This window comes from Chaetodon trifascialis, chromosome 16 (assembly GCF_039877785.1).
Source record: "Chaetodon trifascialis isolate fChaTrf1 chromosome 16, fChaTrf1.hap1, whole genome shotgun sequence".
NCBI lineage: Eukaryota > Metazoa > Chordata > Actinopteri > Chaetodontiformes > Chaetodontidae > Chaetodon > Chaetodon trifascialis.
The window spans coordinates 11,004,059-11,117,080 of NC_092071.1; the positions used below are offsets into that span (position 1 = coordinate 11,004,059).

The 113,022-nt window shown below is 42.2% G+C and overlaps 9 protein-coding genes across 10 annotated transcripts; 5 read left to right on the forward strand and 4 right to left on the reverse strand.

The window, feature by feature from the left end:
- Positions 1–13,955: 13,955 nt before the first annotated feature.
- On the reverse strand, positions 13,956–49,810 carry LOC139345176 (replication protein A 70 kDa DNA-binding subunit-like). Of its 2 annotated transcripts, none has more exons than XM_070983701.1 (17): positions 49,690–49,810; positions 49,113–49,160; positions 48,596–48,674; positions 48,299–48,407; positions 48,119–48,210; positions 47,930–48,028; positions 40,943–41,279; positions 38,954–39,056; positions 38,759–38,827; positions 36,152–36,344; positions 32,281–32,417; positions 31,592–31,740; positions 29,474–29,603; positions 22,329–22,505; positions 22,078–22,185; positions 21,798–21,884; positions 13,956–14,644 (listed from the first exon to the last, which is right to left on the reverse strand). In XM_070983701.1, the coding sequence occupies exons 1-17, from the start codon at positions 49,720–49,722 to the stop codon at positions 14,543–14,545; spliced, it is 2,052 nt and encodes a 683-aa protein (XP_070839802.1). In that variant the 5' UTR covers positions 49,723–49,810; the 3' UTR covers positions 13,956–14,542. The 2 variants fall into 2 exon arrangements, with proteins under 2 accessions (XP_070839802.1, XP_070839801.1); XM_070983700.1 differs by having other exon boundaries at positions 40,943–41,282; positions 49,690–49,808.
- Positions 49,811–50,267: 457 nt separating this feature from the next.
- On the forward strand, positions 50,268–55,701 carry smyd4 (SET and MYND domain containing 4). Its single transcript, XM_070983192.1, has 10 exons — positions 50,268–50,493; positions 50,715–50,859; positions 51,235–51,324; positions 52,217–53,195; positions 53,441–53,707; positions 53,854–54,053; positions 54,172–54,319; positions 54,426–54,542; positions 55,242–55,365; positions 55,489–55,701. The coding sequence occupies exons 1-10, from the start codon at positions 50,360–50,362 to the stop codon at positions 55,610–55,612; spliced, it is 2,328 nt and encodes a 775-aa protein (XP_070839293.1). The 5' UTR covers positions 50,268–50,359; the 3' UTR covers positions 55,613–55,701.
- A 13,669-nt stretch (positions 55,702–69,370) lies between these two features.
- tpbgl (trophoblast glycoprotein like) lies at positions 69,371–71,478 on the forward strand. The gene has a single exon (XM_070983342.1). It carries the CDS (start codon positions 69,567–69,569, stop codon positions 70,638–70,640), a length of 1,074 nt encoding a protein of 357 aa, XP_070839443.1. The 5' UTR covers positions 69,371–69,566; the 3' UTR covers positions 70,641–71,478.
- Positions 71,479–85,413: 13,935 nt separating this feature from the next.
- Positions 85,414–86,406, forward strand: LOC139345017 (olfactory receptor 1M1-like). The gene has a single exon (XM_070983464.1). The coding sequence runs from the start codon at positions 85,444–85,446 to the stop codon at positions 86,404–86,406; it is 963 nt and encodes a 320-aa protein (XP_070839565.1). The 5' UTR covers positions 85,414–85,443.
- Positions 86,407–87,985: 1,579 nt separating this feature from the next.
- Positions 87,986–89,322, forward strand: coa4 (cytochrome c oxidase assembly factor 4 homolog). The gene is made up of 2 exons (XM_070983371.1): positions 87,986–88,109; positions 89,035–89,322. Exon 2 carries the CDS (start codon positions 89,068–89,070, stop codon positions 89,320–89,322), a length of 255 nt encoding a protein of 84 aa, XP_070839472.1. The 5' UTR covers positions 87,986–88,109; positions 89,035–89,067.
- Positions 89,323–90,517: 1,195 nt separating this feature from the next.
- LOC139345095 (olfactory receptor 1M1-like) lies at positions 90,518–91,727 on the forward strand. Its single transcript, XM_070983574.1, has one exon. It carries the CDS (start codon positions 90,688–90,690, stop codon positions 91,648–91,650), a length of 963 nt encoding a protein of 320 aa, XP_070839675.1. The 5' UTR covers positions 90,518–90,687; the 3' UTR covers positions 91,651–91,727.
- A 1,766-nt stretch (positions 91,728–93,493) lies between these two features.
- On the reverse strand, positions 93,494–98,093 carry LOC139345019 (olfactory receptor 1-like). Its single transcript, XM_070983465.1, has 3 exons — positions 97,141–98,093; positions 95,199–95,224; positions 93,494–93,618 (listed from the first exon to the last, which is right to left on the reverse strand). Exons 1-3 carry the CDS (start codon positions 98,091–98,093, stop codon positions 93,494–93,496), a joined length of 1,104 nt encoding a protein of 367 aa, XP_070839566.1.
- Positions 98,094–100,918: 2,825 nt separating this feature from the next.
- Positions 100,919–101,887, reverse strand: LOC139345020 (olfactory receptor 1500-like). Its single transcript, XM_070983466.1, has one exon. The coding sequence runs from the start codon at positions 101,885–101,887 to the stop codon at positions 100,919–100,921; it is 969 nt and encodes a 322-aa protein (XP_070839567.1).
- Positions 101,888–103,123: 1,236 nt separating this feature from the next.
- On the reverse strand, positions 103,124–104,142 carry LOC139345021 (olfactory receptor 1f45-like). Its single transcript, XM_070983467.1, is given in 2 exon segments — positions 103,124–103,200; positions 103,203–104,142. Coding segments are annotated over 2 exon segments (1,017 nt in total).
- Between the last annotated feature and the right edge of the window lie 8,880 nt (positions 104,143–113,022).

Sequence of the window (113,022 nt, forward strand, 5' to 3'; positions counted from 1 at the left end):
ACTGTTTTCTAATAATATGTTGGTTATGTCTGGCACCAGCCCAGTATCAGGGCAGTTTGTTAAATAATCACGACATTTAACTTATTCATTTCAGGTGCATGGACACACATATTCTCAGCTCTGAGTCAAACGCAGGACTTTGACACAGGAGATGTTTCAGCCAAACCAACGTGCAGCTCTCGTCTGAAATGTTTCTCAGCGAGCTTTATTTTGAAAGTCTAACCAGAGGCTGCATATTTCTTATTGTTGAGTTGGTGCTTGCATGAAAGATACTTAATTTTTGCTGAAAATCTCACAATAAAAATTAAAAATTTGTGTCCTTGTTCATGAGTTTTGTGACGATTTCATGACCTGCAGCAAGAGTGTGCTGCTGTAATGAGTTCCGGTAAATTTCCCTACAGGGATAATTAAATGCTGCTCTGTTCTGTTTTCTCCTCTCTCAAACTTAAAAGGTGCGGTTGTTGTTGTTGTTGTTGTTGTTCAGCGATTTTACACCTTATATGCACTGGTGATGGTTTTTGATTGGTGCTTTTGCTGTGACTCCACTTTGTATTTTCTGTGTTTTTAGTCTCTTCCTGTGGGTTTGATCACTTCAGCAGGCAAGACATAACTGAGCTGAAATAACTGAAAGAGCATGATTGACATGTGGATTTGTGTGTGTGATTAGACGTGTGCGCTCACATGTTCACATGCTACACGTGAGTGTGGGTGCATTCACACAAAGCAGTCGTCGAGCAGGTTGATATCATAGCATGAGGAAGAAAAGATCATTTGTACACATTAGCCCCACTCTGACAGCCTCTGCTCTCCAATCCCCTATTTAATAAAGCTTTCTCCCTCTTTTTCCTTTAAAATCTAATTTAATGCAAAAATTTCAGCAATCACCACCTCCGGAGGTTGTGTGTTCAGCAATGTGGTCTGCAGCATTGTTGCTGGCTACCTACCTCCTGCACTGATAATCTGGCTAAATAACTGAGCTTCAGACATGTGGTGGGTCTGTGATTAGCCACGTCCCTCTGGGAGAGAGATTTATGAGCTTCAAGCTGCATTGTTTTATTCTAAGTCAGATACCAGGTATTGAAAGCTCAGAAGCAAGGCAGACATGTTCTATTATGTTCGCCTTTTCTAATGCCTCTTTTATTTGTTTCTATTAATCCTGCTTGAACAGCAACATTTAAAGGGTGCTTAATTAAATATTAACCTGTTCTGTAAGCTTCAAGGAGATCTTCCCTGATGTACCTGTGATGAATCCACACGCACACACAGAGGGAAAAAGCCTCCACCCCCCCCCCCACCCCCCCCCCCCCCCCGTCTTCCTCACATTCAGTGCGTACTGCACACTCAACGTGTAACTTCCCATAGGGGTGTAATTACGTTTGCCGTGTAAACTGGGTAATTAGCTGTGTCTCCACTTAGCTCTCAGCTGGAAACATGGATAGGAGTGAGCAAAGCAGCAGACAGACACATCACCACATCTGCTGACTGATTCCATAGCAGGATAATGCAATTCCTAAACAAATCATTACAAAACACATGCTGGCATAATGGGAATTATCCATATGCTGTGTGTATAATCACCATGGCTCTCTTTTATGTTAAGCCCTCCCCTTGTGAAGCCTCCTTTGAGAGGAAATAAACTCAGTGCCCTGGGATGTCTGCATGCTCATGCACGGGATGTGAGGATGGACCACATTACATTCTTTTCAGATCATCTTATATCTGATCTGGTTAATTTGAACAGAACGTCGCTGCATTGATTATTTTGAATATGAACAAATGGCTTCAGGGTACTGTGAGGGTCATTATGGTTGTAGTCGTAATTGTTGGTCATAATGATTTAACAAATTAAATATTGATGATTTTGCAAATATAAGCCTCTTCTTTGGTTCTCATTACTGCTTTCTTCTCCTCATCTCGTGTTTTTTATTCTTAGGGAATGCTGCTTTTGCTTGCGGGTGGTTTTGTGTGTTTTCTATTTGTCTCATTTGAAATGCATAGATGATCATGGTTTTTGACCACTTGGGGACTGCTCAGCGAGCTGTAAACACAACGTATCATCACCTTATAAAGCTGATATGGAACATTAAATGTCCAGCATATACCAAGCAGCATTTGCATTCATTCACCTGACAAATGTTCACTGTCCTTTTAGCTCTATTTGGTCTCCACCAGCTCTCCAGCTGCTAAATGCTCCACTATGTTCACCTGTTGTCACTAACTTTGTCTGTCATCTGTCCGCCATCAAAACAATGAACTGAAAGATGCCAAAACGCTCCCTCAGACCTGAGAGGAAGAGTGTCAAGTCATCATTCTCTGAGGGTTCAACACTGACAGTCTTCCTGCATCACACACAATCATTTGATCCGTTGTTAACATAAAAATATTGATCAAAGAAGTTTTAAATACTTAAATGACAGAAAGGGTAGAGACACAAGTGACATGTGACTAACTTTGTTTTACCATCAAGTGAGGCCCGAATGAGTGTGAGCTTCAATATGTAAGGCAATGTAAAGGTGGAAAACATCGAGTCTTGTCATGAATGCACGATTAGTGAAATCAGGCTCATCTGTGCAGACTTCGTTATAAAAGCCCACACCTCTCCTCCTCTCTATACCTGGTAATGGAAAGGTAGAACTCTTCCAGTAGGTGTATCTAATCCTACAGATAAGCAAAACAAACAAGGGGGAGTTATCTCAGTCATCTGTCTGCGATCAGATTAGAGGTTATGAAGATAGAGGCTTAAGACCATTATCTACCGGCTCATCCAGAAGACACTACAGGTGCGCACAGAGACGGCGTCACGTGGACTGACACTGAGCCGTCAGATGGGTACAGCATAAGGAATTAACAAGCACACTAAGAATGAATTACATTTGGAAATGTTCCCTCAGATCAGCATCTTGCCAAGTTGTCATGCTCCCAAAACTTTGTGGGGTTTTAATAAAATTCTGGATTTTCTTTCTTTTGCTTGCAGGTTTGAGAGATTTCAGCACAAAACAGCAGAAACATAAACACAGAGAACAGGCACAGAGGAGCGAAGGCAGCCAGGACAGCCTGACAAAAGCCAGAGGCCAATGTGAACTGTCATATATACAGACACGCTAATGTTGAAACGAGGCGCAGCTGCTGAGCAGGTCACAAGGGCTGATGAAGGAATCAGCGACAGGTGTGCAGAGAGAACACTGAGGGAGCCTGGTGGACAGGTGAGGAATGACACCTGTACAGCAGTCAGTGCTGGTTCACCCAAACTATTACATATTTTCTTCCACTCGTAGCCATGCAGACAGTTCGGGTTTATTTGCTCACATTTTGACATGTATGATGGATGGATGTTCACACTCTCTCACTTTCTGTACTTGACATCCGGGACACAATATGTCACAGGTGATAGGCTTGCTATTCATCACATTATCCCCGATAGCATCAGGATGTTTACATTGTCGGTGTGAGCGTGTTAGCATTTTGACGTTCGTCCCACTGGTTTGAGATGCATGTGAAGCCTCACAGAGCCACTGTGGCTGTAGACCTCACCCTGTTTGTATTCAATCAAGTCTGCTTTGAATTAAAGGTTAATAATATCACTTTTATTAGTAGTAGTAGTATTAGCAGCATTGTGATAATGATTATCATTGTTGTTGTTATAAAATGGATTATTATTGCAGTAGTCAGTACTTGAAAAAAAAAAAAGCCATATTGAATAATCAGGGAACTAGTGAAGAAATAGTCCCAATGAAAGGTGCTGACAATGCTGTGGACTGTCCAGAGTAACAGGAAACTGTTTCAGATTGATGAAGATTAATGACAAATTGTTTCTGTGTTTTCTTTTTATTACTTCCAAGCTGAGGAAAATGATAACCATAACCTATTTCTTAGAAATCAGTTTGGTGTCTGCTGTTGCCTTGGAAACATTTACATTTTTCTTTTGTTTATTGCAATAACAAACTTTAAAGCAGGGAATTACTGGACTGTAAATCCTTGCGCAGTAGGTCTACGGTCATTTAGCTTCGCTGCGGTTTGTGTAAAGTTCAGATCAGCGTCTTTGCAGACTTGCCATTCTACATTTACTGTATGCGTCCAATAACAACATCTATCAAAGAAAAGACAGCACGTACTTTGTGCCAGTGAAGTGACTTTTTTTCAGCTGTACACAGGTTGCTTTCCCACCTACTGATATTTTGTCCAATTACTGGGAACCTGACTGGGAGAGGTGGATGAATAGCTATGGCAGCAGCAATCATAGGAGGCAGCGCAGTTTCAATGGCATGTATTACAGCACAGCATGCAGTTTTGTTCTGTGCCAATTTGGCTGTTTTACCAAGTAATGTATGCATGGACAAACATATGAGTGATTCATGTGAGGACAAATAAAAAAACAACACAGCACACAACCACGAGAGCAGCTTTAATGCATCTGAGCAAAGAATCTCCAAATCTCCAAACTCATCTGGGCTGAGATGTGGTGATGATGAAAGCCATTTAATTCTATTCACCATAACACAACACATATGGAACAATGTGCATCTGTTGTGTTCTTCCACTCATTCATCAGTCTTGCCTTTAATTTCTCTCCAGTCAAGAACAACTTAACAGACATACCTGTACTCCAGCGTGTGTCAGTACACCGTGACATCAGGGCTGGGTGATTTTATTGAATCCAGTGCTGAATCTGCATATCTGATCTGTATCTTTTCAGATCTTACCAGAAACATGAAGGTATAAATCATTCAAAGCTCCCCTCCACTCTAAAAGTTTAGCTTATCCTGGAGGTTTGACCTTCATTGTGCAGAGTGATGTAAACTACCTTTCAAAAGTTTGGAATCGCCTGCCACGAAGCTTGACAGATGGCTGAGAGGACTACTCTATATTTCTGAGTGGTCTTTCATGCTTTTAGGTTGTAGAAAGCTCTCTTTGCAAATAGATGTTTGGTACAAAGTGTTTGCAACAAAAGAAATGTTTTGCAGCTGGAGAACAAAACGCTGCACAGCGGTCCAACCAGACTGACAACTGAGAGGGCAGAGAGAGACAAAGATTCCTCTGAGCTGAGAGTCAAATGAAAGAGATCACCAGTCGCCGGTCAAAGACATCTGAAGCTCAGCGTCAAAATCTGTGCAGATTTAAGCAGGAACAGGTTTCAGGGTTTCAGAGTTAACAGGCGTGTTGCTTTAGCAAAGCTGAACATACAAGCTAATCACAGTTTAAACCTGTTCTTTCTAACCGCTGAGTAGACGGCGGAGGACCCAAAGAAAAACAGGCTCCTAAAATATTTAGAGCCCAGTTGCACTGTTGTGTTTCAGTAATGATCTTTTCTGGGCTGCAAAACAAATTCAACTTCTAAAAAAAAGAAAATTTATAACAAGGTTCTCCTGTCGTGCAGCACTGTGAGGATATCGAGTAAATGGAAGTTTTAATAATTCAAATATTATTATTATTGGGGCTAAAACCATTTCTAATGTGAATAATGCATTTGAATTATACTGTTTTATCCATATTAAAATATCCATTTTATCAAAGAAAGAAGAAAAACATCAATCTGTGCAATACAGTATATATATACACACACATATATATTTACTGTGCAATAACGCAAAGACAGTGTATTTTGGCAAAATATCTTTAAATTCCTTTTTATGTATTGTACACGGCCTACTATAGTTGCTTTTGTATCTTTTTTTATTGTCTATTTGTTCTACTTGTTCTGTTTTCTCACTCCTTCTTATTCTGCGGTTGTAACAAGAGAATTTCCCCAGTGCAGGATCAATAAAGTCTTATCTTATCTTATCTTATCTTATTCCAAACTGTTTGATCTGTAGTGGTTGTGCAAAGTTTAACCCTAGAACACTGTTATTCGACTCATCTGCCCTCACAACGAGCAGAAGCCGATTGTGATCCAACGAGCAACTTACACGAGTGTGATGTGGAAACAAAACATGTTGGCTTATTCATAGATTGATGATCAATGAGGGGAACAAGGCAGATGTGCTTTTAATATTATTATTTGTGGAAAGGAATAAATCTGGAGGGGATCTTTAATATTAAAGATCTGAAAGCAGAATTTTTGCCGGACTATTTGCTATATATCTCAAAGACTGATTATTCTGTGAATTACTCTTTGCTGAAAAAGTTAAAAAGAGGAGACAAACTCCAGAATGGTTCCAGTCAGTTAACACACTTTTCGCAGTTCATATGCTGCTTAATGACCTGATAAAATTCCTAAGAGAGGGGGAAAATCTGTCACACTGACTATAAGCTGATCTGGCTGTGATGTGAATAACTGTCATCCAACATACTGCACGCTATACGGTCTGACATCCATCTGCCACAGCGCGGAGTGTGGATTAAGATCATCCTGGCTGGTTGATGCCCCTCAAGAAGAAAAACTGAACTTTTGCCACCACTTCTGTTTGAACGAGTATCATCAAACGGTTTCTGGATATGTATCGATCCCAAAGAAAGTTGGGAGGCTGTGGAAAATGTGAATAAAAACAGAATGCAATCCTTCACAAACAGACTGTGTTTAGACAGCAGTTTGTCAAACAAAGTGTTGAACCTCGCTCCATCCTCGCTCGTGAATGATTGAGCCTTTCCAGGATGCCCCTTTCATAGCCAATCATGATACTATCACCTGTTACAATGAACCTGTTTACTTGTGGAATGATCCAAACAGGTGTTTTTAGAGCTTTCTTCAACTTTCCCAGTCTTTAGTTGCTCCTTTCCCAACCTGTTAGAAACATGTTGCTGCATCAGAATAAGCTTTTATTTACAAAAAATGAAGCTCAGGAGGTCAAACGCTAAATATATTATTGTCTTCGCACTGTTTTAAATTGAGTGTATATTGAGTGTCATACAGGATGAGCAAATTATCACATTATGTTTTATCATGTTTTACACAGCGTCCCAACTGTTTTGGAATCAGGTTTGTATCATCTAAGTTAATTTAATTTAAGGCGCCTCATATTCACTCAAGGCAATTCTGCATCTCCCACACAAAGACATCAGTTTCCTCCAGAGAGAAGCTTTTGTAATGAATCCACTCCCAACTGTTCTCAGCTCCATGAAGCAGAGACCAATTCTTTAGAAAAGAAAGGGGGGGAGGCTTGTTTGATTGATGATGACTGACGCGAGCCTCTACCACATCCTGATAATATATTTCTCATAATCACACCCTGTTTCCAACTGCACTTCAATTGTGCCACATGCCTCCAGCAATGAAATATCCAAAAGTCAGCTGCCACAGCGTGAGCGCAGCACTCTGCACCATTGATTCTTTAGAACAGAGCCCAGAGACACCAATTTGTCCGTCGACAGCAGCCACAATAGACCAAAATATAATACAGTGTTTTGAGTAATGCCTGCTATTCACACATTTCTCTCAATCTGTTTCTCTTAAATTTATGGTCCTCCTGCTCTCTTGATATTGCCATTGCTCTCTTCACCGACATCATAAGTGCAAGAAGTTCTCATCCTATCTCTGAGGGGTGCTGAAAGGCATTCTGGGAAATCATTAAGCAGAGAGGAAGTAGTCTGCACTGTGTCCCAATTCAATTCCTTAAATGTGCTATAAAAGCCTGCATGCACCCATGCAGTGCATGATTAGTTGAGTGTGAAAGAATTGATAGTATTTTACGATGCACTGAGGTAAACCTAAGGCTCATCCGAAAATGGGCAAAGAGGGGGAACATGGGTGGAGCTGAGGCGGGCCGAATGGAGCCTGGTTGCTGAAAATTCAATTGGACATTTGACCTCTGTGCAAAAAAGTCTTCTTCTCTCTCCCAATGGGGGGGTCACAACAGCGGATCATCTGTCTCCATCTCGCTGGTAAGCCGGCCCCGCTCACCCTGCCATGGAAATCAGATTCTTTATGAGCCACATGTTTGACTGAGCATCGGCTTTTTACACCCTTCCTGATGCAACCCTCCTCAGCTTGAGACCAGCAATTAGGAATGCACCGGCTTGAGGATCCCCGGCGGCTGGGAGCAAACCGAGGTTCAGTGTCTTGCCCGAGGACACTTTGACATGTGGACATGAGGAGGTGGGGATGGAATCTCCAACACTGTGATCGCTGTACGACCAGCTTCACCTCCTGAGCTACATCCACCCCTTGACTCTGCAGAATAATGTGTGCTGAATTTGACATGAGAAGGCCGATTTCACATTCATCTGTGCAACTGACACAAGTGTGATGTGGAAACTTGACACCTGCAGTGCACACATGCTACGAAAAGCCTTTTCACTGGCGTAGGAGACATCTCTCGTCCAGCAGTTAAACTTTTGAAACGAACAAAATCTGTAAGTTCTGAATTTTTCAATGTAGGAGATTTAGTGGAAAACAAAAATGTGTCCGGAGGGGATCTTTAATAATACGGTATTTTCAATTTTTGGGGTGCAAATGCAAAACAAAGTGAGAAGGACTCAGCAGAATGATCAGGTGTGTGCTAAAAAAAAAAAAGTGGAACTGATCAGAGAACAAGCAGCACAAAGCACAAACAGAGTACAAACAAAACGCCATATCATCACAAAGATTCAACAGAAATTGCAAGCTTTAAAAATCTCCATTAAATAAATCCTGATTCATATCTGTGATAAATATTCAGATGATTATGCATTTACAATTGCATAATAATGCTTGATGTGTCTAATGGTGTCAGTGTTAGCTTTCATTTCTAGGCAAGTCTGTGCCACTGTGACATTTAATGTAACGCTCCAACACCCTCTCATAGCCTTCCTGCGAACGTTCCTGCAATTTTATCATCCACTTGTTACGTATGCATGTCATATAAACACGATAATGTCAATTGAATCTGCCCGTGATACTGATATACCTACTCAGACAGGCCACTAATGCGTGCCTAAAACATTGTATGTCGTAACTGCATCCAACAATTTCCCCACCTAAGTCGCAATCCATCATGTTGTTCGCAGCTTTATAAACTGGGTTGCACTGGCAATTTAAAATCCTTCTACCTCTGAAGAGTTATCATGCATAAGTACAGGCACATAACGTGCACGCTGCATGCTGGCCTTGGTGCCGGCATGGCCTCTGGCTCTCCAAGTGGAGCAGACAAAAACATACATAAATGCCCTCAGGCCAAATCTGTTTATGATGGAAAGAGAGAGGGCAGTGGGGAAGGTTTATTTAACTGGTGGTGGGTAGGAGAGAAACAAAGACAGGAGAGGATGAGAGGCAGCGTGGAGTGGAGAAAGAAATCGATGAGGAGCTCAGAGAGAAATGATGATGATGCTGGTGGAAACAGTATGAACAAAAAAACAACAGATACTGTAGGTGGACAGGAAAAGACAGATGAGGAGAATAATGGAATGAGTAGGGCGAGAGGGGGGATTGGGTAATTTATGTAAAGAGAGGACGGAGGCGAGAAGGGAGGGCTGAAGATAAGAAAGAACGGCTTGCTACAAAAGAGGAAAGTTAAGCGAGTTAGAGCTAGAAACCTGCACCTATAGCTTCCTGTTATGAACACGCATGCTCCTGCCTCCGGAGCCCTTTTTAACCGAGATCTGAGAGTCTGCACACATTCATGCACACTCACACGCAGAAAACAGAGCCTATAAATACCCTTGTGAGAGTGACAGGTCCTTGATAACAGTGTGAAATGCTTGAGCAGAAACAGGCAGTCAAACTGTCTATCAAAGTGTTCTGCGAGACCAGCAGAGATGAAGTTGGCAAACCGACGAGCACAGTCCTCGCCGAGCTGTGGGGAAACACGGTCTTCTTCCTCCTGCCAGCGGATGCATGTTGTGGATTCAACAAGAGTTTTTAAGTTATGCACATCAAAGCACAACATGTAGATAGCTGATGGGATGGCGGGTGCCGGCTGAATTCAGTGTTTTCACAAACTTGAATCTGAACCCCCGCAGCACTTTTATGTTCACATATTTGTTTGAGTCTTTCCAGATGTAAAAAACAAAATATAAAGAGGCAATGATGAGCTCTCTGAAAGAAGCAAGTGTGTGATAGTTGAAGTTTGCGCCCTTTCAGACAAAGGAAGAATCCTCTGAGCTTCAATTACTCTTTTGTTTATATTGTCAAACTTTCAGATCACGGCCTTTAAGCAGACCTTCTACTGACTTGGACCATAAAGCCTGTTTTTCTAATACTGTGACAACATGAAAACAATGTGACAGTGTGAAGGGGGAATATTGCACTTGGCCATTTGCGATTTAGATAATATTGGCATGGATTGTTCAGCCTTATCTCACAGTGCTGTTTTCTGCAGCCTGTTGTTTGTTTCAGCAAAAAAGCTCTGGAAAAGCCCCACTGTCCACCACCTGCATAGACAAGTCGGCACCTAGCTAGTAAACACAGCTAGTTAAAGGGTCAGATACTTCCTCTGTTGATGGAGGAGCTGGTGGAGACCAAAAACAGAGCTACAAGAGAGTCAATATTGGTCTTAAACTCATCAGACAGCCTGAAACATGACTCCAGATCAGTGTTAATGTGGCTGAATGTGTAAATAAACAACTGTTGGCTGACTTGTTTCTGCTGCCCCCAAGTGGCCAAATAAGTGATTGCAGTTTTAAGAGTATATTGATTTGCAGATAGAGACAAAATTCATATTCACCAGACTGCAGGTCCCACTTTCCCTGAAAGAAGACATGACAACCTAACCAGAAGCATTCAGATACAGTCCTCCAAGGATGATGCAGTTTTAAGAATATATGTCATAATAACATTTTCAGTTCTTTGTTAAGTGCCTGACTTTGCCTTTGGCTGATAGCCAACAGAATAAGAACAAACAAACATGTCTTTGACAATATATAAAATATATAAAGTATTTTAGTATGAAAACCTGCATTTTTAAGTATCCTGTAACATAACTACATGGCTGGCGTTTGTAACAAATCAAACCACTTGCAAATCAGTTGAAAATTCATTGAGTTCTTATGGTTTAAATTGTAGATAGACGTGTACCAGTATGGCAAGCCATGTTGACGCAACTGTCCAATAAACAGCAGCGGGTGATGTGGTATCTATGTACAATATGTATGGTTGTAACTAATCAGCTAAAGTGTGCATGTCATTCTGCTTTTGCATTTCTGGCAGTCATCAAGCAGCTTCAGATGGATTATGTCTATATTTGACCGTCCGCTGATTCAGGTGTTTTCACCTGTCTGATGTCTTGTGGGCAGCAGGGCTTGACTGACAGCTTCCTCACTCTCTGGTTAGTTTTGAGCAGCTGACTCAATTTCCATTATTGTTATCAGGTCAAAGCGTTTCTCTGCAGTCGCCTCCTGACCAGAGGTTTAATGGCTGAAAACAGCTGTGTGAGTGTGGAAGGACTTTAAGTGTGGGCAGATTCTACAGTTTACAAATGGCATTTGAATATGAATGCACACAACGCCACAATGAAAGGCATTATTCCAGAGGTACACCTACAGTGTGTGTGTGTGTGTGTGTGTGTGTGTGTGTGTGTGTGTGTGTGTGTGTGTGTGTGTGTGTGTGTGTGTGTGTGTGTGTGTGTGTGTGTGTGTGTGTGTGTCAGAGGCCTGTGTCTCCAGTGTCAATGTTTATAAAGTGGTGGTTCCAGGTCTGTTTTTTTCTGTATTTACATTATAAATGTCTGTAAAGGCGTCACAAAACACCAGTTATTTCTTTCTATATTGCATGACCACAATGTTGTAATTTAGAGGATTTGTTGTCTCTTTTATTATTATTTGTATTTTCTTAGTGATTTTCTTGTGTATAATTATTTACTGTTTTCATGTTGTGCTTTGTTAATTAAAAGCTGTCTTGACAATAAAGATGATTAATTCTATTCAGGCATATTTGGGGGCCTTAAAATGTAAGAGAACAGCCCTGAGAAACACTGTGCAGGTGCTACCTGTGGTGTTTTTCTCACACACACACACACACACTCAGGCACACACACAGGAAGGCTTGATTGAACTACAGTGTGTTTAAAGATAAGACGCCGGTCAGATAGACTGTGATCAGGGCTACGACCTCTGTGATAACCGCAGCTCATTTCCATTTGCTGTCCTTGTAGCCTCACACACATTCGCAGATAAAGACAAACCGCATATTCACCAGACTGAAGGTCCCACATTCCCTGAAAGAAGATATGACAACCTTACCAGCAACTCAGTTCACTACTGCTCAGCACGTCACATTCAGATAAAGTTCTCCAAGGATAATGCAAAAAAAAAAGTATTTCTCTTAATCTCTTCACGATGTCCTCCTCTGTCCCATAATGCCTCGGGGATGCAGACTGACATGTCTCCATCTTAAGTCTCAATCACCAGCAAGGCTTTAAGTTGGAAATGACTTTCTGATCTCACTGGCTCTTTTTTAGATTTGAACAGAACACAGAGTCGCACTCACTGCAGCTGCTTCTGCCAGCGATTTAAAAAAAAAAAAAAGACGTCCTGATTTGGTTCCTGACCTGTCGAGGTTTCAGAGTAAAGCCAACCTCAGAAGTAGGTGTCATGTGAATTACGAATGGTTTGAACTGCGTGGGACCATTTCCGCTGACACATGGATCAAAAGCAGCCTTTAATCATTCACTTAAACCCTTTTGCACTTTTCACTTGATGTTTAAAACGCAGCCTGTATGAGTTCGTTAGGCCACTGCGTTTAACGCATTAAGTCGGATCCTGTTTTTATCACAATAGAGATGATTAGAGGCTCTGAACAAAACACAAAAGGGAAAAACCATAATGGAAAAAGTTTAAGGCAAGTGACACCGGGATGAAAAGATCAGTGTTTGTGTGTTTTAATCTCCTAAACCCCCAAACGGCGGGCAGGAGATGGTGCTGATGGTGCTCGGAGTGAGGCGAGCAGGCGGCTTGCTGCCAACATAAATCAGTGTCATGCCCTTGAGCCACACCTTGGAGAGGCGCGCCGCTGAAGCCCTGTCCTTGCTTTCCAGTGTCTGAATGTACCCGCGGTGAACATGAACTAGTCTGAAATGTTGATACGCACACAATGATGTGAAGGTGATTTCTCAGTCAGTGAAATGTACCTGAGTTCACCCAGTTAGACTTTGTGAGACCTGTTTAACACACGCAGAATACAAAAACATGAGCGATGGAAAATCAGTGGGGATGACACTCTCATCGCCTCGCCTCTCGATCTTCATCATTTATGTCACATCCAGCTGTATGTAACAGTAAGTCCTAATGATAAAATGAACGAAATTGACAGAACCAGGAAATTCTGAAGTTCATTTAGGTGTTGCTATAAACCGAAGCTGTCCACTATGAGACAATGAGGGGAGATGGTCCAAAACTTTAAAAACTTTAAAATCTGTCGTCATGTCTCCCCGGAAATATTTTGTTACAGAGGTGTTTTGCTCTGGGGGGTTTATTTTCAGCAGCACACAACAAAACAATAATAGAAATATTACAGGAACGCTACAGGCAGCTGCACGCCTCTGTGATCCTCTCACTCTTCAGGTCTCCACGCTGCTACTCGTAACTCTGATCATGAAGGTGAAACTCTGAAGAGCTTATAGGCTACAGTACAGAATAGAAATGAGTATTTATGGTGTACAGTTTAGAAAATATTACAGATTGAAGAAAAAGGCGCAGTAACAAGTTCAGGAGCGTGGTCCTTCAGCACCACGGACAGCGCCATGGATTCATCAATACGCAGTGAGGCTGCGGAGAGTTCAGAGCCATGGTCGGGGTCACAGATCTCAGTCGGATAAAGGATCAATGAGTCAGACAGACTAGATTAAAATATGAAACTAAACAACCCCTCTGGTCCTGCACTCTCTCTGCTGATGGCTGGTGAAGAGGGGGGCCAGCAGGTTAAAGAGGGGGATGCAGTTTGGTCATTTGTATTAGAGCAATATGATGACTGATCGATAACAGGTGTTATGACATCACTGTCTGTGGTGGCAACTGTGAGAGCCTCTAAAGTTTATTTTGTGGACAGACATTCAATGATTTTTCAGACTTTTCACGACTCTTTAAAAAACGGTGATGAAGACAAAAATTTTTATAGCAACATTTTTTTAATCATTCTTTCCTTGTGTGATTTTTTTTTTGGAAGCCCAGCAAACCAAACGTATTTTCTGAAAACACAAAGGACAATGTGAACACAGTTAAAACAAACAGCGACATGTGCGTCTCCCACATGCTTTTGCCCCGCCTTCATTTTTAAAAGCAAACAATGAAAATTAAAAGAGCTCTGACTCATCTACGGTCGCCTTCATCAACACTGAGCATCACCAACACAGATTTGAAACCAGAGAGATGAATCACAAAAGAAAACGCTGCAATCTTGTGATACATGAAATGAATAAAAATGTAAGCCGGCCTAAAACGCTGTTCATCAAACAGTCAAACCTTGCTGTTGAATTGTTATTAGATTAAAAGCAGAATGTTATTTCCGTCACATTTCCAGTGTTTCATAATCGGCCTGTTCAAGGAAGTGAGCAACTAAATATCAGTCTTTTGTTTGGCTGCCATTAAATCAGATGAATCACTGTCCGCCCCTCTGCTGCCTCGGTCAGATAGGCTGTTATCTCGTTGGCGGAAAAAGCCGGACACACGTTTAATCACCATCATGACTGGGACTGGGAGTTCATCCGGCCAATTTGCGGATGTTGCTGAGGAGCCGCCTGCTGTATTCCCTGTGGTCGACGGGTTGCACTTCCATGACAGTTACCTTCACTCGACTCTCATCCTGAGGAGGGAAGAAACACATTAAGTGAGGCTGATCTGATAAAGACATTTCTAACCTCTCTGATGAGCATCATTGAAGAAATAACACATAACACAAATAAACAAGTCTATCATCTAATGGTGGAGCGTGGTTCTGGTGGCACCGAGCCGTCTGCTGCTGTCAGCTGTCGGCTGCTCTTTGGTCCCAGCTGACACGACTTTCTGTAGATCAGTGCTTCAAACTATGGCGCACCTTCATAGGTATTTTCTTATGCAACAGGCAAGCCCATATTTTATTTTTCATTCACACCGAGGCTGAAAAGGACAGATCACAGAGATATATGATGCGACTGGCAATATCACACTGAATGCACTGCAGCACAATGATCTCCCAAAAGCAGCCAAAATCTATACAAAAAGTATGAGCCCAGTGGATTTCCCTGCACGGTCCAATTTCAGTTTGTTTGCTTATCTCAGACTGTATCAGCATTTAAAGGGACAATTCTTTCCACTGCTTGCTCTCACCGTCATTATTTTTGAATGCGCACTGGGAAAATTCACAGGTTTGTTACCGTGCGAGCCCGCGCCATCACGCCCTCAGCTCGGGCCGAACCGCGTGTTTTCAGTATGCGACGTGCAACACGAAGCAGAATGCGGTGATTTGATAATCCTTTTAACAAAGACACACTTCACACAGTGAATACTTAATAGAAATGGACATTAAACAAACGATAAAAAATGAAGGAATCTCGCAGCGTCCTTCGCTGATTATCAAGGCTTCCACTTTGGGAACCGCTCCTGTAGACTCCAGACGCCTCATACAGATGATGAAGTCAAGGATTTCTCAACAAAACATTGTGACAAACCTACTCAAAGACAGTGGACCCTAACAAACCCGATGCTAATTAAACCCTGTCTAATATGAAAAGAATCCAAACAAAGCAAGAACACCAAACACGGCAGCCGAGTACAGACCAGCCACGAACTACGCATGTGACTTTCCCGGCACTTCACAGGCTTCTCGACATTATATTTTTCACCTGCAGCGATTGTGACACACCACATGATCAGAGCTGGCAGCAAGTTTGCTCACGTCGATGAGAGTATTAGAAGTACAGATCAGAGAACTGCAGCAATACAACAGGACGACTCATCCTGATTGGACTGGGTACAGTTTGGCTGCAAGTCGTCCAATGTGAAAATATCCATGGTGAATGTAATTTGTGGGGGGAACAGAGGGTAAAAGGTGGAATATTCTGTCCTAAAACTGTGTTGTACTTCTACTACTTACACAGTAAAGATTTCCAATGAGAAAGCGAAGGCCATAAGATTCAGTGTCGCTCACTCTCAACAGTTTGTGCGAACGGCCACCATCAGCCGTCACATTAAATAAGATCAAATCGTGCAGTGGTTTCTCATGAAGACATCAAAAACTCATTCCCATTATAATCACGGTCAGTATAAAACAGATTAATCCAGAGACAATTCGTTAATCAATTAGCGATTCAGCCAGCATAACCAGCATCTAGGATTTAACATTTGCCTATTATCTCCTGTGATTCAGCACCTCTATTACTATTTCAATTTGCATCTACCTGAGGATAGCAGGCAAATTAAACAACACGAGGGGCTATTGAGACAAAGGTGCTACTTCACAGAAAGTGACAGCTTCTTTAAAAATAATGGTCAGTGAGAGGAAGAAGGCTTATTAATTGAATGTGCGTACACTAATATTCCAATCACATCTGGAGAAAACAATTACTCCGTGGCCTAACAGTCACCCCTATTCTCCGATTCAGTTTCAGATGGTGGGGTTCGTCCCAGAGGAATTAAACAATACAACTTCTGGATGCTGACATGCTGCACGCACACACATGCAAATGGCCGACACACACCTCCTCCTGGTGCCACGACCTCGCAGAGAATTAATGAGGTGCTGCACTGTACCGACAATAAAACAACATAAAGCTGAGGAGCCCTGCAGAGATGACGAGGGTGTAAATCAAATAATACACAGATGAGCTGCATGTGTACATGTACATCATCAAGCAACATCATTTATAGATTTAATGAGAAGAATTTTATAGAACAAATGACTGTTAGCATGACTCTCAGCTGTAGTTTGTTCGTAGTGCTAATAGCCAAATGTTAGCGCGCTAACAATAAACTTGCTGAACATAGTAAACATTTTACCTGTTAGCATTTTTTCCCTGTTAAAGTTTTTTCCTCATCTGAATCCAGGGTCTAAGGATAGAGGGACTGGTATTCTGTACAGGCTTGAGGGAAATTTCTGCTTCGTGTTATTGGAATACATAAATAAAATTCACTTGACTTTGTTAGCATGTTGACGTTAGCATGTAGCTCAAAGCACCTCTGTACCTGAGCACAGCCTCAAAGAGCTAACATGGCTGTATAATTTCCTGTTTATCTTATGAAATACAAAGTTGGCAACATCCCTAAAGATGACATTACAAATGGAAGACAAAATACGGACACAGCACTGATTACGACATAGCCCTGGATTAATAGAGATACTATAGGCAGCAGTGTGCCTCTACGATCCTCTCACTCTTCTGTGACCACACGTTGCTACTTGTCACTTTGATAATGAAGGTGAGACTACTCCACGGAGTATACAGACTATAATATAGTAGAGACTTAAGTGTTCATAGAATAACATTTACAGAATATTTCAGATCTAAGATGAAACAGACAAAAGGGCAGGGCTGAGAGAAAAAGGCGCAATTACAAATTCATCTGTTACTTCAGCACCACGGACAGGGTCGTGGATTTATCAATACACAGTGAGGCCGCTGATATTTCAGAGCCATGGTCGGGGTCACAGATTCTAACTCGCACAAATCTCAGTCAGATAAAGGATCAATGAGTCAGACAGGCCACACTAACACATTCAACTAAACAGCACGTCTGCCCCTGCACTCTCTTCATGGAAAATATGTTGTATTGTTGAGTGTCCCTGTTAATTTGTCCACCCACCCTCGTCATGAGTGCGCATCGTCTGATACGAGGTAAAGAAGGAACTAAGAGACATAAGAATACCTGAGACCTGAACGTGATGCTGACGAGGCCAAGAGAGAAGCTTTTTGATGATGTGAAGTGAACTGTTCACATCAGGCAGGAAAAACAGGTCGCCTCTGACACTAATGTATTCATTTAGACCAAATCAATTAAATCACTTCAGACAGACAGGTGCTCTAACACTCTTATACAAGCACAGATATTTAAACACCACCACGTCACAGGTTTAAGACGATCTTCCAGCCTGGAATGAATTCACCAAACCTTGGACTCGACATGCTGCATCCAGTTTGCGGCTGGAAGTCAGATGCACTTTCCCACATTCTGAGTGCATCAATTACCTCGGATTGTCTTTTAAATAAATGCAAATGATTGACAATTTATGTGAAAAACGCACTCATCTGTGCTCAGCAAATCCAATCCCGCAGTCCAAATCTGATCTTCACCATCATCTGAATTCCATTAACTCCACCTGTGGCGGAGGGAGACGGGCTTCTACCACCAATGTAATCTGCAGCGCAAGTGTCTGCTCAACTGCACACTCTGCCGCCTCTGTGGGGCTCCACCTTAATGAAATGTGACAGACGGTTAAGGTGGAATTTTATTTAAATATAGTGAAGTGTTTTTTTGTAAGGCTGTGCAGACTTCTATCTACACCCTGAGATTATTGATCTGCTTCAGGTATAAACAGGCTATACTATCTGACCTGCTCTTTCTAAACAATCACTTCTTGCGGGGACGATGATTACATCAAACGGAGAAACTCCCTTGGACTACAGCACCGATAAGGGGCCAGCATGCTTCCACAGAGCAGCCCGTTGGATCGAACGGTGTGTGAAACCCTCTCTCTCCACACCTTTAGGACGCAGGACTTTCCCAAACCGACGACATGACAATCAAACTCCACGTCCTGCAGAGACTGGCCAGGTGAGAAAAGTAGGCCGAGAACTCGAACTTCTCCCTCGAGGAATCTATTTTCATTCTTTACGCAACTATTTGTCTTCTTGTGTGTGTGCAAACATTTTGAGTGTCAGAGATGAGAAACCTGTGCCTTTGTCCCCATTTTTAAACATTTTTAAATCATCCCATCGTCTGCCTTCCAGTTACAGACAGACAGACACACAGCTTACAATTCATTTATACTGTAATGTCTATATATTTATATGCTCAATCATGTACTTCATTATTACAGACAAATATCTACTACATATGCAGTAAATTATATATAAACCTTCTGTATATTTCATGTATTTTCATAAAGTAATACTTCATACCGACGCTGTGGCTTAAACAATGCATAAATCATGTATATGGCCTAAGTACTGTAATGTGTAGAGCTTATGGAGGTCACTGGCTTTGGGACTACTTCATTTATTTCCTTCTAAATAGTTTTTCATTTCAGTTTTTTGCCTCTTTAAACTGTCTCTCGTACTGTTGTCCTCGAACATGATTTTCCCTGAATCGAGTCTCATCTCTTGAATCACTTCAGTAATAGAGTGAGAAAACAGGCATTTATATGAAAATTTAGCAAATCTGTCATGAACTATAGTCCAACATTTCCAAATAGTCAAGCTTTTAAAAAATGCTAAATTAAATCTGAAAATCAATCGAAGCAGCAAAGACTGCTGCAGCACTGAAGTCACCCACTGTGTAACAGTCAGTATCTAACTGAGAGCCTAAAAATCGGTAGTTTATCATCTCTGCTCTGCCCTGAAATAAAGCAAACTTGAGTTTATATTCAAGAGACATCAAAAGAGCAACTTTAAAATATGATCCTAAGCTCAGTTGTCCTTTCTCTCTCTGTGTCCTTGTTATGAAAAATGACAAAGCACGCATTTTGTAACTTCATTAATCTTGTTAAGCTCTGACATTTCATTACAATTTTCTATTTTTATAAAAACGCCGTGCTGGATGTGTGATCTTTTCGTCTTGTGTCGCAGTCACACGTCTGCGGCAAAGAACTGAGGCCGAGGTAGAAAGACGCTCTGAACACATGAATCACAGACTCTCCGGTCTGTGCTCGTCTTTTGAAATAACAAGCTTTGAAACAAAGACAGTCAACTTTGACTAAAACCTGCTGAAAATAAATTCTGAATGCACTGATGAGCCTTTTGTAGCGTATGTATCTGCTCAGAGCTCAGTATCTGAGAAACACTGAGTTTCCTTCAATTAACGCTTCAAAACTGTGACAGCGATACACTGATTAATCCAAACAGTACAGGAAACTTACAGTCAGGATTTTTTAAGTGTATGGAACTTATTTCCAAGGTGTGTCATCAACACCTGTTGAGCACTTACAGAGCACTGCTGTGTGCCGTTTTGAGCACTTCCGTCACTTCCGTTCCTCTTGTAGGTTCAATATCACCTTTGATGTGTAACCAAAGGTGAGGATTTTCCAAACGAATCGCAGACTGGAAGTAAGTATAATCAAATTTAATCAGCAACAAGAACTGATACAGCTACAGATTTGCGGTGGTGGTGGTGTAAGCTTGCTAAATTAATGTACCTGTCTCACTTTTGGCTCAAATGCAGGCCTGCACTGCGCTGCACAGGCTTTAAGGACATGTGCTTCTTGTGCCTTGTTATGCAATCCATTAATGGCTTGTTGTGTTAAACTGACCTGCTGTAGGTAAAGTAATACACTGTTTTTCTAACCTGCACCATTTATTTTCGACGACTCTTCCTGTAATGCAGCCCCGAGGACAAACTGTATTTTAAGCCCGGCTACTCGGAAAGCTGTAATAAAAGCTAAATCATCAGCATGTTGTTTGTTCTGACCAACACTTGCGTACTCTAGCCTCCAGCCTCCGCGCATAGAGCTGGTTACTACAGGTGGCAGCAGTGGTATGCTGACATTTACTGTTCCCAGAAAGCTCACCTCATTTCACTTCATAACTTATTCCTCTTCACTTCAACAAACACCTCTGTATGTTAAATACAGCTACAGAAATGACACACAAACACAGCATATAAAGACTGTGTTTGTGTAATTCCTCATCGAAAAGTTGAAACATTATTTTCCAGACTATGGAGGGCGGCTTGTGAGCCGTGCATTCCTTGTAGGTATTCTGGAGGTCACGATCGTTCAGAGCTCATCCTACATCTCAATCATTCCACTCAGACTCTTGGTATGTGCCCCAAGTAGCAAATTAGCCTGTGAATAATTAAGATAATTAGGCTTAGACAGACAATAGCTAAATGCTAATTAGTGCCTAATTAAGAGAAATGAATCCACAGCTGCATTTGTTTTCTGTTATCCAAAGTGCACTGGCTACATAATAAGTCCCTTGTCACTGTGATACTAATTGAAATGATTTTGGATTCATGTTGTCTGACTGACATTGTGTCACGATTATATTACACTTAGTGCGCCTTGTTTTGTGGCTTCACATACTTGGGGCCGAAGTTCAACGGAACATAATAACTGATGAGGAGTCATTGTCGCATCCTCCAAAATGGCATGCAGCCAATTCATTAGAACCTCACGCCACAATGCATCGCGCTTTAACGCCATGGATGCTTGACATAAAACAGTGAATGTTCAGCTTCTACACATCTATGCGACTCACTGTTTGGAAAGCAGTCCTCTGTCATCAGAAAACTTGACAGGAAGTGCTACTTGAGTCTGACAAAAACAGAATCCTGTGAGGAATATTAAATATGTACTAATTTCCAATTTCAATTTTCGACACTTCTTTAACACACTCACACACACACAACACTACAGGTTAGGTACATTTACTGTAGCTGCTTCTGTGTTTTGGTTAGATCGTGAAATTGACCCTAAATGAGACCATTTACCGTTTTTACAACAATGCCACTTGTTTACAATTCAGGTTATTTTGAAAAACCCATTTTTTCCAGGACCATTATTAGAGCACGAAAGAAATAAAAATGCCTGCTGGTGTATTTGTTCAGAACAGCGATAAGACAGCTGTTTGTAACAGACAAGCACGAGCCAATCAGGGTCGAGTATTCCTGCAAGGCAGAGATCACTTAAAGAAAAAAATCTCACTGTTTGCAGGACAATGATGAGCAGCATCGTACGCCATTATCTCCTGCTCTTTTATTCTTGCGAAAATAAATTGCATTGCATTGTATTGAATTCCAGCGCGCCCCCGTCCATAGGTACTTACGTTGTACGTCTCCAGCTTGACTCTGTTTTTAAAGATGTGAGTGGTGAAGTTGGCTCTCTGGAAGACTTCATCAAATGCAGCCTCATCCTTGAGAACACACACACACACATACAGGCGGTAGATACAAAGTCAGGGCCAGTGGTTTACAGGAGGCAGTCTGTTAAAGTTAGACCTCCTGGAAAAAATTGTAAAGGCAATTTTCTTGTCAGATGTGAACAAACTAGTTTAAGGAGAACAGTGTGTGGTCGTATATCTGTGTTTGTGTTTGTGTGTGTCTCACTGTGTCTCTGAGATGTCCCAGTGTTTCTGCACTGTGACCTAACAGGACTTCAGCTGTCTCCTGGAAGCATGTCACCCACTGGTTATCCCCGAAGTCTGCTAAATTGGCCTGAGAGTCAGACAGACAGGGATGATGAAGGGGGCGAGAGATCATTCATGTGTGCATGTGTGATCACAGAAGTGACAATATTCCTCAAAGTCAGCGGCATGTGTGACAAACAAGTGTTAATGATGTGCAGTGCGTGCACTTACAGAGAGGAGGAGCCTGTATTTGAAGTTGGGGAACTCTCGGTTACACTTCTCGCAGCGGTACAGGCCGTTCTGTTGGTCGATGACCTTCTTGTTGCAGTCTGCGGACGGACAGGCCTGGTACAGACAATTCTCCTTGCGAGTGTACAGCACTGTCGCCACGCAGCTGAAATAGTCCGCCTGAGGAGAGAGAAGAAAAATGAGACGGGAAGAAATCTAATTACGGGGATAGATACTTCCAAATCGCATCAAACTGCAGCATTTTGAGTGTCTAACAGGATGCAGTTAATTTACAGGTGCTGCGCCCTTTCACAATGTTGTGCCGAGGAGAATCTATCCTGCAAATCAAGTCACGTACTGGAAAAATCTTCCAAACTTTAAACATTGTCATTTCAATGAAAACGTTTGCCCCTGCATAGAGAATATGAGGCTAGCTGTCTGGTCGGATGTCATCCCACCACAACTAAATCCCGACCAGACATCTTCCCAGAGCGTTGCATGAAACACATCACTTTGGCAACTGGAACCACAACGGTGGAAGAAATCCCGTTGGAGCCGGGAGAGAAGACAGTGTGGCAGGATGATTCACCAGTTATTAACACTGACCCTCAAAGGCAGAAATCAAGTCACTGGAAATATGGTGAATTGACTGATTATAACTGCTGCAGGACGAAGGGACTGGTGATAGAGGAGGAGTGAGAGCACCAGTGTTCATGTTAATGTCATGAGAAACTGGCAGCGCTCTCCTTTGAATGTGTCTGTGGTGTCTTGCTTGTAGTACTGGCAGATGTTAAAAACATGAAGATAACTGTAACTTGTTATTGTGACTGCCGTATAGTTGTCTTGTTTCATAAGAATTTCAGCACATATCCATCTGACTCTTGTTTTTGGAGTCCTGGATTGGAGTAAAACTGTGTTACCAGGATGCTTTTCAGTGCATTTCCAATGGGAAAAGAAAGAAAAAGGATTTCAAGCCTACACCGCTCATACAGACATAAAACTGCTTCTCATTTCAGGCTGCATGTGTAAGGTCACGTGGCTTCTATACCAAGATAGATGCACATGGGAATACTCCGCTCATGTACGAGCTACAGATAATTATGGACTTCTTAGCACTAAAAAGGTCCGATTAGTAAACTGTAACATTTATGAAGACATATAGCTTGTTTAACCTTTTCATTTCAAACACTTATTTTCGTCTTAAAAATAGAGATTCAGTCGGTCCATGGCATTTTGTGTATCTGTGCAAGTCGTTACATTAACAGGATATAAACAGGTGATTTCACAGATTTGAAAAATGCACCCTTATGTTTTCCAGGACAGAACAAGTCTGAACACAATCTTGCAGGTGTACAATGAATGCAGCGGAACAAGACATCTCATCAAAGCGTTTGTTATGTAGGAGGCTGCATCTTGGTAGATGAACAAGACGCCAGGTGGCTCAAGCCGTAAGAACGCAATGAGTAATCACGAGTCCACAGCACAAGAGTCAAAATCACATGACAGTGATCGTGTACGGTGACAAATATCAAAACACACGCTGCTGAAGTCTTTCTTGTTGTTGTACAATGGTGGATTAAATCAAAGGATAGCTCTCCTGCCAACCGTAAACTAAAACATGCTTCCAGCGGGCTACCAAACGGTCCATAGCTGAAAAAACCTTGTCTGGTCTGATGTTCAAACCACAATGATTGACAGCGTGTTGTCATCCATCTGCATGATAACTACTGTACAGGCCATATTCATTCATTCATTCATTCATGACCACCATGCAGCTCCAGGTGATGAGCACCGTGAACTCCTTTTCCACCAGCATGGGAAGCATTCTGTCAAGTCACGCACCTAATTTTGAACCATTCGGAGCCTTTTGCACAAAAATATATTGATTCAGAACCCGTAAAGCTGGTTCCTGGCTGGAACAAAAAGGCGGTTTTCCTGAAGTGTGGACCGTGACAATATCAGCAGGTGTGTCATATTGGAAAGGGAGGATGGAGAAGGCCATTTTGTCTTCTATGTCTTCTTATCAATCTTATCAATAGTAGGTCCATGCTTGTTTTTGGATAATCATAACAATCATATCAATAAATTCTAACATCTCGATGCTACTGTTTACTTCCGCTGTGCATTGCACAATGCCCTCGGTTCTGCTTAAAACCGGAGGAAACTTGGGCTGGTTCACTACAAAAAAACAACGTTTCGAGACTTCTGAACAGTACTGGTTCAAGAACCAGAGCTAATTTGGGTAAAGTGTGCCAACATGGTTCCCAACAGTCTGTAATATCAGTCCCACTAAACCGCTCTGGGATACAGTCAAACACAGCAACATTAGAAAGAATCATTCACTCATCAGACCTTTGGGTGAATAATCTCGGGTTGATCCTCTGTTCTCGTCCACATGGCAATCTTTGGCATTTTACTTGTGTAATCATTATTGGTATTTTTAAATGTTGCAGCACACAACAAACGTCATGAAACCAAAGCCCATCAGACTGAAAAACACTTAAGAGATGAGGAGGAGCCAGAGTGCTCCTTCTCATGCAGGCAACACACCCTTCAACAATTTAAAGAATGTGAATAAGCTGCTTAGGGTGAGAAGACAAACATTAAATAAAATAAAAATAAACGCAGATCAAACTTGGCATCATCAGCAAAACTGTTGCCAGCAAGTCAGTCCAGCTGGTAGATGCACGCTGTTTACACATCTCTATTTGACTTCCAGACAATCTTGGAACAGTTTAAAAAGAGAGCGAGGGGAGTTTGAGAATTCTATGCATAATAGATGTGAGATGAGACGAATCTCTCGCTCTCTCTCCCTCTCTAATACATAAATTGTGCTAATGTACACACACACAGTCAAGCACACAGACACACCCCGGCACACAGACACATGCTAACATGCAAGGTTATATGCAAGGACCCAAACTAAGACATTTGCAATACAGATGCAGCGAGCTAAACTTCCTTCAGTTATGAATTTAAATTGAAGTGCGCACAGTCAAACCGAATCAAATTAAAATGCAGCGATGTTGCTGTAATTTAAACAGATATTAGCACCTTAAGCGCCAGAACTCACACTGCTAAAATCAACAGCTAAAAAGGAAAGAAATGCTAATTGTGAGGGGGGAAAAAAAGGCTATTCTCTCATCCTGTGGAGAAGCACGGCATTCGATTTCCATAAATATAAATATAAAGAATGCACACAGGAGATGAACTGTGTCTCACTGGGAAGAGGCACACACGTGTCGGCGCCTGCATGCGAACACACACACAGATGTAACACAAAGCGATAAATGAGATATATACGCACAAGAGAGAAAGCACAGGGAAAAATGCTTTTTCTCAGCTCCACCGGAGGGTATATCTTCTACCAGGAGAGCAGGCCTTAAACAAGATGTTGGAATTACAGCCAGAATTTAAAATGAAATGCTTTAAAATGCATTCTAAACAACAACTACAAGCTAGAGCTGGGCCAGACTCATTACTAATGTTGGCCTAAATGAGTCTATCAAAGACTCTCTCTCTAGGACGCCGGCCAAATTCTCACACACACACACACACACGCACACATACACACACACATACACACACACACACACACACACACACACACACACACACACACACATACACACACACTGACTGAGCAATGCTGTTCCTTCTTTATACAACCCACTCTTTCTGTAAAGTGTTCAGTGAGAGCATTCAATGTGAAAAGGCCATTGTGTTCCCTGCATCCCTTCTGAGATTGGCTGATGCCGTCCTGTGTCCCCACGACCTCTGCAGATACTGTCAGTCAGACTTAGAGCTCTCTGACACTTTCCTCCCGCTAGCGAACACTGACTCACAGCCTCATAATCTGTCCACCCGTCCATCTACCCAGCGCCCATGCCACACAGCAAGAACCCCTCCGAAACACTTACTAAGGAGGTTTTTTTAATTAGGAGAATTTCTCCCGTTAGCAACAGCCCTCTCCCCCTCAACACACCACTCCCATGTTTCTGCCCGCATGCCTGCCTCATCACATTTTGCAGACTTGGGCAGATCGGAGTGCTGGGAGGCTAGAAGAGGTGGGAAGGCGATGGGTGGGGAAGGTGGTAGGAGGGTGCACGTGACGGGGAGAACATGACACGTTTCTTTGGGGGCTTGTTGAGGGCTTGCGATGTTGGCAGATGCCACCAAGAACGTGGAGACAGAGGTCAGCAGAATCTGGACCGTAGCGAATCCATCACAACTAGACCACTCCAAATAAATCCCCCTGCATTTGTCATCATCACTCCCCTTCTGTGCTGTTTCTCCTCCACCTCTGTATTCCAGTGTGTACACAGAAACCTTGGGGCAAAGTCTTAACCTTAAGCACACTGAGGAGAACCTAGAAGGGCAGCATGACGAACGCAGAGCACCAACACAGAAACACACAAAAAAAACATTCACAGACACACACACGCACACACAGGCACGCACGCACGCACACACACACACACACACACACACACACACACACACACACACACACACACACACACACACACACACACACACACACACACACACACACACACACACTGAAAACAGTTTTCATTCTTATCACACCAAATCCCTGCGTCACCTTCTGGCACCTAAACGCAATTAAAATTTGTATGTGGAAGGGCAACCAAGTGAAAATCTACTTCACATAATTGACGTGGCTGCACATGCCAACTTTAATGCTTGTCCCAAAATCCCAACACACACACACACACACACACACACACACACACACACACACACACACACACACACACACACACACACACACACACACATTGCTACATTAATTAGAAATGACTTGTACACTTACATCCACACACACAAGCACGCACAGATACACAAACAGAGTCACAGTCACGCACATACATGGAGACAAACAGGTAGAATGTCAAATTAGGTTTCTTCAAACTACAAGCTAATGATTTGGATTCCATTATTATTAGCCAAGCTGCAGCCGCAGAGTATGTGATAGACAACCTCCTTAAAGCCGTTCAATTACAGAAACGGTTGGCGGTACGCGGGGCAGAGAGAGAAAAGAGGAGAAGACAAAGGGAATAAGGGAAGGGGGGGGGGAACACAGAAAAAGAGGAGAAAAAAATCAGAGCTTAAATTATTTACACATTCTCACCTTTCAACTCCTTTTCCCACATCTGCCAGTTAGCCGTTCCTATCTGTATCCTTTCCTCAATACCCCTTGTCACCGGTTCTCTCTTAGTCATCACACTCTTTGCTGCTTTTTCACTTTTTTTTTTTTCCAGGGGCCTTGTTCCTTTCCATCCGTCAACACAAGTTTGTAAGTGACATGAAGTTAAAAGTGACCCTGCCTGGCGTTTCTAGCCGTCTCTCACTCTCCCACGTTCTCCGTCCGCGTTGCTTTCCTTCCGGTACTGTTATGCCCTATAGGCTTCCTCCACCTCCAACACATAATTAGATTTTTTTTATTAGAAATGAAACTGATCTTGAAGCTTACTCGTAAGTGCCTTCTAATTAAACGTGAGGGATGAGGGAGACTAGTTGGAGATAAACCTAATTAATTAGGCAGAAAGTTTAGGAGTGGCACATACCACTTACACGCACTCTACTTTTAGTCAAAAGCATGATAATTCTGTGCGATAACACTTCTTAAAATGGGACATGGATCAATTTGAGAGTTCTCACGTGCTCCTCCAACGGCGTACGGGTGTTCAAATCAGTCCAGCTAATATGTCAGAGCTTCACTATCACCCTCCCACAGCTAAAACGAGAAGCACGACTCTAATCCATAAAGTCATAGCGAGGCACAGCCTAGAGCTGCTCTATTTACAATGAATGGGAGAGTGATTGCGGATTTGTTTGTCTAAACGCTTACATTCAAATGAGACTGGGAAGCGGTCAGTTTTAAAAATCACTAAATCCATCTGTCTGCTCACAGAAAATATCCTCTGATAGTCTTAAATAACACCCCTTCAGTGCAATCTCTATGTGGTCGAACATACAAATCCATGTTAAGTAGCAGGGGTGGGCTTAAACATATGTTTCCAAAATGCCTTTTGACAGTTGAATTCAGCTGTGGGTTATACTGTATGTGGAGCTAGAGATAAGCTATAGTGATAGGGTAGAAAGAGCAGGTAGTCACGCTCTTCAAAGCCGTCAAAGTCCATCAACATGACGGATTCGTCCCCGTGTGACTGCGAAACTTTGGTACCAAACAGTGAAGCTCCAGCTCTTTGATTCTCAGGGACTGACACCAAAACCCACTGTTTACTGTGTTTGTATTACAACGTTGAAAGATTTTCTGCTATCAAACTCTGCTGTACTGTAGCTATGCTGATGTTACATCATCTGTAGAGGTTTTTCTTTTCATTCGTCTTCAAACAGTAGCCAGCTGGCCGAGTGAGGGAAGGATTTTCTGACTCACAAACAGTGTGCCACCAGCCAAAGTTTTCATGAGGAACCGGCTCAGAGATCTGACTAAAACTGCAACACAGATAACGAGATTTGCTTTTTGAAGTTCCACACCTCGTGGCTTAATTTCCATCTGATCATACATTTGTGACTCGCTAAAAACTGAAGCTACGCAGCCATTTAAAAGCATTTTAAGAAGAATGATTAGCGTCCCAGTTGCTTGTGGTTCTCATAAGGGTTCATCCATTCTGAATGCCCTTTAATGCGAATCAAGCAAAAGCCTAAATCAATCTAAAACTTTAGTTTATGTCTTCATTTTCCACCACTTTCTTACTCTTCAAGTTAATAATTTTTTTATGATCGACGCCATTCATGGAGTATTAATAAAGAATGAGTTCCAACTCCATGAATAAAAACAGATTTAACAATTGTTTCATTGTAGAGTTGGATCGATTAGTCGATTAACATAAAACTACATCAAACAAATTCCATGAGCAAAATCTGTTTCATGGTTCACAAAAACATATTGTCTCTCTTACCTTTACTGTGTCTCACCAGGGAAGAAATATTGGCTTCACCTGCGCCAGGTTTCAGATTTCAATCTCTGACATTTATTGTAATTTGGGTGAACCAACCCTTTAAAGTCATTTTGGAACTGGCGTCTTATTCCATGAGACTTTATGTATGTATGTATGTATGTATGTATGCATGTTGTTGTTGATCAGAATGCACTGCACCTTCTCTCTCTGTCCCATTTGTTCACTCTTCACATCGCTCAGTGCTTTCCAGTTCATCTTTGCTCCGCTCCCCACTGACCTCGTCTCTGTCAGGGATTGGCTGTCGAGCTCATAGCCTTCCCGGTCATACCTATAGTGTGGAAATTAAAACACACAGCACATAGGTACACATAAATGTATGTGCAAATATGCTCCTACGCCCAAACAGACATATATATGAAACATAACATGCATTATTTAGAGTGTAAGGAGTATAAAGAAAGAAGGGCTTGTTGAGTCAAATGAAAAAGACAAACAGAGCGTGCTTGAGAACACAACTAATGAACCCCGGATACCAAAGAGATTAAAGTACACAAGATACAACATCAATATTAGTCACTGAACATGTGCAGGAGTGTCTATCTACCTCTTTGCCGAAAAAAGAGCGGGAAAGCAAGTGTGTGTTGTTTACATATAAGAATGTGTGTTATAAACAGGCTGTTCCTGTGAAGGAGGTACTGCACTGTATCACACACTGCACTGTATCTGCTATGATCTAAAGAAACCATCTTCAGCCATGACTGAATGACTCCCTTAATCCCTTAACTGATTTACAGCCACTGCATCTGCATCCTGCAATCTGTTTCATCTGACATATGGCTCTCTGTCATGGACAAATGCATTCATACATCAATCAGCTTTTTATATCTGAAGACATTTCTGTCCATACGCACTGCTTCTCCACTGAGGAAAAAAAGGAAAACTAAAACTGTCTTTTTGTCTACTCACTCCAGCTATTAATTTATCTACCTTTTTAATATTCCCTTTAAAATCTTAATGCATGATGTGACTCCTGCTCTGTATTCTAGCCAAGCAGAGCAATCTAATCAAGGCATCATCCAAATTCATCAGTTTCCTTCAATTATGCAAGCAAGCCTGGTAAAAAACAATCCCACAGAGCACCACATCACCGCAGGAACCCGAATCAGACAGACACACTTTGTCTTTGCGAAGCGCGGACTTAAATGTTAAGAAGGAGTGGAAAACAGTGTGTCTGCTCCTTGAATAACATTCATTGTCATTCGTTCACCGTTGTCAACATGTAAACCGGAGAGAGGGCCGAACTGCAGCAGAGATCAGGGGGAAAAGCCAGGGATTAGAGAAGAATGGAAGGAGGAATGAAAGGAAGGAGGGCCCGTTTTTTAGTTATTTAGCTCTTTGAATGTCAGGATGAGATGGTGTATTGACCAGAGACTAATAAGACCAAGATTAAAGCTGGAGCAATGGAACCTGCCCCTCCTCTCTCTCTCCCTCTAACACACACACACACTGACACTGCTATAATAATGCACACACAAAAATGGCCAAAGCTATTGTTCATGGAGCACTTAGCCAAATTTATATAACAGACATTAACGACTGAAATAGTTGAGAGAATAATGCCCACAGGTACTAACAAACACTCCCCTGAATTTACTGTATTCACACTTTGAAGCTGTGAACCTGCCCTTTGATGCAATTTTTTGCCTAAAAATAGCTTTCAGTGTAACACACAGGCAATCATATGCACAATGAAGCATCTACATGTATCCACACACACACAAAAAGAAGAAGAAGAAATGCATTTATATTTTAGCTGTGGCCAGAGTTGGGAGCAGCCTTAATGAGTGAATGAGTCATAACATAAAATCCCTCCACAGGAACTGCTAATAAGAATCCAGTTTGATGCAGCTCCATCTTTCTGTGCACCTAAAGTAGCTCTTCAGAGCTGGATTCCAGAAATATCCCTGCTCTGCTTTTCTGTTATTTCCTCCATCCGATCCTGTCTACATCCTGTCTCGAGCCCCGCTGGGACTGAGGAGGCGCGTGCCACCATGTGTCCTGCCATGTGATCATCGGGGCTTTGTACTTAGGTTTGTTCATCTATGTGTGTGAGCACAGTTAGGTTATTTTATTCATATAAGCACTTCAGGAACATACAATCCCTCTGATTTGTAGAGTGATTTGCTCGTCTGTTTACACATACCGTGCCTCGCGTAGTCCTTGCACGCATGACCATAATGTGTGAAGTATTTGCCGAGTGTGTTTATGAATGTGGGTGTGAGCGCTGGTGCGTGAGTGCACAACAGCGTGACTCACCAGGCCCTCAGTCTAAAGGCCTCCGGTATGTCTGGGTTGACCATGACTGTTGAACTGAACAATGCGGAGAGAGACCTGCCCCCGAAATCAGACAGGCGGGCTCCTTTGATGGCGACCACAGGCTGCCCACAGCCGTCAAACTTCTCCGCCTGAAGAGAAGAAAAACAGCGTCAAAGACAGTAAGAGACGGCAAAAGCAGTTGTGCTATTGTCTCATATGTTCAGCCTTCAGCTCATTGGAGAGACCAGAAAGTAATATGTGGTATAGTTTGCTTTTATAATTGGACAACCTACAAGTTAATTTGAAAGTCATTTTTGGATTTTGGCAAAGAGGAGGGATTAGCTCTTGCAGATTGAATGAGCTTAGAGAAGAATAGCGCCATTTCATGCACATTCGAGGGTTATTTAGCCTTCCGTCTCAAATCAGGGACTCTGGTCCAAAACACTCCTGAAGGTCACGGGGATGATTTGACCGATCCAAATTTTACAGCCCAGAAAACCCAATCAAACGTCTGCGTATGCAAGAGCACACACAGAGATATGTTACTGACATGCACGCACAGGCTCGTACACGGATGGGCACCTTCACAAACACACGATTAATTACAGCCTGCTCTATGCGTTTTTATGTTAAACTGCAAAACCGTCCCTGAGAGTAAGCAGAGAGAGAAGAGAGATTATAGTTATTACCTCCTCTCCCCACAATGTGACCGTCACCACTTTGCCAGTTGTGTCTATTAGGTTGAGGGCCCTCTTGGAGACTTCTCTGCTGGTCTTAGTGGTGATACGGGATACATCCTCCGCACTCTTACACACTCCAATCACATCTACAGACAGAGAGAGTCATTTTACATCTCCAGAAATAGACAGTTCATGAATACAGGTGGACAAATAAGCTTACAAGGAGGTAAGAAAAAGGAAGTTATAGTTATGTGACGGGAGCCCTTTGAAATGTCTCTACATGGTGTAACGTGTAAAAATGCCTCCTGGTTGTATGCTACATAATATGAAGCAGTGCCACATCATAAGCAGTAACGATGCAACACAGCTGAGAGCTGACAACCCTCTGATATTGCCAAGTCAGAGCAGACTGACATAAATGTCATAACAGGCTGGCTAACACCCAGACCCACACTCCAAATCACAACAAACACACTCATTCCTCATTCATGTTTCCTGTCATGCTCAAGGCCTAAAAACTTCATTCAGGATTACAGCACTGAGGAGCAGACACTGCTGAGCTCTAACAAGGTGAAGAGGCTGGCCTACCATGACTAATATTAAACACAGAATCAGAACAAATCAAATTAATTTATAAAGTGCTTATTGTACAACAGACAAGGATCATCACAAGGTTACTGAAAACAAAGCAAACAAATGAAGATTAAATCAAGATGTAGTGTACAAAGACAGGATTAATGCATCCATCAATGCTATGACACAGGGTTAGATAAGAGTGTGTGTACAGTTCTTAAGTCCCCATTTTTTTCTTGATAAAACACTCTTACAACCCATTTTCATTCCTATGAAACAAGAGAAGCAGCCAAAGATGTAAGCAGCAGAGGTTTGTCATTTTCACTTGATGAATAACTTAAGATGCCCTCTGGAAGTCTTCTTGTAAACAAGCACAGTTTTGTTTACATTCAGTGTCACTCATAAAAACACACTGCGTGTATCCTTGGGACGTGTCAAGTGGGTTGAATGCACTTACTAATAAAATATTTGCTTAGTAGTTTTTCAACAGGCAGCAGATGTGTGTGTGGTGTTGCTCTACAGTGTTACTAGTGGTCAAAACCTCCACAGAACAACTTTAAACAGCTTCATGATCTTCTGTCGATCATCGCCATGGTGTCAGAACTAGTGACCATGCCTTAAATAGAATGACTGGACAGAATTATAATATAGATTTTGCAAACCAGTCCTCCTCTGAACTCCATCCTCAGGTCTGCTACCTCCGCTCACCTTTGTCTAAACCCTGCCTCTCCCCGCTCCTCGCCCGTTCCTCCCTTGCTTTCCGTCTGTGCTCTCTCAGCCCTCCTTAATTCCATTATGATTGAGACGATGTCATCCACCTCTGAACTCCATTATCACCACAGGAACAGGCTGACAGTTCTCATTACCATGTTATAATCCCCTGTTTAACAAAAGAGCCAGGAGAGAGGGAGTGCAGGGGGAGCAAATGGAGAGACAACAGATGACACACAGGACATGTAACGCTGGCCCCTCTGTGACTGACACAAACACACTCCTCCAGGTAAACCTCTCACTGCTTCTCCAAACTCTGTAGTCTGCTGCTGTGCATTGCTCATTGTTCACACTACTATAATCACGGATATTAACCTACATAAATCTTCTACTCAGTAGGTTACAGCATTTTGTTTGCACTTCTTTACGACCATTAATTTGTTCTGTAATATGGCGTGTCTGACACTTACAAGAAATAACAGCCCTGCTCGTAGCAGCTGACCCTACGCAGTGCAGCACCGGCTTCCTGTGCAATGCAAAATCACATCTGGGTGTTTGATCGCAAGTACAAAACACCAGAAGGACCTGTGCTGTTGGGGGAGGTGGCAAATGCAACGGAAGTTAACCCTTCAACCCACCGAGGTCAGTGCAGAATGTTTTTCAAGATGTTGTGTGAAAGTTTAGATTTCCCTGTTTTTGCACCATTCTGATCTTATGTATGGCACATTCTTGCATTAAAACATAATTTAACTTAAGCCTCTGTTAAATGAACGGCATGTTCCTCAAAAATACATTTAAAAAAATATATATTGTTTTAGTCTCAGTGCCAACACTCAGGTATCAAACACACACTACTATAGTGAACTTTCAACAGATATCCATCCATGCGATACTTACTACTGAACAACTGACAGGGCCAAAAACTTCAACGTACAATACTGTGTCCTGACCCTCAATTTGCATAAAGACCAAGAGCGGCTTTTTAAAAAATGACTTCCTCGTTGCCACAACTGCAGAAACATCACACCTGCATATCACCTCACTAATAATATCGAGCAGAGTGCCGAGAGCACGCTGTTGAATCGCCAATTTCAACCCCAATCTGCACTTGGACCATCCCAATTTACCTGTCAGAGAGATAAGACAGAGATAAGACATTCCTGTCAGGCGCAGAGGGCGGGCGCCACAACTAACCTTCATAAAATCAGTGGAATGAGCATTATCCTCTTTTTATCTCTCCTCTTTACTATATGCCTGAATTAACCTATCTGCTGACCCCTTCATAATGTATTCTTCCAAGACACCTGAAACATGGCTGACTGGCACATGTCTGTCTATTAGCTCAGTTTTTTTTACCATACATATCTATAACCTGTAATTGCCTTGGTTGATTGAGCAGCTGGAGAGATGATCCAGCTGATAACCCAGATCTTCTAATACTGGCAGCAACTAACTTCTCCTAGTCTGACAACACCAGCTGGCTTATTTGGCCTAATGCACTGTCACAAGACCATATTTTATATTAGTCACCAGCCACTTTGTTTAGAAAGACTCCTTTTAGCATTTAACATAATTTCAAACCATTTCCTATTTCTGTCAGTGCATCACTGCCCGATGACACGTCACTGACAGCTGCTGTACTATTAATACAACCCTGATTCTAAGACAGCTTGTAAAACATAACAAAACAGAACATGATCATCCCTTTTTGACATACCCAATTGAAAACAGCAAAAAATACATTTCTTTTTTTTTCATGGACTTCATTGATTTTTGTGCAGCAACAAGTTTCAAAGAAGTTGGGACAAGAGCAACTAAAGACTGGGAAAGTTGTGGAACGCTCCAAAAACACCTGTTTGGATCATTCCACAAGTAAACAGGTTCATTGGTAACAGGTGATAGTATCATGATTGGGTATGAAAGGGGCATTTGTGGAGGTTGTCCAGTTTATGTGTAGGGAGACAGAAGAAAGTAAGAGAGGTTTAGGATAAAAGACAAAAAATGTTCTTTCACGGGGCCCACTGCGTTCTGGTGAGACTTTTCTTTACAGACATAACTCTAAGTAAGCTGTAGTGTAAAAGATTACTGACAGCTCCTCTTCTCCCAGATATCAAAAAGAACCTTTTCTTCACCTGACTGCACGCAACGCAACACTCCCTGAGCGGTTGTTGGCCTTTGCTTCTGATTTTCAAATAGACGTTCGGTACGTGGCAGCCATTCAGGAATGTGGTAAAAAAAAATATCTCCATAACTATCCGCAGAAATCAATATCTGAATGAATTTGTAGCAAAAAATTATGCCACGCACTTTCTGTAGCACACTTAATTTTCTATCTTTAACACCTTGTTTCAATGGTTGTTCACAAAGTTTGGAGAGGGAGTGAGTCATGTCATTATGGAGGCCTTCACCACAGACTGCTGATTGGTTTGACGCACACACATATGTGGATCACTTGATTATTAATGTTTCCAAGCCCTGATTGCGTAAATTGAGCCGGTGATATGTAGTCTGGCTCATTCACTCTTAAAGTTGTTCTTTTGTCTATTAAATGGTACAAATGCACAAACGAAGTGTCGCTGGCGACCTCTTTCCTTACCGATGATGGCGTCCTTGTCTCTGTTCTCCAGCTCTGCGATGGGCACAAAGTCACAGTGCACTGCAGGGATGCCCTGACTGTCATCACAGGGCACAATGGACGAATGAGCGTGGAGAGTCATCTCGTAGTCATTCTTCAGAGTGGTGTACTGTTTGTTGGCCACCTTCAGCGTAGCCTTGGAGATGTAGTACACCTACAGAGACCGGGCGAGAGAGGTGTGCTTGCATTATAAAATTAGACCTAATCGGACTGGTTATTTCCTGGGAATCTGAAGCAACTACAGCTAATCGATTTGAGCGAGCACTTTATTGATCCTGGAAGGGAAATTATCATTATTACAATACAGCTTCTGTTTCACCAAAACCTCTTAAAAAGAATGGAAAAACCTTCAGGTCCAACTAAGATGGTGTCATATCAGCCCCATCACTTCTCTAATTCACCAGAAAATAAGAAGCAGCTGAGAGCTAAACAGCACAATTTAAACTCAATATGCAAGGCGCACTCCTTCATTTACTCTCCCAACTCTCCAATATCCCCTCTCCCCCTCTGCCTCAGAGTTTGTCTCTACGGCTTCCTCGCTGTCCTCTCCTTCCTCCCTCTCTCTCTGATTTACCCCACACAGAGATAGGAGCATGAAACTAATGTGATAAGCATTCTGGCCGCTCAGAGCCAGTCACACCCACTCACTGTTCTGTCAATACTCAGATCACGAAGGGAAGACAGATTCATTCCTTTATTTATCTTTGGAGGGCAGAGGGCACAAATTGGATCTGGGGCTGTGCTGGGAGTCACCGCCAGTGGCTGATACCTGAGCCAGTGTGACTGGCAAAATGATGGCCGGGGTTAATTGAGTTATTAAGCTCTGTGGGCCAGGCTGAGCCGAGCAAGAGCTTTAACATGTGTTCTACCTGTCTGTAATTGCATAGGTATACAAGAACATGCAAAGGGCACGTTCTGGGTGTTCAGACTGATGACCGCCCATTTCAGCACAAACAACTGTTATTTCAGCTCGTCCCTGAGACTCCTGATAACTGGTGCCAACTCTATCCTTGTTTATCTCTCACTGTCTGTCATCCTCCATCTGCATACCTCATCTGACATTTCACATTCATCGCTTGTCTATTATTGGTGGTTTTATTAGTTTACCTACTTGAATGGATTATGTACTCAGTGCTTGACTTGTTCTATTGAGGGTGGCATTTAATTGCATCTTCACAAAGAATTCCTGATTATTTTCAGGGTCCTACTGTATATATATTTCTATTCTTGCATAAAATTCAGAATTGCAGCCCTACAGCAAGGTCAGAGGTGAGTGTCAGCCTCAGTTACGCAACAGGAGATGCAGCTGGTAGGCATTACATTTCTTACTAAAGGACAGTAAAGCAGATGCTTGCCGACAGGAGGTCTTGAATCAGGGCCCTCTGGTTGAAGGATGATCTGATTAACGAATGCTACCTCCAAGATTCTTTAAGACCAAAAGATTTATATGCAATGATGTTTGCCTGATTTTAATTCTATAATTACTCTATATGATAAATGCAAAAAAAATCTTATGGATAGAGTTGGTATATTCCAAACTAAGGGCCTTTTAAGACTGTGATTTCCTCCTTTTGTTTACCCTGACAGTGTGTCCTTACTGAGCCATGGCTCATACATCCCGGCAGATACACTGCCAGTACACAACACTGGCAGTAAACCTACACTCGACTACCGGCCAAAGAAAGCAACTTAATTAGGCTAACTCAAATCACTGAAGCCACACATTAGCTTTGGCCAAACTTTTGAATCCATTTTTGCACAGAATAAAGACTTTTTTCGCCTCATTTGCTCCAGTGTTCTCGCTTGAAGGGATCACTTCACTACCTGCAGTGAGGAGAGGAGCGAATACAGTGAGCCATAACTCTCTCAACATACATACAGCATGTGAGTGTTTGAACTTCAAGAAATCCTAACCTATCCTTAAATGTCTTAAAGGAGTACTTCAATTAAAAATGATAATCTCTGTATCAATTACTTACACCAGAAGAGAAACTTTATAATGGAAAACACAGCCCGCAAGACTGACAAAATCAAGATAACCACTTTAAGAACGGCAAAACAATATCCACATATCAGATTTGGCAAGTTTCCTCACACTGTTCTCAGCAGCATATATCCAACCAAATGCTTAACGTCTCAAACACACATATTTTAAACATCCCTTTCTACAAAATCCTCTAATACTTGCCTCTGGCTCAGTCATTGGCCAGAAATCCTGCATGCATGACAGGATTTTGCAAAAGGGTTTATTAACCACTACTTTACTAATGATGCATTTGTTTGTAATGCTAACTGCACACAAAATGGACACACTGGTTTGTGAATTTACAGCTTTAGATATTGTTGTATTGTCATTAAAGTGGCTCTTCAATCAACTTCATTGAAGAAGTGAAATGGCGACCACGTTTAGAAGCTCCTTTGGAAACACAGAGTACAAACAGTCCCTTGCAGCATGTTAAGCTGCTGGCGATGTGCGATATGCACCAAGTTATCATTTTTAAGTGAACTTTCCAAGAAGCTCTTATCACTTCAAGTGAGGATGGATATGGGTGAGTGGGAGCTGCTTACCTTGCCTTGCTCCACTAGAGAGAAAAACTTGTCCACCTCGTTGTTGAAGGCTGTGATCTTGATTTCTCCCTGTTGACCAGCACATTTCCATGAAATAACATGTGGTTTCAAAATGAAAAACAGCCATGTGTGACATATGTTGACATGTGTGCACATAACAGGAAGATATTCAGGCCTCTGCCCTCCTCTACTCACACTCTCATCCACTATCTCAAAAGAAAAGAGCTTGCCCTCTCCTTTAGAGTTACTCCAGTTGCGGATACTGGACTTGTTGGTGACTCGGGCTCTGATAGTCCACCTGGGGATACACACAGAGTACACACTTGTAATAACGGATGAGCTCTTACAAAGACATACGTCAACAGAACTAAGCGTTCCCAATATTTTTCAATTAAAAATACCTTCATCACAAGATCTAAATCTAAGCTTTGAAAGTGCTTGACTTGCAGAAGTTACACGAGTGCCTTCCATCGATTATTACAAAAAAGTTTCCTTTGACCGAAACAGTTGTGTGAAACTTAACTAAAGGAGCTGCGCGAGGAGTCTAAAGGTCAGCACAAACAGCAAAGAAATGCAGCAGAGACACTTTAAAAAGCTTCCTTTTTTTTGTTAATGAGCATCCCAACTCAGCTCACATCAATCACCACCGTGAAACCCGACTGCACAAAAGAACAATTCCCAAAGAAATTGACTGAGTGTCTTTCCGACTTTTTAAAGTTCCATGAAAGGAAAAAAAAAAAAAATCATCCAGCAACTTTTCTTTCAAACAGTGAACTAGGTGTTGTACATCTGCCAAACTCCTGGATGCATTTAAAATGTGCTTCTTGTTCTGTTTTTAACAACAGCCAGCCAAGCTCTGCAGTTTATGCAGCAGTGAGCTTTTTGACTGCGTTGATAATTGTGCAGTGGAGGATATTCATACCATAACTTTGCCTGCAATTAAATCCCCTATCATGAGAGCAGCTGCTGGCCCAGAGTGAACCCCATTCCCTGCTCAGTATGGATAAGACCGCTACAACAAGGTTTATGGCAGCCAAAAGCCAATTATAGCCTGCTCTAGATGCTATTACTTAACACCAGGAGAATGAGATGAGGAAGCAATGCAAGCGGCCATAAAAGACCACGTGCACATACACAGCATCCCTACATAATCTCCTTGTGTCACACACAGACACACAGGCACACGCTTTTCATTTCAGGCAAACATACATAGAAGAACAGCTGCTGAAGTCATCTGTTTTACTCACTGTAGGTACTCCCCCAACTTCAAAGTTAGAACAGTCATCAGTTTATTACAACACCTAGAGGCACAGTTATCTTTACAGCTTGCAATTTCAAACAGGGCTACGTTATCTGAGCCCAAACATGCAGGGAGAGTTGACAGGGTACCTTTACTCCAATCTGGACAACTACATCTTGCTATACAGTTCTCTTGTCTTTTTGTGGGCAACTTTAAGGTCAGAGACAGAGACTTAAGCCAAATGAAATGATAAGAAGCAAGAGGGGAAAAAACAGCGGTAAAATGGAGCCCTGGAGGAGGTTAAGAAATTGTAAGAGGAAAGGAAGCGGGGGGAAAAAAAACGAGGTTGGCCAAATCCCCACCAGGCCAAATAACAGAATCAAAACCTCAGCAGCAGACCATAAAGACCCAGCAGTACCTGCCGTTAAAGTGTCCATTTCTGAGGCAAGATCGGTCATTTCATTTCATTTCCATGCAGATGGGCTGACTATCATGCACACACACAAATCCACACAGCCACACATGCATTGATACAGAAAAAAATTAATGCTCTCACACACACACATACACACACACACACACACACACACACACACACACACACACACACACACACACACACACACACACACACACACACACACACACACACACACACACACACCCAAAGTGCTACTCAGAAATGGCAGCAAACAGGGAAGCAGAGTCACAGCATGAGAGGAAATAGTTTAGCTGATGAATGAGCAGAAGGGGGAAAAAAATCAAAGTGAAATCATACAGCGCAGAGTTTGCCTGCAATTTGGAAGGAAATGCATGTAAGTCAGATGCAATGCCTTCTAACTATCCCCCACAGCGTTTATGCCAAGTTTACATCATTTTCCAGATACCATACGTTTATCAGAAAGCAGGCACATGCAGACACGGACACACACGCTTGAACTTACTTGCTTTGGTAGGGGTTGAGCTGAGCAATAGGAATCACTTTTGTTGAAGATCCTGGAGACGTGCCGGTAGTCTTCATGGGCGAAAACTTTGAGGGTGAAAACTGTGAGGGTGAAGCCTTCGTGGGTGAAAACTTTGAGGGTGAGGCCTTGGTGGGCGAAAACTTTGAGGGTGAGGCCTTGGTGGGCGAAAACTTTGAGGGTGAGGCCTTGGTGGGCGAAAACTTTGAGGGTGAGGCCTTGGTGGGCGAAAACTTTGAGGGTGAGGCCTTGGTGGGCGAAAACTTTGAGGGTGATTTTCCTGCAAAACCACTTCCACTGCCTCGGGGAGGAGAGAGAGCTGCTGGAAAACAAAGTGGGATCCTTACAAGAGAGCTCCAATTTAACAAGATGACAGTTTAATAGTGCTGAATGACCAGTTAATTAGTTGATTAGTGGACAGAGACTGACTACAGAGCTGGCAATTGATATATAACTTCATTAAGCAAAACACCTACAATACATTACATTTAATAATACATTTGCTGGTTCGAGCTTGCGAGGATTTCCTGCCTTTCTGTTTTATTTAATTGTAAATTGAGTTTTTTGGTGTTCAGACTGTTGGTTGAGAAAAACAAGCACTGTGATGATGCTGTCTTAATTGTGATGTGCATTTTTCACTGTTTTCTGGCATTTTTAAGATGAAGTGATTTTTAAAAATCCTTAAGTTTAATTAAAGATAATAATTGTGAGCTGCAGCTCTACAAACAAACCATCTATGCCAGCGTGTATACATTCAGCAACCCTGTTTTTTGTGAGTGGCAAATACTTAATCATTCATTGTCACTAATATACCATGAAATTGAACAATTCCACTCCATCGATTTAACATTGCACTCATATAACATTGTCAGACTCATGATGGACCATTTAAAAAAACTATAAATACTAATGCAGCAGAACCAGAGGTATCATCTATTTTAGTCCACACATTCTTCCTTGTCAAAACCTGCCGCCTACATTACCCACAATGCAACCCGACTGCCGACAGTTTGGTTGGAGATGCGGGTGTGTTCTGTTTGTAACAGCTAATGTAGCCTTGAGCCTCTAGCCTCGAGCAGAGATGAGGAGCTGGCTGCGGAGGTCTGCTAAGCTCGCCTCTTTCTAACTCTGCATCCCCCACATTTTTTTTTTTTCATCTCCAAACTCGCAGTCTTCAGACGCGACCGACGCTGCCTCAAGTGATGTCACTTTTATCAGACTTCGCGCAGCTCCCTCTGGAGCCACAAAAGACTTTATGCAACTTTCTTTCACATATGCAGTAGTACTCCTCAAAGCCCGTAAACACACTTTGATATGCGAAATCGGTGGAGTTCTTCTTTAAATAAATGCCTGGATGAATTACGTTTATTTATACACAAATGTGGCAAAAGTCTCATAATCTTCTCCATTGACTGTACAGAAGTTCCACACATTGTGCGCCACTTATCACCTCAAAGTGCATACCAAAGTTATCAATAACCGTAGTTTACATGGATGAAATCATCTGCTGATACTGATATATATATAGAAGTGGTACAGAACCTACGAGCATTAGGCAGTGGAAACTTAATTAAACACCAGTGGTAGCGCCGTTATCTGATGATGTGAGCAGCTGCCAAAATGATAAAATGCCTGAGAAAGTTAAACTCTCCCCACTGATCTCTCTGTAGAGTTACTCAGTTCCCTGTTAACACCATCTCATGCCAATGAATGAAACTGCGTTTTTCTTCTTGGGCTGCCAATCAATTATTAATTTCATAATTACTGTACTTATGCCTTTCAGTCATAGGAATAAGAAAAATTAGGATTAGTTATCAGAATATCAGTCTTTTTGCCAAGACACCTGACATAAATCTGGAAATACGAGTCTTAAAAACCTTCATGCATGACCACAGTTTTAGATTTAGTTCGACAACCATGCTTTTTAAAGGAAACTTGATTAGTTTAAACAGGCAGTGCAGTATATAATAGCATGAATAAATGAGGAAGCCTAAGATTAAAGGTTTTTTTTCACTTATGCTTGGAATAATTAGAATGTATTTACCATATTGTATAAGAATGACACACTTTGGCAACTAAAAGGTTGAATTTGTCAGGTTATTGGATGATCACTTGAAGCCTCATGTGGAAATAATCGAGCTGAGAACACAGTATTCTGTCCTGGGTTGAACTGAATTACATCATCAGGTGTGCACTTAATCAACTCAGACCTAATACAAAAATCTCACTTACAAATAAAACACAGCAACTACTTAAAAGTTGAGAATAAGTTCCCCTTGTTCCTAAAACACCTGCTCAGCTTCTTTTTTTCCTTTTTAATAACGAAGCCAGAACACTTGAACAGTTCGGACCAGCCCACAGAATCACAAGGTGTTACCTCACCTCCCACGATAAAGTCGCATCAGCCCCATCAGCAGTGATTCAGGCTAGATAGTTGGCTGTTGTCAAAACACATTTTATGCAATGCCTCATTTTGGCACAGATCATCTGCCATATTGAGTCGAAGCATTTGAGGGAAGAATTGTTCGGAATAAAAAGATGCAATTCCAGTGAGACCACTCCCCTGATCTAAGCTCCCGTTATGGAGCACAACAAACACTCACCTCCATGATACCCTCCTTTGCGGGTGTGTATATGTGTGTGTGTGTGTGTGTGTCATGAGCAAAATTCCTGGGGGAAATCACAAATTGAACAGCTATTTTCAGGCGAGGGGTAATTAACATCAATATTCATACACACGCCATCCGGATGGAGTGTTAGAGGGAAGGAGCTGGTAGGGAAAGAAGAGAGGAGAAGATGATAGGTGGGGATGGGTGGGTGGAGTGAAGAACAGAGCAAAGACAGGGGCACAGAGGTTTATCAGGGATCCTCATTTTTTGTGATTAAGATCAGTACCGAGTCCTAATATGTATGCCGGTAACGTATTCAACAGTGCCTGTTTGCGAAAAGCGCTTTGTGGTGAGGATTCTGTCGTAGAGAGAGTGAGAGAAATAATAGTAAATATATAGATGAGAAAAAAGCAATAAATAGAGGAAGTGAATAAGAAAGCGAGTGTGTAGAAGCGAGTGTGTGTGTGTGTGTGTGTGTGTGTGTGTGTGTGTGTGTGTGTGTGTGTGTGTGTGTGTGTGTGTTTATAAGAGAGAGAGAGAGAGAGGGAGGAAGAGAGGGAAAGAGTTGTGAGGACAAAGGAAACCTGCAGAGAATGGTTAGTGATGAATAATGAATTTTTTTTTTTAAGTGCACTTCAGCAAGTGCAGATCTCTTTTTGGAATTTAAATATCATCCGCGAAGCAGTTTGAAGGTGGTCTATTTCAGGATAGCTGCTGATGAATATTTAAATGGGAACACAGAACCGCCAGTGACAACTGTGTCACGACCTTTGACTCTACACCTACTGCTGAAGGACTGGCGTATTTTTTTTTCTTCCCAGAATATGAATATTGTGACTGAAATGTTGATATTTTTTAACCGAGAGAGTACAGTGTCACTGGTGACTGACGGAGCTTACACGGCATAATTTAACAATATTAAATGCTTTAAAATATTTGAAATTATTTCTCCCAACTCTGGCGATGCCAGAGGAAAAATGCTCTCTGACCACATCCTCCCACGACAAGGATGTCAGGGGTCAAAGCTCACTGCAGAGCAGAACGCCTTGAGCTGACAGGGGCTGCATTCCATTCAGCTAATTACGCTTCCTCCCGTCCTTGCTCCTCCATCCTCTGGCCTGTTACCTGGAAACTAATGAAGGTCTGCCATCATGAAGGATGCACCAATCCTTAACTACATCTCAGAGAAGACAAGGAGTGAGGAGCTGCATGTGTATCCTATGTGTAAGCTTTTCGGGAAAGAAGAACAGGATCGCTTAGAATCTGTTCTGTGATTGGTCGGCTGATCTGATGGGAAAGTAAAGAAATGGACTGATGGACTGTGGAACTACAGTATTGTAATATTAGTATCGTTGCATGGTTACATCGTGGAAACAGCACCAACGTCAGCTCTGACGTTTTTCATATTCATCCAGACCTTAAAAATGATCAGATTTGTGCTTAATCTGAATCACAAATTAATCATTTTCTTCATGAGCCAAAATACCTTTCTTCTTTTCTGCTCCTTAGTCAGGGAAAAGGTCTGTACTAATCAGCAGCACAGTCCTGTGATATCCAGCCTGAGCCTGAACAGGACACACTTACTGTACCGGCAGCCTCGTCCGCTCCATTCGCTCAGTAATAAACACATTTATTTGTCTACTGGTGTTATTACTGCCATGCTCTGACACAGCAATAGTTCTATAATTGTTATTGGAGCTGTTAAAACGATTATTTAATTATTCCTACACATTATGGGACAGTTGAGATAATGTGCATCATTGGTTGTAGCTGTGTGATGAAAAAGCCAAAATGTCCCATTTGCTAAATAAAATGTCTCTGTCTTTGTGTCTCTCCCTCACATCTTAGCTCTCATTTGTGTCCCCGCTGGAAGGAGCTATGACACAAGGAAGAGATGCAAGTGAAGGAAGCAAGGAAGCGTGTTAGCCAAATGGAAGCATGCAGGGATTCAGTGTGTTTCTGGAGGACTGTTAAGTCTTCAGAGAGGCTTGAACTTAGACCCTCTAATAAAACAGCGCTCTCCCTCATCATTACATCACCCACATCTCATTTGTGGCATTCAACAATCTTATGAATGCACACGAATTAACTGACTTACTGAAAATGCAATTTACAAAAATACTGAAAAGTAATCAAAGCCTGAGCCACACTGAGTAGAGAAATTACTTTGAGACTTCATACATAAGGCTTGTTTTTGGCTCTAACGATGGATGCAGGACATCTCATCAACAGGACAATTAAACAGAGCAGAAGGTTTTCCGTATCTGGCGGGATCTCTGAGGTAACATGATGCAAAGGATACGACGAGGAAAATCTGATGAACTGCTTAATGCAGAGCCTCATCTTTGCTGAGTCAAATTAGTTGACTTTCTCTCTTTCCCTCTGTCTGTGCATCGCTACAAGGGGATTCAGTCCACAACACAATATTCATGAAGCCATGAACTGGAGGAGCCAACAGCCCACACAAGCTCCCTCAGTCACAACACACACAGATACACACCTACACACGCACAAACACACAATATATACCGAGCCCTCATTATCCACCCACATGGTTACATCCTCCACTGAGGAGGACTATTGGTATGTTTCTGCCACATAACAAAAATCAATGTCAATGCTGAGAGCGGTCGGTGGTATAAAACAACTGAGTGAAACAAAGGCTAAGCTAATAAAAGAAGATCCAATAAAGCACAAGCTACTTTAGGCGTGATACATGGCACCAGCCATTTTGGCAGAAAACCAACCATCATTTGGAGCCCCTATTCTGTTATAAAAATCTTGTTGGTGGTAAAACAGTGAAAGGTGAGAGTTATGGACTCCCCCAGCCACAGTGGCCAGTGGGCAACAAGATCATTTTCTGCTCTCATAGCAGAGTAGTAAATACAGTATGATAAAAGTGCACAATGGGATATGAAAAAGGGACACTTAAACTAAAGGAACCTCCATTAATTTGTGGCTACCTTCAACTGGTTGAAAACCATCCTGTGCCGTACGATCCCGTTTCATCTAGCTCTTAACCCACACTCAGACTACAGCCTTTGAACACTGACGTGCTGTGAATATCAAAGGAATGAAAACAGGGATTTAACTTTTCAGTTCATACTGCTGGTTTAAGTGTGATATGGTGATTGAGATTGAAAACTAAACAACAAAGACTCCGCTGGACCCAAATTATGGCTTCAGAACAACAGTAATGAGGAGAAAAACCAGTGAGGGGAGTGCAAATCATTTTCACGTGGGTGCATGGCTCCCCCTGTAGGCGAGATGAGGGTTTGACAAATTATTCACATTTTCTCAAAAATAAATATCTAATTCCTAAAAGTTACTCTGAGTACCACTCAATTCTTAACACAGTGTTAACAGACCTAATGCTGGTGTCAACAATAACCAAATATTATGTTGTCATGTAACTGAAAAGCTCACATTTTACAAAGACCCAAAAGATGTTGAATTACTTTAAAACGATCTCTGTACGCTTCCCTAACTTCACTTTATTATTCAGAAATGTAGTTTAAACCTCCGTAATGCTACATATCAACAGTCCACTGTGCATGACTGCAGAGTAAAGAATAAACTTTTACTTCTAGCTGGCCAAACTCTGCTGAGGTTGAGCAACGTCCTGATTCTCAGTACATCGAACTTTGCTGAATGAGGAAATTAGAACGTGTTCATATTAGTGAGGTATTTAATTGCTGTAATCTGCTCAGCAAATAAGTAGTATTAATCTATTTGCCATGTAATATCCATGAACAGAGAGCTAGAGGGCCTTTGGATGCATTGTTTTGTTGTGATTAATTCACCTATTTATTCATCTATTGCAGTGGCTTGGGAAAGCATCCATATATTTTTTTGGTACTGCTGCCAATACTCCCTGTGTGCTACAGGTTTAAAAGACACAGACCAGTTTTGTTTTTGTTTTTGTTTTTTGACTAAATGATTCTGATGGCTATATCAAACTCTGTGCCTGCCGGTTTGATATTGAATTGTTTTGTTTTTTTTAAGTTAAATCTGCCCACTTTGACACGGAAAGCAAAGGTTTAGCTGTTGTAAATTCCTGCTACAACGAGAAAAGCTAAATTCATCCAATTTGTTGGCTGTAGAAAATGTTCCTAAAATAAGTGGAGACTGGCCGCTGATGGGCTCTAGTTGGGAAAACTAGAATTTGCTCAGAGTGCACCAACTCTTCAATGCAGAAAATGACAGTGCTCAACATTAATCGTGGTGGGTTCGGGTCAGTTGACAAAAAAGGAGTATCCGTAAGGTTTATCAGTATCATAGGACTAATCATTGTCACAGCATTCATGTGTAATGACTGACAGGAAAAGAGAATTTCAAATATCTCTGACGTTGAACTCACAGCTGTTGTTCTTATAGGAGGGTCCAGGTACTGCAGCAGATGGAGGTGATGCTGGGACAGAGGTACTTGAGGCCGACTCCTGTGGGGATGACGTCTTACCTGCAAGTTGAACAAACGTCTTAAGGGACCTGGAGAAGTTGTTTATTACTGTTTCTCACTTCATACATGCACATCTTAAAAGAAGCATACCCTCTGCATTATATGGAGTGGGATTTCCAATCTTTCCTCCTATTTCCTCGGCCGACTGCAATATCTCCATGTCCATCACAATCACCACAATCCTGTGATACAAGACAGGTAAAAATAAGGCCAAAAGGGCTAGATAAAAAGAAGGGAGAGGCCAGGAGGAAACAAAATGAAAACACATACCTGCCATCTGACAACGTGTTGGTGATGGTCTTCTTCACCTTACACACACAGTTTGGTACCAAGAGGTTCTCGTCTGCCAGATAATTTAACTGTGTGGCCAACAGGAAGGCTACATACAAACACACACACACATTCCCAAATACAGTCATGTACATTGAAAAAAAATTCTGCAACAAATTTGCCTATCACTGGTACTAATTTGGATTCAATGTCTTTGTTTGTCAACAAGAGACCAAGTGTACTTTGGCAAACTGAAACCACAGACTGAAAGTTTTCTGGCTACTGCCAAATACTCACAAGACAAAGAGTGCTGGCCGTCACTCATCATGAGCCGGAACCGGGGTGGCCCAGAGCCACTGGATATCTTACGCATATTCTGACAAACACGGAGGGAAGGAGGGATTTTATAAGCAAAACAACAAAGTCTTCACATTCATCTGCTGAAGGGGAAAAGTTTCTCTGTGCTCATCTTGAATCTATGCATTTACAAAAGGGTAATTCTGAAACTTAAGCTTTCAGTGCACAGACCCTGCAAATGGACACTTTATTGAAGTACAATGTAACAGACATCATGTGTCAATGCATTTACTTTCATTGATTGTAGTTATTGGAATGAGGCATAACAATGTGAAAAAACTCTATCAGACAGAAAATATGATCCTAAGTAGATTGTTTTTTATGAGCCTTAAAACAGGTCTGGAAAGGATCTTTTGAATAGCTCTTTAAATCTCCAAAGTAACACGGTTTTATGTTCGTATCCCACAGTTCTGCATAGTTGAAGAGGATGGTCCGTGGACATCTTAAATGCACTCACCAGCAGCTGCAGCACAGGACAGCTCACCTCCGAGCCTTTGAACAGGGCCTAGACAATAACACACATGGACATGTCACTATCTACCGCCTGTCCCCATCCTGTCCCATCATATTACCATGCTGATAATGCAAAGGTACAGTCTAACGATAATTGGAGATTAATGAAGTGGCAATTCATGTACCACCGCCAGCAGGGAGGCATCAGTGAGTAAACAGGACAGGACTACATCAGACCGTCCTGTTGTTTCCATTAAATCGCTGGAGCCCAAATCACGTTATAAGGGAGTAATTAGCCAAATGGTAAGACCTTGCTCTGAGACAACATTTGCGTAAATGAGGTACGTCTGCATTTATTTCACCATATAAACACAGAAACTCGAGACATTTTTTAAAGAACAACAGCAAAGTACAGGGAATTTGATCTGTTAATGGTACTGTTGATGCATCTGTGACAGTCACTCTCATTAGCTCGCAGTGCTAGCAGCTACAGCTAGTAGCGCTACATTGCTAAATGCCAGCCTCTAGACATCGAGTCAAGAGACAAACAGTAATTCAGTTATATTAACATTTGTTCTTACTTCAACGGCCCCCTGGGTGAGCTTAACACTCATGTCCCCTGAGTACAGTGGTTGTCACAGCCAGCAAACTTTAGCTTTTCGAAGGCGTATTCAAGTTAAAGGTAAAGGTATGAAACTTCTCGCGAGACAAACAATATTTCCGTTACTACCAAACACCGGATATGATACATTTATGCTTTCAGAACAAAAGAGTACATTGGTCAGGATATTGTAAAACGGATAGCACTCGTCCGTGCACTTGAAGAGCTCACTACTCTAGACTTGTGTATAATTGGAATATTACATGTAAAGACACCAGATTCTTAAGTTAAAATGTGAAAAGCAAGTTTTTAAACATAAAGTAAATGGTGTATGTGCAAATCTTTTGGATTGAGAAATAGCGACTGTCTAGTAAAAATAAAAATCGCCTTTCACGTCATGATGAAACAGTCTTGTTTTAAGATTCATGACAATGTATTATAGATATAATTCAATGGTTTTTAATCGCCGAAAGTCCTGCTGGATTTTCCCTGACAGCATGGGTTTCGACTGCACGGCTTTTCTTTCGAATGTTAGCGCCGGAAACACTCTTTTGATACACACTAACTTGCCAGTTTTCCTAACTGCTGCGGGCTGAATCTGACTGAAAACAAACCCCTGGTTAGCCCATGTGGTTTTGTTATAGTTCACGATGGATCTGCCTTGTGTCCAGTGGCAAGATCACGTCTCACAGAAATGGACCGGACTCGACCCCGAGCTAAAGGAACATTTTAAATCCCTGTCTGAAATAGATGATGTTTTTAAATGTGCTCTAACTCTGACAACGTGAGTAGCTAGCTTAGCGCTACTTCTGTAGTTTTATACATGTTGGTTTCCAGACATCTGAGCAAGCTGAGACCACAGTTTATTATCTTAATAAAGGCTCAAGTGAATATAGGCTCTCTCACAACTTGTCTAGGATTATACACAATAAATCCCAAATTTCCTGCTGCTGTGGCACATTCAGAGGCACTCATTTAGTTGTACTCTCCATGTCTGTTTCATAGCCAAGATGACCTGGACTTTGTGCAGTCAATCTCTGCAGGATGTTCTGTGCAGAAGGACACACAGCAAGCAGCCAAATGCAGGGAGAGGGGCAACTCCAGCTTCAAGACCAGAGACTACACTGCAGCTGCTCTGCACTACTCACAGGTGAAAGGAAAATAAGACTGTATCGCTCCATATGAGCCAGAAAATGGAAACTTCAACCCACTTCTGGGAAAAATAAATGTTAAAATCCACGATTCCATTATTTAACTGTTTAAGTTAATTACTTATGGGAACAGTAGAAGATGGCTGAACATGAATTTTAATGTAGGAATAGTTCTGATGCACTGCAAAAGTAATAGTAGTCATCTGATAGAGTTGTACAGAGCAGGTGAAAATCAGTATAGTTCAAAATCAGATGTTACTCTAAATAAAAAGTGTTTGTACTTTGCAAACGGCAGTTCACCTTAAACATGGCATGCTCGCTTGTCCTGATTAACATGTATCAACCTCCAGCTTCTTTGTCTCCTGTCATGGCAGGGCGTATGTTTTGCTCCCCTAAGTTCAGAGCAGCTGTCTCTGTGCTATGCCAACCGCTCGGCTGCGCTCTACCATCTGCAGCACTACCAGGTGAGTTGGCGCCAACCTTCAGCAATCAAATAATGAGGCCGTGTCATACATGCAGTTATCATTAAAACCTGTTCAAACCAGTTCTGCTTAATATTAGTTGTAGTCGTTCAACAGATTGAGTCTGAACCGGTCTTGACTGCAGGAATCCTGCAGGGAAATATTCTCATTATTTTTTATTATATGTTTAATTATATTTAATTATATATGGAGTACCCTTGCATGCTGTGGATACTAAAAGTCCGCACAAATAGCAGATGATTTGCTTGAGCACATAAATAAGTGGTTTTATGGGAGAACAGTTTAATCACTTAATTTGTCTTTTCACATGTATCATGTGACATTAAAGTGCATTCTTCGCGAGGCCACCCTGGTAATATATAATTTTCCCTGCAGGAAATCTTTCCAGGAACTCAGAGAGATTATTATAAATGTATTTCTGAGGGCAGGGGTTCATACTCCATAACGCCTCATTTAATCAAGTGATTGGCAAATTGACTCAACCTTGTTTCATTAATTAATTCCTTCCAGAATCTTTTATGTGCTGTTGTTACTACTTGCCTATGGCTAAATGGCCCTACAGATGAAATATGAAATGAACAGGATAATCACTCATTCTGTGGCCTTCTGAAGTTGAAGTAGACAGTGATGACGCTCCGGCTATGACTGATGCCACAGTGACCACTCAGATAGCTTATCGTTCCTTTCTCAGTCTTCTCAGGTCAGCATCCCCTGGATTAGGTTTAGATCCGCGCTCAGTCCTAGACTTGTCTCAAAGTCTTAAAGATAAAATGCTGACTTAAATAAGTCAATAAAAAGTCAGTCATCTTTTGGTTTAGCTCACAAGCTTGGATTTTGTGGTGGCTCACGTTCCAGGGTTTCTGCTTTTCCTCAGGAATCACTTAATGACATGGACAAAGCTCTAAACAACGGCTATCCCTCTCAGCTTGTCCACAAACTGGAGGAGCGTCGCTCACAGTGCCTGAAGCACCTCTCTGCAGGTCAAAAGGCAAAAGAGGCTCATCACAATCCAGCCTCAAATGATCATAAAGGTCCAGACAGAGAGGGGCCGCTCACACTTGGGATTAGTCCTCAAGCTGCTGTAGGCTTCAGCCTGGAGAAAGGTAGACACCTGGTGGCTGCAGAGAGAATAGCAGCTGGGGAGGTTATCCTCAATGAAAGGTCGTACAGCTGTGTAGTTATACCAGGAATGGTGGAGGTGAAAGGTGAGGGAGCAAGGCAGGACACGGAGAGAGGAGTGTTGTTTGGAATGGAACACAGGCGCTGTCACAGGTGTTTGACTGAAACACTGTGTCCCGTGCCGTGTGAGGGGTGTAGTTCCACCCGATACTGCTCAGCTTCCTGTCAGCGGGACGCCTGGGAGGAACATCACCGCTGGGAGTGTCCACTGGGAGCAGATCTGATGGTGATGGGTGTGATGTCACAGCTCGCTCTGAGGATAACACTGAAGGCGGGGTTAAAAAACATCCACATTGCCCGGGGTCCAATCAGAGGCGAGCACACAAAGTCAGTGCCAAGCTGTCCCATCAGAGAGTCCAGCGATTCTGATCCATGTCATTATTCATACTACGGTGACTCTTACCTGAGCGTGTTTCACCTGCTGCATCACCTGAATCGCCACAGCCCTGCTCTGCGCTTCCTGTGTGCGGTCACCGCAGCAACGCTCTATCTGAAGCTCAGTAAGGCAGGACATCCACCTGCATCGTGGGACCTCAGCAGACCCTCGGGCGAAAGCGAGGAGGGAGGTGTTGCAGATCGGAGCTCGGAGCTATGGATGCTGGGAAGTGCAGTCCTGAGACACGTCCTGCAGCTGAGGTGTAACGCCCAGGCAGTCGTCATGCTGCAAGATACAGGTGACTCAAGTGTTAGCAAATATTGACATTTCAGAAGATAGAACCAGTGAATTTTGGCACTTTTACTCAAAAATACTTGTAACTGTTTATCGAAATTTCTGTCAATTAATTAATCTTAATCTGGTGATTGAATTATTGATTCAGCTCTCCTGTAACTGCATCCATGCTTATGCTATACAGAATTTATGCTTTTTAGCGATGGCTATGAGTGACCTTAACGTTCCGGTTCTTGTATCTCTCCCTAGGGGCAGCAAACTCGCCGGTGCAGTCCAGCAGGGAGCTCCGCATTGCTACTGCAATATTCCCAACTCTTAGTCTTTTGAATCACTCCTGCTGTCCCAACACCAGCCTGGCGTTCAGCACTGGAACAGGCGCTGATCCCTCTGGTTCAGATGTATCTGCAGACCTGAGCGAGAGTGAAGCTGAGGACAGAAGCACAGCCCGCGGAGTCGCTTTAACTGTCAGAGCAGCCAAAGTTATCCCTCCTGGACAAGAGATCCTGCACTGCTATGGTAAGAAAATGTGTCATTTTGCTGAGTCCAATCAAGGATTGTTTGGGTGCATCATAAGATGCAGGGGTGAGTCGCAGAATTTTTACAGTCCTCTCCACTGAAATTACTGCTTCCAATGTGCTGTGTTGTTCTCTTACTGTTGTCAGGTCCCCACAGCAGCAGGACGGTGACCCAAGAACGCCAGCGTCTCCTGCAGGAACAGTACTACTTCCTGTGTCAGTGTGAGGCGTGCACCCTGCAGGAGGAGGAGGGGGAGGGTGCAGAGGGCAGACAGGAGTCATCAGCTGGTGGAGGTAGTCCACGTGACTCGGGTCTCCAGTGCGGCAAGTGCAAAGGATCTCTTCAAGTAGGTTTTCACTTGTGTGTTTGTTTCGCGTGATTTATTGTACTGAACTCTGATATATTTTTCTTTTGAGATTTAACTTACTATTGTTGACCTGTGAGGCCCTCTATGTGATTTTCAGAAGCGCAGTGAGGACAGAGGAATAGCATTTATATGTTCGCAGTCATCCTGTGGTCATCGCATGTCTTCCTCTGAGGTGAGCCACAGGCTGCAGGAGATCAGGGTCCTCCTGGGGGAGGCCGTGGACCTCATGGAGGGAGAGAGGCCAGGTGGGTGTGACGCAATATGCAGACAGAGTGATATATGTGTGTGTCATTTGTTCAAGATGCCTTTTCTTCCATTTCTGTGTTATTCTCCTGCTCTGCACTCCATCAGATGAGGCTCTGAGACTGTTGAGAAGGACCCAGGGTCAGTCTGGACTGATCCTCACAGAGACACACCCTCTGCAGGGGGAGCTGGCAGATGCCATGGCCAGAGCGTATGCTACGAAGGGTGAGAAAAACAGTGCATGCATATTAGCAGATGAGCGCTGTGGTTAAAACACCCCTGCTGTTTCATGTGGTGCCCATCTGTTTAGGTAGATTTACCTAAATGATGGCGATGCGCAGGTGCAGGGGGTATGTTTGTGCTTTGTTCTGTCTGTCTGTTAGCAGGATATATATATCTCTGTGTGTGTGTGTGTGTGTGTGTGTAGTCATGAAAACCTTCTAATGGCCATTAATAGCAGCAGGGATGTCCGTCGGTTTGTCTCCATTGAAGTGAAATAAAAGCCACGTTTTAATTACGCATCTAGATGAATAAATAGTCATAATGGTCATAATGGTACACCATTGTACCATTGATCGCACTGGCTTCTCAGAAAGGAGCATATATATTCTGTCACACACAGAAACAGCATCAAGCAAGAGCAGTCACTTTTTGTGCGTTTCAGCAGAAATGAAAAAATGTAGCCGTAGTAACAATGTGGCAGTGGAAAGCTTATTTTTAGGTCCTGACACTTGGTACTGTAGCAGACTTCAACAGGAGAGCAGAACTAAGAGCTGCTGAACAACCACAGTGATGACTGGCCAGATGTTGTCGAGCTAAACCCAGGAAACCAAAAGGGTGTCAAATAAATCACTGTGACCTTTACTGAGTCGTGAGCACAGTTCAGATTTTTCAACCCTCATACTGCTTTGCATCTTTCTGCAGGTGACTGGAATAACGCGGCCTCCCATCTGGAGCGAAGCACTGTAGCTATTGGCTCCCAGTACGGAGAAGATAGTATTGAACTGAGTCGTCAACTCTTCAAGTTAGCTCAGCTGCACTTCAATGGGTGAGTGTGTTGTACAGACAGCGATCAAAATTCTGTTTTCACTGTACAACTAACTGTAGTGACTGATGATCTTAGTAGAAATAACAGCTCTTCTTTGCTGTCTTTCTCCTCTCCTTCTCCCAGTGGTGCCAGAGGCCCGGCCCTCTCTGTCATCCCCAAGGTCAGACGCCTCCTCTGCCTTCACTGTGGCCCTCACTGTCATGAAATACAGGAGCTGCAATGTATGGAAGACTGTCTACGAGGGTAGTCTTACTCATACACAAGGGCGAAAACCTTTAGGATATAATGACATTTTTGAACTCTGTAAACTAATTAAAATCTGTAAAATTTTCTCTGTATTTCTGTATGTATTCAGAAATTGATATATTACTGTTTCTTCAGCACTCGTGTGTGTACATATACAGGCACCTTCATACTGATATATGGTATATAAGTATACTGTTCTAGAGGCGATATGCAAGTCTGCACCGCTACCAAATGGCCACAGGTGTACATGCAGTTGATTATGGCTCTCTGACCTGTTGGTGTCAGAATGTATCCATCAGTAATTTCAATTTCATGCTTCAGTGGTACTCTTGCAGTGTGAGGCAACTTATCCACCAGCTACTTCCAGGTTACATGTACTTCTCTAAATGAGACTGAAGTAATTGTGTGCCTTTTTCATGGCTGTGTTTAAGAAATGGTTTACACTCCATCGAGCTGATCAATCTATACAATCTGCAAATACCCTCGGCTACCATATACATAAATAGGTAGCCCTCTGACCTTTAGGTGGCAGCAGTTATCCACAGACAAATTCAATTTCATGCTTCAATGGGCAGAAAGCAAGATGCTGCTCTGGCTCTTGAACTTACAGTACCCACCATGTCCTCCAAGACCTTATACATTCAACCTAAAAGTCTTTATGAACCTATTAATGTTTTAAGGTTTTTAGTTTTTTCCTCCTATCTCAGCTTGTAATCAGTCAGTCACTGTTGGACGAGGACTAATTCCTGATGTGCAACATAAACGGCTGGAAAATAAGAGGTCCAGTCACTGTGAGCTCTGCTGTAGAGGCTCATTGGTTTCCAGACATGAGGGCCCGCTCCGGTTAAGCAAAGACAATAAAATCATGATCGCAGCTGGAACTCCTGAAGCGTCTGCCAGTTAGACATCACCAGTATCTGGAGGGCAGCCAATCCGACAGACGTGGATACGTACTTACAGGGAGTCAAGGTCAAGTCAAAAAACTCAGAGAGGCAGCTGGTGGAATCAGCTGAGGAGTCGCGTAAGTGGGAACGCAAAAGGCTCCACGGGGCAGGTTCCCGCTGATTATTTCCAGGACGAGGTTACTGCAGGTCATTCGTGAATCACTCGAACTTAGCTGGGGTCAACTTTGAGTCAAAAGAATAAGACATTATTACGGGGATTATTCCAGTGAGACGATGCTCTGTCAATGTAGGGCTGCAACTAAACCAAACAAACCTATACAAACTATACAAGACATACCTCGGGATGATATACTATAAGGTCAGAGTAACTCCAGGTTGTATTATATATATAACAAACACTTTCTCAGAGAACTGAATCATGCTGGTGTACAGTCTATATCCTCCCAGCAAACAAAGCAGTTTTACATTCCAGTGAACTTGAAAGAGTATGGAAATACTATCCTCTCAAATCCCTCTTTTATACATTTATCCTCTAATGAGCGACTGTATATTAATGCAGGCAAACATGACGTGTCAGATAATGTCTCCTTACAGTGGGAGAGCCACCGATGCAGCTTAAAATCTGCAAACGTAGAGCCGGAGATAACATTGATTACATAGACGTGAATTGATGCAGCATACAATGGGAGATGTACACTAATGTAGCTTAGCATCTCCTCATGTAAGAGACAACATAGTTGTCATTAGTAATCCGAGAGATATTAAAGCTGCAGTATTTGAATGTTAAAATCCAGTAATGCCCCTCTCTTTGCCAGGTTCCAGTTGTTGTATGTCTTTGCACTCCCCCCCCCCCCCCCCCCCCCCCCCCCCACACCACACACACAGACACACACATACACAAACTGTTCATTCATGTTTTTCTGAGATATTTCTGTTTGTTTGCTTGCTTTTGTACGCTCTGCCTAGTGCCTTGTGTGCTTCTGTATCAGTCAGGAGCTGAGGGAGAAAAATGTGAGCTCATGTTCAAAAGGAAAAACACAAGCAAAGTAAATATTGTGAAGCAGGGAGGGGGAGGAAGACAACCACGGCCGGCATGAGTAAGACTGCAGACATATCCTTGCTGCTCCAGTATCAGATCACAGGTTCCTCATTTGACTGTCCGGTGCCACTTGAGGCCATTTCCAGCAGCTGGGATCTTATCAGATGTCTTGCTATACATAATGCAATCAAAACTGGCCAGACCGCAAACAAAAAGCTGTCGCGTGTGTATTCTGTAACAAGGCCTGCGTCAATATCTGTAACACAGGCCGGCAGAGTTACTAACAGCTGAGCGGGCCTGGCTCAGCGTGTCTTGTGTAAACTGCTGGTGTTCGGCGTTACAACCACCCCTGCATGAATTATACACACAACCGTAGCCATAACAATGAACTCTGACCTTCAGTGTGAAGGTATGGACTCGACTCATAGAGTGACAGAAAAGACCAACACACTGACTGTCGAGTCCTCACTGTTCTTATGGTAAAATCATCAGACTGATCACAAGCTGCCTTTATCACTACTTGGAAAACAGCAAACGTCTAATGAGATAGATTGTTTACCCTTAACAATGCATTGCTTACAAACTGCAATAACAGCACCCAGAAACTACTGAATATTTAAAACATATATCAAAAAGAGTTGAATATCTCAGAGTCAAAAGAGTCTGGATTTCCATCCCAAATCATTAACGACGACGAATTTGGTACTGCACTGCTATTAAGTTTGTGGACCCACAAAAGACAGATTCAAACAAGACGTGGAGTTCGCAGCTGCACCAGCAGTCCTGTGAGGCTTCACTGTAAAGAAGCCAAATCGTTAAACAGAGCAAACAAATATAAAATATGAAAAGGGATTGCCGGCGTTAACAAGCTTAATGGTGTGTGCTGTGGCGCTGGAGGAAATATGAGAGGCGATTTATTCATTGCGGGATTATCAAAGTACAAAATTTGATTGGCAGTTTGTCCAATAGTTGAGAAATCTGTCTGGACCAAAGTGGCAGACAGACAGACAGACAGACTGACCATCCATAGAGCCATGCATGGCTGAAAGATATGGACAAAACTGATGCAGTAGAGCTTTTAACTCTCAACTTCAAAGTGCAGAGACTATGGGTCCCACTGTTCCCACAATGCACCACATTTTAAATTAGACCCTCCTAACCTGATAAACACCCTCATGTTTCAAGTGCTCCCAGTGTCTAACACAGGTTTTGCAGCAAAAATTAGTGCCCTCCAAGCCCAAGGCCATGATTACACCGATGCCACCACTCAGGTTATTTTGGTCACACTGCACAAAGCTCCTCCAGAGCCTCGGGAGACATAATACAAGTGTTTTCACAGGTACTCCTCATTATAAGTAAACTGATCCTGATGTGTGAAACTAGTGGAGTGCACCCTCGCTGTTTGGCTTGTGTTCTTTTGCTGTGGAGTTTCGTTTTCAGGCATAACTGTCAGTTTATCTGCCAACAGAAGGGCAGATGCCCAGTGCTTAAAATCACTGCCACTAGAGTGCAAAGGTCCAGGTCAGAAAAGCCCAAAAGACAACCCGAAACAAACAAACAAAAAAAAGCTCTGTTGTCATACTGAAACTACTCACCTTTAAGCTCTTAATCATATTTAAAAAGTTTAATAGTATATAATATTTTTATTTACGATCTTAATTTCCTTTTATTTTTGGTACCTACTCAATAAAAACCCCATTGGCCCCCCTTTCACCACTTATCCATCAACCTGCTCTTCAAATCCTCCCACGCAAACCCCTGCGGAGGGTTTCGAGTTCACCTTTATCGAACAAAAAGAAAAAAAAGTTACATGAGCCCCTCACTTTACACTGCGAGAGCTCCGACCCCCTCAAGCTCTCCGATGTCTGCGCCTGCCTTTAAGTGGATTTGCTCCCTCAGTCAGTATCCACGATGCTCCATCTTTCAGCCCCTCTCTCCACAGCAGAGGACATCTGATACATGATGCAGACGATGCTAATGTGGCTGGTGCTCATGTAAAAATAAAATCCCCATCGCTCCCTCACACAGGCAAGGTTATTACTGACTATTATGGAAATGGCTGACAGTAAATAATGGTCACTCAAGACTGAACGTTAAGCACAGTGATGTGTTTAAAAGTTTGGAAAGACTCGGGTTGGTCTCAATTTCTGCTGGAGCAAAAATAGAAACGTTCATTTGTTCTTGCTTGCACTCGCAGGCAACAGTTTCAACATCCAAACCATGATTAGACAGAGAGAGAAAGGGCTTGTGGGCTGAATGAGAATCATGATCTATGTGTTTGAGGGCTGGTGTAATATCAGCTGCAGAGGCGGGGGCTTGCTAAATTTGGCATGTGTGCATGAGAGACGTGTGCACGGCTGGACGAGATGAGGGTCAGCTGGGCCGGCACACCCGCCGGCAATCAGTCTCCTAACACAGTTCACCTTGCTGGAGCACAGTCACACACCTATGAATAAGCAGCCTGAACCGTACAAGGTGAGGGCTTGATTGGCACTTAAATCTCAGGCATTTTTAGCCATGCTAGTGTAGCGCCTTTGGGGATGGCAGTCTTTAGTTCAGCTGACCAATTTAGTTCCAGCTGAAATCATTTTGACAACTGTTGGATGGATTGCCATGACATTTAATGAAGATGTTCATGCTTCCTGTGTTCAATTTTACGACCAAATACCTGCAAAACTGACATTCCCATCAGCCTCTGCTGTGCTTTGTGCCTATAGCGCTAATTAGTAACTGTTAGCATGCTAATGTGGCAAAACATGATAATCGTGGCAGAGATTACACCTGCTTAGCAGCAGCGTGTTGGTGTCACTGTGAGCTTGTTTTGCTCATGTATGTGGTTAGCATGTTGAAGTTAGCATTTAGCTTAAAGCCTCACTGTGCAGCTTCACAAAGCTGCTAGCATGGCTGTAGACTCTCAGTCCAGTTTCTTTGTTTAAGAGTTTGGGAAGCTAAGGTTTGACCTTTCTTATATGAGCTGATTCTTGTCATTTAAATCCTAGAGTGACATTTTTATTTTGCATAATTGTTCATTTCATTGTCCTCACATTATCTCCCGTAATGAAAGTTGCTGTTGACAGACAGTGTGGAGGAATGCTTTCTCCTGCCCACTCACTACGGCCTGCTCGCTTGTTGTGATGTACCCAGATATGAACGCTGAATATTGCCGACATTATTCATCCCACTCCAGGGGATAATAACCCTGGTGACATATTTCGAACCTTAAAAAGCAAATAAAAAAAATATTCAGGAGAAAGTCGCCCTTGGGGAAATTTATTTATTTACTTCGTTTATATTCTGTGGTGTCAGCACTCCCCTCTGCAGCCCGGGGTGCTAAATATGTTAACTGTAGAATAGAAGGCCTGCAACTCTTCTTTTTCATAACTTCCATAAAAGTATACTCACCTGACAAAGCAATGATAATATAAGCAGGACTTATTTTGTGTGTGTTTGATGAAGCTGGTGACGAGCTTAGGTTTTCTAAAACAGACTCACATAAAACTGTAGATCTATCTTGTCCAGCCAAAGGGGTGAAAGCTAAGAATAGGTCCCCCTCTCTCTCCTCTCCAGATAAAAATAATGACCTCCCCTTTTTAATAAGCTCCACCATAATAAATGTAAGATAATCTCTCCCTCCTCCTTGTCCATCTATCCATGCCTCCTTTTCCCTGCAAACATCCTGCTCTGTTCTCGGCCGTAATGGCTCGAGTATTTTCAGCAACGTGGTGAAATGTGGATGGATGGTGATGAAGACATTTCCCTCTATGACCGCTCACGCTTCTCCTTCGTCAGCTGTCCCTCCCTGTAATGTGCAATGTGATCCTTTATTGCTCTTTGTAGGCAAATTTCCTTTTCACTTTCTGCCTTCGTAAGAGGAGTGCAGGATAAGCTGCAGAGCAGGTAGGGATTTGGTGTCGTGTGCAAGGACACTTCAGCAGGGATAATGCCTGCTGGTCCTCTCCTGCTGACAAAGAGTCTCCCGTCTGCCTTTTTAGTCCAAAAGAGCTTGGTCAGTTGATTATCTGGAGGCAGTGGTGTTACTCAGATCTTTAATGGTGTAAAAGTATTCTGTTACAAGTAATAAGCCTTAATTCATTCGAACTACTCAAGTAAAAGTCCCCTGTGAGAGATATATGATTATATATGGCATTTTTAGACTGTTAATACTGATGCAACATTGTCTAAGTAACGCATTACTGCTGTAGCTGGTCTAGGAGGAGCTAGTTTTGGCTTTAACTACTTTTAACTTCACTTTATTTACAATGCAGGTAGTTTAGTCCAGTGGTTCTACAGAGCCTACAGTAGGGGTAGGTCATTCTTCACAGGATCACAAAATAAGTCTGGGCGGTCGTGAGGTGACTCATGGGGCAGGAAAGAAGAAAAAGCTCAGCGGCTTCTGGACTTTCTTTGCTATTCCGGTGAAATATTGGATATTTTAACCTCTGTGGGTTTTGAACAGTCATTTAAATAAAAACCCTCTCAGAAGTGTCGAGAGGAAATGTCTTTCGTGGAGCTACTAACAAGAACTGTGACAAGGCACAGCTTTTTAGTAAGGGGCCACAAGCCCAAAAGACTGAGAGTCTTTGACAGTACATTGGATTTTATAAGCTTATCACATTTTTTTTGTTTAAATGCAAAGTAACTTGGAACAGCTGTCAAATAAATTTAGTGGAAGAAAAGGTGCGACACTTCCTCTGAAATGTGGGGTAGAAGCATAAAGTAGGAGTAAATACTCTAAATGTACATTCTTCCGCTGTCTGCTGAGTGCTAACTACCTTCCTCGACCACACAGGTCGTGCAGATCTCACACCTCTCAGCAGCTACAAATGCATCAATTACTGAATAAGTGAGAGTCGAGAGCACCAGGCTCTGGTCGCTGCTCGTCCATCTCCACAGCATCTTGCTGCTGTGGGTGCAGAGCAGCACAGCGGCGGTGTGCCCTGGAAAGTTCACCCTGACTGTGGGCAGAAGTGATGAGCCGTCTATGGTAGTTGCTGATGGATGGAGGGTACAACTCCTCTGATTGCCTGGCCCTGCCAAACATAAATACTGTCTCTTACTTTGCCCCTTCAGGACAGCCTGACAGCATCAAGGTTTATTGAAAGAGGCTGAAGGAGTGATGTCAGACTGGCTAAGCTACAATGAACATCTATGGCTCTGTTCATTTGCCGCTTTAATTTACGGTCTGTATTTGGATAGCCCAGCATTGGTATTTAACAGTTAGGTCACTGGTTTCAACACACTGTCACTTGATTATCTGATGACCTCTCTGGACTCTGGAAACTCACCCTGTCCCTGACTGATGTCACTTCTGACCCCAGTCCGACTGCATATTTAAACAAAGTGTATATAAGGTCTGTATATACACCGCCTTCTTAAAGTGGTTGCATAAAGTTGAGTATCAGCATTGTATTGTTTTCTGTACATAAAATGTGTCCATCTATCATAGGCCCGCCCAATGAGTTGGTCTAGATAAAAAAAAAAAAAAAAAAAAAGAATTAATTTAAAACATTACAATACAAATAGCTGTTTATGTTTCATGTTTTATTTTTGTGAGGTAAAATGATCTTTAAATAATGCAGGATCCCTAATTATTAAACCTTTTTCATAATCTGAGCAGGGCGGCGGGCAGAGTGACACAGGAATTCAGTCCATTTTGCATCTTAATACAATACATTAGATGTTTGCTTTTGCTCCAGGCCCACCATTAAGTTTCAATTTTGGTCCTCCAGAAGAAGAATTTTGGCCACCCTGATCTGTTACATGGGACCACCATGTTATTGGACTCAACAAAGAAAGAAATACAGTATTTATAGTGCAATTATCTAATAGACAAGTGGAAGTAATTCTCCCTTTTCCAAAACATTTTAACCGTATAGCGGCATTGAAACTGGATCACCTACCACTGGCACTGACTAACCTCTTCTAACAGGACTGGCGGCAGGCCAGTGTCTTGCCCGCACTCAGGCAGTAGGTTCACTTTCCAAGGTGTCACTGATACACTTCACCCTTCAGCATGAGTGTCTTAACTGCCATGGGGACCTCGGTGTCCTAAGTCAATGACAGCCAGAAGGACAAACAGTGGTCACCTGAACATCAGATATCAACCGTTTTAGTAATTTGATCTAAATAGAGACAATGCAAGCCAAGTATCCATATCGTTTGTCGTGATCGTTAGAAACTCAAAGTTCATTATGGGTCAGGAAGAGATATAAATTAATCCAACTGGCAGCTGGAGGAGTCACTATTCTGTAATTTGTGTAAAGCCATCAGGACCTTTGGGAAACTGAAGAACCTTTTTGACCAAACCAAAGCTGAAATAAACCAGAAGACCTTTTGTGTCACTCTTATATCAACTGATTGTTACGTGATCATTACATAATCAGTCTTCTTAAACTTACAGATATGTCAGTAAAACGTTAAAAAAAAACCTCATGGTGTAGGCACGGCTCAAAAGTCCTACATAATACCTGACAGCAAAATGGCCTCTTGGATATGAATCAATAAAAATATAACTTGTGCAGGTGAAGCTGAATTACCTGCTTATGTAATGAATTCAAAGAGCCACATATCTATTTAAAGAGGAAAGTGCATGAACGTGATTTCACTACTCCCCTGAACTATTGATTTCCACATCAGATCACATTCAGATTCTAAATCATAAGAGTTTGAGCGCCGTGGAATACCAACGAATGAACGCGATGCATCATGTCCCCAGTCAAGACTGTAATGTGAAAAATGATGAATTTATGCATCACAGTGACGAAAAGGTTGGAAAACATCCTTCATCTGCAGCCTCGAAATGGAATATTAACTTTTCATTATATGGCAGGATATTTGGTGGGCAAGTAGGATGGTTAATGGAATATTAGATTTACTATGATATTATTTGAATAAATTATTTTATATGCCATAATTATATATAAGGAAAAGAGAGCTATGTTCTCTTTTGTCTTCATTTTTTTGTTCTTTGTTGAGTATGTTTCAATTTTACTTGACAACTACTGTTGTCACCCTATTTTTAGAAATGCCATAACACATGCTTTTATTTTGTTTTTATATCAAGTCGTTGTCATTTACTGCTGTTGTCTTCATTGTATCCTATATCTCACTTTTGCATTCTTTCTTATTATTACTATAATGTGTCTGAAAATCAGAGACAATATATTCCACGTCTGTGCGCATCTGCATGTGTTTTATGTTATGTTATGACATGGACTCAGTGATTCCTCTGATCGCGTTATAGTTTTCCACTCTGGGCAAACAGAGTGATCAGCAGCCACAACTAAGTCCTCTGATTGAGTGACTTGGCTTTGTTTGGCCGGTTGTGTCTGTCTGGCGACAGCTCACTCCATTACAAGTCTAAATGACTAATTAATGGTCCTGGGACAGGTGACACCGGCTCCTCAAGATCCATTTACACCCTCATCACCACAAGGGCTCTGACTGAACTCCGCCGCACTTCTTCACTTCTCCCTCACCTCCGTCCTCTCCTCTCCTCACTCATCCCCCTCATCTCTTATTCATCGGGCAGTGGAGTACTGTTTAAGGAGCAGGTCTGCGGATAGACAGACGGGGCAGATTGAGAGACAGGTGGGCCGGACAAATAGGGGCACGGCTGCATTTGGGATGGGAGGGAGAGGGAGATAGCGAGGCCGGTGATGTGTGACTATCTTTACTGCTCTCCTCAACTCTGAGGTATTTTGCAGGAGTTTGTCTGGAGGGAGATAGATGAACCCTGATTTCCAACTGCCTACGAGCACAACACACCCACACTCCTCTCTGAAGAGTTTTATGTTGTTGGTCAGATAGATATTATCAGACCCTGTGCATGTGTGTGTGTGTGGACCTGTATTACTCGTGCGGGGACATAAAGCTGTTTGCACAGTCATATTGTGGGGACTCGCCTTCATTATGGGGACAAAACTCAAGTCCCCATAATGTAAATCATTCAATTGTAGAGTTAAAGTTAGGTTTAGGTTAAGGTTAGGCAAGTACTGGTTACGGTTATGTTTAGGGTAAGTCTCCAGGAAATGAATGAAAGTCTATGTAATGTCCCCAAAAGTGATGGAAACATGCCTCTGTGTGTGTATGTGTGTGTGTGTGTAAACCACATTATTCACAGTTGCTACAGAGTCCTTCAACTTCTCACCCCCGGTTGCTTTTTTAAGTGATGGACACTATCAAACATCCACACACACACACGCACACAGTGCAAGGAGAAAGATTAAAGGAGATTTTAGATGAAACTACTGTTACCCATGAGCACCCTGGCGCACCACAGTACGTCCCCTGCCACCCATCTAATGGACAGCAGCAGGATAAGTGTGTGTGTGCTTCTAGCCGGTAATGATCCTGCACATACAAAAGCTCCTTGAGTCACTTTCATAGCTAACAGAGTCATGCCTCTGCAGAGAAGCAATGGAATTTTCACTTCTATTAAAGTTAGTCCTGAAGCTTTAAGTCCTTTTCGTGCAAAAGTTAAATGAACATTGTTAATCCGTCAAAGGTAAGAAGAAGGACAAAATCCATTGAAGATGGAATACAGCAAACCGGGTGAAGGAGAAATCGGGCGTGGTTGTTAAAGAGAGCGATCTGTTATTTAAAGGTCATGATTTCAGAATGGGTTTCTGAATGCAGCACGAATGTGACTTTGGAAAAGAAGAATTGGAAAGGCAAAACTGTTTCCAGCCTCGCAATATAATACAATGTAATGGAACAGCACCTCAATCGTTACTTGAATAACATCTCTCTGGCACGTTCACAACCAAAACTACACATCGAAAGCATTATTAGCACAGCCCATACTGAGTTTATCCATAAACAGCAATGCTCTTTACTCTACTGTACAACTATTTTCTGCATTGTGATACCTTCAGGCTTTGACTGTTACATGGCATATGCATGCCTGTGTCCTTGGGTCACGCTGGATTGTATTTAATTAAGAGTAAGTTCAGCATGTGTCAGTCATGTACCAGCTGGTGGGAGGACGAAGGACAGATTAGGTTGGCCATTAAAACAAGGTTAATGAATGACGAATGATGCGGCTTGGATGAAATCAAAATGTGAGAGCAGACTGCAGGAGCAATTTGCAGTGGAAATCGAATTTCTACACACAAGCACACATGAAATGTAATTGTGCACATGTACACACGTAAAAAAAAAAGAGTACGCGGCCGCTAATTTAGCACGTGCACCAGAGCTGTGAGAAATTACGACACAGCTGAGGACAGGAGGAAAACTCGCCTGCCAAGGTTACTGCCAACGGGTCACCCACAAGTTTACACACACACAAACTGTAGTCAGGCGATAGGGATGGGCAGCCTCGAGGAAATCAATTACGAGGTTCAGTGTCAAGTTGAAGGCCACGAGGAGGGCACCATAACAATATCCCAGCAACGGCCTGTGAATAGCAGCCACCACTAAATCAGCTCTCTGCACCGGCAGATAGAGCGGACACCTGTGGAGCAGGCGAGGATCCTGAGAGGAGAAGAGGACCGAGCAGATGTCCTTGTTTGTTGGGGGGAAGAAATACACTCCCATATGCCTTAATAGGCAAAACAGCCTGATGGCCCTTTGTGCTTATCAGGAGCACCAGCGGTAAAGCCATTCTCCATCATTCGGTATCTCTTCCTGTCCTGTTGTCTTTCTGTCTCAGTTTCTTATTCTCACTGTCTCCCAGTGTCTATATTTACATCCCTACCAAAGCCATATCTGTCCATCCGCTCCAGATTTAGTGCTCTTGGGCCTGACAGCGAAGTGCAATAAGCCCAAGACTCCCCAGTGCCACGGCCCCTATTAAATACAAACAAACACTACGGGTCTAAATGTCCTCCATGGTTCCTTTTGTCCTTTAAAGGAGGAGTATGTCATTTGGGGAAATACACTTATTTGCTTTCTTGCTGTAAGTCTGATATCTGTTCCATTTCAATGTCACAGCATATACTGGAAAAGCACAAGAGTCTATTGTTCAACTAAATTCCCCAACCTAACCAACGCTGCAGTGGTTTTACTGGAGAGTTTTTAAAGAGCTTTTCAACAAGGACAAACAAGGACAAATGGGTGTAATGTCTGGGGTGTCCACATACTTTCAGCTCCATACCTGCATATACGGCTGGTTAGACTATACAAAGGCTGGATATATAGTATCGAATCACTAAACAATTAATGATGAGCTAATAATAAAAAGCTAATTACTATTATACATTGTCCATGTTCCTTTTCTGTGCAGTCCAGAGAAATGTCCTCCTAAGGCTGCAGAAAAAGGAAAAAGCTGGCCCTTACAGACAAGGCAGACCACAGATGCACCTTTCGCTTATCAGGACAGAAAACGCACACCATGGTCTGATGCTCTTTGTCTCGGTGTGTGCTCTCACTCACTCGGCAAACACGCACGCACACACACACACAAACAGAGAAAGAGCGAAAAAGAAGAAGAGTTCGGCCCTCTGCGGCTGTGATTAGGTGTCAGTAAGGATGTTGAACGACAGCTTCCTGTTACTCTGCATCTGCTCCAATTAAGTAAACCCCAAGTGGTTGGATTTGAAGTTGGCTTGTTGGGTTGTCATCCTGAGTGTTATTTCGGTATCCAGAGTCTGGTCTGTTTGCTGTCTGCACTCAGAAATAAGTGCACTGCTCTGCCATTTGGAGCTCTCCATGCTGCTCAACCTCTCGCCTTCTCTGACTTCTCTCCTTCTTCATTTTTTTGTTCTTCCTCAGCTCCTGTTGTATCTGTTGTTTGCTAAAGCTTGTTCCTCTTCTCTTCGTTCCTTCCTTTCGTCTTTTTATTTGTGGGCAGCGTCTGTTTTTGCATCCTTTTGAACACACAAGTTCCTTTACGGTGCGGTGCTGTAGGGCTCTGCGGAGCTGTCCATAGGGCTGAACCTCTGACTCTTCCTATGAACACTGACGTACTTAATTAAACTGATACATTGTGCACTTCTCAGTTATTTATGTCCTTCACTAAGCACTGTGTTCAGCACAGAAATATCCTGGCTGCTGGGGGTCTAGTGAAAATATTGTCAGAGCTTTCCACTTCGGGCAAAAGATGCTGTGTAACAGCCGCCTTCAAGCCACCGTATTTCTTAATTAGAGCTAATTTCACCTCAGGCTTGAATGTGAAACTCTCTTGGTCTCTGGCATGTAATGACGGATCAGTCCCATGTCAGTCCAGCACCACATGCCCCATGCAAATCTGTGTTAGAAGCGGTTTATGTATTCAAGCTTATTGATTTGTTTGCCAACTCCATACTGTAGACGTGGAGAGCGTGGCCAACTCCCCAAAAGCGAGTTTTCTCCACCAAAGCACCATTAAACAGGCTCCACTGCCCACGCATAATTACAGCAACTGATCTACAGCAATATGCCATAAATTAAGGCCGTAAGAATGGAAACGTGGTGTGGGAGGAAACGACGAAATCTCTTGGAGTTTAAATTATCCGACAACCATCTGGTCATGATAAATGGGCTCATTTTGCTGTTCAAATTGAGAAAATTGGGTTTGAGGAGACAGTAACTCAAGAGAGTCTGTTGTCAGGCAACAACATGTGATATTAAAATTATTTAACCCTCGATAACGTTCATAGAATCAGTGTTTCAGTATTAAACGGCCTCTTCTGCTGATCTTATTTCTAAAATAAGTAGAAATTAGGATGGCTTGGGAGCACTTGTACTGGCGTGCTCTCTCTCTCTCTCTCTCTCTCTCTCTCTCTCTCTCTCTCTCTCTCTCTCAGTGACAGGCGTCAAAAATACCACCAAGGGAGCGCAGATCAGCAGCTTTCCACACTCGGCTGTTTTCCACCGTCCCATGCGTAAAATATCTCCCAGAAAACTCATCTTTTCTCCGGACGGGGACGCAACGCGCCGAGATGACCGTGGAAAGCTTCTGTTTTCTGTCCTGATGGTTCAAAGTAACCGGTGCCGGACCGAGTCGACTTTACATGCCTGAGAGGATTGTAGTCGGATAAATCTTTGCGAGACACATCGGCATCTAGGCGAGCTGCTCGGAGACTAACATGAGGGAGAAGATGTGGATATTTCACAGTGCCGACAAGGCAAAGTGTCTTTTCTCTCTTTGGAATCAGTGGTGTTTGTGTTACGCAGCGGTGGTGTGTTTGTTGTTCTCGCCTGTCAGGACGGATGATGCCTGCCCGTCGTCCTGCGTCTGTGCCAGAGACTCCGGGACAGTCACCTGTCGTGATGGGGAGGACGCTGAGGTACCGGGAGACATACCGGTCTGGACGTCCACCCTGATACTCAAGGGGAGAAACATCTCAACTTTACAGCGCGGTGCGTTCATGATCAACGACACGGAATCGGACATGACAACACTTTCGCTGTCCTACAACGGAATACAGGCTATTGAACCCTACGCCTTCCTGGGACTCCCCCGGTTGCATTTGCTGGATCTGAGCCACAATCAGCTGGAGTCTATCTCAGCCAGGGCGTTCCACGGGTTACTGGAGCTGCGCTCTCTTTACCTGAACGACTCTCTTTTGCCTCCGGCCACCATGCAGCTCCCAAATGCGCTCAGCACACAAAGTTTGCACAACCTCCACAGACTGGAGCTGGCGGGTAACAGCCTGAAGTCTATACCCCTTATGAGATTAGACATCTATAATCTGCACGCATTGGTGCTGATAAATAACTCAATAGAGAGCATTAGCCCGGAAAACGTAACCAATTTGTACCAGCTGCGGCGCATACGCGTCTACTTGTCTTTAAACCCGTTCCGGTGCAACTGTGAACTGGAGGCGTTTTATTACTGGTTGAAGAACTCATCCCAGTGCCCGGATGCACAGCGCCTCCTGTGCAGCGAGCCAGAGGTCAAGAGGGGGGTTCCAGTGGAGAAGCTCCGAAGGGAGGATGTGGATTGTATGAATGAGAACCTTGAGGCGGTTTCGTACGTGTTCCTCGGTATAGTGCTGGCCCTGATAGGGGTGGTGTTTCTCATGGTGCTGTATCTGAACCGGGGAGGCATCAAACGGTGGCTCAACAACATCAGAGAGGCGTGTAGAGACCAGATGGAGGTCTACCATTACCGCTACGAGCAGGACTCAGACCCGAGACTGGCCAACGTGGCTGTTTGACCGGCTGAACGTCAGACCACTTCTTTGCAGTGAGAGGGAAGGATAGGCAGTGTTTCTGGGAAGGATGGCGAGTCAGAGATGTACTTCATCAAAAAGACTGGGAAGAGTTCCCGGCAGTGTCCTGTCACAATCGAGTTAAACACTAGTTTCATCATTTTCAGCAGCTGGCCAATTAACTGCAATTATCCCTCTCACACTGGAATATGCACAGAGCCAAAGACACTCAAAAGACTATAAGAGACCATTATTGTACATATTGTACAAATACATAGTATCTCCTCAAGACAGGAATGCTTTTCATGCATCATTTTACGCAGTCTACGACAGCTTGTCAGACTTAGTATTATTTATCTTATTAACCAAGTGACAAATATACAGTAAAGGTATATAGAATTTCTGATTTGCAAAGATGCAATGAAACGGTGAATCAGTGTGATTAAAACTGTAGCCCTTGCAAACTGCTGCAAACTAATAGTCTGCATTCAGGAAACCCTGCAGGGAAAACAATGTATTTCTGTTTGCAATCTGCAGATGGAGAGAACGCATAATGCAATGAGAGAGAGAGAGAGAAAAGTGGTAGAGAAGGCAGAAAAGATGAGGCAAGGATGTTTGTTGGAGTGCCATGTTCATGCAAGCGGGCGACGCTGGAGTAAACTGTCAGGTTTCATCATCAACCACACGGCACAAGTCACCAACCTCGTCTTTATGAGCAGCCTTTGATCTCTGAAAATAGCACGCGTGCATCATTCGAGCAGCAGGGCAGTTTGAGGGAGAGACAGAATCTAACCATGCATGTGATTGTTGTAGGCATAGAAAACCAACCCAAACATTAATAAAAAAGGTCAAACACAAATGGTGAGTTAGCAGTGTTCTTTACGTCAGTACATTTTACCGTCACTGTCAGGAAACGTTGCCTTTGCGCATCACCATGCCGATGTTGAACAGAAGAAATGTTTCAAAGTTGTATTTTGTTAAAAAAAAAGAAGTAAATATGCTAAAAGCAGGTGTTAGTGCATCTGTACCTCCAGGCTCACCAGAAAAGGTCTAGACCATCTCATCCACTCTTGGAAAGCACCGAGGAGTGCAAGGCTGGCAGAGGTCTGCACAGAGAGAAATGTAACAGAAAGGCATGGCAGCGTTAATCTCATCAGCACCGTGACTAATAAACCACGGTGAATGATGATCGACCTGTGGAGTCAGTATCTCTCTCCATAGCCTGGAGCTCATCAACCCTCTTAACTAAAGTTACGATCACAGGGATTTTGAAAGCAAGGTCAATCATGAAAAGCTGGGGGAACGAAGCAGGACAGGAAGAATGTGTGTGTGTGTGCGCATATTAATCAAAGCCATGTGATGAAAGTGAAAACAGCAAACGCATTTGCTCTAAGATTATTTGCTTTATGAACATGTGACAGTTCGCCTCTCTTCTTATGTAATTAATGTGTTTGCGCATGAAAACTAGTGGGTGACAAAACTATACGGGATCAGTGTGAGTTCACGCACCAGATTTAAGACGACGAGGTGAGAAATGAATCATCTACAGGAGACTTGATGTACAGTTGTGTGACAAAGAGGGTGTTGATGATTAGCAATGGATGCTCCCAGCCACACAGATCACATACACAGATTTACTGTTGAAACAGAAGCCAGACAGACAGATCGTGTATTTATATCTTTTTGACTCTAGCAAAATTTTCCAACATTGCACACTCTTGGTGAGAGTACTTCACTGTCAGCAGTGTCAGAGCTGCCTTTACATAACAGTGACATCAAAATGTGCGACACTGTCACTTGTTATATCAGGTGACATGACAGCACACCATACACTGTCATGTTGCATATAAAGGCTGAGAGGATGCATTTATTGACAGGGGAAGCAGCGTCCAAGGATGAAAGCACGTTGACTCGTTCCAACATTGCAAACTTAAAATCTATTCATACTGTAAACACTTATGAGAAAGTCTGATCCAGGATGTTGTTATAAGAGCTTCAAGAGATACACAACAAAGCCATCCATCGATAAAGGAACAGAGCAAACAACTGAAACACCCACTTGTATGAGGGAGGGGAGTATGAAGTAGGAAAAGTCAGAAAAAGTACCCATGAGGATGGGACTAATAAAAAAATAATTTAAATTTTGCAATTAAAATGATGTAAATTAGACATGACAGTGTGTCAGAAATACGTGATGGTGCTGAAAGTTGTGTGTGTTTGTGTGTCCCAGCTAACGAGAGTCTGCAGCCATTCTGAAGGACTGTGCTTAGTCAGGCTGGCGCTTGGAGCTGAATGCATCAGCATGCTAACAACGCTGATGTCTGCAATGTTTACCAAGTTCAGCATGTTAGTTTACTGTGTTAGCATGCTAGCTAATTAGCAGGAAACGCAAAGGACACTTGAGGCTGATGGGAATGGCGTTAAGTGTTGCAGGTATGCAGGTGGTGGCACTGGACTGAAAGTCAGAGGGTCATCAAAGTTCTTAAGATTTATGCTCTTGGGTTCTGAATTCCTGTGCAAAATTTAATTTTAGAGAGATATTTCAGTCTGGACCAAACGGGCAGCCGACAGACTGAGATTACCACCCGAAGAGCCGCTAGAGTGGCTAAAAATAAGTCTCAAGGTTTAATTTAAATGTGCAGCTGCTTATGAATGTCTATAATGTGGCACATACTTTAATGTGACTGTGGGGTAATTCTTTGAGTCTTTGGAAATGGGTCAGACAGTATGCACAAAGCAGCTGTGAAGAGACACGTTAATGTGCACACAACTTTTGTTTTTCATCTGATGATGAGCTGAGTGAGACTGAGAGTAACATCTGATCATCAATCAAGTAAATCAAGTTCTGTCATCGACCAGGTGAATTGGATGAAAACACAAAACAAAACACAGAGATGATCGCATTTATCTCATGGAGACGGAGAGAAGATAAAATGAAAAGGGAAGAGAGGATCTCGTGCTGTTTCAGCACAAGTGCTAGGATTAATGGTTATGTGCTGCACTTTATATCTGGAAATATCTGGCCTCAAAAAGTCTGGAAACACACATACACGCACACACAGTCTTTGTCTCTCGGTTTATCACAGTTTTAATGTTTAACAATGCATTCAGCCTGCCTTTGCTGTCATGCTCTCTGTTTCTCTGTTGAACAATCATCTTTCTCTATTTTTGGTAGAAACCACACAATGTTCTGCTATTGGTCAAACAGACAAATCTGGACTAGCACTCAGGCTTCAACTCTGCCCTCTCGGTGCACTTCGCATGGCATTGCTCCATTTCTTTGTTCCTCCTCCATTTTGCTCATTTCTCCTCACAGATACATCCTCTCAGCCCTGCATGGCCAACCCTCCCTCCATCTCTCTCTGCCTCTCTGTCTATTCCCCTCTCTCGCTCCTCTTCATCCAGGTAAATGACTTTATCCAGTTGAGTGACTTTGTAAGGACGTGGGGGTAGGGTTTAAGCCGAGCCCAGCAAAAAGGAAGGCCGCGAAAAGAAAGATAAAGAGAAGAGAAGGAGAGAAAAGATTCATTAGAGTTCTTTAGTCCAGGCACCAAATGTCCTTGCCTTATGCAAAAGCATGAGTCATCGTCTTGTTCTATATATGAACGTCTGGGTGGCCAAAGCCCAACTGCAAACTAGGGGAGAAATATTATTTTTATTGTTGAACAGCTGCTGCTATCAGAGAATTCAACCGCATCTTAACTTCAGGACACTTTTTATAACATTCAGAAAGTGGCCTGAAGATGAGTTGTCTGCCTCACAGCCCATCAACCAGTGATTGAACAGGACGGTTACCCTCACACACGCAGGTGCTGCAGACTGAGGGTGCAGTGAAGCCCCTGTGGGTCACACATGTCCACTTGTACGTTTGTGTTTATTGTCTGCCCAGGCGAAACCGGCATCCTGGGAAGCAGACTGCGAGAAGTTCATGATGTGACATATGGAAATGAGTCTGCTAGTTGGTGGTCTGATTACTGGTTATTGATCGCTGGATGCGCCCTGACTGCTGCCTGAAGATAAGGGAAGGGGTTCAGCTCTGTAGGAGAGGAGGGGGTCGAGGGTCACATCCGTCTGCTCAGGCACAGCTCAGATTGAACCCTCAGAGGCAGAAGAAGGGTTAATATTTCAGAGGACAATTTAATCAGTGCAACTTTCCATAATATGAGCTGAGAACATTTTGAAATTCCAGTGCACTAATGTCTTCATCTGCGCTGTGTGGAGTGAACCGGAGGCAAACGTGATTTTCCATTTCCCTCCTCTGCTATCAGAGTCCTCAACAAAACCAGCAAGCAGAACCTTTTCCTGCATCGCAAAGCAGTCTTTTACTGTAAAACGTAAATCTTTAGCACACCGTCACAGCAGCCAGAGAGCTATTGCAGGCCTGACTCAGTGTTGACAGAGATGTCCACGCACAGAAGGAGACTGTTAATATGAATGAAAAAAGGGCGGCGATGGAGGGCACGTCACGGACCTCGCTTTTTACCTCTCCTCCGCACTGGGTTATTTACGGTACATCACAGACTGGAGGGGAGGAGATTGAAAATTAAATGTGCCTTTCCTTGATCACCGAAATATTGAGCTTAATTAAAACCTCATGTGTTATTTTTATATGCAAACCCTCAAACGTCACAGTGTTGGTTTCCTAGCAATTAGTGCTGGAAATCAAACTCGCCCAGCTGACACTATATACATATTTTCTAATATTTGGTTTAATAATATCGGCTAATTGCGACCAAAAGACATACTTAGCGTTGAAAAAAACCAACTTGTCAGTGCCCTCTGGAGAACAAACTACAGTTAGTTTGGCATTTCTGTGCTGGGATTTCTTGTTACTTCTCAGTAGACGCTTGTACAAATACTGATATATCCGCAATAAGCTAATATTGGTCAGTAAATCAGCTCCAGTGTTGAAAGCTGAGAACCGAAAGTCGGCATTGAACGTCTGGTCAGATTCATGGTCTCATTTACTAAATCTGGTCTGTCATTGTTCACACTCTCCCTCAACCCTTCAGACTTCAGATTTCAGAGAGGAAGAGCCGAGGTGAAGTCAGCGTGAGCTCGTCAAACCGCTGCTGAGACGCACACAGCTGTGAATGCGTGTCACAGAAGCGCCGCCCATTCGACCATTATCATGTTTACCTTAAATTAAGTGCCAGCTTTCCGGAGCAAGCTTAACGACTCGTTATTAGTGTGCACCCTCGCAAATTTCCTTCCAGTTTTAATTGTTAGAGGACAAGCTTGGGGCGGCAAACAAGTTCTTATGAGATTAATTAAGCTTTAATTTGAACAGTAAAAGGTTTGTTTGTTACAGGCAAGGTCATTAACTGGCATTCAGTGGTAATGTCATCATAAAGGGAGCTCATTAGAAGTTTTGTCTGGGGTCAGCTTGTTCTGTTTGGTGATAAAGGCAACCAAGGGGATACTACGCATTTGGGGTGTCATCATTTTATTTTCATTGTGCTGATTTACGTCATGCATCCAAAGATCACACTCCAGATCAGATTAGAGAGAAATTCAAGAATCAGGCAGGTAATTATGAAATAATGCATCAATCTCAGCTTCCATCTGCACTACTCCCCTTGATATTTCCATTTTCTGTAATTACAAACCATGGGAACCAAGTCTGAAATTATGAACTTCTGTGTGGCCTCTAAGCTCAAAGGTCTTGTGTGTTTTAATAAGGTCCACCTAAGGTAATAAAAAGGATAACTGGAGTCCTGGCCTGGGTTAAAATTCACCCTGGACTGTGTGTGTAAACACAGTTGGCAGGTCGATTGGCCTTTGACCAGGAGAACGGATTCTATGTTAATAAGATGGATCACAGATCTATACGCTAATTAAAACCCGCTGACTTGCCTGTAAATTAAAAGAAGAAACAGTCAGCGTGTGGAATGATCTTCTGGGAAAGACACAGAGGGAGTCCTGACCTTAATCCCTCACTTAAAGGACAAACATTAATTCCTCACATTTCACACATAAATTTCAATCAAGTTCTCTCCAGCGAGGGCACAGGTGCTCATTCTGGATCAGATAAATCGGTTAAGAAGAGTCATTAATATCCTTCGCGTCCGTGCTCAGCGGAATGATTGAAGAGGTGACGCCGGCACCGCTGAAGTGATCAGGATGTGACTCTCACAGAGCGGAGACGGGGGCTTCTCTGTGCATCTCAGACAAACTTCCCGGTGACCTTGTGCCACTGTCACTTCATAAAAACCTTTCAGCAGCTTTTACAAGTTGTCGTCTACAGTACCGAACACAACTCAGCAGCTGCCTCGCTACTAAGAGGTATTAATTCAGCTTTTTTCACCGGCTGCGCTGTCCTCTCAAGGACAAGCAGAAATCACTCCATCAATATGTGAATGAATAATTAGATGTCGAGGGTGTACAGTTTCTGTGGACAGCAAATTTCAGCAGCAGAAGAAGAACTCCCACTTTTTGTGTTGGAAACCTGCATGAACCCACTAAGAAAAAGTAGCATGCTGATGTTTATTAATATATGTCCACTTCATCTCAGGACATTAAAGCTACATGCTGTCTTTTTTACGAGTACAGAGAAATGAATTTTATATATATATCAAACATACAGCTCTACATTTCTACATACTAATTTTCTGTGGTACATTTAACAAAAGCACACCACTGTGGCTTCATTTTAATTACAGCAACACCCAAAAACATTGTTTGTTTGTTTTTTAAATCACTGAAGCAATTCTAAAAAAAATGATAAGAAAGTATTTCAAAGCCTTGTAACAATTATTCATCTTAATGACGAAACATTCAGGGCTCATTAAATTCCTTTCCCATTAATCACACCACCTCCTACTGTAGCTCTGCTAATTGGCTGCCAGCGAGTCTGTCTGAGCAGCGTGAATACGTGACGGGCAGCTTCCCATTCAAACGACTGTGAGGAAAAATGCAGTCTCAGCAGTTTGAATATTTCATGCTGTCCTTCAGTGGAGAGGAGCTGCCGATCGTCTGACCGGTCATAACGTTGGCCGGTTACCTCAGAGAAAACTGCATCTGCTCTGACAACCTGTCTGTCACTTTCTGAGTATTTGAAGAGCTCTGTCCTCTCAGTGCAGTCTCAACTATTACACGCTGGATTTCAACACGCAACCGCAGTACAAGCGGTTAGAGGAGAGCATTTTCAGCCTCACCCATTTATTTTTGCATGTGTTGAAAAGTTTTCTCACAATGGTTTTGCCATCAGCAAAATCCACCCGAGGCTGGACAAACTTCGTTGATAGGCACAGACCACTGACCCCTCCTGGACCCTGTAGAGCCCATAATGCCCATAATGGTGCGTAAAGCTCCACTATTATGTACAATCTTCAATGTCATTCAGTGTGCATTCCAGTGCACACTAACTTTTTGCACCCTTCTTAGCTTTCACTATTAAAATCGTTCAACTGACCACTACTGCCCTCATGTGGCCACTGGGCTAAAATTCAGCTGGATAAACTCATGTTTTTCATTTCCTCGTGCAACTGAACATTTAATCAGACTTCATACCACACACTGCCTCTTTATACTTGAAATGCCTGAAATGGACAATAAAAATGTAGATACGGGCATGTTTACAACTGGGTGGTTTTTCATTCTTCATGAATTTCCTACTATATCTAGTATAAGAGCATAATTTACAGCGCCATCAGAACACAGACATCAAGCTTTAAAATCTCCAAGGTTGGACTAACAGCCAAGCCTTTAGTGAACTTGCTGCTGATCATTTAGATAAATAATTAAAGCATAAAATACACAAAGGCCCTCTTCTAGAGTCTGATATTCTTATTATTGGTATCATGTTACCCCCTGTTGTATTTTTCTCATTAAAGATGCAAAACATTTTTGCACATAAATTAACCAAATCTCTCATTTGACTCTCTTGAGATTAGGCCATCCACACACAGTCAGAAAATTTCTACACTTCTGAGAAGGACAAAGGCGTCCCTGACTGACACTGATGGAAACTTGTGGGTCAAACATGTTTGGGGATGGAAATAAAAGAATTATAGGTATAAAAGCAGCTTTATTCTGTGCAGAACAGAAAAATTATATTTAAATGACTGAGGATCCAGCACATTGGGGAACGAGTGGGATTGGTCAAGGCTGATAAAGCAACAGTTACCTTTTATTAACCTACACCTGTACTATTATTGTCACAGTATAAACATAAAGTGTATCTGTTGCCATGGCTCCACTTTGTTATTTGCCTCAGTCATCACTTACAGAAATGTTAGGAGATTTAATTGCGAGCATATTTCTTTGCAATGAAGGCAAATGAGATGAATGAGGCTAAAGTCTAAAACAATTCGATCAAATCACAAAGCAGCACCTCATAAATGAGTCTCATTAGGAAAGTTCCAGGAGTCAAAGAGTCAGGAGGGTGTTGACAAAGGCACCATCAGGAATTAATATATGGATTATATGGAAGTTACACAGCAAGTGTAATAAGTGCAGAGGAAACATACATCTCACTTCTGGGATATAAATGAGAAGTTTGGGGCTGTACTAAGCTTTTCTGCAATACTGCATATCGCAAGAGGAGTCAGTGTAATAGCAACTGAACACCATGGTGGAGCTCACAAAACTGAGCACCACCTGTTCTGACTGTCATGTCCCCAGAGAAAGTTGATCATATCTAAAGTTTGGCTCATCAGTTTCACAGAACAGAACACAAGTGCTCATTTTATATCCATTACCCCGGAGAGAAAAGAATCATAAATCAACGTCAGGATGAAAGAGATGTAGATCAGGCCGTTCAGGTGCAGCCATAAATCATAGGTACTGCGAGCTAACAGCAGAAGTTTGTGAAAATGGCGTAAAACTTGCACACATACAAAAGTTAGTGACTGAGGGTAAAACATTATATTGACAACGGGTGCAATGTCCCCTCTTATCCAAAACCAGAGACACGCGTTGCTATCCATGGTCCTGAAACTTTAAATCCACTGTCAGAGCTGCACATATCAATTCAAGGAGGGTTTGTCAGGCTTGCCTTATCAGACACCTGCAGTCCACACATCTTTTCTAACTCCATAAACTACATATATCAAAGCCCAGCTCGGCCTCAGAAGTCCTCTCGTGGTACAAATCATCAAGACAGGGTTTGTCATGGGTTTAAAAGCCGAGCCAAGGTCAGCGTACTGTTCAGACATGGGCTGACATGAACATACAATCCAGATACATATTAGAGAAGCCAGGAGACACAAATTATATCATTATTTATTACATTGTCTTGACACTTTCATGAGATTCCCTTTGGGATTTACCACTTAAATTCATTTTATTATCAAGAAGGACACGGTGACCCAAGACAAAAAGACTGTGCCTCTCCAGCTCCTCAGAGCCTCTCTAACGAGTCCCAGCTGTGATGGCATCACAGGGGAACGATACTTAATGACCTTGCCCATAAACAAACAAACCCTCTACCGTTGAACCTTTTGCCTAATTAATCTCTTCCCTCGTTCATTAAAAATGGAGGGGAACGTGGGGAGGCAAATACTTCATAGAAACACGACATTTTGAGGAAAACCTGACGCTTAATCATCACCATCAAATGGTGTTTTAAACCCTCAAAACATAAAAGCTCAATCTTATGACCCCGAGTATATAATTGAAAGAATGCATGCCCAGTCTTCTGATGATACTTAAACATGAAGTCATCCATCCATCCATCCATCCATCCATCCATCCATCCATCCATCCATCCATCCATCCATCCATCCATCCATCCATCCATCCATCCATCCATTATCTATACCCACCTATCCCTTTTGGGGTTGCGGGGGGCTGGAGCCTATCCCAGCTGTCAACGGGCGAGAGGCGGGGTACACCCTGGACCGGTCGCCAGTCGATCACAGGGCAACACACAAGACAAACAACCATTCACGCTCACACTCACACCTAGGGGCAATTTTAGTCACCAATTAACCTAATGAGCATGTTTTTTGGTCTGTGGGAGGAAGCCGGAGTACCCGGAGAGAACCCACGCATGCACGGGAAGAACATGCAAACTTCACACAGAAAGGCCCCGCACGACCCGGGGATCGAACCGGTGACATTCTTGCTGTGAGGCAGGCACACTACCTGCTGCTCCACCGTGCCGCCCACATGAAGTGATATCAAAAAAAAAAAAAAAAAAAACTATGGCTTTAGGGTGGGTTTAAAAATCGAGATGATTCCTGGGCACTAATTCATAATTTGTCCAGTTTATGTGCAGAGTCCTGATGTGTTATTGTGACTTGTTTTTAACAACAGCATAAATAAGCCCATTTTAGCACTGAGTAAACAGCCCTACCTTATCTTCTCATTTTATGTTGTGTTTTTTTCTGGCAGTAAATCTTTGCACAGTTTCTAAACTGCATTGCACAATGAAGGCAGCTCTTATCTGCTCCGCTCTCGTGGATCTCGGCTCGGCCTTATCGCTAACTTCTCCTATTTTCAATGTTTCATTAACCCTTTGACACTCAGATCAGTATTTCACAGTGGTCTGGACAAAAAGCTTTGAAAGCAGAGAGACAACATATTATTAAAGTTTCTAGTTCAATGCGATTTGAAGATATATATCGTGTGACAATTGGTCATAATATGAAACAATAGATTTTTTTCTAGCGTTTATTTCGTTGCTTTGCAAATCACTCCCTCTACGGCGATATTTCTCATCCATATGAACTCAATCCCAGTGAGTCCCACACCGTGAGGGATACAGATATGCAGATCTTAAATACGGAAAATAGAAAACTAAATCATATTGATGATTCTACAGTGCATCGTTTGTGTCCAATACCAGCAAAGCAAGAAACTGAACACTTATTAAGGTTTAATGGCACCTATTGTTTGTCACACTTAGTGTACTAATTATAAAATGCAATTTCAGAAAGGGCATCAGTGGTGTGTAGGGGCTGGGACTGCAGGTTAGAGCCTTGCAGAGGTGACTATTACACAATCAGGAGGTTTACTTGAGATTTTCAGGAACACTAATGACTCATTAATATCAGTGCACACCCCTTCCCATTACGGTTTTAATTGCGAGAGAGCAAAAAATCCTAATGGATGCAGATGAGATTAATTAGGCTTAAATCTGAACAGTAAAAGGTTTGTTTGTTACAGGCTGGCGGTCATTAGCCAGCATCCTTTGGTAATGACATCACAAATAGGGCTCATTAGCAGGGTTCCCAGGAGTCAATGAGGAAGGAGAGGATCCTTTTGTCTGGGGTCACCGTGTCCTGTTTGCTGATAACAGTCCCCTTAGGGAACACGGTTCATTGTCAGTGTTACATTTTGTTGTTGAGCCACTTTAGTGACAGTTCAGTACACACATGCATGTAGTTTATACAAAGTGTGAAAGTATTTCAAGATTTCTTTGAGTATGAGTCAATTTTTCTGATTGTGAGTACCAATGTATGTTCCCCATTGCATTACATATAGTCTATAGTCAATTAGTGTGTGTATTAGCGTGTGAGCCTACGGCCATGACACTAAAATCACAGCTTTGATCATTTGTTGATATGGGCAATAGATTGTGTTTCAAGATTTAATCGAGTCTCTACAAAATCTAATGATGTGTTGCTGTGTAGTCCAAAGAAACTTATTATTGTTATTTCAGAAGAGGTCCTCTTGGGGAAAAGCTAGCAGTGCACAGGGGCTCCCATCCATTCCCCTCCAAATGTGAGACTGTAAGACCTGCTAATAGAAGCAGGTGAGATTAATTAGGCAGTGATTTAAACAGCAAAAGGCTTCTTTGTTATGAGAAGGGTCATTAACCTGCATTCTGAGGTGATGAAACTTCAAACTGGGTTAATTACAGAGACCCTTGAGGATGAGTATGATCACAACACTATTTTTTCCCCACTAATTCAAGTCATATATTTTTGTGCTAATGAGAGTTTGAATATGTACAAAGGAAATACAAAAAAAATCTAATATCATGATGGCAGAGGAAGGCGGAACTGGCCTCAAAGTGAAGACATGAATACCAAGTCTCTGTCCGTGGTCCTGAAAGCATGTCAGAACCAAACCGGCAGCTATATTTCATACATGTTTGTTATAAATTTCTTATTAAAAGACACAATCAGATGAAAACAGAAGGGTCACACTATCAGACATCAGACAATCTAAGTTAATAATATTGTCTGATGGACATAAAGGTTTGTTTAAAGGACTATTTGAATAAAACTGGCATTGAAATCAACGTCAATCAGTTTCAAAATGGTGATGTTTGATTTATAGATGAAACTGAGTCAAATTACTCAACCGTGAACATTAAACTTTTGTTTGAAACATTGCAGACTGGGTGTCAGAGTTATTACCTCTGCTAAGGAGGTCATGTTTTCAGTTCGGTTGTTTGTTGGTTCGTCTGTTTGTCAGCAGCATGTTGGGAAAAATTGGCAGAACTTTCTGAATGGTTTCAAAAACATAAATACCAAGTGTATATGTGTTCATAAGAAGCATATGACTGGAAGGTTTTGTAATAAGATGCACTGTTTTCCTCTTCTTCAGACTGGAGCGCTCTCACACAGTCCTCCGGCTCGTAGACTGTGGACTGTTTGAAATGACTCATTGGATTTGAGACATTTCCTGTATCAGCGTCTACATCATCTTTCTAGCCTTTGTGCGTGTGAAGTGTTCAATATTTTATTGATCTACACACTGTGACCACTGCTTACAAGCTCCACAATTTTTGGTTGCTGTCAACCTCGCAATTATTATTCTCAAACACAAGCACTATTCCCAGAATGATTATGTATTTAAGTGTGTAAGTATAGAGTCATATGCACCTGCTAAGGGGACCTATTTTACTGATCTTCTTTTGTGATTAATCAGCATAAAAAGACACATTTGTCTTATTACTCACTAATGTTTTTCTTAACTATTATTTAATCACTCACCGTATTCAACAAATGAAAAAAATATAAATCCCACACATCCCATGCATACAGGACAGGACCAGAGACAAGGATCGCTCTCGTCCTCATCTGTCACTCTGAAGACACTCCTTGACTTTATGTCTCTGTATGTCACATCTAAATCGCTCATAAAGCGTCTAAAAAAGCGTAAAGCGTAAAGTTTTTCAAACAAACAACTAAGTTTATGTTAACTAGATCTCAGGATTCATTACAGCACAAAGATGGTGCAGCCCTCAATATTAAAACAAGGGCTGATAAAATGTTTTATTTATTTCTGGTTCTTGAAAATTATGCAGGCGAGACGGAGGTATGCGGAGAAATGTTTTTGGGCTCCGGTATATATGCAGTCACCTTATATCATTTCCTATGACAAGTATGTATGAAATATTTATTCAAATTCAGTAAATGTATTAAATATAAATGAATCAGTTGACCTTTGTACATATATAGACACAGGCTGGACGAATATTGATGACTTAAACAGGAACTTTTTGTGCTGCAGTTCAGTGCAATGCTACAAAAAATATACTACGAAGCAGCCCAGTGACAGCACATCTGCCAATAAAATATTTACTGAAATAAGACCTTTAAATGTAGCTTTAGAGGTCTGAAGTCACAAGAAGAACATGCCAACAATGTGAATGGGAAACTGAGTTTATAGTCTGAATGGAAGTGAGTATTTGTAAGTCCTTTAAGAAGGAATGCAATGCATAAAAACGAAGCAGGACGAGCAGATTAGAGCTTAAACATGTCACTTGATTTAGCAAAAGGTAGTCAGAGGACACATGGTGGAGTGGGGGGGGGAATTCTGCCTTTTCTCTTGCAGCCCTTTGAAAGCACATGTAATCAGCAGCCATACCCATTTCCTTTCATTTTTAATTGCTGTTAATCTTAACAGGTACAACTGAGATTAATGAGTTTGAAGTTTAAAACATAAATGTTTGTTAAAGACGAAGCCATTAGCCAAGACTCTCTGGTGTTGGCTTCACAAACTGGGTTCATTAGAATCGTTTTGTTTTGGCTCAACATGGCCTGTTTAATGATAAATGCATCCTCGGGGAACATTACTGCAGTACATGAGTCATTACAGTATATGTGTCGCTGCTTAGTTTGCAAGATGTGTCCTCACAAAAGTAATTTTTCACATATTTTTGCCAAATCTCTTCCTGACCTCAACATTTTCTCAACACAAACACAACTGTTCAAATGAACCAGTGGAATTAGTAGCACTGAGCAACATTTAACGATTTCACACTTACTGTGATGATCAGACATCTGTCGATTAATTACAGTTTGTGTCAGTCAGATGTTGCTGAACAATCAAAGCAGCGTATCTTTATCCATGACCTATTTTCTTTTCTTTGATTCTGTTGTAAAGTATTTTATTGTTTTTTTTTAAAGCTTCTTCTACAGTTTAACTATCATTTAAATAAAAATGTAATGCTTGTTTTGAATGTTGGAAGTAAAACTACTCTCCGAGGATCAAATTAATTTCATTGATACGATTGCATAGTGACTGACTGATCTCTGGAGGTCGATCAGGAGAGTATATTTGTGGGTGTCCACAAGTCAGACATGCAGACATCTGCATGCTGCTTTGGTGTCAGCATAATGAGTTAGCGTTTGACGATCCTTGAGAGAGAATCAGGTAAGCTTCATTGACTGACTTGTAGCACGTGAATGTGTGATTCAACTTGCTGAGAATATACTGTATATATGCATAAATACTGCTGGTTGGATTTTGTTATATTAGAATGGCATAGAGATTTTACATCTTATTTATTAGCCTCCATTAAAGTCCATGGTCTGATGTACAATATGGTTTCATTTCTCTCTTTGTCTGACAGCAGAGCTTTTAAGCAGAGGGCATCCTCCAACACACAAGCTGCTGGAGTTTAACTATGTCTGTTTTCACTCCTCTTTTAAACGACTCTCTCATCATTCACCCTCCAGGCTTCTATGTCATCGGATTTGAGACGTTTCCCTTCATCAGTGTCTACTTCATCTTTCTAGTGTTTGTTTATGTGGTTACAGTGCTGTTCAATAGTTTGGTGATCTACATAATTACCTTTAATCATCGTCTACACACTCCAAAGTTTTTGGCTGTTGTCAACCTCGCAGTGATTGATATCATCCTCAACACATGCACTATTCCCAGCATGGTGAAGATATTCCTCGTTAAGGATAACTTTGTTCCATTCAACCTATGTCTCTTACAAATGTTTGTCTACTATACTTTTGGGACTTTGGAGTCATATGCGCTCGCTATTCTTGCCTATGACAGGTTGATCGCGATATGTTTCCCTCTGCGTCACAACTCCATCAACACGCTGAGGAGCATGTCTTGTATTGTCGGCCTGACTTGGTCCTTTGCTGTGGGAATCATAGCGTTTGCAACAGGTATAATGACTCGACTGTCATTCTGCAGCTCCGTCAGAGTGTTCAGTTATTTCTGTGACTATGCGCCTGTGTTCAGACTCGCCTGTAACGATTACACAATGCAGTGGTCTACAGCTTCTTTTCTTACTTTCTTGCTCCTTGTGGGACCCTTTATATTTATCCTCCTGTCTTATGGCAGCATCCTGGCGACCGTGTTCCGGATGAAATCCTTGGACAGTCGGGTGAAAGCTTTGGCCACTTGTGTTGAGCATCTCATTCTTGTTGCTGTGTTTTACATTCCTCTCATTACAGTTTTCACTATCGGCTTCTATCTGCGCCTCATTGACGCAGACCAGCGTGTGCTCAGCCTGTCGCTGGCCTCCTGCATCCCACCCTGCATCAATCCTATTGTATATTCTTTGAAAACCAAAGAGATCAAAACCAGAGCCCTGGCACTGGTCCACAGAATGAAAAGAAATCCTTGACAACTTTCTTTTCCACCCAAAAGTCATGTTTGTGTAGTGGGTCAAAAGCCAGCCTGACTCCTTTTGATCCAGTTTTTTACTTTGATTGTCCAGGTGTTGCGTGGCAGTCCATTTCCTCTTACCCTAACCAGACCTCACCCTTACCCCAACCACGGGATAATTCTGGGGTCACATGATTTCACTGCAGACCCCTAAAAAAGCTTTAAATAATGTTCTCACCAGTGATTTTTTTTAGGGTACTCACCATTTTGGGACAGTTGCAGTTTGTTTAACTGTGTCTGCAGGTTTCTGGTGCTCAAATATTTTGTATACCTTGTACCTTGTGTGATGTAAGTGTGGAAAATGTTGTGGCGAGATCTGATCCCAAATTCAACTATATGTAAAAATTGTATTTCACAATTTTACAGAGTTTGAAATACTCATGAGATGTTTCACTGATGAAAACTACTTAAATTGTTACAACTGTAAGAGCCAGATTGATGGTTCACAGGGGGCGTTTTCAGAAGAGGTGACTATGTCTTACAGTATTTCTGTTTGAAACATCCACCGGTTTGTGATTCCATGTGTCTGCTTTTTTTCTTTACACAGGGAAAGTGGTTATACCTGTTTATGTTTAATCTCAAAGCACGAAAGTTGAGTAAACATCCAAATATTGGTTAAATATTAGGCCAACTCTGATTTGATGAGAAGAGACGCACTCCTGTATGATGAGTATGAGTGTTTTCATAATTTTATGTGGTGTTACATCATTATCATGTTGAATCGAATGGTCTAAATATTTAAAATAAAAACTATTGAGGCTACAGCTGCACAACTGCCTTTCTCCTTCTTTCCCTGTGGAAGATTTAGTGAGATTAAGTGGCTCTGGTTGCTGCATTGGGGAACCCAATCAAAGAAGATGTCTGCCTAAATCATACACCATTTAAAAAGTCATTTTTTTTCTTTAATGTTTATTAACCAATTGCCTACTTCTAAGATAATGCACTTTTTTTCATTTGTTTGTTTTTTAGTCTCTAAATATTAACAACTCAAAAACTTATAAAACAGGTGTTATTGTTACATATGATGCCTTTGATTATATAAGATATTACGTGTGTGTTGCATTTTACTGCTGCAGATGTTTATAGTTGAGCCAATTTTAACTACTTTATAGACTGTCTTATACTATGGTCTATAAAACCATTATATGTTTGTAGCATGAGAACCACGTCTCTAAAATGACAACTTTTCACGAGCTCAGTAGAACAGCCATGTTTTCTGCTTTGTGGCAATATATCTTCCAGTTAATCCAGAGAAGAGGAAAAAAACTGGGATCTGAATAGTAAAGCTGTCAGTCATTGTAGCAGAGCAAAAAGTACAATATTTGCCTGAAGTGGAGCGCAAGGATAAAGTTGCATAAATTGTACATACTCGAGTGAAGCAGGGGTGCCTTGAATTTGTACTTAAGTACTTCAGTAAATGTTCTTAGTTACACTCCACCACTGTTTTATTATTGTTTTTGTCTTCGCTGTGCAGCGGAACTAATGTATATCTGGACGGACCTATTTTACGGCGACACGTTCGTCCTCTGCTGAAATGTGTCCTCCGTGTAACATTTACGGCGTCGGCCGCGCAGCTGGTTATGAAACGTCCGGAGTTATGCAGGTGACGGAAACTTAATGTCAGTGTCTTGTCGAACAGATTCACACAGAGCCACTACACAGGTAAGAACAACGTAATGTGAAAATGTGTATTAGCTAACCGTTAGCCCTGTTCTCCATGATAACAGCTGAACCAACTGTACGTTACGAAGCGTGAGGTACGCTAACCGATGTTGAGGAGCAGAGGCTGTTGCTTTTTGCCTAAAACGACACTGAACTGACTTTAAACTTAAATATCACCACAGTATGTTGACCGACCACGACAACCCGACACGAATGAGTTTTTGCGTTGCTGGAACTCGGTCGTGGAGGTATGGTGTTCTTTACTTCAGCTAAAATACTTCACGTTGAAGTGTCAAAAGTGAAAGTATTAACTGTACAAAATACCACTTCAGAGAGCGATTGGATTATTATGATTGATGCATTAACATGTGCGTGCTTCAAATGTAGCAGCTAGCTCATTTAAGTGTTCACATCGTAATATGTTTGTATGTAATATCTTTATCCACAAATGAACTGTGATTGACGAGATAGCAGTCAAACGGACTGGAGTAAATACTTTTTCCCTCTGATCTGTAGAGGAGTTAAAGAGTTGAGTTGGACAAATGATATAAGCCTTGATTAAAAACTTAATGCTTTCTCACAAATTTTGTAAAACCAGATACATTTACAACACATACCACCAACCATTAGGACTCATAACAGATGACAAAATGTGATTAAAACTGAAATGTAATCTAAAATTACTCATTGAATGGAGCAGCACCTTATCAAGCATCTGAAAAGGCCTGTCAGAACCCTTAAAAAGACGGCTGAAAAGTGTGAAGGTGACTTAAACTGCTACAGATTTCACAGCTGGAGATACAGAGATAAATTCCACTGCTGAAAGGCTGAAACAGCTAAGGAAGAACAGCCAGTATGTTCTGTGGCTGTTCAGAAAACTGTATTACCACTGGTTTATTAATAACACCATGTGTCCTCTTGACAGATCCACCGAGTCAGCACCGTGCACTGAAACAGGATGGCGTCCCCTTCACCACACGACCGCAGCCGTAAAGATGATGACGAGGATGACCCCGTGGAACGGATGATATCCCGCACCGGCTGCGCTGAGCTACATTATGCTGTGCAGGAGTGCATGGCTGAGCACCAGGACTGGCGAGCGTGCCAGAGCCAGGTCCAGACGTTCAAAGACTGCATGATGAATTTCCAAAACACCCGCAAAGAACAGCTGAGGAAGCAGCACCCAGCCCCCACTCAGTCTGCGCCCAGCTGAACCACCCCCTCCACCACACACACATGCACACAAACACTGAGGACCTGCTTGGCATACTTGAGATGATAAGACTGTACATAATTTGATTATTTGGAAGGAAAATAAATAAGTTTGAGCAGCTACAAAAATCCTGTCTTGGACTTTCATTGAGAGATAGTGTCTTTATTATGATAGTTTGTTCACCAGTGAGCAGTGAAAAGTTATTTTATATTTGGAAAATGTCCTCTTTAGTACATATCTTGGTCACTACTGTACAAAAACAAACAAATCAAATAAAAAAAAACATTTAAGGAAGTCTTAATGGACAGGAATGGTTCAGTTGAGTTGTTTTAGTTTAGTTTTTTTATTTATTTGTATCTGCCTTAAATCTGGTATTGATCCAGTCTAACCGACTCCACTATCACTAAATTTCAGTCAAAGTGCTTCATTCATGCCACATATGTGACAAAGTGACAGCACAGAGCAGAATTCAAAAATCAAGGACACCAAAAACAAAACTAAATCATTATCGGAGCAAGAAATATGACTAAAAAATGTTTCCCATAACCAGAATGTGAAATTTGTTCTTTCTTTTATTAAACCACTGTGGGCTTCAATACAAGAAATCAAAGCTTTAATATGAACTGCAGCCTGTTTCATGATTAATGGGACTTCAGTTCATCTACTTTTATAGAGCGTACATCAGTATATGTAAGTCAAGGACATCTTTATTCAGTAATGGCTCAATACAAATCTTCTCTGGGTTATTTACGAACAGCTGTTACACCCTGTCTGCTGTCACAAGAGGTCACTGGGGTATGAAGAAAGTCATCACCATCAGTCTTTCACTGAGCTTTGATCAACAAGTGTCCTGCTTTATTTTTCTTTGGTAAGGGTCCATGTTTTCAACAGGAGTGCTGTGAGATGCTCAAACTCACTAAATCATTATCAAAACGGTAATTGGATGTTTGTTTTAAGCACACAGGTTTAATCAGAGTAAGCTGTTTAATTCATGTCATTAATGGAGGATTGCTGGATGGCGTTCTCAAGAGGTCGATGAGGAAAGTATATCTTTCAGTGCATGCAGGTCAGGCAGGCAGTCGTCTGCTGCTTTTGGATGCAGCATCAAACAGATCTGCAGCTAAACGATCTTTAAGGGAACATCAGGTAAGACACATTCACTGGCTGTTAGCACATGTTTTAACTAAGTGAGAATATATTTTATGCAGCATTACTTTTAAACGTGCTCATCAAACTGGCATCATTACTGGTTTACAGTCTGTATAGATGTCTGATGTACAATATGGTTTCATTTCTCTCTTTGTCTGACAGCAGAGCTTTTAAGCAGAGGGCATCCTCCAACACACAAGCTGCTGGAGTTTAACTATGTCTGTTTTCACTCCTCTTTTAAACGACTCTCTCATCATTCACCCTCCAGGCTTCTATGTCATCGGATTTGAGACGTTTCCCTTCATCAGTGTCTACTTCATCTTTCTAGTGTTTGTTTATGTGGTTACAGTGCTGTTCAATAGTTTGGTGATCTACATAATTACCTTTAATCATCGTCTACACACTCCAAAGTTTTTGGCTGTTGTCAACCTCGCAGTGATTGATATCATCCTCAACACATGCACTATTCCCAGCATGGTGAAGATATTCCTCGTTAAGGATAACTTTGTTCCATTCAACCTATGTCTCTTACAAATGTTTGTCTACTATACTTTTGGGACTTTGGAGTCATATGCGCTCGCTATTCTTGCCTATGACAGGTTGATCGCGATATGTTTCCCTCTGCGTCACAACTCCATCAACACGCTGAGGAGCATGTCTTGTATTGTCGGCCTGACTTGGTCCTTTGCTGTGGGAGTAACAGCGTTTGCAACAGGTATAATGACTCGACTGTCATTCTGCAGCTCCGTCAGAGTGTTCAGTTATTTCTGTGACTATGCGCCTGTGTTCAGACTCGCCTGTAACGATTACACAATGCAGTGGTCTGTGTCTTCTTCTTTCACTGTTTTGCTCCTTGTGGGACCCTTTATATTTATCCTCCTGTCTTATGGCAGCATCCTGGTGACCGTGTTCCGGATGAAATCCTTGGACAGTCGGGTGAAAGCTTTGGCCACTTGTGTTGAGCATTTAATTCTTGTTGCTGTGTTTTACATTCCTCTCATTACAATTTTCACTATCGGCTTCTATCTGCGCCTCATTGACGCAGACCAGCGTGTGCTCAGCCTGTCGCTGGCCTCCTGCATCCCACCCTGCATCAATCCTATTGTATATTCTTTGAAAACCGAAGAGATCAAAATCAAAGCCCTGGCACTGGTGAAAAAAAAAACTGGCACACAATAAACATACCAACAAAAAAGTAATGCATGGAGGGTTAATAAAACACAGCAACAACGTCGGATCTATATGCCTGTGCAGTGAGTAAAGACCTGAACAGTGTCACTGCACATCATTTTATGTGAATGTGATTGAAGTTTCAATATGTGTAATATGCATATGGTCAGATTGTTTGGCTGTAGTGAGTCAATCGCTCATTCAAGGCTTTAAACTTCATAAAAGTGTGATTGTACATAATCATTTTATCACATCTTTCCTTGACCTCATGACATTTTTCATCATGGTCAAGGAGAAGAGTTCAGAGAAAGAAGACAGCAATTCATTGACTATTTCATTGAAGTTTGTCCTTTGTCGTTCTTTTCTTTCTGTATCCCACAGTCCTTCAAAATTTTGAATATAATTTTACAATTTAAATAACAGACCTTGTGGGATAATCATTCAATTCTTATTTTTAAACGACAATGCTGATGAATGTGAGATTAATTAACTTCATTTCAGTATAAATAAAGCCCAGTGAAAGTGTCCTGTGACTGCTAGCATGTTCCATATTGACCAGTGACTTCAAGACCAGGTTCAAAGGATCTATCACACTAACAACTTCACTGCTAACATGACAGATAATGTTTCAGAAAATGCAAAAACTCTCAGAATTTCTAAGTGAAAGTCTAAGACTGCTGTCCCTTCTCGAAAGCAAGTGTACTTTAAATGAAATAACAGCTTCACAAAAACAGTATTGTGCACTTCCACCTATTTCCGTCCATTGTTTTTATTCTTAATAGGTGCAACTGGGAGTAATTAGTTTGAAGTTTTAACAGTAAAAGGTTTGCTTGTTAAAGTCGAGGTCATTAACCAAAGCGCTCTGGTGATGGCATCACAAACTGGGCTCATTAGAACTGTTTTGTCTTGACTCACTATGGTCTGTTTAACGATAAATGTATCCTCAGGGAACGTAATATAGAAGACACGTCGTCATACTGTTTGGTAACTTCTGACACTTTCATAGAGCGTCTCATGAATGTGTTGTAAAAATACATTTATACACGTTTAATGGTGCAAAGTGCTGCAAGCTGCTCCTCTTTAATACGAAGTCTACAGCCACACTGAAGATCATTCAAAACATTGATAGAATTCCTCCAAAAAATCTCTCCTGTCTTCTATTTGCTCTCTATTTTCAACCACTCTCTCCAAGCTACCCGTTTTATTCAAAACCCTTTAAAAAATGATCACCGACCAACTCCTGAAGTTGGTTGAGGGTCATAAAATCTTTGACAAGTTCTGGTTTTCGTCACAAGCTGAGTCCACTTTAGTGAGAGTGCTTCTGCAAGCAGACAAAGGTGAATACTCCATTCTCATCCGACCAAGTCAGGTTTGACTGCGACCTTTGTTAAAGAAACAACATGTTCTTACTTCAAAAAGCCCCTATGAAAGAAATCAAATCAAGGAAGCGTACGTCGCCCGGATTGGCATCACCGGGGCCCCGCCCTGGAGCCAGGCCTGGGGTTGGGGCTCGCAGGCGAGCGCCTGGTGGCCGGGTCTCTGCCCACGGGACCCGGCCGGGCACAGCCCGAAGGAGCGACGTGGGCCCGCCTTCCCGTAGGCCCACCCGCAGGAAGGATCAGAAGGGGCCGGTGCTATGTGGAATGGGTAGCAGTCGTGGGCAGGGGCCCCGACGACCGAAACCCTGGACAACGACTCTGGCTATGGGGACATGGAATGTCACCTCACTGTGGGGGAAAGAGCCTGAGCTAGTGCGGGAGGTTGAGCAGTACCGGCTAGAGATAGTCGGGCTCACCTCCACGCACAGTCTGGGCTCTGGAACCCAACTCCTTGAGAGAGGCTGGACTCTCTTCTACTCTGGAGTTGCCCGCGGTGAGAGGCGGCGAGCTGGTGTGGGCTTGCTTATAGTGCCCCAATCGGGGATTCCATTGTTCTGCTGGGAGACTTCAATGCTCACGGGGGCAGCGACAGTGACACCTGGAGGGGAGTGACTGGGAGGGACGGCCTCCCCGATCTGAATCCGAGTGGTGTTCTGTCATTGGATTTCTGTGCTAGTCACAGTTTGTCCATAACGAACACCATGTTCAAGCATAAGGGTGTCCATCAGTGCACGTGGCACCAGGACACCCTAGGCCGGAGGTCAATGATCGACTTTGTAGTCGTATCATCTGACCTTCGGCGGTATGTCTTGGACACTCGGGTAAAGAGAGGGGCTGAGCTGTCAACTGATCACCACCTGGTGGCGAGTTGGATTCGCTGGCAGGGGAAGAAGCGGGACAGACTTGGCAGACCCAAACGTACCGTGAGGGTCTGTTGGGAACGTCTAGCGGAACCCCCTGTCGGGGACGTTTTCAACTCCCACCTCCGGGAGAGCTTCAACCAGATCCTGAGGGAGGTTGGAGACATTGAGTCCGAATGGACCATGTTCTCCACTTCCATTGTTGATGCAGCCGTCCGTAGCTGTGGCCGTAAAGTCGGCGGTGCCTGTCGTGGCGGCAACCCCCGAACCCGGTGGTGGACACCGGAAGTAAGGGATGCCGTCAAGCTGAAGAAGGAATCCTATCGGGCCTGGTTGGCTTTTAGGACTCCTGAGGCAGCTGATGGGTACCGGCAGGCCAAGCGTGTGGCAGCTCGGGCGATTGTAGAAGCAAAAACTCGGGTCTGGGAGGAGTTCGGGGAGGCCATGGAGGAGGACTACCGGTCGGCCTCGAGGAAATTCTGGCAAACCGTTCGGTGCCTCAGGAGGGGGAAGCAGCTTTCTGTCAACACTGTTTACAGTTGAGGTGGGGAGCTGTTGACCTCGACTGGGGATATTGTCGGGCGGTGGAAGGAATACTTTGAGGATCTCCTCAATCCCTCTGTCATGTCTTCCGTAGAGGAAGTCTTCCGGCTGATAGTCGAACCCCAGATTCAAGAGGAACAATGCGGTTTTCGTCCTGGCCGTGGAACACTGGACCAGCTCTATACCCTCCACAGGGTGCTTGAGGGTTCATGGGAGTTTGCCCAACCAGTCCACATGTGCTTTGTGGACTTGAAGAAGGCATTCGACCGTGTCCCTCGCGTCATTCTGTGGGAGGTGCTCCAGGAGTACGGGGTTGGAGGCCCTCTGTTGAGGGCTGTACAGTCCCTGTACAACCGGAGCAGGAGCTTGGTCCGCATTGCCGGCAGTAAGTCGGACCTGTTCCCGGTGCATGTTGGACTCCGGCAGGGCTGCCCTTTGTCACCGGTTCTGTTCATCATTTTTATGGACAGGATTTCTAGGCGCAGCCAGGGGCCGGAGGGGGTTCGGTTCGGGGGCCGGCAGATTTCATCTCTGCTTTTTGCGGATGATGTTGTCTTGTTGGTTACCTCGAGCCAGGACCTTCAGCATGCGCTGGGGCGGTTCGCAGCCGAGTGTGAAGCAGCTGGGATGAGAGTCAGCACCTCCAAGTCCGAGGCCATGGTTCTCGACCGGAAAAAGGTGGCTTGCTCCCTTCAGGTTGGGGGAGAGTTCCTGCCTCAAGTGGAGGAGTTTAAGTATCTTGGGATCCTGTTCACGAGTGAGGGAAGGATGGAACGTGAGATTGACAGGCGGATCGGTGCAGCGGCTGCAGTAATGCGGTCGCTGTATCGGTCTGTTGTGGTAAAGAAGAAGCTGAGCCGAAAGGCGAAGCTCTCGATTTATCGGTCAATCTACGTTCCTACCCTCACCTATGGTCATGAACTTTGGGTCATGACCGAAAGAACGAGGTCCCGGATACAAGCGGCTGAAATGAGTTTCCTCCGCAGGGTGGTGGGGCGCTCCCTTAGGGATAGGGTGAGGAGCTCTGTCACCCGGGAGGAGCTCAGAGTAGAGTCGCTGCTCCTCCGCATCGAGAGGAGTCAGCTGAGGTGGCTCGGGCATCTCTATCGGATGTCCCCTGGACGCCTCCCTAGGGAGGTGTTCCAGGCATGTCCCACCGGGAGGAGGCCCCGGGGAAGACCCAGGACACGCTGGGGTGACTATGTCACTCGGCTGGCCTGGGAATGCCTCGGGATCCCCCCAGAAGAGCTGGAGGAAGTGTCCGAGAAGAGGGAAGTCTGGGCGTCCCTGCTCAGACTGCTCCCCCCGCAACCCTGCCCCGGATAAGCGGAAGACAATGGATGGATGGATGGATGTTCTTACTTTTGTTCCACGAATACAATACCCACTCAGTCATTTCGGAGTCTTTTCTAAACTCTAAAATATTTGAGAATCTACTTCACCCTTCATGACAGGGTGCTTTATAGAGCAAATTACCACTTGATGTTTTTAATAAGGTACAAATCACCAGGTTCATACTCATATTGGTCGTTAGATTATCTCAGATAATATCTACTGTTTGTTAACTCAAAGCACTATAAAATCTGAATTGCTATAGTATTAAAATAAAGACTTAAATGTCTTGTACATTTACAGTATGTCCTTGAGAATAGTGTGACATAATGAACTAAGCCTCTGTCAGATTTCGTAAAAAGTGATGTGCTTAACGATGTCTATTCATCCTGTTTGATATTACAAGATAACAATACATTCCAGTGAACTTCAAGATGTCCATAACCAAGGACATAGCCTACAGTATGAGGATAAGTGCTGCCCTCTAGTGGGATTATGTGAACAGTACAAGCTACACCATGGATGACAGTCATGTCTTGACAGAGCATGCGTAACACTATGATTTCCAAGATTTGAAAAATAATGGAGGCAAATGTTGGATTTTGCTCTTTAAAACGATTATCTATCATATCTGAGTATATCTTTCAATATCTACATATATACAGTGAAGTACTGTACAAAAACATGGGTTTTGTTAAGACTATTTCAGTTAAGTCTTTTCACAACAAAGCTGCAGATGGTTTGATTCCTCTTCCCACATAATTGTTATCTCAAGCAAAAGCAACAATTCACTACAGATGGAAATCCCTGAAATAGATCTTCATTTTGTACAGATCATTTTGTACAGATCATTGTATTGCTGATTTAGCAAAAATACAGTAAATACAACATAATAATCATTCATTTTCTATACCGCCTATCCCTTACGGGGTTGCGGGGGGGCTGGAGCCTATCCCAGCTGTCAACGGGCAAGAGGCGGGGTACACCCTGGACCGGTCGCCAGTCGATTGCAGGGCAACATACAAGACAGACAACCATTCACACTCACACTCACACCTAAGGACAATTTAGAGTCACCAATTAACCAATGAGCATGTTTTTGGTGGAGGAAAGAACCCACGCATACACAGGAAGAGCATGCAAACTTCACACAGAAAGGCCCCATCTGACCCGGGATTCGAACCAGTGACCTTCTTTCTGTGAGGCATGCGCACTACCACCGTTCCACCCTCACATAATAATCATTTTAACTAATTCAACTGTTGTATTTATTAGTTAGACATAAATAGCAAAACCTTACATAACAGTTGTTCTATTGTAACTCTGCTTCATGTGTCAATGCAACAGTGATAAAGACTTTCCTTTTTGTGCTTGTGTTGCTAATCCTATTTCTTTTGTAAAGCTTCTTGATTGAGTTCAGTACTTCTTCTGTCTTCAAAGAGTACACAATAGGATTGAGCGAAGATGGTATGATTTGAGTCAAAGAAGAATTTACTATCCTGGCATTAGGATGGATGTAGGAGGACACCGACGCAATGTTGGTGCCCACAATTGGGAGGAAAAACATAGCCACAAGGATGAGATGAGAAGTACAAGTTTTTGATGCTTTCAGTCGTTCCTTTCCTGATGCAATCCTGCTCAAAGCTATGGAAATCCAAACATATGTCAATACTATCAATACAAGAGGAATGCAGAGGACTACAATAAAAGCAACATATGCCATGATGTTATTTAAAGACGTGTCGTTACAGGCCAGACGATATACTGGGGCATGATCACAGAAAAAGCTGTTTATCACCAAAGATCTACAGAAGGAGAGGCGATCAATAAGCTTAACAATATATGTTAGTAGAATCACTAAAAAAACCCACATAAGCAGCAGCATTGCAGCAATAGCTGGTTTGGTCACAATGCCGTGGTACCTCAAAGGAAAGCAAATTGCTACAAATCTGTCATATGACATCGTGACAAGTGTCCATGACTGGATACTTGAAAAGAATAAAACAAAGAACATAGAACTTAAGCAAGCCTCATAAACAATGAATCTCCTGTCAAACAAAAATGTGTCCAAGAGTTTTGGGACTAGAGCAGTGCTCCCACACAAGTCTGCCAAAGCCAAGTTAAATACAATCATGTATTTAGGAGTATGAAGAGTCTTGTCCAGGTAAATAACTGAGAGAAGGAAGCCATTCCCAAGAACACTCACAATATACACAAAACACAGGAACACATAGTAATACCTAGCATGAGGGATGTTGGAGAACCCACTCAGATAGAATTTTGCAGGGCGAATAAATGTGCCATTAAATATGGTAGCAGCTTTCTCTTCAGGGCCCATTACAAGTCTGTGTTTGCCAAATTCAAACAGAGAAAACAATATAATACATAATAAAGCATTACATCGTTCAGGTGTTCAATATAAGCTGATGAAATCAGACTCACCTCAGAACCAAGTGTGTAATTCAAGTAAGACCTGTCATTTATACTTTTCCTCTGTCACTGTGAGACAGAAGAAGCGCAGGTGGCTGTGTCACATGGTCAGAGTTAGATATCCATGCACTTCAATGTGCAACTGTCTCATAGGTTGCCACTGTGTTCCTGATGCAATCGACTCAGTGAACTTATTGTCACCATGACATCATCTCATCGGATAGATCGATAGGTTGCCTAACTGTGCTGGTATATCTGGCACAGCTTTAAAATGATTTCAATCCTATTTGATAAATAGATCATTTTGCTTTATTTCCTGTATTTTCCCACCTGTGCGATTGTCCGATTGTTTTTACCAGTGTGTCATTAGTTCTCCTTCCCCGGTGTATGGAAGCCCGTTTGGATTTTGTTTGCATTATGGACTCCTTGGTTTGGTTTTTGGCCCTCACCAGCCTCACCCTCCCATAAGACCTGGATCAAACTACACAGTTTTTTTGTCTTCTGACAGATTCTGACATGCTAGTCTTTGCGTCAGGGTGTCGTGGTCGTTCAGCATGTCACACTATACGGGTATAGACGCCCCATTGTCATTCATTCCTTGACACAATTTCAACAGTGCGAACTGACCAGAAACATGAACCCAGCAGACATTAGTGCCCGTTTGGAGAACGTAAAAGACTCTGAATCCATTCAGCACTACTTGCTCTTCTGTTTGGACGATGCTCTGGAGTACAGAGTGTCCACATCTCGTAAAAAGTCATGTCCTTAACAATGTCTATTCATCCTGTGTGATATTACAGGATAACAATACCTTCCAGTGTACTTCAAGCTGTCCGTAACCAAAGACATTACCTACAGTATGTTAATATGATAAGTGCTGCCCTCTAGTGGGATTATGTGAACATTACAAGCTACATCATGGATGACAGTCATTGATCCACAGCGACTACATGAAGATTAAGAAATGTCATTCCCACTGAACAATAAGTTTAATTCATTGATTTCCTTCCCAGACATTTCCTTGCTGTTTCGTCATTGACGGTTCCACTGACTGTGTCCATCAGTCTGTCCCTTTGCTGCACATTCAATTACCCATTTCACATATCCTGGTAGTCAGGCCCAAGTCTATCCCTGATATCAAACCGTCATACATCAACACCGCGTTGTGGTACTCAAGAAAGGAATTCAGTGCTCATAAAGTTTATCAAAAGAAGGGAGCTAAACTTACCAACTCACTGAAGTGAATCTGTCATTCTGTGATCTGTCAAGTTACGAAAAAAAAGTAAGGTTTAACACAAAATGCAATATATAGATCATAAAAACACAGATGAAATACAGTGATTCATCTGATAAACTGATTGTATCAGGCCAGTGCTGACCTTATTGAATGGATTAGGAATAGGTCAGACAGGCATTTATATATTTTATATCATATTTTAGAAAATAAGGAGTCAGACTACATGATTTTAGCCCGATTTTGAGACCATTTCTTTGTGGCCGACGAATTACCAGTGTCCTGGACAATCTTGAACGACAATTGTACGTCTATACCGTGCAGTGTGACATGCTAAATGACCTGTCGTCTCGGATGACCCTCGACACAAGACCGCCAGCATCACACACAACGCTTCTGTCAGTTTGATTGACAGTGGCTTCAGCCGCCTAAGACGTGGCGTGATCGATCAGGGTCACACGTGTCGTCTTGCCATTCACCCGACCAAGACACGGCACCAGTTTATGGCAGTGTGATTGTTAGATCGGACACGGTGACCATCGTGAAAGACAAAAGATTTGTGCGGTCTGATCCAGGCATAAGGTATACATTTCTTGTTTACCTTGTTTACTTGGAAAGCACTTTAGGAGCACCGACAAACACAGAGCAAGAAAATAAGTTTACAAGTGTTCAGAGAATTAAATGTGTCATGTAAAATGCAAAGTTTAATAAAGAGAATTATTCTTCAGTTGGCCACTTGTAGAGCTTCATGCCAGAGTGACTTGATCGCATTCACATCAGCTGATCTGCTGAAGTCTGAACATCATTCACTCTGAAATAAAAACTTCTTTGTAACTTCAAATTGTTGTATTCCAGTAACACATTAAATGTAATGCAGTCAAACAAAGTGGACATGAACATTAGATCTTGTGAAATCTATGGCAAATTTGTAACTACAAAAATTACAACATTGTAAAAATCTGATGTAATTCACACTAAATATCATAAGCTCATTAGACAAAAACAGTGCGTGAGAACAGAACATCTCTGAGAGTCTATAGTGGTTCAGGGACGCTCCATCATAACAAAAACTCTTTGACAACAAACTATTTATTCACTGAGATCAGAAGTTTGTAACTATATTTACATATTGTTTTTAATTTGATGACATAATTACATGATAATTTTTCTATTACTCCATTATCATTATTACAGAATCTAAGCTCTGCTGGCTGTGCCATGTATGAGACAGCAATAACATCGGCTGCAATTTCAGGTTAATAAACCCGATCACAATTCCAATTCATACAACGATTTATTGATTTTGCATGATGTTAAAAGGCATTAAAAAAAAGCAACCACTAGAAATATAAATATACTGCAGACCTTTACTGCTAAGCAAAGAACTTAATTCATTCCTCTGTTTATATGCTGCTGCTGAAATTTTAAACAGTCGATAACTAAACCTATTTCAAGATGGATCTCGCCGCTCAATACAAAAGCAGAAGGCTAAATATGTTTTAATTCTTTGTTGCAATTTGGAATTGCCCTCTCATTTTCAACAATTTTTTCAATGACTGTTTGATTTCTTGTGTCTGCAGAACATAAATGATTGGATTCAACATGGGAGGGATGACAGTAGTCAAAGAGAGGTTTATGATTCTAGTATTTGGATGTACCTTTCCCCCATAAAACACCAATAAGACAGGGACGAAGTATATTGACACTAACGAAAGATGTCCTGTACATGTTTTAAAGGCCTTCACTCTTTCTTTAGCTGTGGAAATTTTTAACAAGGAGTAGGCAATACCACAGTAACTTGCAAGGATGAATATCAGTGGAAGCCAAAGAATAAGACTTGGTGACAACCTACTAAACACATAACTGGGGTAAAAATCATTGCAGGCCATCCAGAATAATGGACCATGGTCACAGAAAAAGCTGTTAACAACCACAGATTTACAGAAGGAAAGTCTTGTGAGAAGGCCAACTCCAATGAGTATCAAAGTAATAACAAGGAGCCAAAAAGAGCCAATCAGAGACAGCATGAACCTGTGGGTCACCTTCACTTGATATTGCAGTGGGAAGAAGATAGCTATCAGTCTGTCATAGGAGAGCGCAACCAGACTTAAAGACTGCATTGAAAAGAAGACGAAGCAGAAAAAAAGGAAGGCCAAGCAGTCATTGTAGAAGATGGCGTGATGGTTAAACAGAAAGATATCAAGAAGCTTCGGCACCAAAGCGCAGCTACCACATAAGTCCACAAATGCTAAATTAAAAACCGCAATATATTTTGGAGTTCTCAGATTATGATCCAACACTATTAAAGCCATCACAGTTGTGTTTCCCACCACTGAAACAATGTAAACGAAAAAGAGGAAGACGTAGTAAAACTTCACATTGGCTATGCCAATAAAACCACTTATGATGAAATACGCAGGACGCACAAAGGTGATGTTTTTTCCAAGAGCTGAGTTGAAGAACTCCATGTGAAGACTTCTCAGTGTCTTACTGTCTGCAGAGGTTCATGGAGAGACTGTGTTTCAGTTGGAGTCCCGTGTTCGCATATGTAGACAGAGGCGAGCTCCCCTCTCCCCTCCCGCTCTCTCATTTATTAAAATATTAATCAGTATCAAACAGTTGTGGGGTTGATTACTTATGTTGCAAGGCTACAGACAATCAAATCTGACCTAACCACACCCACACCAGTCCAGATGAATCAGATTAGTCAATCAATCAATCAATCAATCAATCAATCAATCAATCAATCAATCAATCAATCAGTTTGCTACTACTGGCACTTCCCAAAGACACTCACAGGAACACACAAAGTCAGAAATTGCATTAAGGTGCAATATATTTTAAAACTCTCTGATTACAATCCCAGTATATTACAGCCATTACAGCTGAGTCTCCCAGCACGGACACGGGCGGAGGTTCGGCATCTGAATAGAGGGTCTAAGGACAGAGGGTATCGTGTGCTGTACAGTTTGTACAGCACACTGGGCTATATAAATAAAATTGACTTGACTATTAGAAGTCATTTAAAAAATTCTCATTTATTTTTTAGATCTAGAGAACATTCAATCATGATGCAGACAAAGAACAACACATTTGTAACAATAAACAATAAATAAATAAAGTTGTCACTGATTTCAGAAGCACAAAATTTGCCTTCTTTATATGGCTTGGATTTTTCACCAAAGAGGTGAAAAAGAATAAAAAATGAACGTCCAGATACACAGGAGACGGGAAACTCGCAGAGACACAAATTTTTTTCCATCACAATAACTTGTTATATTTGATTCTAAATTTAAACAAGACAAACATACACTTCTTTGTGAGGCTTTTGCTTTTGCATCAAATTTAACATCTGCTTGCAAAATTCACAAAACACTCTGCATTGAAGCATTTCAGCAAAGGCTGCTTTTTCATTTTATAACTCCTTTTAGAAATTAAAATAAACAACACCAAGAAATCAGACTTTAAAGATAAGAAAGATAAGAAAAAATTATATTTACTGTGTTTTTTCAAACATTTATCCTTATCTTTATAACTACTAAAACATTTATCTTGTTGTATGCCTTTAAACATTCCTATAAAAACACCATCAACTGCCACAGTCTTAACCTCAGTGGACTCATACCCTGAAAGAGTAGTTTGTAGTAATGCAGTAATTAAATTTGTGCGATGTTCGAAATCTAACATTTATAATGGGTAACTTTTTAGACACCAAAAAAGACAGCGTATAGAAAAATTGTCACATTACGGTTAACTTTTTCATAGTTATTTTGGATTTTCCCCTTAGTTTTAATAACTTCTTCACAGATTCTTTGATTTCTTGTGTCTGCAGAACATAAATGATTGGGTTCAACATGGGAGGAAAGACGGAGGTCAGAGACAGGTTTATGATCCTGGCATTCGGATGTATATTCTCCATCAATGTAAATGTTATTAACAGTGGGATGAAATAGATTGCCACTAATGAGAGATGACCTATGCATGTTTTAAAGGCCTTGAGTCCTTCTTGAACTGTGGCTACTTTAGCTAAAGTACAGCCAATATATAAATAGCTTAACAAGATAAAAGCAAGCGGAAGCCAAAACAGAACAACTGGGTACAAACAACTAAGGACATAATTGGGGAAATGGTCATTACAGGAAAGCCGGTATATCTGCCCATGGTCACAGAAATAGCTGTTAATAACCACAGATTTACAGATGGAAAGTCTTGTGAGAAGGCCAACCGCAATAAGTACAGCGATTAAAACAAAGGCCCAGAAAGAGGCAATCAGAGACAACATGAAGCTGTGGGTCACCTTCACTTGATAATGCAGTGGGAAGATGATAGCTATCAGTCTGTCATAGGAGAGCGCAAGCAGATTAAATGACTGCATGGAAAGGCAGGTGTAGCAGAAAAAAAGGAAGGTCAAGCAGTCGTTGTAGGCGATGTAGCGATGGTTAAACAGAAAGATGTCGAGCAGCTTCGGCACCAAAGCGCAGCTACCAAACAGGTCCACAAACGCGAGGTTAAGAACTGCGATATATTTTGGAGTTCTCAGATTATGATCCAAGTATATAACGGCCATTACAGCTGTGTTTCCCAGCACTGAAACAATATAAACAAAGAAGAGAAACACATAGTAATGTTTTATGTTTGCAATGCCGGATAAACCACTTATTATGAAATAGGCAGGACGCACAAACGTGATGTTTTTCCCAAGAGCTGAGTTGAAGAACTCCATAGTAAAACTGTCCGCAGCAAAGCGAGTTACGTAAAGAAGTGTCCTCTTCTGTGCATCAGCGTCAGGACTGTCTGGTCTTATGCAGACGGAGATCCTCTGTCTTCATGGTGTCAGAGCTCAGTCCTCTTGACAAGAGCGACGACTTAGAGTCATATATTACATCATTGTCTGTTCCCCTGTGTCTACTGTATGTAAGCCAATGATCATCTTACTGACAGCAATCATATCATTTACTTACATTTACTCACACGTAACACATTTTTTGATATTTCTATTTCAGTGAGTGGCCGTTTGATTAGTTTTCTGTTTGACTGCATTGTTTCCTATATATTTATCTTAAGAAGAAATAATAAAATAAAATATTTTGACTTATAGATACATATACAAACTCGCTTCTCTCCATAATTGCCTTCAAAAACAATGAGAATGTGTTGAAAAGAGACTCAGGACCTCACATTTACCTTAAATGAGCTAAATCTCAGCTGTTTTATGATGGAAAAAAAAAACTCACTCTGAATAAACATTGTTCAATTTTGCTGTGTTAGGCCTAAAAAATCTCAAAAATGCAAAACATACAGGGCAGAAAGGCAGTTCAGCTCCACAGAGTCTACACTTCCTCTACCTGCCTCACAATAAAATTATACAGTAGAAGTACAGAAATCAATAGCCAGTCCGTAACATCATAAATAAGCATGTTTGCTGCTTTTAAACTCTTAGCTATCCCCACAGCACAACTGCCTGACAGCTGAAATTATTAGCAACCGCTCAGGAACTGAGGGCTTGATCGGCGATATCCTTGAAAGACCAACTGAACTGTCAGCTATTGTTGGAGCCTGTTAGGTGCGGTCTGAAATGATTTGGAGGTCAGTGACAGAATTGAAGGCTTTGTCATTACAGGCAAGCCGGCACACTGAGCCATGGTCACAGAAACAGCTGTTTATAATGACAAATTAACAGAAGAAATGTATCATAAGAAGGCCAACTGCAATAAGTGTAAAAGTAATGAGAAAACATTGTCCAACATAACCTTTTTCCCCCCACTTGCCCTCTTCAAGTGGGGAAAAATCGAATACAGCACAGAGTAGATATGCCATCATCATCATCACCATTTTTATAGTTGTTGTTGTCCTGCTGTTGCAGTTATCATCCGTCCTTGATGCAAACTGCATCTTTAACGGTGAGGCAGCCCACACATTTGGCAAGGACGGGAACAATAATCAAACGTACCCTTGCAGGCACTCTGTGTGTTCTGTCACAGCCCATTAAGTCGCGTCGCTTGTTTACACTGCTGTCCGTGTTGTTTGATTAAAACTGAACACTGCCTGCCAAAAACCCACAGCACTCGACATTGGACACTCAGCTACAGTAAAAGCTGGCGTGAGGTAGCATTAGCTCTATACAGCCACTGAGCAGTGAGCAGCTGAAACGGAAAAATGCTATGCTAGGTGGTATGCTACGCTGGTAGAGATTGTTAGGAGTAAAAATACATCCATCTTCTGCCGCTGTGATGATATTAATTGGAGAAGTCTGATTATAAATCTAAAGCTATGCCCTAGTCATCTACAGTAGGACTCGCATTCACCCCTTGCGTCAAGCATGAATCCATCTTATATTATAAAACTGTGAGGAGAGCTTCAGGCTGCCTTTAAGGTCTGTCAGTTGGACAGTCAACGATGACCACATACCAGAGCTATTGCTTTGAGCCATTTGGACTATGTACCGCTGGAGTGTTAGCAGTGTAACGCGAAAGTTCAAGTGTCTCAAGATCCTGCTCATGGTTGAGATTAACAAAAAATTTGATATTCCCTCATTCGTAGTCATGACCTTTGGCACTAACCAAAAGGACTACTTTTGATGTGCAAATGTATTTCAGACGATGCTCAACGCCAGCAGGAAATACACTGTTCATACATCTAATCATGCTGCGTTTTACATCAGAAATACTGTACGCACTGAAAGTCAGAAGGAGAAACACTTTTTTGCGTGCTTCATTCTTTCTGATTGTTTGCTTCCTGCAGTCCTTTCAAGTAAGAAGTTCAGAACTGAACTATTCTGTATTCCCTTGCTGAACGCCGGAGCAACTCTAATGAGGCTGTTAATGAGTTGTTTGTCGACATTGCTTTTGCAGGATGATGACATATCAAGAACAGTTTGGTAAACAATTGGTCCCAAACTGCAGGGGACAGTCAAGGAAAACGGGGGTGGGGGGGTGGGGGGGGGTGTTATGTCATGGAAGTTGGAAGACAACAATAATTGCCTCATGAAGTTAGAAACTTTCCATGACCTTGATCATTTGAATAGGCATAGTGTACATGCTTGTTCGTCATCTTGATTACTGCATGTGACATTTGATTAAAAAGAAAATTTCATGATTTATATGTATTACTTGACAGAAAGCATGTCTCATATTGGTTGAGCTACTGTATTACTGTCATAATATTTTCACATGTAATGAAACGGTACTCTGTATTAACTCTGATGAAAGCAAGATGGAGACGGCTTTTTAACCAGCCGTCTGTCAGACGATCAGGATGTTTTAGAAGAAGAAGAACAAGGAGAAACATACTTTAGTTTTACCACACACAACATCATGCACAATGCACACGCCATGCTTCGTGAAATTCTTATTTCTTCGCATTTGACCCATCCATCATCTGCCTTCCTCCGTGGCAGACTAGGAGCAGTGGGCTGCCAGCCGACAGCGGCGCCCGGGGACCTAGTTCTCCTTCGTCACCATTGGTCAGGTGGTGATCTTCTAGCATGTTTTTTTTAATGGGGGTAAATTTTATGGAGGATACCCCGGGTGAACACGGGGAGAACATGCAAACTTCACACAGAAAGGCCCCTTTTTTCCTCGAGCAGGCACTGAAGGCATGGTGGAGGACACGCCACCAGTGCCCACAGCGGGATTCGAACCAGGACCTTCTAGCTGTGAGGCAACAGTGTTACCACTTGTCCCACCGTGCCACCCCACTTTATGTGCATTCATACGTGCATGAAGGACAAAAAGGAACGGCGTGCCATTCAGCTATTCTTACAGCAACAGTGATCCTGCTGCCATCTGTCAAACTACTACGCCCTGTCATGGAATGAACAAGCTCGTCATAAAGCACACACACAACAGGTGCTTCTCTCCCCTTGCAAACATGCAAATCTCCAGGGATCGATCATTGGAAACCTGCCCAAGGAGACACAATGATCACAGTGACAGAAAAAGAGGCCAGAGAGGAGCTGTCCAACAGCTGGTGAGAAGCATAGAAAACAGGCCTCCCTTACCATCTATGATGCCAGATCACTAAGGAATGAGATGGCTTTCAAAAGCCTGCTTTGAATACTGTGAATCCTGAATAATGCTCTTCAGTGAGACATGGTTAAGAACAGAAATCCCAGATCTTATGGTAGAAATTGGAGGTTTTACTCACATTCACACAGATAGAACTCAAGTCTCAGGGAAAAGCAGAGAGGACGAGCTCTGTGTGAGCGTTAATGAAAAGTGGTACAGCTAGTATAAAGTTCAAGAAAGAGGCTGCAGCTGCTGTGTCTCAGCCTGAGGACATTTTACCTGACTCGGGAGTTTAAAAATATTCTGACACATTCAGTTTAGAGGTCTGCAGACTCATTGTGGAAAGCATGCAAGCACCAATGTGGAAAATCATGCCTGTCCCTCAAAAAAGCCTAACCCCCTAAGAAAATCAAGATTTCAGACCATGTGATCATGTGCATGGAGAGAATACTGGTGAACAGGTCCGAGGTAGGCCCACAGTTAGACCCATACCAATTTGCATACAGACACCACTGAGGCACTTATTTAACACCTTGCAGCCCCACATATGACAGAATAGAGGAGTAATACCAAGGTATGTAGTGAGGTGCTGATCACTGAAAGTGAACTAGAGCACAGGACAGAAGTGATCCACAATAACTGATTGGCTGAGGGCCAAAATGTCATCAAAATAAAAGAAATGCATCTGGAGTGTGCAACACTTCTTTCCTACTCCCACAAACACACTGAATCAGCTCAGTGTCAAACCATTCCCTCTGGCCTCATTAGAAAAGAAGGTCCTCAAACTACAAAAGCAGACCTAATGTTTGTGTTAAACACTGCCATGAAAATATTTCAACATTGATTTTTATGCACTACTATTTTTTGTGCAGTGTCAGGTTAAAAAAAGTCCTCTGAGTACATTAGAGGACAAACATGGGGACATTTATGTCCATAATGTGCTGACTTTGATGACCTTGCAAGCTGCTACGAAGGATTCAAAAAGTAGCAATGAATGTAAATGGCGTGCATGCGTGCGTGCATGTGTGTGTGTGTGAGTGTGTGTGTGTGTGTGTGTGTGTGTGTGTGTGTGTGTGTGTGTGTGTGTGTGTGTGTGTGTGTGTGTGTGTGTGTGTGTGTGTGTGTGTGTGTGTAGGTGTGTGTGTGTGTGCCAAGGGACAGTCCTAATGCTGTGGAAGAGATGGAGAAAATGGCTCCCAAGATTGCATGGCCTTGTGTTGGGACCAGGTCTAGGGGGAGAAGACTTGTTACTGAAAACAACCAAAGCACAAGGAATTGTATTGTCTCTCCCTTGCAGTCAAAATTCTCTCAGGACAGCTTCTTGTGCGTACTGTAACCACAAAACTGAGGTCATACTTTCAACAGTTTTTAGATAGAATCATGTTTACGGCTCTCTCTCTTCCCTCCAAAATTAACACAAAAAAACTGATTAATGCTGTCTCTCCACCCCTCCCCAGAAAAAATATTATATATATGCATATTGAACACGCGTGTAGTCAATGACACGTAATAATCAATACACATTATGTGCCAATATTGGCCCAAAACTGACACAAATATAATCCCTGCTACTGTCTGTCCCACTTGAAACAATTCAAACAGGCTGGCGGTACAGATTTATTTGGAATTATTGAGAGCCGCATGAACCACATGAAAATGTGGCGGCGAGATCAAAGAGTGCTGCCACGCTCTTTTTCTACAGCATTGCACAGGTACAGGGTTCTCCTCGCAGGCGCTACCGTGTCAAACATTCCCCTGTCATCCTCCCTTGTCCTTTAAAGCTGAGTGAGTACGCCATAGCTGTCCTTCTTCTCACTCAGCACTGTTACTGTATATACTGTACGATGCGTGCACTGTTTCCAATTTATATGGGCATGTGTAATTGATGCATGCATGTATTTCTTGGTTTTTTTACTGTTTTTATGCTGTAACGTTATATGGCAGACACTGTGATGTCCAAGGCAAATTTCCCACTGGGACAATAAAGTCTATCTTATCTCTCTAACAATAACCTCCGCCTTGGAGAAGGCCCATTCTGAATCAGAACGCACCCCAGAGACTATTCAAGCTCCAGGGCCACAAGACCTCTAAACTCAAACTAATGCATGGCGTATTAGCCGTAGGGATTTATTATTAAGGTATTGTCTCCAGGCTAATGAAATTAGCTCACTGGGTATATTACAGGTGTTTAAGTTCTCCCACAGAGAGACGTCTCCTCTGAAAGAAATAACAGAGGACAAAATGTCGGGATGAATCCGCTGCTTCAGGCCTGCAGAGAACAGTTCATTACACTGTTCTAAACACTGCAAAAAAAGCTCACAAATTAGCCTGCTGACAGGATCAACCACCTGCTAATTTGACAACCTTATGACATTTTATATGATTTCCAAGATGCAACATCAGGGTGTTTCTAACATACACAGAAGTGCAAGTGATTACTTTAATAATTATATAGATAAACAAAAGCTGCAAATGCACACTCCTCAAGCTGGAACCTGCACATGTTTTTTATTTTAAGAAATGACTTCTTGTTGTGCCAGTTTGGGCACAGTACTATTACTAGCTGAAGATGCAGTACGCATATTAGGAGTAGTAATACATCTAGTGGTAACTGAAGTCATAGTAGTATTATTGCTGGCTGTAGTTGTCATAACTACACTCATTGAGGTAGTATTACTATTAGTTACAGTCACAGTAATAATAATAATAATCGTGGGAGAATAGGAGTAATGCTGTCGGTTGTCAAAGTCGCAGTTGCAATAGTAGAAGTAGTAGCAGTACTCGCTACTGGTTACTAGGTGTTGTTAGTACGATATTTCCTTGAGATGTAATCTTTAGACCGTGGTTTCCTGAATATTTACACTACATCTTCAACATTTCTAGGCTCTCTTTTCTTCTTTGACAAGCAAGGAGAGCATAAAACAATAATCATGGATTGTAGAGTTAACTTGATCTGACATTCCTCTATTACAAACAGGTCTATCAACACCTCCTGCGGGCCGACTCTGGGGACTCCGGGGCCGCTGTACCTTCTCATTTTCCCTCAGGAGAGACCTGATGTGTTTTTCTCCTCATACCAAACTGCTTCCCAGAGGACAGCAGTCTTGCTTACACCTGTTATGACCAAACTGACTAATTGATCCTGAGAGGTTTCAGCTCCCCCTACACACACAGACAGACACAAACAGAACTACTGAACACACAAGTGGAGCAGCTTATTATTGTCAAAGAACTTTTGTTTTTGGAAGTTTCTTTTCTTTCTTTCTTTCTTTCTTTCTTTCTTTTTTTTTTTGTTGAATTTGAGATTGCAGAATATGGCAGCCGGTGTCCTTTATTGCATGGGACTACTTCATGTAACTTCTGTAGGGTAATTAAATGGGAGACAATGGGTTTCATGCAAGAAGTGATATATGAACAAATTTCCTCTTATGTTTGTTTATATCCACGATTTGCTCTTATCTTGTTTGTACCGACTGATTTCTAGGATTCACCATGATTTGTTATTTACTAAAGAAATACAGTTGGTCCACTGATCTTAATTATAAAGCTCACTGGGTATACTATAAAAATCCTTGCATGATATTGCATGCATTCAGCCTCTGAATGGCTTACATGCTGCTCTTACATGGTTTGGCCATCCAGGCCTTATGCAGAGAACATGTTATTGGAGATCATACAAATCCTCCTGATGGGATGTAAGAGAAAATCTTACTTATTGGTGACCAACCAGGAAAAACTTTTCCAACCTGTATGTGTTTTCAGACCTGTGTATGTTTTATGCCGTTGAATATGGAGCAAATGATCTGACTGAATGTGGTGATTTAATGTTTAGGCAACCAAACCTTTGCTTTTTTCCAAGTTAGCAATGGTAACTATCTATTCCTGAAATTACAAACATATGATAACTTTAAAACTATTATGAACAAAGCAAAGCACAGTGGATAGGTCTGTGATTACTGCAGTCTATCTTGACTTGATACTCACTGTCTGTATGTGCTTCAGGAGGGTCTGTGGTCACAGTGATTGATCCATTTCTCCATTCTGGTCCTACAGACTTAGCACTTGAGCGGCTCCGCTATAGGAAGTGGGGATCAATGCACTTCAGTTCAGATGAAAACAATGTCCATCAGCAAGCCAATTTAAGTGAATACTATCCAATTAAAAGAATATTAAACAATATAAATCAATCAATTTATAGACAGAGGTTACCCAGTCAAAACCCTGTAAGGCGAGTCCAATTGTGTCCACAATGGGGCAAACATAGGTATCAGACCAAGATGACAGATACACAGTCACTTTATATCACCAGATCATTAACTTAGGGCTGATGTGTTAGCAAACTGTTGGTGACTTTAAATCTCCAGCAACACCATATTTTCTCCATACAGGATTGATTATTATAGATTACTATCGGCAATTACAAAACCTGTGTATGTACATAAACTCTACAGAGGTCACTATGGGATTAAAAGCATCATCATTGTCATAAATCTTCATGCCAAACATTTTGATTTGTCATTACACAAAAATCTTTTTTTTATTGTCAAATGTAAAGCCAAATAAAAGACATGTAGTACCATTTGACATCCCCCACAAGAAGCTGGGACAAGTGAAAGTCTGGCATATATGCTTAAAAACTACTGAAATGATCAGTTGACTATCAAAATAGTATCTTATTTTTCAATTGGCTGATTTATTGTTTACTCATGTTTCAGCAACAGCTCTCTTTTAAATAGAGTTACAGCTGATACCATCCCTTAAGTGGAGTACAACAAAAGGTCGTTTTACGTTTTAAAATAAATCTCAACTCCTGAATCAGATGTTAACTTCAGCCTCAGGAGTATCTGCATTAGGTTCACCATTGAGCAGCTCTACCTTCACTATATCACTGAAAAGTTAGCTGAGTTCAGCCACCAAACACCTGGGTAATTCTTTGGTGCTTTGTGGCGCTTTCAACTGAATACGTGCCCCGGGAGTACTTGAACATGAGCCGCAGTGGTCCCACACGCTTTAGGGCAAAACTTAACATAGCCGCTAGCTAGCTTAGCCTTACGTGCGATAGTGAGTTCAGGGAGCTAACGTTAACTTTGTTAGCTCTTATTATTGAAACGGCTCCCGGCCTGTAAAAGTCAAACATAAGTTAGTTTGAAACTTCCAATGAAGCAAGCTTACTTGTGTGGCTCCAAGTGTGGTCTCTGGTGTTGCTAGTAACAGCTTATTCCTTCACTCCATTTTTCAGTCCCATAGCTTGTATGTGCGAAAATGTTCCCTAGCCGACCGGTAGCATTAGCAACTAGCCACGGAGCTATCTTGGGTAGCTTAATGTTGTTAACCCAAGGGGTTATCTTCTTGTATTTTTTACATTATGTTAAAATGCAGGCATGCTGAACTTGAATTTAGATGAGAGTATTCAACAATATTTACATATATTTGACTTTTCTTTGAACAGCAGCAGCTTGTGTCTTTTACCTTCTGTATGTTTAGTCAGCTGTGTATCTGTATCTATACTGCAGTGGAAGAAGCACTCAGACCTTTCACCGGAATAAAAGTGGCAATACCACAATGTAGCTGAAGTTATCAAATAAATGAAAAATGAA

Coding starts and splice junctions, on each gene's coding strand:
- LOC139345176 (XM_070983700.1), bottom strand. CDS start 49,722: ATGAGTGTTAAGCTCACCCAGGGGGCCGTTGAA. Junction 39,057..40,942: donor CTCAACCCCTACCAAAGCAA/GTAAGTTCAAGC, acceptor GTGTATCCCCAG/GTGGACTATCAGAGCCCGAG. Junction 14,645..21,797: donor TCAAGCTGGAGACGTACAAC/GTAAGTACCTAT, acceptor TTCCCTCCTCAG/GATGAGAGTCGAGTGAAGGT.
- smyd4 (XM_070983192.1), top strand. CDS start 50,360: ATGGATCTGCCTTGTGTCCAGTGGCAAGATCACGTCTCACAGAAATGG. Junction 51,325..52,216: donor ACCATCTGCAGCACTACCAG/GTGAGTTGGCGC, acceptor GCTTTTCCTCAG/GAATCACTTAATGACATGGA. Junction 54,320..54,425: donor CATGGAGGGAGAGAGGCCAG/GTGGGTGTGACG, acceptor GCACTCCATCAG/ATGAGGCTCTGAGACTGTTG.
- tpbgl (XM_070983342.1), top strand. CDS start 69,567: ATGAGGGAGAAGATGTGGATATTTCACAGTGCCGACAAGGCAAAGTGT.
- LOC139345017 (XM_070983464.1), top strand. CDS start 85,444: ATGTCTGTTTTCACTCCTCTTTTAAACGACTCTCTCATCATTCACCCT.
- coa4 (XM_070983371.1), top strand. CDS start 89,068: ATGGCGTCCCCTTCACCACACGACCGCAGCCGTAAAGATGATGACGAG.
- LOC139345095 (XM_070983574.1), top strand. CDS start 90,688: ATGTCTGTTTTCACTCCTCTTTTAAACGACTCTCTCATCATTCACCCT.
- LOC139345019 (XM_070983465.1), bottom strand. CDS start 98,093: ATGGGCCCTGAAGAGAAAGCTGCTACCATATTTAATGGCACATTTATT. Junction 95,225..97,140: donor AAGCTTTACAAAAGAAATAG/GATTAGCAACAC, acceptor TACTGCAGCCGC/TGCACCGATCCGCCTGTCAA. Junction 93,619..95,198: donor GATCCGCCTGTCAATCTCAC/GTTCCATCCTTC, acceptor ACTCCCCTCCAG/GTGTCACTGTCGCTGCCCCC.
- LOC139345020 (XM_070983466.1), bottom strand. CDS start 101,887: ATGGAGTTCTTCAACTCAGCTCTTGGAAAAAACATCACCTTTGTGCGT.